Genomic DNA, 144179 nt, shown 5'->3' on the forward strand with positions numbered 1-144179 from the left:
TGACCTGCCTGTCATCCAGGGTGTGGTTCAGATACTGTCGCACCACAGACCGAATCTGCCTCACTGCCTGGTCCCGCTGGGTGTGCGTCTGAACCGCCGGCCCGGAGAAAAAACAGGCATGCCAGCCTCTGCTCCCCTCGCTCCAGCTCCTGAACTCGCCGTCTGAGGTGAGCAGTCTCCTTACGCAGTTGGACAATGTCCGGATCAGCGGAATACTGCCTGTTAGACACCGCAGTGATCGAGTCCATTGTGAAAGACAGTGACTCCTCGATCGCCACTAAGCGCCCGTCACTCGCGGCCTTTATCTCACGAACACATTTCGCGTTTTCTTCCACGATGAATTTCTTTAGCTCAAAGTTCACTTTGTCCTGTCCTCCATCTTTTGGAGAACACGCCTGTTATGACTTAATTATCCATGTTTCTTTGTTGCATTTTATTCACACACTTTCCTCAGTTCCACACACTGATTTTCCTAAATTTTGCATGTAAAAGTAAAGCACGTGAGTACATGTATGTTGGCCTGATTAACGGAGGTCTGACATTATTGCGAATATGTAAATAATATGATACTTTGTAACACTCTCGCACCCTTAACCCGCGCCCGGCTGGGGGTCCTGGATTTCCACGCCCTGCTGGGGGGGGGGGTGTTTGAACACCCCCCTTGTAATTCGGCTCCTGGGCCACGTAGCGATACGCGGAAGGCGGCGTTCGAAAGAGCGCCAAAAATAATAACGAAATCACTTCGGTCAATTTTTTGGTCAGGTCAAAGGTCAGGTCACCAGAGGTCATTGAAGGCAAAATTTCGCCGATTTCCAGGTCGAATGTCGAAAACTTCCAAGAAGCTAACGCATAACTCGGGAACCAATAGAGCTACAGCGCCGCGGAAAAGTGCATTCGATAGCCCTATTAACGCCATTTCTGAGTAATTCTCTCAGATTTGACCTAACGTCAACGGTTTTGCCTGCAGGGGGCAAAAACTGCAAAAATAGCCGATTTTTTCGGAAACAGTTTTTCTGCAATAACTTTTGACCCAAGCCTTGTACGAGCTTACTGTTACCGGCATCGTGTTCCTCTCGTCAAGACGCATCGAATGAACTATAACTTGACCTTGAAAGGTCAAGTTGAAAATTTGACCTCAGGTCAAGGTCATGACCTGACTGGAAAGGGTCATGTTGCATATCAGTCGATCCGTATAGTCGAGCTGAACACATATAAGGCGTTTTCATCGCTCTAGCATGCCTCTATCAAAAGTTATTTGCGAAAAACTGTTAGATACCATTCGTGACCTAAGATGACCTCAGGGCACAAACAAGGGTCACAGACACCATTTTCATGTTCAGTGTGTCTAAACCACTTGTAATTCGGTGTTTGGGAGTGTTTATAATGTCTTTCGTCCAAAAGAGGCGCATTTCAATTTTCTCCCATTGACTTATAATGGGGAGGTCGCAAAATTGACCTGACCTTAGGTCATCGATATCAAAATTCTGAGATATACATTTTGTACATGCTATTGCCCTTAGCAATCGCTGAAAGTTTCAAAGCGATCGGTCACTCGGTGTAGCTATGACAGACATTGAAACTTTTTATGAGGTGAGGTCACTTTAAGTGACCTGGTGACCTGACCTTGAATGATCTTGGTCTGAAATTTTCACAACATGTGTAGAATTGATGTATGATAAGGTGTACCAAAAACGGCGGCGCTCCGCGCCGCCGTTTTTGAGATATTCGCGAAAAACCACAAGGGGGGGTGTTCAAACACCCCCCCCCAGCAGGGCGCGGGTTAAAAAATGAACTGCACTTCCTGCTCAGTAGTACTAAGACATAACAAAGTCCTTGAGCCACCATGGTTGACGACAGGTCCTCCCTGCCCTGGTCACCGCCTTTGGAGAAGCTTGGGTAGCAGGTGTCGGTTGTGGCGGTACACCTTCTGGCTGCTTCAGCTGTTTTGCGGATGGGTGAGGGCTGCTCTGGCCTGTAGTGTCTTGTGTTTCGGGGATTTCTAGAGGATCTGAGGATCTTTGTTCTTCCTCCAATGCAATTTCATCTGCTCTGGGATTAGGCAGACTTGAGGATGCTTGCGGAGGTGGTGGACATAAGTCAAGATGTTTGCTCATGCTCCGATGTTTTGACTTGTCACCACAATCTTGCTCCTTCTTCGAGTCCTTGGAGGGCAGGAGTAGGAGCTGTCCCGCATGCCTTGACCAGACCAGCCCTTCCACTGTGACTTGGTAAGACACTGGACCGGTTCGGCCTATCACCTTTCCCTTTTTCCATTTTTGTCCTCCTGCGTAGTTTCTGACCAGCACTTCATCTCCAGCTTCATACTCGGGTAGTCTTTGGCTGTGACGTAGCATCTGGCTAGCTTGGGCATTCATGACCTTTTCTTCAGTGCGGGGCTTCAGCAAGTCCAGCCTCGTCCTCATCTTTCTTCCGGTCATGGCCTCTGCTGGTGCCACCCCTGTTGTGGTATGAGGAGTATTGCGGTACTGCAGGAGAAAAGAGGCCAGCTGAAGGTCAAGTGGACGCTGGTCCCCTCCGCTCAGGTGAGCCTTCAGGCTGTTCTTTACCGTTTGCACCAGACGCTCAGCCAATCCATTGCTTTGCGGTCGGTATGGCGATACTCTGATGTGTTTGACTCCTTGTTTTGTCAGGAAATCTTCAGTCTTTTGAGGTTAGCTGGGTGCCATTATCTGTCACCAACTGAACTGGATTTCCCCATCTGGCGAATATCTTTGCAAGTTCGGTGATCGTACTCTGAGTTGTGATGTCCTTCATCATTATAACTTCTGGCCACTTGGAATGGCTGTCTACAACCACCAAGAAGTAACTTCCTCTGAATGGCCCTGCAAAATCCAGATGAACTCGATCCCAAGGTCTCGATGTGCGTTCCCATGGATGGAGAAACACTGCTGGGTGCTCGTTCTGTACGGACTGACATCCTGAACAGGACTTAACCATTTCTTCAATGTCACGGTCAATATTCGGCCACCAGACATAACTGCGAGCCAGCATCTTCATCTTTGTGGCCCCTGGGTGACTCTCATGCAGCTCAGCCAGCACTGCTTTTCGGAGGCGGCTTGGTATCACGGCTCTGCTGCCCCACAGGATACAGCCATTGTTGAGGGACAACTGTGCTCTTTTGTTTGCATAGGGCTGCGCTTCCCTGCTGTAGGACGACTCAGTGTTTGGCCATCCCCTGTGTAAATGCTCTGCAACTTCAGACAGGACTGGATCTCTGTTGGTTTCACGCTGCAGGTCTCTGGCGCTGAGTGGCGGCATGTTTTCTATCTGCTCGAGAAAACATACAGTGGCATCATCTGGGCCGTTTCGGGTTCCGGTTGGCTTGTCGTAAGGAAGACGGGACAGAAAATCTGCCATGGGTATTTCCTCCGCCTTCCGGTGCTCAACTTCGTAGCTGTATGCCGCTAACAGCAGCGCCCATCGATGCATTCGCGCTGTGGCTAGGGCTGGTACCTCTGATTTGGGCCCGAATATCGAGCTTAGTGCCTTGTTGTCGGTGACTTAAGTAAATCTTCTCCCCCACAGGTACTGCTTGAAGCGGGTTACTCCAAAGATGACCGCTAGTCCTTCTCGATCGAACTGGGAGTAGGCTTTCTCAGCTTTGGTGAGGCTTCTGGAGGCGAAACGGACCGGTCGCTCCGTCCCATCTGTTCCAACCTGCATCAACACGGCTCCTACGCCGTGCGGGCTAGCGTCCGTAATGAGCCTTACGGGCCGGCATCCGTCATAATGTGCCAGTACTGGTGCTGAAGCAAGTCTCTTCTTGAGCTCGCTAAATCCCTGCTCTTCTGTAGCTGTCCATCGCCACTTTTCTCTCTTCTGTAGAAGCTTGTATAGCGGCGCAGCCACTGACGACATGTCCGGTATAAATCTTGCATAGAATGTGACTGCTCCGAGAAAACTTCTCAATTCGCTTGTGTCTCGCGGTGGCGGTGCATGTAACACCGGGTCGATCTTTTCTTTCACCGTTTGGACTCCCGCAGCGCTGATCTCCACTCCTAAGTACTGGACCGACGACAGCAGGAACTTGCATTTGGCCTGCTTCAAGACCAGCTTCCAGCTTATCAGTCTTTGCAGAGTCTGGTCCAGCCTCTTGAGTGCCTCTTCCTTCGTAGCTCCAGCCACCAGAACATCATCCAGGAAACACATTGTTCCTGGCGAGTTTTCCAAAATTTTCTCCATGGCCCTCTGAAATGTAGCAGGAGCCGAGGATATTCCATAGGGGAGTCGTTTCATTTTTAACAGTCCCCGCGGTGTGTTCAGCACCGTGAACTTTTGACTCTCTTCATCCATCTTCATTTGCAGATATGCGGTGCTGAGGTCGAGCTTGCTGAAATACTTCATTCCAGCCAGTTTTGGTAGCATATCTTCCAGGTTGGGCATCGGGTGCTGTGGTACGTCGAGCTGCTTATTGACAGTGTGTTTATAGTCTCCACACAGCCTCACTCCGCCGCCGGGTTTTGGGACAACGACTAGCGGCGTAGCCCAGTCGGAATATTCAATCCGCTCAGCAATGCCCATCTTCTCCCACTTTTTAAGCTCTTCATCGACGGCGTCTTGAAGGGCGTACGGAACCGGTCTTACTTTCCTAAAGACTGGCTCGGCGTCATCTTTGAGCTTCAGCTTCGCTGTCAGATCGGCGATCTGTCCAAGCTCGTCTTTGAACACTTCCTGGTTGTCTGCTAACACTTTCTTGAGTGTCAGCCGGGAACCGCCGTCTGTTTCCAGTTGATTCACCGTATCGGTGCGCATCACAAGTCCCAGGAGCTCCGCGGTGGTTCCGTTTAGCAAGGACACATCTCCGTGCGCCGCAATGATCCAGCAGCTGAGTGCTTCCTTTCCTCCGACTTGGCTTCGTGCCAGGAATTCTCCATCGAGCTTCAGTGCTTCTTTGGTGCCGTAGGGCAGAAGCCGTCTGCTTGTTTTTGTCGCCTTTACACCTTTCAGCTTCTTGAAATCTTTTCGGGTGATAATATCGACGGACGCGCCTGTGTCGACCAGAACTTGGATTTTGGTATTTTCGATCAATATTTCAGTCAGTCCCTGTTTCAGCTTTTCTTGGATGGGCTTCTTCGGTCTGGTGGAGAAAACCAGCTCATCTTCACCCTGTTCAGCGCTTTCTTCTTGTAGGTGGTTTACCCGTCTTCTAGGTTCCAGAGTTGTCTGTGGCTGCCGTGTCTGAGTAGACCAGCAAGCCCTGGCAAAATGATTTTTGCCGCCGCACTTGTGACAGGTCTGACCCTTCGTTGCGGTACAGGCGTTTGAATTATGCCCTCTTCGTCCGCACCGAGTGCAGGCAGGAATTCCGCTTCCGGCGGAAGTTCGCTGTCCCTGTCCGTTGAATGGCTTGGATGGAGCTCGATATTTCTGTCGAACTCTGTTGACGTTTTCGTTTTGTGGCTCAGACTGCTCAGTTTCTGGACTGGGGTCCTTCTCTTTGCCGTTCTTCTCTTGAAGTTTTTGGCATTGGGTCCGTACTTGGAGATAGGACTCCCAGATTTTTACCGCGTCTTCTGTAGTCAGTTTATGGGCTTCGAGCAGACGAACTTGCAAAGTCTGATGGGGACATCTTGCTATGAGTATATCCCGGATCATTTTGTCTCTCTGTTCCCTCGAGAAATTGCATTTATCTGCTTGCTTTCTCAGACGCACAACAAAATCTCGGACGTTCTCGTCGTTATCAGTCATGTTCATGCTATGAAAGATATTTCTCTCGTAAATCGTTCGGACCTGTGGCTTTAACAGCGATCGCAGCTGCTGCTTGGTACGCTCGTACTCATCGGTTCCCTCTAAATTATTTTCGTAGACCGTGTCGATGTCTTTCAGCCGCTGCTGTATGTCGGTTCCAAGTAGATGTAGCATCAAAGCTCTTTTCCGTTTTGGTTCCTCGATCCCAAGCGCACATAAATAGATTTCAAAGGAATCTATCCACATGTCAAAGTCTTCTCCCTCCCTATATTTCTGAGGGGCATCTACACTTAATGCCATTTTAATTTCCGTTACGTTACCTACTTTTAGTAGCGTTAACGTTACGTTAATCGGCGCTCTAAGTTTACGTTACTTTATAACGTTAAATTCATCTCATCCTTGTCGCCATTATGTTATGACTTAATTATCCATGTTTCTTTGTTGCATTTTATTCACACACTTTCCTCAGTTCCACACACTGATTTTCCTAAATTTTGCATGTAAAAGTAAAGCACGTGAGTACATGTATGTTGGCCTGATTAACGGAGGTCTGACATTATTGCGAATATGTAAATAATATGATACTTTGTAACAACGCCTTTCGCTTTTTGGTGATATTTAGACCCACACGCGACTCACGCTACACTACAACACTAGCTGGCCCGGCTCTCTCGCTCTGCCAGCCGCGCGGGGTGCGGTCCGAGCGCCGCAAACGTCCGGCCGGGTCAACGTCTACCGGTCAACTCGACAACTATCTATGGAGTTTCAGTAACATTGGTTATTTCAGTACCTAATAGGTCTGGTGGAGGGGAGGGGGCGCGTTATGGCCCCGCGAGGCGCCCAGAAAGGGGAGGGGCACGACCCGGAAAACCTACCGATCACTGTACCAGAGCAAACATTGTCTTTTGTTATTTCCATTCAACATCTCTGTTTACAAGTTTGTTTTTTTCACCGACGTACTTTAATCCTAAACTAATGTATTCTTGGTAACATTCACTACGTTTCCATGACACGTCTAAATCGATTTAGCGAAATTTCACGTGCGTTTTTCTCGGAAACTATTTACCTTATGCAAAAAATGAGCGTATATATGGTTTTAGCTAGCACCTAATCCTATATTTACATTTTTAAATTATGCCTTAAAGGGACCCTCCCACCTTAACCCGGCGGCCGCTGGGCCTCCGCGCCACCCGCCGGCCGCTGGGGGGGGGGGGGCATAAAGTTGCCCCCCCTTTACTTCTGCGACGATATCGTCGCAACGCGAAGAGATAGAGAAGCGAAACTTTGCACACATCTTTCTGAATACCTAGCCGAGGTTGTGTCCAAATTTGGTGTCGATCCCATTTCAAATGACGTCACAGTGACGTCATAAGTGAAATTATAGATTTGCGACTCTCATATTCCTCACGATACATCACATAAATGGGACCGAATATAAAGGGCCGATTATTGGTCAGAAACTAGATGAAAGTGTAGTAAGATGTTTTAGGATGACAGCAGGTGCTGTCTAGTTCATTTACAGTCGAGTTTCATGCTCAGCGTCATCAGAAACGGTCCATATCGGAAAACGACAAAACTTTATGACGTCACTGTGACGTCATCTTAGGTGCTACAACCACCAAACTTTCCTCAAACATTGCCTAGGTATTCAGTTGAAGCTATGTCAAGTTTCACGTTCGTAGCTCATCAGGTTTCGGAGATATTTCACAAAACGTAAAGGGGGGGGGGGGCAACTTTATGCCCCCCCCCAGCGGCTCATGGGTTAACATTAGATTTGAGTTGAGATTGCCAAAATGGGGTCCCTGGCTCACAATTACCGGTTTCGGCACTCACAACATCCAGAAATGCCTTAAATCGGAAATATTGAATTTCAAAATTGCAGCATTTTGATTCAGAGAGGCTAATGCATAGGAATACCCCTCTGAATGTGTGACGTCAGCGCAGATATCTAACGATTTTGAAATGTTTGACTAAAACGTTTTGTAGCACGCGGTGGTATATGCTGCTTTGCGTGCAACAAATGCCGCACTTTCAAATAAAGTCACTAGGAACTAGAGATGTCTGTCGGATACCAACTTTTTGGTATACCGATACCAAACCGATACCAACTTGGTATTTGGTATTTCAATCCTACTGTTTTTGGTATTTTGTTGGTATTATGAATCCTCACCAATGTATAAAAGGCTGTGAATTTGGTAAATGGTTGGTATTTTCCGGGTATTTCCAAGTTGGTTTGGTTTCGGTATTTTCCCATGGTTTTGGTTGGTATTTGGTTTGGTATCGGTATCCTGATTTTCTGTAATTGACATCACTACTAGGAACAGCGGAGATCCCAAAAAGTAAACAATCGTAAAAGTCTAATAATACTAGTCTAATATCTTGAAAACCAGTGAATATTTTTCGATGAAATTTGGTAGATATTCGTTTTTGCTCTTTCTGAACCGAGCGACATCACTTTCATGCCAATTCATTAACTTTTTTGAAGGTGGGAGGGTCCCTTTATTGCTATGATGGAGCAAATCCATTTTGCAAAATCGGCTTAGCTTGTGTCATGGAAACGTAGCCATTGTTCGGCTTTTTGCATTTTTAATGTCGAGGAAAAGGTTAATTTCTTTTACTTATCTGATTATATTCAATATGTTCATCGCTCGAGCACTTAACATTTACCTTTTTTTAAATACATTATTCGGCTTTTGCATTTTTAATGTCGAGGAAAAGGTCAATTTCTTTTACTTATCTAATTATATTCTAATGGATAAATGATAACAATAACACGTCAAATGTATATTTAAACACACAAAGCTTTCGGTATGAAAATACCTTGATCACTGTGTTATTAAATATACATTTGACGTGTTATTGTTATCATTTATCCTAACTGTCTTGGATATTCTACATTATATTCTAATGTATTCTTCTTAACGACCGTCTGAGGCCACCATACAGCCGACTGGCCAGGGGGACGAAATGTGGTGTAGGCGGCGCTCGTGTTCACTGTGTGTGTGTATGTGTATGTGTATGTATGTATGTCTATGTGCGCCGCGCTGTGCCGGCAGAGCCGGCGGGCGCCGACGGCGGCTGGCGCAGCGGCACGCCGTCGCCGCTGGGCTCCCAGTACTGGTCGGCCGAATCGTCTCCGAGCGAGGCGCGCGCCGGCTCTCCGTCAGCCGTCTTCTTCAGCCGGTCACCAAGTAAGCCGACTGGTGGGCACTGGTGGGCACCCCAGACCAGCTGCCCTAGCTCCATCGGCGCTCCACCCATATCGAAACACACGATTCATTCTCAGAAACAACTTCACTATTGGATCTCTGTTCAAGTACATCATGTCGTGAGATCCATACAGCCACAGGTCATAGGTATCCCCAATTATTGCCCGTGGGATCCACATAGATCATAGATCCTAACCTACAGAATTGTCGCGAAATGACAATAGATCATAGATCCAACCTCAACGTTTGAGATCCACTGAGACACAGACTTCTCTATATATATAGAGAGAGAGAAGTCTGTGACTGAGATCATAGATCCAGCCTGTAAAATTTGTCGAGAGATCCACCAGGATCAAAGGCCCACCTTTCAGATCCATGCACATGTCTGGTTGTGACCAATTGTGACTGATGCTGTGACTAGTGTGAGCGACGTTTACTGATGCCAGTGCTGATGTTAGTCGCTGACGCTGTCCCACTGACGCTGCTGCCGCTCGGCAGAGAGAGCGGCTCTGGGACGGCTGGACCCGGACATATACCGGCTGCCCGACCAGACCGAGGCCGATCAGACGGAGCAGCGCGCCGCACTCGGTGAGCGGAGCGGGCCAGCCCAGCAGCCCCATATACCGGCCAGCCCCAGCAGCCCCATACACCGGCCAGCCCCATATACCGGCCAGCCCCAGCAGCCCCATATACCGGCCAGCCCCATATACCGGCCAGCCCCAGCAGCCCCATATACCGGCCAGCCCCAGCAGCCCCATATACCGGGCCAGCCCCATATACCGGCCAGCCCAAGCAGCCCCATACACCGGCCAGCCCCATATACCGGCCAGCCCCAGCAGCCCCATATACCGGCCAGCCCCAGCAGCCCCATACACCGGCCAGCCCCAGCAGCCCCATATACCGGGCAGCCCCAGCAGCCCCATATACCGGCCAGCCCCAGCAGCCCCATATACCGGCCAGCCCCAGCAGCCCCATATACCGGGCCAGCCCCATATACCGGCCAGCCCCAGCAGCCCCATATACCGGCCAGCCCAGCAGCCCCATACACCGGCCAGCCCCAGCAGCCCCATACACCGGCCAGCCCCATATACCGGCCAGCCCCAGCAGCCCCATACACCGGCCAGCCCCAGCAGCCCCATATACCGGGCAGCCCCAGCAGCCCCATATACCGGCCAGCCCCATATACCGGCCAGCCCCAGCAGCCCCATATACCGGCCAGCCCAGCAGCCCCATACACCGGCCAGCCCCAGCAGCCCCATACACCGGCCAGCCCCAGCAGCCCCATATACCGGCCAGCCCCATATACCGGGCCAGCCCCAGCAGCCCCATATACCGGCCAGCCCCATATACCGGCCAGCCCCAGCAGCCCCATATACCGGCCAGCCCCAGCAGCCCCATATACCGGGCCAGCCCCATATACCGGCCAGCCCCAGCAGCCCCATATACCGGCCAGCCCAGCAGCCCCATATACCGGCCAGCCCCATATACCGGCCAGCCCAGCAGCCCCATATACCGGCCAGCCCAGCAGCCCCATATACCGGCCAGCCCCAGCAGCCCCATATACCGGCCAGCCCCATATACCGGCCAGCCCCAGCAGCCCCATATACCGGCCAGCCCCAGCAGCCCCATATACCGGCCAGCCCCAGCAGCCCCATATACCGGGCCAGCCCCAGCAGCCCCATATACCGGGCCAGCCCCATATACCGGCCAGCCCCAGCAGCCCCATATACCGGGCCAGCCCAGCAGCCCCATACACCGGCCAGCCCCAGCAGCCCCATATACCGGCCAGCCCCAGCAGCCCCATACACCGGCCAGCCCCATATACCGGCCAGCCCAGCAGCCCCATATACCGGGCCAGCCCCATATACCGGCCAGCCCCAGCAGCCCCATATACCGGCCAGCCCAGCAGCCCCATATACCGGCCAGCCCCAGCAGCCCCATATACCGGGCCAGCCCCATATACCGGCCAGCCCCAGCAGCCCCATATACCGGCCAGCCCCATACACCGGCCAGCCCAGCAGCCCCATACACCGGCCAGCCCAAGCAGCCCCATATACCGGCCAGCCCCATATACCGGCCAGCCCCAGCAGCCCCATATACCGGGCCAGCCCGAGCAGCCCCATATACCGGCCAGCCCGAGCAGCCCCATATACCGGCCAGCCCCAGCAGCCCCATATACCGGGCCAGCCCCATATACCGGCCAGCCCCAGCAGCCCCATACACCGGCCAGCCCGAGCAGCCCCATATACCGGGCCAGCCCCAGCAGCCCCATATACCGGGCCAGCCCAAGCAGCCCCATATACCGGCCAGCCCCATATACCGGCCAGCCCCAGCAGCCCCATATACCGGGCCAGCCCAAGCAGCCCCATATACCGGCGGGCAGCCCGAGCAGCCCCATATACCGGGCCAGCCCCATATACCGGCCAGCCCCAGCAGCCCCATATACCGGGCCAGCCCTATCAGCCCCATATACCGGCCAGCCCCAGCAGCCCCATATACCGGCCAGCCCCAGCAGCCCCATACACCGGCCAGCCCAAGCAGCCCCATATACCGGGCCAGCCCCAGCAGCCCCATACACCGGCCAGCCCGAGCAGCCCCATATACCGGGCCAGCCCCAGCAGCCCCATATACCGGGCCAGCCCAAGCAGCCCCATATACCGGCCAGCCCCATATACCGGCCAGCCCCAGCAGCCCCATATACCGGGCCAGCCCAAGCAGCCCCATATACCGGCGGGCAGCCCGAGCAGCCCCATATACCGGGCCAGCCCCAGCAGCCCCATATACCGGGCCAGCCCAAGCAGCCCCATATACCGGCGGGCAGCCCGAGCAGCCCCATATACCGGCCAGCCCGAGCAGCCCCATATACCGGCCAGCCCCAGCTGCCCCATATACCGGCCAGCCCCATATACCGGCCAGCCCGAGCAGCCCCGGGCATATACCGGCCAGCCCCAGCAGCCCGAGCAGCCCCGGGTTGTTCTCGAGATACATGAGCGGATCCCACACATGCGCACGTGCAACAGCACCCCGACCGTGACACATGATAATTTATTGCCACATGGAACCCATATAGGTAAGTAAAATAGAATAGTTATACAAGCCATGAGTTTCATAATAATCGTTCCAATCCTTGCAAAGATATGTGACTTGTGAGAGAAGCCATTTAAACGCTCCTGATTTGGCATTTGAGAGAGAGAGCCACGCGCCGGGACGGTTACCCGGATACATCAAAACAGTTATTCAGTTTTTAAAATGATTGGGCTATCTGATGCTCCAGACCGCTGATGAATCGGCCAAGCGGTTGCCAAAATATATGGCTGGAAAAGGGTAAACGAAATACGAGGGGGTACCCAAAAGTAACGGGAATCGTTCTCTGTAGGCCAAGCCAGTTGTAGCTCGGCATTGCCCTGCTAGGGGCAAACCTGTCTGGCCCCTGGGACTTAGTCTGCACCGTGAGGTGACGAAATAAAGAGGCGCGGCCCCGTGGCGCACGTATTTATTGAAGCACTCCCGCCCGATCCGTCGTTTTTTTATGCATAGCGGAACTGAGCAACAACGCGCATCTGTGAAATTTTGTTTCCTGCTGGGGAAGTCCGCGACTGAAACGGTTCCAATGCTTCAAGTAGCATACAAATATGCTGCCGTGAGCAAGACGCGGGTTTATGAATGATTTTCGCACTTCAAAAGTGGTCAAATGTTATCCCAAAAGCGCCCCAAAAAAGCTTGCCAAGTGAAGTCAAATGTCAAGACAATGCTGATTTGTTTTTTCGATGAAAAGGGAAGTGTGCAAAAGGAAATTGTTCCTCCCTGGTCAAACTGCCAATCAGACGTTTTACTTGGACGTTCTGCGGCGTGTGTGAAACACGGTGAGACGAAAACTCCCCGACAGGTGGCGAAGCGGGGAGTGGTGATTTCATCGCGACAGTGTGCCAGCGCACACCGCCTGGAGTGTCAGACAATTTTGGACAAAAAATGCACGACCCCACGGATCCACCCTCCCTATTCACCGGATTTGGCACCCTGTGACCTTTTCCTGGTCCCCAGAATGAAAAAGACCTCAAGGGAAACCATTTCGACGACTTTGATAAGGTAAAAGCAAAAACGACGATGGCTCTGCAAGGCATCACCTTGCAAGGGTTCCAGAGCTGCTTTGAGAGCTGGAAAACGCGTCTGCATAGGTGCATTGTCTCGCAGGGAGAGTACTTTAAGAATGACATGAGTGACCATGTGTAGGGATCAGTGAATAAACAGATATGAAACAATTCCCGTTTCTTTTGGGTACCCCCTCGTACAGTTCGTTTACAGACCCAGGTCACTTGACCCTCGCCGGCCGAGGGGGGGGGGGGCGTGTGCCCCCCCTAGGGTTTTTTCGCGATAGCTCCGAACACGCTAACGATAGAGAGCTGATACTTGGCATACCTAACCTTTGGTTCAAACCGGATCTTTTGACACCAACTGCATTTTTGGGTCAGGTCAGGTCACTGACCTATGACGTCATAAGTGAACCTCTGCACGGTCTTCAGATGTCGCAACTTCGCAACGCCCTCACTGCCAGAGGAGCTTTCACAGGGAAATGAAACTTGCAGGATCTAGTATCCATTACGAGTCTCACAACTTGTCTTTCTCGGATTTTTCCTAAAGGTAATAGGAGGTCAGGTCATTTTCGTGACCTCACCATTATAAGTCAACGGGGAAAAATGAAAACTGCTTTTCTGGCGCCGGGAACGATCTCCAACTATCTCAAGCACACAGAATCGTGATTTGATGCACTCCTTGCAAGGTAAGATGCGTCACTTTTGCAATATTGACCTTGCGTGACGTCATTTATGACGTCATCAAGGTCATATTAGTTTTTCGTCAATAACTCTTGATCAAATTGAGCTAGCGAGTCGGGAAAGCCACCAATGGACTCAGGAAGACCTGCCGAATCGAATGATATGCGACATGACCTATTTCGACCAGCTTCGTGACCTGGGGGCGCTGACCTGACCGTGACCTGAGGTCAACACCCTAAGTTGACCTGACCCAAACAAAAAATATATCAATCGACGCGCCTGAGCGAGGCGAACACGATGATGCCAAAATCGCGGCCCTGCGGCCATTTTTGCGAAGTTATTCACCAAAAACTGAATTGTACCTTGGAGCACTTGACCTGACCTCAGAGGTCACCGGGTGACCTAGGACCTTAAAATCGCCGATGTACCCGCCCCCCGCCCCCTCGGCCGGCGCGTATGTAGAAAACCTATAGGTCCGGGCCGTCGAAGGTTAAACTGGCTTCTGAGGGCCCACACCGGCCTCTGATAGTCAATCAGCCCAGTTGCAGTGGTCGCTGATATAAACCTCCTAAAAACGTTATAGGCCTGGCTGAGACTAGCTGGGCCGTTCATGCTGCTTTTTATAGGTAGGTATATTGAAAAGACTCGCTTTGCACGTTTCACGCTTGCTCGTAATGGAAAAGTTGCTGGATGCCTCTGGAATTTGCATGGATGCCAACCAGTGGCGTATCCAGGATCTTGAAAAGGGGGAGGCCAAACCTGCTCAAGGGGCCCCACCCTTACCTTAGGGGCCCCAGTAGTGACGCACTTAACCCACGCCCAGGTGCGGTTCTGTGTCACTTTTACCATGTGAGGGAGCCTTTTTAAGCACACTCGGCAATCTAAAAAAGAAAAGAAAAACATGAAAAAGCCATCGACATCGATAGCTCTGTATGAAGTGTAGGTACATACAATTTATTTCAGCAGTAGGCATACAGTTTTTTTTCTTTGGTCGGTGCCGGGGCCACTAAAGATTATCAAAAACAAAATGTTTTGTCAATTTTTTACGATTGTAACATTTTTCAAAGGGCAGATGTCAATCTCTTAGTGTCTCGCGCTGGTTGAGGGCTGATGCCCTTAACTTTAGCAGGGTCCGACTCGGGTTGAGCTCTGATCTAGACTCTGATGGCTCTAAGTCGCCCACATTGGCCTCATTCCGGCATCTGAAGGCTCATTCTGGCCTCGGAAAGCCCAACACCGGCAACAGAGTGAACCACGCTGGCCTGCGGGCCCCATAATGGCCTCAGTAGACCCATGCTATGGCTGACCTCATACCCCCCCCCCCGCCGGCTCTTCGGAGTCTTTGAGTCAGTCTGAGGACCCTATACCGCTCTCGAACGCACGCCGGTCCCTAGAACCCCATGATGCCCCCTGAGGGTCCCACGCCGGCCTTTATAAGGGCCACTCCTACCTCAAGGGGCCCAAACATGCATAAGATCTGAAAAGTGGTTGCCGAGGCCCTCGAGGTGGCCTCTAATGGCCCGACGCCAGCCTATGAAGGCCCGCGCTGGCTTCTGAGGGCCCAGCACCAGTCTCTGAAGTCTGAAGTCAGATGACAGATGGCCCCACGCTGGCCGCAGATGGTTCACGCTGGTCACAGAGTGCCCAACACTGGCCTAAAGGGGCTCCGCATTGTCTTCGGAGGGCCCCAAGCTAGTCTCGGTGGCCAATGGGCCTCAATCTGACCTAAGAAAGCCCCATGTCGCTGGGCTACCCCACGCTGGACATAGACGGCCCCATGCTGGACATAGATGGCAAACACTGGCCTTACAAGGCCTCACACTGGCCTTAGAAGGCCCCACATTGGCCTTAGAAGACCCCACAATGGCCTTAGAGGGCCCACGCTGGCCTTAGAGGGCTGAGCGCTGGCTCCTTAAGGCTCTACACCAGCCTCAAAGGATCCCACGCTTAAGTATATGTAAGCTCTGCTTCTTTATGGCCGCCAAAGCGACCTCTGAGGGCCCACGCTAGCCTCTGGGGGCTCGACCTTGGCCTCTGAGGGCCTATGAGCGCCATCAAATGGCATTTTAACCCTCGCCCATGTAGGGGGGGTTAGTGCAACCCCCCCCTCTGAGGCTTTTCGGAAATAGTGCAAAAACGGCGGCGCGCAGCGCCGCCAAATTTTGGGTACCTTATGGGGCAAACCTTGCGCATCTTTTGATAAAAAAAAAATTGACCGGGTCATGTCAGGTCACGGAGTTATGACGTCACAAAGGGAACAGCCTCCGGCCGGATTTTCACAAACTGAGTGCCAACGCCCGAGGTTTCCTGCCGGTGGTACGGACATCGGTTGATGGATCGTGATGAAACTTCCCATGCATGTTGGGGCAAGTATTGGCTATCATATGGTATAAGAAACTTGACCGGGTCAGGTCAGGTCACGGAGCTATGACGTCACAAGAGGAACAGCGTCCGGTACTATTTTTGAAAAGCGCCCGAACCACTATTTTGCTAATTCTTGTCACCTCAATGGGAATATGCAGCAATAGTAGCTTCTATAGGGAGCAAATGGACCTCCCAAATCCAAAAATACAATCAGATTTCAAAAATTTAAATTTTGATTTTTCGAATTTCTGCCGCCGACTGTGACCGTGCCGATTTACGGCGCTCCCAACGCGCCATTTTTAGAGCTAGGGAAACGAAATACATACCAAACGATAGAGAATTGATCAAGGGACACGATAGTGAAGGTTTCAAGTCGATATCTCCCACCGTTTTGCCGCAATCGCCGCGGAAAGTTGAAAAAGTCTATTTTTTTCGAAAATTTGACCTTTGACCGGTCAAAAGTAGGTCAAATGTTGACCTCGGACCAAAAAATATACCACCAATCGCGAGATCTCGGCGAGAGCAATCCGTTGGTCTTTTCCGCTAAGCTCTACGACGCTCCGTTTTCAAACGCCAAGGGGGGGTCGCACCAACCCCCCCCCCCTGCATGGGCGAAGGTGGCAGATCGCCGTTTACGGGCGAGGGTTAAGATAGTTTGACGCAGTTTGACTTTAGTTATGCTGGGGCCAGTACTTTGGATGAGGCCCTGAAGATATCGTTTCTCTTGGGACACTCAAGCAGGCACGTAGTACGTACCCAGGATTTCGCCCAGGAGGGGGCCGCCTGCTCTCAAAGGGGCCCACGGGTCACCCGGATGCCGCTGTCAACCCAGGCAGGGGCGTTTCCAGAACCTTTCGATGAGGGGATTGGGCACAGTGGGTCCGGTCCCCCTTGCAGACGGGCCTCTCTGTCCGTCTGTCTGCCTGTCTGTCTAAGTCCTGAGAAAATGTGCAAAATTGGCAGGTAAAAATATCATTTCTTGCTTGAGAAGTATGCATAAAATGCACGGTATTTTATGAGGAAGTGAAGCGAGCGAGCGCCTCAGAGTCACCTGTGTTAGTCCCTCAGAGGTGTCGGTAAAAGGCTATCAGATGCGCTGGTGTGGGGTCCTCACAGGCGCCGTTCTGAGGGCCTTGGGGCTTAGAGACACTGGTGGGGGCCATCACTTAGGCGTGTGTGGGGCCCTGAAAGTTACTGGTGGCCCTTCATAGGCCGGCAAGGGACCCTCAGAGGTCGGTAAGAAGCCCTCAGAGTCGGTGTGGGGGCTCTCAGAGCCGCCGAAGTAGGCCCTTAAAAGGCACTGGTGAGTGGTGTGGGGCCCTTAGAGGTGGCAGTGGAGGCCCTCGCAGGCGCCGTTGTGAGGACCCTCAGAAACACCGGTGTGGGCCGTGGGGCCATAGCAAACGGGTATGAGGCCCTTACAGCTGATCTCTCATTAGCCTTCAAGGACCCTCAGAGGCCGGCAAGGTCCCTCAGAACCTGGCGTGAGGCCCCTCTGGAGATAAGTGTGGCTACAGAAAAGCCCATGGGGTGTTCTCACAAGTCACAAGCCCTGTGGTCTCCTTTCCAGTTGAAGCGTTGCCAGCGCGGGCCCTCTGCCGCCAATTGGCACCGCAGGTCCTCTCGGGCCCGAGGGGACCCTAAACCCTATAACGGACACGTGCCCCCTCGCCCCTGGCCATACCATTGAATCCAAGTGATCACGGGCCGTTCAGGTAATCAGGGGCCTCTCAGATGACCAGGGGCCTTTCAATTGACCAGGGCCTTTCAATTGACCAGGGGACCCTCTGATAACCAGGGGACGGTTATACTAGGGGCTTCACGGGTAACTAAGGGCCTTAATGTGACTGCAAGGGCCCTTCATATAACCAGGTACTCCTGGGGTAAACATGAGCCCTTCAGGTGACCAGGGTTTCTTCAGACCACTGGCCAGGGGTCACCCAGGGGATCAGGGGCCCCTCAGGTAGCTAGGGGCCCTTAAGATAGCTAGGGGCCCCTCAGGTAACCAGGGACCCCTCAGATAACCAGGGGTCCCTCATATAACAAGAGGCCCCACTGGTAACCAGGGGCCTCTCAGAAAATCAGGGGCTCTCAGGCAATCACGAGCCCCTTAGGTAATCAGGGGCCCCTCAGGTAAGCAGGGGCATCTCAGGAAACCAGGGGCCCCCCAGGTAACCATGGGCCCCTCAGATAACAAGGGCCACTCAGGTTACCAGGGCCCCCGTAGCCAGGGGCCCCTCAGGTAACCAGGAGTCCTTCAGATAACCAGGGACCAATCAGGTAGCCAGGGTCCCCTCAGATAACCAGGGGCCCCTCAGATAACCATGGGCCCCTCAGATAACCAGGGGCCACTCAGGTAACCAGGGGCCCCTCAGCTAATCAGGGACCCTCAGGTAACCAGGGCGCCCCTCAGGGCCCCCATGGCCCCCCTTGGGTACGTCACTGTACTCAAGTGACCCAAAGGGCCCACTTGCATGTTTGATGCCAAAGGGGGAGGCCATGGCCTCTTGGCCTCCCCCCTGGATACGCCACTGATGCCAACGGCTGCGGAGGACAGGGGAACGCGTCCGTCCATCAGTTAACAGTTTGAGTTTTTGGACGGGAGTCTCCCTGAAATTTTAGCCAATTTTGTTTTCGTTTTTGTCTCGATTTTTTTTTTTACCTCTGAGCATGCTGCGAAAACAAAGTGGCCGAAATCCGAGGAGAAATTGGATTTCGGGGGTAGGTTAGGTGTTGGACCTCTGGGACCCTGCCCCCCCACACTTTCGAAAACGTTCCTACGCCTATGGAGGCCAGCATGATGTTTTCCGACCAGTACAAGCTCGTGGAGTGCTCCTGGCGGCCATCCGTCTTGTTCGCCTGCTCTGGTAGGCGCCGACGAGTGGTGATCAGATGGTGCCGACATGCGTCAGCCGCCGCGCGCCGGGCCAGCAGCTCCTCACAGGCAGGTCGGCCGCCGAGCTCTAGAGGCGGTCGGCGGTGACGGTCCGTCCGGCCGCTGTTCTGGAACGGCCCGACCAGATGATGGACCACGCTTGACGCTCCAGTGATGTGGAGTTTGGGGTCCGGTTCTTTGGCTTTGCCCGCGTACGGTGCATGTTCAGAATCAGGACTAACCAGGACCTGGCGTCCACCACGTCCCGGAACAGCAGGCTGTTCTAGTCCGGCTTGTTAAGCATTTCACAATGTTTTGCTCTTATTTGCCATGGGAGATCACAAGCATGCAGTAGGAGCTTTTGCTTTACAAATATGCTTGATTCAATATCTTTTTTTTTTGTACCTATGTTATTTCCTGATGGCAAATAGAGCGAAAGAGAGAAATGCTTATTCTGCTACTCTGCTGAAATAATAAAGCGGTATCTGCTAACTACTGGGGCATTGAAGTATGAGAGATTTCCCAGCCCTGGCCGCAGGTCATCTGTGGTTGTCTGTGTCCTGTGCCGCCCTGTGCCGCAGGTCGGCTGTGGTTCTCTTTGTCCTGTGCCGCAGGTCGGCTATGGTTACACCTGTGTCCTGTGCCGCAGGTCGGCTGTGGTTCTCTCTGTCCTGTGCCGCAGGTCGGCTGTGGTTCTCTCTGTCCTGTGCCGCAGGTCGGCTGTGGTTCTCTCTGTCCTGTGCCGCAGGTCGGCTATGGTTACACCTGTGTCCTGTGCCGCAGGTCGGCTATGGTTACACCTGTGTCCTGTGCCGCAGGTCGGCTGTGGTTCTCTCTGTCCTGTGCCGCAGGTCGGCTGTGGTTACACCTGTGTCCTGTGCCGCAGGTTGGCTGTGGTTCTCTCTGTCCTGTGCCGCAGGTCGGCTGTGGTTCTCTCTGTCCTGTGCCGCAGGTCGGCTATGGTTACACCTGTGTCCTGTGCCGCAGGTCGGCTGTGGTTCTCTGTGTCCTACACCGCCTCAGAAGAGAAGCTCACCGTCACCATCATCAGGGCCAAGAAACTGCCGCAGAGAAGTCGAGATGAGCCGGACTCCTGTGACCCGGTCATCAGGTGAGGCCAGAGCATGGCCCGGTCATCAGGTGAGGTCAGAGCAGGGCCCGGTCATCAGGTGAGGTCAGAGCAGGGCCCGGTCATCAGGTGAGGTCAGAGCAGGGCCCGGTCATCAGGTGAGGTCAGAGCAGGGCCCGGTCATCAGGTGAGGTCAGAGCAGGGCCCGGTCATCAGGTGAGGTCAGAGCAGGGCCCGGTCATCAGGTGAGGTCAGAGCAGGGCCCGGTCATCAGGTGAGGTCAGAGCAGGGCCCGGTCAGACCACAGATCCTCGGTGCAAACTGACGACACCAGACCAGAGCGAGTGTTGACCCCGCACTTATAGGGGGGGGGGGGGGGGAGGGGGGTCAACCGGCGAAACGAACAAGCGCGGACGTACGGTTCTCCAGGGTCGTTAGTCGTTACTCGTTGGTCGCTCGGCCAGCGGGAGGGCAACCAGTTCCGCCCCTGTATCGCGTGGCCCCTTGCTCCGCCCAGTTACGCACGAGCGTACTCCACGCCGCGTAGTAGCGTGGGGAGGGGAGGGTTAGAATGGTGGCATGTATAGAGGCTAGAACCAGTTTCCACCGCCATGCCACCGCCCAGCGACATGGAGCGGGTTCAATGACCAGGGCACGGGGAAAGGTCAGAGGTCAGCTATAACGTAGAGCTTTGTGTCTCCCTCCCCTCTGCGTGTAACGACCGCACGACAGCGGCCGGCGGCCGATCAGGCTTGACATGTCAAGGTCACCTGCAGTCAACGGGCTTGGAGAGTTGGTCGAGTGTGCGTCCGCGGCTGACGACAGTCTCGACCATTGTCTATTTGCTGCGAGAGCTGAAATTCTGCAAACCTGACCTTTGATTCCAGCCGACTTTGTATGACAGCAGCTGTATTTTAACCAAGGCTATAGAACTCCAGGTAAGGACACCAGCCGTTTGACCTTGAACACCGCCGGCCGGCCGATGACGTCATTGGAGGCAAGCCGGCTCGCCGGACACATAAGGCGAATGCATAACGGAGGGGCGTTGGAACGTTGCGGGAGCCGGGGAGATATTTTACCACCATTGTTATGTTGATTGATCTGCAGACTGCATTCTTTTAAACCTCGATGCATCCTAGGCCTGGATGGTGCGTACATTCGTGGAACGATCACCCCTTCCGACGTCCGTGGTCGAAGCTGTCTATGTATCTAAAGACACTAAGACGGGTGCAATAACGGCGACCCGATCCCGTCTGGCGAATCTAGAGGGGTCGTAAGGACCCAGGACCCATAAGGACCCAGGCCGAATCTTACCGTCTATTTTTAGGGAAAAGGGGTGGGTGAATTGACAACCGATGGTTTAAGAGATGATGAGAAGGGATCCCATCGTCGATTGTTGTTTGACAGACAACACATGTTGTACTGGGCGTATAACCATCAGAGGTAATGCCTGAACGTAGGCAAGCATAATTGGTCTGTCAAATTGTTTAGGAATATAAAATCGTAATGGAGATCATTGAGGATATGATCTCTACATTACGGGAATTCACTAATTACTACGGCCCATAGGGGCACCGCCGGAGCTGTTATTTTACCATCGGTCCCAGGCAACTCCAGGGAGCTGCAGTACCCGGCGGCCAAAGCGGCCACCTCGTCGACTCGCAGGTCCTGTGGGATTCCGTGATGCTTCAGTGCTTCACCCACAGAAGCACGGGTATAGCAGTAGGATGTGGGCCGTTAGGTGTCTGTCCGCCTCTTCATTGTAGGTACAACGTATACAGCGCCTGGTCCCGCCGAAGCTCGGTATCGACCGTGACTTATTCACAACTGGCTGATCCAGGAAGCGGTCTTGGTCACTGCGGGGGCTTACCCCAAAAAGGTTTCTCCGAATTAATTTAAAAACCCCTGATTTTGATTCCTTGCGCACTGCTGTGCTGTGCAGTGTGATTAACCAACATTTCCTCAGAAAAGTTGTGAAGTTTTCTTTTATTCTCGAAAAGCGATTTCGGGCGCTGCCCCGGAATTGTGGGGGAAGACATTTGCCCCAAATGCCTTCCCCTGGATCCGCCAGTGGGTTGCCACACCCCGAGTTTGACTAAAAACGTCTTCAAACCCCACCAGAAACCGATGGTAAGGTGAATTTAAATCCAATAACTCATCTCTGTCTGCCCGCCTAAACATACTACACAGTTGACAGTACACATGGTACGGCACCCGGCCCTGTCGGAGTTTTGAGCTGACATTTTCGGCTTTCCCCATCCCAAGCTCCATTAGAAACGCCCTCCATCCCCACCCGATTGCTGATGTCAATTCAAATTCAATACCTCATCTCTGTCTGCCCGCCCATAACCCATTCATTGCACACCGTTCAGCGCCCGGTCCCGCCAGAAGTATCCTAGCGCGCTGAGCAGTTGCCTCCAGCCGCGTCATCGCGAGGCCCCGCGCGGCCCATAACTGAATACATTGCGCGAATAGCCGTGTCGCCCCCCCCCCTGATTTTAACCCTCGCGCATATTGGTGTTTTGCCAGCGTCTAGCGTAAAGGGGAGGGGGTCCGTTGGACCCCTTTGCCGTTCAGCCCCTGATCGAGCTAGAGCTTCGCGGAAAAAGAGCGTGTTGCCCGTGACGAAAGGAGGCCGTTGATACCCAAGTTTAAGGTCCTAGGTCATTTGTTGATAGGTCAATATATACTCAAAAGTCGGGAAAATCGGGACCTGTTAAAGCTTCTTAAGTGAGGCTGTTATAAGGTTTTGCGGGGGTGCTAATCACGAATTTCAAGTTAGTTTTGATCACAGATGATGTTTTCGTGCATCAGGTCACATGTTACGAGGGAACCAAAACTACTTCGTAAATGTTCAAACGGTTTCTAAATGCGAAATCAACTCCAAAACCTACCCTGGAAACATATAGGTAGAACTCGAAGCAGTGAACTAAGGTCATCAAAGGTCAGTGACCTGACTGACCTTCACGTGATCTTGACACCCACTAGAATCCATGGATCAACATCCTTTCCTTTCATATGTTTGATCGCTTAAAGCCACAAAAAGACAATAAACGCGCTCCTAATGTGAGCCGAAATACGCTAAATCGCGATTCCGACCAAACATGGTCTTGGAAAACAGGTCACAAGTCAAAGGTCTTTTGGGTTAGGGTCATAAAAATTTTAAGGATATGCGTAATATTGATTAACTCGAGGGCACTGAAAGTTTCGTCGAGAACAGCCGCTTTTTGCGCGAGTTGTTTGCGAAAAACTAAGAGTGGGGCGTCTGTTCGACACCCTCTTATAAGTGCGAAGGTTAAGGTCAGGCCGTTGACCAATGACGTTAAAAGTGAACCTCTGTAAGGTCCCAAAATGTCGCAACGTCGCAACACCCATCGTGCCAGGGGACCTTTCACTGGGTTATGAATCTTATATGATCTACACAGTAGGTACATACTATCTCCTAGAGGCCTCACAACTTGTATGTAGTTATCTCGTATTTTTCTTAAGAGTCACCTGAAGTCAGGTCGGTCACGCAACCTCACGATTATTAATCATTGGGGAAATATGAAAACTGTTATTTTGGCGCCGGGAGCCGTCTAAAGCTGTCTCAAGCGCATTAATTCGTGATATTATACAATCTTTGCGAGCCCCAGCATTTACTTTTGCATTCTTGATCTTAGGCGACTCCATTTATTACGTCACTAAGGTCACAGGAGTTTTCACCAAAAAAGTCCCGATCAAATTGAGCTAGCGAGTCGGGAAGCCACCAAAGGACTTGTGAGGACCTACCGAATCGAATAAGCGATATGACCACTTTGGGCCAGCTTCGTGGACTGAGTGGCTCTGCCCTGATCATTACCTGAGGTGAACAACAAGAACGCGACGAGACGCTTCAGATGAGTACTTAAACCCGCGCCCGGCTGGGGGTCCTGGATTTCCAAGCCCTGCTGGGGGTGTTTGAACACCCCCCCCCCTTCTAACTCGGCTCCTGGGCCATGTAGCGATACGCGGAAGGCGGCGTTCGAAAGAACGTAAAAAATAATGAGGAAATCACTTCGGTCAATTTTTTGGTCAGGTCAAAGGTCAGGTCACCAGAGGTCATTGAAGGCAAAATTTCGCCGATTTCCAGGTCGAATGTCGACAATTTCCAAGAAGCCAACGCATAACTCGGGAACCAATAGAGCTACAGCGCCGTGGAAAAGCGCATTCGATAGCCCTATTAACGCCCTTTCTGAATAATTTTCTCAGATTTGACCTAACGTCAATGGTTTTGCCTGCAGGGGGCAAAAACTGCAAAAAAAAAACGATTTTTTTTTCGGAAAGTTTTTCTGCAATAACTTTTGACCCAAGCCTTGTACGAGCTTACTTTTACCGGCATCGTGTTCCTCTTGTCAAGACGCATCGAATGAACTATAACTTGACCTTGAAAGGTCTACCAATCACCTATGAACTTAAATTTGGGTATCATGGGCTTCTTCTCGTCAAGGGCAACTCGCTCGTTTTTTTTCCGCAAAGCTCTAGCTTGATCAGGGGCCGAACGGCAGGGTGTGTCCGTCCAACCGCCCCCCCCCCCCCTACACACACATTAGCCGCTGGAAAACGCCGCACACAGTCGAGGGTGAATTAGTGATGTCAATTACGGAAAATCGGAATACCGATACCAAACCAAATACCAACCAAAACCACGGGGAAATATCGAAACCGAGCCAACTTGGCAAAATGATGGAAATACCAACTTTTTACCGATTTATTAGTCTCTTATACATTAGTGGGGGTTCACGATACCAACAAAATACCAAACACATTACGATTGAAATACCAAATACCAAGTTGGTATCGGTTTGGTATCGCTATACCAAAAAGTTGGTATCCGATTAACATCTCTAGGGTGAATGCCCCTTGGATGTCGAGAAACTGGTTAGCTGGCCTGCTGACTGCTGGCCCGACAGGCCTCAGCCGCTGACCGCTGACCTATGCGCCCGCCAGAGTCCACCTGCTGCCCGACCAGAGGCGCTATCTGCAGTCGCACCAGAAGAAGAACACCTGCAATCCGCGCTTCGATGAGGAGTTCTCGTTCATGGTGAGTTGACCCGCGCCCCGGTCCTGGATTTCACGCCCTACTGGGGGGGGGGGGGGCTGTTCCTGTCTAGCACGGCTCCTGGGCCACGTAGTGACATGCGGGAAGCTCTATTCGAAAGAACTTCAAAATAAGGACGAAAAGAGTGTCAGAGGCCACTTTTACCAACAGAAATATAGCCGCCTGACGCAATTTTTCTATCAAAAATCCGCCGACGAGTTTCACCAACCACGCGAAAAAAATATTCGCCGACGTGAAAAAATATCAGCCAGAAAAATAGCCAACGAGTTTCACCAACGGCAAATATTAATGGAGTGCTTATCTGCGCCATTATATGTATAAAAACAGCCTAGAAAAATAGACAGGCAGCCCCGTCTATTTTTTTTTTTTTGATGTCGTGTTGGAATAATCGGCCTCATTTGTTACTTATCATCGTGATTTGCGCTTCTCGATATAATAATTTAGTATCATTCATGGCCAATTTGTAAAGCATCTGGGCTTCAAGATTAGAAGAGGAATACTGATGATATTGCGTAAAGAAAGAGCCTTTGTCACCAGGCAGGTCCAAAAGGAACCAACAAGACGGGTGTTTGGTGTTGTGATGTTAGTTTTTTTATTTTATATTATCTATTTGCTACAAGCAGCACCCAACAGTAAGATGATAGTGTATTAACTAGTGGTCAGATTACAAGTTCATTGCTCGCACGGAAGTAGAAAATAATGATGGAAGGCCATTTCCGAAGGTGCTTGAAGAAATGCTGGAAGAAGAGACAGAAAGGCTCATTGGCTCATTGGACTCAATATTTTAACCCGGCAGTTGCTGGGGTATTTCGCCACCCACCGTTTGCTGGGGGGGGGGGGGGCGTTAAACGCCCCCAGCCGATAACTCGAGAACCAATAGGCGCAGCGAAACGCACGAGGCGGCAAACGAAAGAACGCGACGAGACGCTTCAGAAGAGTACTTCAAAGCTGAATTTTGAGGTCACAGGTCGGGTCAAGGTCAGGTCAAACACGTGAAATCGGGCTTTCAGTAGCATGGACTTCAGGACTTCGCAAAGGGCGTCTCTCGTCATAAACTCTGTCAAAACGGTGCACAATCCATCATATAAGGCCTACAAGAGTGTCAGCTCCATGTAGGGGTCAGTCAAGCATAGGTCAGGGTCAGGGTCAGGTCAACCGGGCAGGCACATATACCCGAAAATCAAAACTGATATTCGTAGCCTGTGACACATGTTTTAAGGGTAATTTGGGGCGTAGAACACGATGGTGACATTCATTTTATCATATGTGTACGTGTTTGGCTAAAAAATGTCAATTTAAGAAATGCATGTATCATAGTCGTGAAGAAGTCGCAAGAAATTGCCAAGATTCAGTTCAAGATTTTGGAAAATGCGGAACGATAATCAATAATCGAAGATAGCCATTTGATTGTACATGGTATTGGCAGTCTAATGGCGTTTACGGCATGTCTGTATGTCTATTCTGTGATTTTATATGATTTTTTGAACATATGCCGTTTTTGGTCGAAAACTCAGAAATCATGACGTCACTAAAACCTCGATAACTCAAAAATTTTCCGACCGATTTTTTGAAACTTGGTCACAATAAGCTTCAATCAATTCCCCACAGGTACCCAAAATTTGGCGCGCCTGCGGCGCGCCGTTTTTATGCTATGGCCCGGCGAAAAAGTGGGGGCGTTTAACGCCCCCCCCAGCAACTCGCGGGTTAAATAAATATGTCACTGTTTTCACATATTCATAATTCAGTCCTACATTTGACATTGCAAGGCACCAGCTACTAATACCAACTACTTTTTGGTGGAACTTGAGTTGTGCGGCAAGCAGGGAAGATGCATTGACATTGCTAAGGCCAAAATCGCAAGATTTTCAAGATAAATGATAATGAATATTTCAAATATTTTTTTGGATAGCATGAAAGAAAGGTATAAATACTTGCCTTCGAAACAAAAAGTGCAAAGCTTGGATGTTTGTGAACCCGGACAAACTTGCTGTCATAAGATTTTGCCACTGAACTCAGCAAGTCACACTGCCTTATTTTCTTTTCTTTCAATGGCCAACATTGAAGGAAAAGAAAATGATATTTATGTTGTAAAATGTAAATGAGTCCATAACTGTTGTGTGTGCAGTGTGCACTGTGCTGATATTAAATGCACATGTATCCTGCATGCATGAGTCATGCACATATGATAAAATGAATGTCACCATCGTGTTCTACGCCTGTCAACTGTCAAACTGTCAACTGTCAAACTGTCAAACTGTCAACTGTCAAAGTCATGACCTGTCATGACTTTGTCATGACCATTCATGACCATGTCATGACCATGAGTCATGACCAATCGATGACCTGGATTGACAGGAAAAAACATAACATAGGGGATCTGGCGCGCGGCCCGCCTCTGACCGCACGTCCCCGCCTCTGACTGCACGTCCCCGCCTCTGACGTCCCGTCTCCTTTGACCACACGTCCCCGCCTCTGACCGCACGTCCCCGCCTCTGACTGCACGTGCCCGCCTCTGATGCCAGTATGTGACTCCAGATTCCGCAGCGGCGGCTGTCGGAGCACAGCATCCGGATATCGGTGTACGACAGCCGCCGAAACAGGAAGCACGTGCCGCTGGGCATGGTGACACACAGCCTGCGCGCTGGCGTGCACCTCACCAACGCCGTCCGGGACATCAGGTGAGCCGCACCAACGCCGTCCGGGACATCAGGTGAGCCGCACCAACGCCGTCCGGGACATCAGGTGAGCCGCACCAACGCCGTCCGGGACATCAGGTGAGCCGCACCAACGCCGTCCGGGACATCAGGTTAGCCGCACCAACGCCGTCCGGGACATTAGGTGAGCCGCACCAACGCCATCCGCAACGTCAGCTCCGCTGGATCACCAGTCGTCACTCCATTACCGCTAGCTAGTCGATGCTGTGCATTTCAAATTGAGTTCTAATACATTGAGAAGGAATCTGCAGGTGTCCAGCTGGGGCACGAGGTCAGCTTTGCTAGGGATGTGATTATGACCTGTTCTAAGCGATGCTCCGCTACCATCGCTGACCTGAGAGCAGAGAATGTTGCGGTTCTCAACAACTCTCGAACTGGTGCCCAACCGGCGGCCGCCAAGAGGGCGGAGCGGCGTGCGAAGCGGGGCAGTCCGAATGCCACCTTCACCCATCCGGCTCGAAGGGCGTCCAGCCGGCCCTCCTCGGATGAATAGAGAGGAGCTGTGCTGCACCTGTACCCATACATCAGAGTACAGGGTGTCCCAAAAGTTCGTTCTCACATATTGTTTGCATGTAAACTGGAGTACATTGCGTTTTGCTATGTTTATGACCACTCAATGTGCTCCTCATTTGATGGGCAAACACATGGATACACGTTGCGGCATGTAGTGGCGTCGCCACCGATTTTCGACCCACCTCTAACTCAAAAACTAAGAGGGCTAGAAAGACGCGGTAAAAAGCAGTCGATAGCTCTCAATGCGTACGTTTGAAAGTATTTCGGTCATTTTTAATCTTGGAGCAATATTTGGGTCACTGGAGGTCATCAAAGGTCAAAATTTGCCAAAGGTCATTATATTTTTCAGAAAACATGCATTTATCTCAGCAACTATGATAGCTAGAAAAACGCTTGGAAAAGCAATCGATAGCTTTTGAACTCTTCGTTTGAAAAGATTATCATCAAAATTGACCTCAGGTCAACGGTTTAGCCTCCAGAGAGCAAAAATTCCAAAAATAGCTGTTTTTCGCAAAGTGTTTTTCGACAATAACTTTTGACTAGAAAAAGCCACGACATTTCTATTATCAGAATCGTGTTGCTCTCGACGAGACGCGTCGAATGAACTATTATTTGACCTTGAAAGGTCAACTTAAAAATTTGACCTCAGGTCAAGGTCATGACCTGACCGGAAAAGGTCATGTTGCATATCATTCGATGCGTCTCAACAAGACAAACACAATGAGGCCATCCCCAGCGTCCTATCTCTTTCCAATCGAGAGTTATTGGCAAAAATCTGTTTGTAGCCTCAAATGACCTCGGATGACCTTTCTAGAGGCTATCATCAAAAAAGACACCTTGGTCGTCACGGGTGGTCCAAATCATTGTGATTCTGAAATATTTGGACTGTTCCTATGCGTACACACGGATCTAGAGGCATTTTCATTTTTCTCCATTGACTTATAATGGTAAGGTCACGCCACTGACCTGACCTTAGGTCACGGATATAAAAAATCCGAGATATAAAAATTGTAGGCGCCCATAACAGCATGCAATCCACCAAGTTTAAAACCTTTCTGACAAACACTGCAGGCTGGACATGATAGCAAACTTTTTTTTAGGCCTGGTCAGTTAACTTGACCTGGTGACCTGACCTGACATGACCTGGGGTCAAATATTTCACACCTTGTCCAATATTGATGTACAAAAAACTATGATAAGCGGCGCGGCGCTACGCGCCGCGGTTTTTTATTTATACGCAAAAAACGCGACAGGGTGGTAACATACGTCCCCCCCCCCCCACTGGGGCGATATTTCATATTGTGACCCCCCCCGTGACCTGACCTCTGTGACCTGACCTGGTATCAGTGACCTCAAATAGCAAAATATGTGTTTGAAGAACATTTCGCCATCGATGATTTTCAATGAAATGCATTTTACTCGATTTTACAACGCATTTCTTGAAATGCCTATAAACGGTGAAAATTGGACCTTTGACCTGACCTGTGACGTCATCGGTTTGACCGAGGTCAATGAAATTGGGTCTCAAGGTAGTTCCCTGATGGGGCTATCCAACACCGTTTGCCGCTTGTCGCTAGGTTGCGTGGTTCTCGAGATCTTAGGGGGGAGGCCAAAATGCCCCCCCCAACAGGGCGCGTTGCTCGGCAGAGCCCAACGGGGCGCGGGTTAACCCGAGCCCGGCTGGGGGTCCTGGATTTCCACGCCCTGCTGGGGGGGGGGGGTGTTTGAACACCCCCCCTTCTAACTCGGCTCCTGGGCCACGTAGCGATACGCGGAAGGCGGCGTTCGAAAGAGCGTAAAAAATAATGACGAAATCACTTCGGTCAATTTTTTGGTCAGGTCAAAGGTCAGGTCACCAGAGGTCATTGAAGGCAAAATTTCGTCGATTTCCAGGTCGAATGTCGACAATTTCCAAGAAGCCAACGCATAACTCGGGAACCAATAGAGCTACGGCGCCGCGGAAAAGCGCATTCGATAGCCCTATTAACGGCCTTTCTGAGTAATCCTCTCAGATTTGACCTAACGTCAACGGTTTTGCCTGCAGGGGGCAAAAACTGCAAAAATAGCCGATTTTTTCGGAAACAGTTTTTCTGCAATAACTTTTGACCCAAGCCTTGTACGAGCTTACTTTTACCGGCATCGTGTTTCTCTCGTCAAGACGCATCGAATGAACTATAACTTGACCTTGAAAGGTCAACTTCAAAATTTGACCTCAGGTCAAGGTCATGACATGACCGGAAAGGGTCATGTTGCATATCAGTCGATCCGTATCGTCGAGCTGAACACATCTAAGGCGTTTTCATCGCTCTAGCATGCCTCTATCAAAAGTTATTTGCGAAAAACTGTTAGATACCATTCGTGACCTAAGATGACCTCAGGGCATAAACAGGGGTCACGGACACCATTTTCATGTTCAGTGTGTCTAAACCACTTGTAATTCAGTGTTTGGGAGTGTTTATAATGTCTTTCGTCCAAAAGAGGCGCATTTCAATTTTCTCCCATTGACTTATAATGGGGAGGTCGCAAAATTGACCTGACCTTAGGTCATCGATATCAAAATTCTGAGATATACATTTTGTACATGCTATTGCTCTTAGCAATCGCTGAAAGTTTCAAAGCGATCGGTCACTCGGTGTAGCTATGAGAGACATTGAAACTTTTTATGAGGTGAGGTCACTTCAAGTGACCTGGTGACCTGACCTTGAATGACCTTGGTCTGAAATTTTCACAACATGTGTAGATTTGATGTGTGACAAGGTGTACCAAAAACGGCGGCGCTCCGCGCCGCCGTTTTTGAGATATTCGCGAAAAACCACAAGGGGGGGGGGTGTTCAAACACCCCCCCCCCAGCAGGGCGCGGGTTAACATTAGTTTTGAGTTGAGATAGCCAAATTGGTGGCCATGGCCTGCAAATACCGGTTTGGGCACTCACAACATCGAAAAATGCTTTAATTCGGAGAAATGGAATTTCAATTCAAACTTGCAGTTTTCGGATTCTAAGGGGCTAATGCATTGGAATGCCCCCTTAGAATTTGTGACATCAGCGGAGATCTAACGATTTTAAATCTTTGACTAAAACGTTTGGTAGCACGCGGTGGTATACGCTGCTTTCCGCGCAACAAGTGCCGCACTTTCAAATGAAGTCGCTAGGAACAGCGGAGATGCCAAAAAGTAAACAAAAGTAAAGGTCTAATATCTTGAAAACCGGTGAATATTTTTCGATGAAATTTGGTAGATATTCGTTTTTGCTCTTTCTGAACCGAGCGACATCACTTTCATGCCAATTCATTGACTCTTTTGAAGGTGGCGGGGGGGGGGGGGGTCCGCTGCGTCACGTAATGACGCAAGCGCTCGTTTTTTTTTTTCGCGAGGCTCTAGCAGCTAGCTCAATTATAGGAGCTAAACATGGGGTCGGGGAATCACTCCATTCTCACTCACTATTTGGCCGGGATAGTGTTTGCAATTATTGTTAAAATCTAGCATTTTAAGATTTCAAATGCCCAAGTCTTTCAATTCAAGGTCATAACACCAGGTCACGTCAAGTGACCTTACCTCAAGGAAAATTCCTGTGCTCATCATATCTAAATACACCGACTAACCGATCACTTCAGAACTTTCAACGATTTTAATGGGCAACAGTATATGTACTTGAAACGTTTACTTTGCAAGTTTGACATTGTTGACAGAAAGGCCGGGTCAATTTTGAGATCGCTCAAGTCAATGGGAGAAAATTGAACTGCGCTTTTTTACGGGACGCATAATAAACACTCTGAAAACATGTGGTGCTTGATGAGATACAATACTGAATGAGAAAATTGTTTGTTTTGTTGGGGGCCATCTTTTTCGGTCTGAAAAGGCCCTTGCAGAGCTATGACATACATAACCATGCTCTGGTGTAATAATTGGGTTGTGCGAGCCAGCGACAGTGATCTGCGGAAGCGAGACTGTTCCCGTGGGACGACTGCCCTGTCGGGACGGTCCAGCCGTCTCCCAAACGGTCACCCGAAGAGGATGATGTGTCCTGGAATGGATCCGACATCAACTACAGGTTGGCTGGTGGGGTGACCTCCAGTCCAGAGAGGGAAGCATGAAGACTAGGGGCGATGCGGATTGGTTTTTCCTGAGGATAGCGAGGACGGAAGGAATCTAGCACCCTTGAACCTTCCTTATACTGAATGTATCTGAGGCTGTTAAATCTACTAAGCGTTTTTTCTCGACATCGTCAAGGTGTCATTAACAAAAAATATGAAATCCGGGAGGATAAATTATATATAGAAATTGTGGCCAACAGAACATTATCAGTTGCGTTCAACATACTCGTAAGCATGTTCACACACCCATCTTACATATGGGCCATGTAATAATTATTTTTGATAGACATGCTTAAGTTATGAAATCATCTGAAGTGTTTGTAAAGCTCCACGATACGAATCTAATATCCTGCTATGCATTATGACCATTTCTGGTCAGGTCATGTCTTTGAACATAGGCCAAATTTTTCAAATGACCTTTAATGATCAACTTTTGATTCATTCGAAGCGTTTTGATAAGAGGAACACGAGGCTGGTAAAATTAATTTCATGCAAGTTAAGCTAAAAACTTTTAAGTGTTTGTGGAAAAGCAATTAGTTTTCTCATAATAGCAATGGTGGCAGTTGTTGTTATTTACATGCTAAGCCGTTCACCTTAATTAAATCTGGCAATATTATTCAGACATAGCGGTAAACGAGCTGATTGTTGTGTTAGGTTAGGCTCCTTCGGTCGATTTCAGAGTGGGAAGGATGAGTGGAATTAGGGGGGGGGGGGAAGGGGGCCTGGGCGGCAGTCCTGGCCCTCATGCTCCGCTGGGGCCGAGCCTATCACGTGGGTTGGATTGCCCTGACACATGGATAGCCCTGGGCGGTGTTTCACGGCCCCGCGCTGCAGCACGCTGCGCTGCGCTGCTGCATTGTTGCGGCGGATGATAAGAAATAAGAATTCGGCTCCACGCTAGCGTTGCGAGCTTCCGAGTCTGTTGATGTTTCCATGGAAATTGGAAACCCAATGCACCGGTGCGCGCAACGCACCCTGTCTAAGCAAAATGTTACCACCGATGACCTCTAGTGACATGACCTCTGGCTATGACCCGATCCAAAATTGGCTGAAGTATTTTTTTCTTCTTTTTGCTACTTTTGACGCTACTTCGAATACCCCTTAAATGCCCAAAGCTGAGTTATAAGAATGATGCTCAATCCCCATTTCCCCTCCAACAGGGCGTGAGTGTCAAGGCATTCCTGTGGGGCACGGGCTAACAATGACTATCTCATAATCATTGTGGCCATGAACATCTACTGCCATTCTTTAACACCGGTTTCGCTGCGCTGAGCGGTGGCCGTCCCGTTTGTTGGATCCTACAGCTGGCTGGCGGAAAGCGTTACCGGCCGCCCGTCCACCGCCCGCGGGCCGGACCGAGCGGTCCCGCTGACCCTACCTGACCTGAGCCCGGCGCGATATGGGACAGGCAGACGGGGGTTCGGCTCAGCGAAGGCAGCGCCCACTGGTGCTGGGGACTTTTTTAATAGACTTCTGTACTGGTGGTGTCTGTGGTGGGCGGGGAGTGTACTGGTGGTGTCTGTGGTGGGAGTGTAGTGTACTGGTGGTGTCTGTGGTGGGAGTGTAGTGTGCTGGTGGTGTCTGTGGTGGGAGTGTAGTGTACTGGTGGTGTCTGTGGTGGGAGTGTAGTGTACTGGTGGTGTCTGTGTTGGGAGTGTAGTGTACTGGTGGTGTCTGTGGTGGGAGTGTAGTGTACTGGTGGTGTCTGTGGTGGGAGTGCAGTGTACTGGTGGTGTCTGTGGTGGGAGTGCAGTGTACTGGTGTTGTCTGTGGTGGGAGTGTAGTGTACTGGTGGTGTCTGTGGTGGGAGTGTAGTGTACTCGTGGTGTCTGTGGTGGGAGTGTAGTGTACTGGTGGTGTCTGTGGTGGGAGTGCAGTGTACTGGTGGTGTCTGTGGTGGGAGTGTAGTGTACTGGTGGTGTCTGTGGTGGGAGTGTATGTACTGGTGGTGTCTGTGGTGGGAGTGTAGTGTACTGGTGGTGTCTGTGGTGGGGGTGTAGTGTACTGGTGGTGTCTGTGGTGGGAGTGTAGTGTACTGGTGGTGTCTGTGGTGGGAGTGTAGTGTACTGATGGTGTCTGTGGTGGGAGTGTAGTGTACTGGTGGTGTCTGTGGTGGGAGTGTAGTGTACTGGTGGTGTCTGTGGTGGGAGTGTAGTGTGCTGGTGGTGTCTGTGGTGGGAGTGCAGTGTACTGGTGGTGTCTGTGGTGGGAGTGTAGTGTACTGGTGGTGTCTGTGGTGGGAGTGTAGTGTACTGGTGGTGTCTGTGGTGGGAGTGTAGTGTGCTGGTGGTGTCTGTGGTGGGAGTGCAGTGTACTGGTGGTGTCTGTGGTGGGAGTGTAGTGTACTGGTGGTGTCTGTGGTGGGAGTGTAGTGTACTGGTGGTGTCTGTGGTGGGAGTGTAGTGTACTGGTGGTGTCTGTGGTGGGAGTGTAGTGCACTGGTGGTGTCTGTGGTGGGAGTGTAGTGTACTGGTGGTGTCTGTGGTGGGAGTGTAGTGTACTGGTGGTGTCTGTGGTGGGAGTGTAGTGTACTGGTGGTGTCTGTGGTGGGAGTGTAGTGTGCTGGTGGTGTCTGTGGTGGGAGTGCAGTGTACTGGTGTTGTCTGTGGTGGGAGTGTAGTGTACTGGTGGTGTCTGTGGTGGGAGTGTAGTGTACTGGTGGTGACTGTGGTGGGAGTGTAGTGTACTGGTGGTGTCTGTGGTGGGAGTGTAGTGTACTGGTGGTGTCTGTGGTGGGAGTGTAGTGTACTGGTGGTGTCTGTGGTGGGAGTGTATGTACTGGTGGTGTCTGTGGTGGGAGTGTAGTGTACTGGTGGTGTCTGTGGTGGGAGTGTAGTGTACTGGTGTTGTCTGTGGTGGGAGTGTAGTGTACTGGTGGTGTCTGTGGTGGGAGTGTAGTGCACTGGTGGTGTCTGTGGTGGGAGTGTAGTGTACTGGTGGTGTCTGTGGTGGGAGTGTAGTGTACTGGTGGTGTCTGTGGTGGGAGTGTAGTGTACTGGTGGTGTCTGTGGTGGGAGTGTAGTGTGCTGGTGGTGTCTGTGGTGGGAGTGCAGTGTACTGGTGTTGTCTGTGGTGGGAGTGTAGTGTACTGGTGGTGTCTGTGGTGGGAGTGTAGTGTACTGGTGGTGACTGTGGTGGGAGTGTAGTGTACTGGTGGTGTCTGTGGTGGGAGTGTAGCTTGTACTGGTGGTGTCTGTGGTGGGAGTGTAGTGTACTGGTGTTGTCTGTGGTGGGAGTGCAGTGTACTGGTGGTGTCTGTGGTGGGAGTGTAGTGCACTGGTGGTGTCTGTGGTGGGAGTGTAGTGTACTGGTGGTGTCTGTGGTGGGAGTGTAGTGTACTGGTGGTGTCTGTGGTGGGAGTGTAGTGTACTGGTGGTGTCTGTGGTGGGAGTGTAGTGTACTGGTGGTGTCTGTGGTGGGAGTGTAGTGTACTGGTGTTGTCTGTGGTGGGAGTGTAGTGTACTGGTGGTGTCTGTGGTGGGAGTGTAGTGTGCTGGTGGTGTCTGTGGTGGGAGTGTAGTGTACTGGTGGTGACTGTGGTGGGAGTGTAGTGTACTCGTGGTGTCTGTGGTGGGAGTATATGTACTGGTGGTGTCTGTGGTGGGAGTGTAGTGTACTGGTGGTGACTGTGGTGGGAGTGTAGTGTGCTGGTGGTGTCTGTGGTGGGAGTGTAGTGTACTGGTGGTGTCTGTGGTGGGAGTGTATTGTACTGGTGGTGTCTGTGGTGGGAGTGTAGTGTACTGGTGGTCACTGTGGTGGGAGTGTAGTGTACTGGTGGTGTCTGTGGTGGGAGTGTAGTGTACTGGTGGTGTCTGTGGTGGGCGGGGAGTGTATGTACTGGTGGTGTCTGTGGTGGGAGTGTAGTGTACTGGTGGTGTCTGTGGTGGGAGTGTAGTGCACTGGTGGTGTCTGTGGTGGGAGTGTAGTGTACTGGTGGTGTCTGTGGTGGGAGTGTAGTGTACTGGTGGTGTCTGTGGTGGGAGTGTATGTACTGGTGGTGTCTGTGGTGGGAGTGTAGTGTACTGGTGGTGTCTGTGGTGGGAGTGTAGTGCACTGGTGGTGTCTGTGGTGGGAGTGTAGTGTACTGGTGGTGTCTGTGGTGGGAGTGTAGTGTACTGGTGGTGTCTGTGGTGGGAGTGTAGTGCACTGGTGGTGTCTGTGGTGGGAGTGTAGTGTACTGGTGGTGTCTGTGGTGGGAGTGTAGTGCACTGGTGGTGTCTGTGGTGGGAGTGTAGTGTACTGGTGGTGTCTGTGGTGGGAGTGTAGTGTACTGGTGGTGTCTGTGGTGGGAGTGTATGTACTGGTGGTGTCTGTGGTGGGAGTGTAGTGTACTGGTGGTGTCTGTGGTGGGAGTGTAGTGTACTGGTGTTGTCTGTGGTGGGAGTGTAGTGTACTGGTGGTGTCTGTGGTGGGAGTGTAGTGCACTGGTGGTGTCTGTGGTGGGAGTGTAGTGTACTGGTGGTGTCTGTGGTGGGAGTGTAGTGTACTGGTGGTGTCTGTGGTGGGAGTGTAGTGTACTGGTGGTGTCTGTGGTGGGAGTGTAGTGTGCTGGTGGTGTCTGTGGTGGGAGTGCAGTGTACTGGTGTTGTCTGTGGTGGGAGTGTAGTGTACTGGTGGTGTCTGTGGTGGGAGTGTAGTGTACTGGTGGTGACTGTGGTGGGAGTGTAGTGTACTGGTGGTGTCTGTGGTGGGAGTGTAGTGTACTGGTGGTGTCTGTGGTGGGAGTGTAGTGTACTGGTGTTGTCTGTGGTGGGAGTGCAGTGTACTGGTGGTGTCTGTGGTGGGAGTGTAGTGCACTGGTGGTGTCTGTGGTGGGAGTGTAGTGTACTGGTGGTGTCTGTGGTGGGAGTGTAGTGTACTGGTGGTGTCTGTGGTGGGAGTGTAGTGTACTGGTGTTGTCTGTGGTGGGAGTGTAGTGTACTGGTGGTGTCTGTGGTGGGGGTGTAGTGTACTGGTGGTGTCTGCGGTGGGAGTGTAGTGTACTGGTGGTGTCTGTGGTGGGAGTGTAGTGTACTGGTGGTGTCTGTGGTGGGAGTGTAGTGTGCTGGTGGTGTCTGTGGTGGGAGTGTAGTGTACTGGTGGTGACTGTGGTGGGAGTGTAGTGTACTCGTGGTGTCTGTGGTGGGAGTGTATGTACTGGTGGTGTCTGTGGTGGGAGTGTAGTGTACTGGTGGTGACTGTGGTGGGAGTGTAGTGTGCTGGTGGTGTCTGTGGTGGGAGTGTAGTGTACTGGTGGTGTCTGTGGTGGGAGTGTATTGTACTGGTGGTGTCTGTGGTGGGAGTGTAGTGTACTGGTGGTGACTGTGGTGGGAGTGTAGTGTACTGGTGGTGTCTGTGGTGGGAGTGTAGTGTACTGGTGGTGTCTGTGGTGGGCGGGGAGTGTATGTACTGGTGGTGTCTGTGGTGGGAGTGTAGTGCACTGGTGGTGTCTGTGGTGGGAGTGTAGTGCACTGGTGGTGTCTGTGGTGGGAGTGTAGTGTACTGGTGGTGTCTGTGGTGGGAGTGTAGTGTACTGGTGGTGTCTGTGGTGGGAGTGTATGTACTGGTGGTGTCTGTGGTGGGAGTGTAGTGTACTGGTGGTGTCTGTGGTGGGAGTGTAGTGTACTGGTGGTGTCTGTGGTGGGAGTGTATGTACTGGTGGTGTCTGTGGTGGGAGTGTAGTGTACTGGTGGTGTCTGTGGTGGGGGTGTAGTGTACTGGTGGTGTCTGTGGTGGGAGTGTATGTACTGGTGGTGTCTGTGGTGGGGGTGTAGTGTACCGGTGGTGTCTGTGGTGGGAGTGCAGTGTACTGGTGGTGTCTGTGGTGGGAGTGTAGTGTACTGGTGGTGTCTGTGGTGGGAGTGTAGTGTACTGGTGGTGTCTGTGGTGGGAGTGTAGTGTGCTGGTGGTGTCTGTGGTGGGAGTGCAGTGTACTGGTGGTGTCTGTGGTGGGAGTGTAGTGTACTGGTGGTGTCTGTGGTGGGGGTGTAGTGTACTGGTGGTGTCTGCGGTGGGAGTGTAGTGTACTGGTGGTGTCTGTGGTGGGAGTGTAGTGTACTGGTGGTGTCTGTGGTGGGAGTGTAGTGTGCTGGTGGTGTCTGTGGTGGGAGTGTAGTGTACTGGTGGTGACTGTGGTGGGAGTGTAGTGTACTCGTGGTGTCTGTGGTGGGAGTGTATGTACTGGTGGTGTCTGTGGTGGGAGTGTAGTGTACTGGTGGTGACTGTGGTGGGAGTGTAGTGTGCTGGTGGTGTCTGTGGTGGGAGTGTAGTGTACTGGTGGTGTCTGTGGTGGGAGTGTATTGTACTGGTGGTGTCTGTGGTGGGAGTGTAGTGTACTGGTGGTGACTGTGGTGGGAGTGTAGTGTACTGGTGGTGTCTGTGGTGGGAGTGTAGTGTACTGGTGGTGTCTGTGGTGGGCGGGGAGTGTATGTACTGGTGGTGTCTGTGGTGGGAGTGTAGTGCACTGGTGGTGTCTGTGGTGGGAGTGTAGTGCACTGGTGGTGTCTGTGGTGGGAGTGTAGTGTACTGGTGGTGTCTGTGGTGGGAGTGTAGTGTACTGGTGGTGTCTGTGGTGGGAGTGTATGTACTGGTGGTGTCTGTGGTGGGAGTGTAGTGTACTGGTGGTGTCTGTGGTGGGAGTGTAGTGTACTGGTGGTGTCTGTGGTGGGAGTGTATGTACTGGTGGTGTCTGTGGTGGGAGTGTAGTGTACTGGTGGTGTCTGTGGTGGGGGTGTAGTGTACTGGTGGTGTCTGTGGTGGGAGTGTATGTACTGGTGGTGTCTGTGGTGGGGGTGTAGTGTACCGGTGGTGTCTGTGGTGGGGGTGTAGTGTACTGGTGGTGTCTGTGGTGGGAGTGTAGTGTACTGGTGGTGTCTGTGGTGGGAGTGTAGTGTACTGGTGGTGTCTGTGGTGGGAGTGTAGTGTACTGGTGGTGTCTGTGGTGGGAGTGTAGTGTACTGGTGGTGACTGTGGTGGGAGTGTAGTGTGCTGGTGGTGTCTGTGGTGGGAGTGTAGTGTGCTGGTGGTGTCTGTGGTGGGAGTGTAGTGTACTGGTGGTGTCTGTGGTGGGCGGGGAGTGTACTGGTGGTGACCGGGACAGTCTTCTCTCGGCCAGCCGGGTCGACGATGAGCTGGACAGCGGCTGCAGCGCCGGCAGCGCGAGCACCAGCTGCGTGCGCGCGGCTGCGGCCGCGGCGCCGGCGGCCGGCACGGCAGGCGGCTTGCTGGTGGGCCTCACCTACAACGCCGGCCTGCGGCGGCTCACCGTGGCCCTCCTGGAGGCCGTGCAGCTGGAGGTGGGTAGCGGTGACATACACGCACGCACGCATGGTAGGGGTTTACTCTTTTTATGAGGTGAGGTCAAGTGACGTGGCCTGGTGACCTGACCTTGAGTGACCTTGGTATGCAATTTTCACCGCATTTGTAGAAAAGTGTTTAACAAGGTGTTAAAAGCGCAGGGGGATGTTCAGTGAGTTCACACCCAGCAGGGCGCGGTTAACCAAGCGCGACTGGGCTCGCTGCCGTGTCGGCGCGATGTGTGCGGCCGTGTCGGCTGACAGCTGACGGCCGTGCCAGCTGACAGCTGACGGCCGTGCCAGCTGACAGCTGACGGCCGTGCCAGCTGACAGCTGACGGCCGTGCCAGCTGACAGCTGACTGTGTCCCACAGAGTGTCAGCGGCAGCGGCGGCGGGGCTGAGCACCCGTCCACGTACGCTAAGGTGACCATGTACCACCACACGCGTGGAATCCAGTCAATACGAACCGAGACCGTCCGCAACAGCAGCTGGTGAGTCCAGATCGGCACCTGCGCCCAATCTTACCAAATGCGGTGAATGCGCATTCACGGCATTTGGTAACATTTAGAACTATTCCACATTCACTTATTCATTCGTTTAGGCAACATTCATTTCATAATCATTCACGCTATTAAAATCATTGGACAAGTTAAGCTGGATGTAAATAAAAATAATATATTTGATATCAGTGCCGTAAAATCCGGCCAGTGCAGCCAAATCCTATTTATGGCATTGGTAAGGGGTGCGTATTATTTAGGCCAGGGTTCATAATGTCCAGGGCACGATGCGTCCAGTGTTTTTTTTTTTTTTAATATAGTACGAACCACTGTTTGAAACGGCCAGTGCTCATATTTTCCAGGGATTACGTGGTCCAAATGTGGCCAACTGGCTGAAGGGTTAATTTAAAGAGGCCATGGTGTGTCAGAAGTGGAAATAGCTTTATGTGGAAATAGCCACACGGCTTTAGTTCTCCAGCCTTGTCAACAGATGGCAGTACCGCAATATGGGCGGTGGATCGTGCAATTGACGTCAAATTTTCGGTACCTGCTAAGAATTGAATGACAAATCTTGTCATGCAAGAATGAAGTAAATTGGTCCACAACTTTTCTAACAACAGCGGTATAAAGTCAAACACCCTGCCAGAGCGGCGGCGCGCCGGCCGGCGGCGGCCGTTACGCGCCGCCTGGGAGACTGCCGGTGCGGAACGGTTCCGACTTTGCATTACACTAAAACCTGTCAACTGCTTGGAATAGTTATTATAGCAAAATTTCCATTCAAGTGAGGAATAATCCAAGGGCAGGAAGCATGTATGTTTGTGTGCATACTGTGCAAGCCAAGAAGCTGCATTAGTAGATACTCGCTAATATTAGATCCAGCCAAGTCCAAATGCATTCCACGGGATGTGTTTCTAATGCGTCAACAATATTTATCGTTCGAGGGCGGATACGGTTTTAACGATACAATTTTTTTGCACAGCTCTATTCCTTGAATAATTCTCTTCCAGCGCCTTATTCCTAGTTAAGCGAATTAGTCCACCCTGGTTGAATAAATAAGGCGATTTCGCCAAAAGGTCGCGGAAACCCGACCGAAAACGGCCGCGCTCAACGTTAATTTGGGCATGTAGACTCTTAAAAACTCGCATTGGGCGGAAAGGGTTTCCAAGGTATTGGCTCCAAAACAACGTAGCGTCTCCCAAATACGTCCAAGTGATCCACCGCGCTCCTAGTTAACCCGCGCCCGACTGGGGGTCCTGGATTTCCACGCCCTGCTGGGGGGGGGGGGGGAGGGTGTTTGAACACCTCCCTTCTAACTCGGCTCCTGGGCCACGTAGCGATACGCGGAAGGCGGCATTCGAAAGAGCGTCAGAAATAATGACGAATTCACTTCGGTCAATTTTTTGGTCAGGTCAAAGGTCAGATCACCAGAGGTCATTGCAGGCAAAGTTTCGCCGATTTCCAGGTCGAATGTCGAAAATTTTCAAGAAGCCAACGCATAACTCGGGAACCAATAGAGCTACAGCGCCGCGAAAAAGCGTATTCGATAGCTCTATTAACCCGGCAGTTGCTGGGGTATTTCGCCACCCACCGTTTGCTGGGGGGGGGGGGGGGGGGCGTTAAATGCCCCCAGCCGATAACTCGAGAACCAATAGGCGCAGCGAAACGCACAAGGCGGCAAACGAAAGAGCGCGACGAGACGCTTCAGATGAGTACTTGAATTTTGAGGTCACAGGTCGGGTCAAGGTCAGGTCAAACACCTGAAATCGGGCTTTCAGTAGCATGGACTTCAGGACTTCGCAATGGGCGCCTCTCGCCATAAACTCTGTCAAAACGGTGCACAATCCATCTTATAAGGCCTACAAGAGTGTCAGCTTCATATAGGGGTCAGTCAAGCATAGGTCAGGGTCAAGGTCAGGTCAACCGGGTAGGCACATATCCCCGAAAATCAAAACTGATATTCGCAGCCTGTGACACATGTTTTATAGGTAATTTGGGGCGTAGAACACGATGGTGACATTCATTTTATCATATGTGTACGTGTTTGGCTCAAAAAGTTCAATTTAAGAAATTCATGTATCATGGTCGTGAACTGTGAAGTAGTCACGAAAAATTGCCAAGATTCAGTTCAAGATTTTGGAAAATGCGGAACGATAATCAATAATCGAAGATAGCCATTTGATTGATCATGATATTGGCAGTCTAATGGCGTTTATGGCATATCTGTATGTCTATTCTGTGATTTTATATGATTTTTTGAACATATGCCGTTTTTGGTCGAAAACTCAGAAATCATGACGTCACTAAAACCTCGATATCTTAAAAATTTTCCGACCGATTTTTTTAAACTTTGTCACAATAAACTTCAATCAATTCCCTACAGGTACCCAAAATTTGGCGCGCCTGCGGCGCGCCGTTTTTATGGTTTGGCCCGACGAAAAAAGTGGGGGCGTTTAACGCCCCCCCCCCAGCAACTCGCGGGTTAACGCCCTTTCTGAGTAATTCACTCAGATTTGACCTAACCTTAACGATTTTGCCTGCAGGGAGCAAAAACTGCAAAAATAGCCGATTTTTCGGAAACAGTTTTTCTGCAATAACTTTTGACCCAAGCCTTGTACGAACTTACTTTTACCGGCATCGTGTTCCTCTCGTCAAGACGCATCGAATGAACTATAACTTGACATTGAAAGGTCAACTTGAAAATTTGAGCTCGGGCGTTTTCATCGCTCTAGCATGCCTCTATCAAAAGTTATTTGCGAAAAACTGTTAGATACCATTCGTGACCTAAGATGATCTCAGGGCATAAACAGGGGTCACGGACACTATTTTCATGTTCAGTGTGTCTAAACCACTTGTAATTCAGTGTCTGGAAGTGTTTATAATGTCTTTCGTCCAAAACAGGCGCATTTCAAATTTTCTCCCATTGACTTATAACGAGGAGGTCGCAAAATTGACCTGACCTTAGGTCATCGATATCAAAATTCTGAGATATACATTTTGTACATGCTATTGCTCTTAGCAATCGCTGAAAGTTTCAAAGCGATCGGTCACTCGGTGTAGCTATGACAGACATTGAAACTTTTTATGAGGTGAGGTCACTTCAAGTTACCTGGTGACCTGACCTTGAATGACCTTGGGTTGAAATTTTCACAACATGTGTAGAATTGATGTATGATAAGGTGTACCAAAAACGACAGGGGGTGTTCAAACACCCCCCCCCCCCGCAGGGCGCGGGTGAACCCGCGAGTTGCTGAGGGTGCGTTAAACGCCCACACTTTTTTGCCGCGCCATAGCATAAAAACGGCGCGCCGCAAACTTGGGTAATTGTACGGAATTGATTGAAGGTTATTGTGACAAAGTTTCAAAAAAAAAAAATCAGTCGAAATTTTTTTTTAGATATCGTGGTTTTAGTGACGTCATGATTTATGAGTTTTCGACCAAAAATGGCATATGTTCAAAAATTCATATAAAATCACATAATAGACATACAGACATGCACGGGCGTAGGAACGTCATGAAAAGTGGGTGGGCCACCCTGCAAAGGGGCCTCCTTTTCCAGGGGGCCTCCTACTTTCAGGGGCCTCCAACTTTTGCCTCGTTCTGCTGGCTGCTTTCAAGTATGACCTCCAAATCTAGCTTCTGAGATCGGGCAGATGTACCCAGGGGCGTAACCGCTTAAGCGAACAGTGCGGAAAGTCCGGACCATTTTTAAAACTTATTCCCCCTCCGATTTTTTTTTAATTTATTTGCCGCAAACGGCGCATGACCCCTGAAAACCCTTACACAAATGTCTTCCTCGTTTCCCAGGTGCCCCCATTAGCTTCATAGGCGCCCTCTTTGGCATATAAGCGCCCTATGTATAGTCATCAGAGACATCTCTATATGTCCCACAGTCGCCCCGTTGTCGCGTACAATGTGCGCTTATCATAGGCGTCTCTCTTCTATGGACACTTGAAGGCGCCTCTCTTTGCCATGCCGGCGCCCCTGTTTCTTATGAATGCACCCCTATGGCATTGATCAATTGCATTTGCAGACCTCTATTGCATGTGGATGCCCATATATGTAGGCCTCAGAGGCATTGAGGCCTCTTTCTCATTGAGGCGCCCCTATGGGCTTCATAGGCGCCCCTCTATTGCACGTAGGTGCCCTACTGTCCCAGAACCGCTCCCCTTTGGCATGCAGACGCCCATCTTTCGTACGGAGGAGCCGCTGTGGTTCTTAGAGACGGCATGGTGCTCCCAGACGCAGATGGGGCTCTCGGAGTCGACAGTGTGGGACCTTCAGTCGCTGATGGGTGCCCGCCAGATGTGGACCCTCGGAGACGCCGGTATGGGGTCCTCAGAGATGCCGGTATGTGGCCCTTAGAGACACCGGTGTGGAACCCTCAGATACTTCAGTGTGAAGTCCTTACAATTGCTGGTGTGGAGCTATGAATGCGCTGGCTTAAATCCCTCAGAGGCCGGTACAATGTACATGGACATTAGAGCTCAGTGAGAGCTTGTGTGGTGCCTTCAGTGGCCTTGCGGAGCCGTTAGACATCGACATGGTGCTCTCAGGAGCCGGTGAGTCCTCAGAGTCACCGGTGTGGGGCCTTCAGAGCTCCGAGATACAGTTGTGGGGCCCTCAGAGGTATCGGTGTGGGTCCTTCAGATGTACCTATAGAGCCTTGAGATGCACAGGTGTGGTGGCCCACAGAGGCGCCGGTGTGGGGCCCCCAGAGCCACCGATATAGGGCCCTAAGAGACACTAGTATGACCCTCGAAGGCGCCGCTGTGTGGCGCTCATAAACACTGGTGTGGAGCCATCACAGGCGGGTGGAGCCGTTAGAGGCCGGAAAGGGCCCTTAGATGCCTACAAGGAGCCTTCAGAAGCCGGCGTGGCACCTGGTTCTGCGACACCTGAGCGAGCGTCATTTCAACGAACGACATTTGAGCGAAGCCTTTTCAGCGATTATCAATTTAAGCGATTGACTTTTTCAGCGATTGTCAAGCCGGCGAATTCAATCTCAGCGATTATCAACTTAAGCGAGGACCAGAATCAGCGAAACCAGATTGAGCGAATATATGGAGGTCAATGGGGGACCAATTGAGCGAACACAGTTACAGCGAAACCGAACGCGACGGAAGTCAATCATTTGCTACTTTTCGGGAATCCTTGCCCTTGGAATACCCGCTTGGATATGTGTCATGCTTCAAGCTGCGCGCGGCAAATTAAAAATTTGCTTTTAAAGGGACTACCCCACCTTTAACATGGGGTTTGAGTTGAGATAGCCAAGTTTGCGGCGAGGTTCAGAAACCACTATCTATCTAGGTTGCAACCCCCGCGGCCTCTTGGTGTTGAAGAAATTCGTTCCCTTCATTTGAAAATGGGCCTTGTACAAGGCCCTATCTTCAACATGGAGCGACCGTTAGTGTGACGTCACCTCGTTTAGTCATTCTGATCTAAATGGGTTTGTTCGTTGAAAAATCGCTTGAAACTTGGTCTGAACTTTGTTGTGGTGCCTACAGAGAAAAAAGAATCTGCTTTATGACAGTAATGTGGCCTGGGGAAGGAGGTAATTTTGGGCTGTGACGTCACATATTTGAAAGTTTGTGTTCGGAATATGGGAAGCCTAAGATGTTTAATGAAAAATAAATGCCAGAACCGTGTTCCTTGTCATCTAATCTATAAAGTCGGGCACAATTTAACTGGTTTTAACAACATTTTAGAAGGTGGGATAGTCCCTTTAAGCTTGGAAACCACAAAAATATCTGGCTTCATTCTGCAACTTTGATCTGGAAATGTGGAACGTGAAAGATAGGACGATGGAAGGGACCAATAATAAACTCGAGGGATGGCACAGGGGAATCCAGTCAATGTTTCAGGGACCTCACCCTAATATCTGGAAATTCGTACGTTGCTTGGGGCAAGAACAAATTTTACAACATGGGGAACTGATCCAAATTCAAGCGGGGGAATTTCGCGAAAAAAAAACAGCACAAGCAATATGAATCTCTGAACAAACGTTTGGTCATCATTATTGGCAAACAGCAGGGGGGGGGGGGAGGTTGAAATCGAACCGCTGGAATTTTTGAGCTGGCATTAAATTTGGAGCTTCATGTCTGAACTTTGAACGTGACATCCGCCATCCAGTTCGGGATAACCATGAAAAAAAAAGTTCCGGAAACATTCGTTGTACGAACTCTCGCAAAAAAAAGAAAAGAAAAATACACCGTTACGGGACGATGAAGTGTTTCGCTGAAATGACAGTCGCTCAAACTGTAGTTGACGAAAAAGATGTCGCTGAAACATAGCTTTCGCTGAAATTGATAATCGCTATATTTGATAATCGCTCAATTTGATATTCGCTAAGTCGCCAGTCGCTGAAAATGGTTCGCTCAAATGACGTTCGCTCAAATGACACTCGCTAAAGTCGCTCGCACCGGTGGCACCCTTATGGGGATAAGCGTGTCTTCTTAGGAGCCCTTGAGGTGCTCTCATGAGCTCTGTGGGGCCCTACCGAGGCGAAATATGGCCACGGCCAGTTGCCGCCGCATGGCTCTTCGGAATATCATTCTCAGGGGCCTCATCTGCCTAGTTTGAATAGAAGGGCCTCTCAGACCATCAGTCTCATGGGCCTCCTCTGGCTAGTATAAATAGAAGGGCCTGTTAGACCATCAATCCTAGGGGCCTCCTCTGGTTAGTATAAATAGAAGAGCCTCTCAGACCATTAATCTCAGGGGGCTCCTGTGGACAGTATAAATAAAAGGGCCTCTCAGACCATCAGTCTCGGGGGCCTCCCTAGAAAAGTGTAAATGTGGAAAGAGGCCCCCTCAGATTCATTAGGAGTGGACCTCTCTGACTATCAGTCTCAGGGGCCTCTTATGGCCAGTATGAATATAAGAGCCTCTCAGACCATCGGTTTCAGGGGCCTCTTCTGACTAGTGTGGATAGAGGGCCCTCCCAGACCACCGGTTTCAGGGGCCTCCAGTGGCCAGTTATATGAACAGAATGGCCTCACAGCCATCAGCCTCGGGGGCCTCTTCTGACTGGTGTGAATATGAGGGCCTCTCATACCATCAGTCTCAGGGGCCTCCTCTGCCTAGTGTGAATATAAGGGCTTCCCAGGCCATCAGTCTCAGGGGACTCTTCTGACTGGTGCCAGATTGAGGGACCTCCCAGACCGAAAGTTTTGGGGGTCTCCTGTGGCCAGTATGAATAGAAGGGCCTCTCAGTCCATCAGTCTCATGGGCCTCTTCTGCCTGGTGTGATTATAAGGGCCTCTCAGGTCATCAGTCTCAGGAGCCTCCTCTGAATACAGTGTAGATGGATAGGCCTCTCAGACCATCAGTCTCAGGGGCCTCTTCTGACTATTTAGGATAGAGGGGCATGCTCTGACTAGCCCGGCAGTTGCTGGGGTATTTCGCCACCCACCGTTTGCTGGGGGGGGGGGGGGGCGTTAAACGCCCCCAGCCGATAACTCGGGAACCAATAGGCGCAGCGAAACGCACGAGGCGGCAAACGAAAGAACGCGACGAGACGCTTCAGATGAGTACTTTAAAGTTGAATTTTGAGGTCACAGGTCGGGTCAAGGTCAGGTCAAACACCTGAAATCGGGCTCTCAGTGGCATGGACTTCAGGACTTCGCAATGGGCACCTTTCGTCATAAACTCTGTCAAAATGGTAAACAATCCATCATATAAGGCCTACAAGAGTGTCAGCTCCATGTAGGGGTCAGTCAAGCATAGGTCAGGGTCAAGGTCAGGTCAACCGGGTAGGCACATATCCCCGAAAATCAAAACTGATATTCGCAGCCTGTGACACATGTTCTATGGGTAATTTAGGGCGTAGAACACGATGGTGACATTCATTTTATCATATGTGTACGTGTTTGGCTCAAAAAGTTCAATTTAAGAAATGCATGTATCATGGTCGTGAAGTAGTCACGAAAAATTGCCAAGGTTCAGTTCAAGATTTTGGAAAACGCGGAATGATAATCAATAATCGAAGATAGCCATTGGATTGTTCATGCTATTGGCAGTCTAATGGCGTTTACGGCATGTCTGTATGTCTATTCTGCGATTTTATATGATTTTTTGAACATATGCCGTTTTTGGTCGAAAACTCAGAAATCATGACGTCACTAAAACTTCGATATCTCAAAAATTTTCCGACCGATTTTTTTGAAACTTTGTCACAATAAACTTCAATCAATTCCCTACAGGTACCCGAAATTCGGCGCGCCTGCGGCGCGCCGTTTTCATGCTATGGCCCGGCGAAAAAAGTGGGGGCGTTTAACGCCCCCCCCCAGCAACTCGCGGGCTAGTGAGGGTAGGGGGCCTCGGCTAGACCGCCAGTGTCAGGGGCCTATTCTGACTAGTGTGGATGGAGGGGCTTCCCAGACCACCAGTCTCGGACCTCTGAGTAGTGTGGATAGAGGGGCCTCCCAGACCGTCAGTGTCAGGGGCCTCCCCAGCAGGGTTGTATACGACTCAAGCAATAGCAATCAGTTCAATCACGACAAATTTGGGAAACCAATCAAATCAATCAAGTCAGAGCAGTTTTCGGGAATTGATTCAATCAACTCAAACGCGACAATGAAAGGAATCAATCAACTCAATCAAACGACTCAAACCAAGACATACATTAGGTTTTTACCCCACCAACTTGGAAAAGTGTCCATAGCAGTCTGGTGTACCTACCTACCTACCTACCTACCTACAGAAGAAACATAAAAATATTGTCATTTGAAATTATAAATTGCCATGCCATTCAAACTTTCTATGTAATAAGGAAGGATACCTAGTGATGGACAGGTGGATCATGATATTGAGGTTCAATGGGTAGAATTGGAGCAGAAGTGTCATTTATTGGGTGCAAAATGACCCAGTAGCTGACTCGCCCCTTAACCCAAATCACCACCTGTCACCTAAAAGTTGTCAATTTCATTTTGGCCATATTCCAACTCCATTTACACTCAATATCAGATATTGCAGTTGAAAGTTGGCTGCTCGGATTTTGGCAGTGTTCGTGATTTGGCCATTTATACCCTACATCATGTCTATTTTAATGGATAAAATGCATCAAATAACATTTTAACCATAGGGAAATAGAAATAAATATCTTACCTGCATCATGCATGTGACGGTTTCGGTTAGACAGAGACTGACGGGCAGCCTGAAAAATCATTCCACACAATGTGCATTTGAGACATGGGATGTTGTCAGATTGGGAAGGAAGAGATTTGAAGCATTTAGCGGTCCACGATTCTGGACGTGGCATGTCAATGTTAGGTACCTATGTGAAAAATTCAAAACATTTTATTCCAATACAATTTGAGACTGCTAGGACTGGGGGATAGGGATGAGGATTATTAAAAGGAAATGGAGAGGACAGGGACTCTGGGAAAACGGAACGGCGCGACTGCGAAACAACGAAAACGTTTGGTTTTGCCAATAAGTATGCTAAGCTTTTATAAATCCTTATTCTACTTCTTTTGACTTTGCTGTAAGATGACGTCATTGATTATCATGTAGTATGGTAGATCATCATAAAATAAATCGGTTGTACAGCACCAATTTCGTTTTAATTATTATTTCATTTGAAATAAAAACACTTAATAATATTCGGTAAAATATTTTAAGGAAAATGAAATATATTTAATATGTTATGCTTAGGCTCTCAGGAGAAAAGGATCAACAAACGTTCTGCTGCAAATTAAACAATGCAGCAAAGTATCTATCAATTGTACGTAAACGTTATCAGCGAGACGAAAACGGCGATTTTGTTTCAGTTACTTTTGTAGGGGTTTCAGGGCCCTGTTTCACGGCGGAGCGCTGCAGTGCGCTGCGCGCGTCGGCGCGTTGGGTTTCCATGGCAATATCAACAAACTTCCCCATGCTCTGACGCTACGCCATGACGTCATCTCAAAACGCTGGCACCCCGGCGCCAGCACCATCCGCACGCTAGCAGTATTCACACTGAAGCTTCTGTTCAATTGGTATTAGATTCTTCTGGGTCTCTGTTCCAAACGTGAATTACCATAAGCTAACGGGTCGCACGCAACGTCATTTGAGTGACGTCAGGAGCTCCCAGCGCGCTGCAGCGCGCGCAGCGTCGGGCACTGAAACAGGGCCCAGATATTTATAGAGTTCAGTGGGCTGTTTCTGAGGAGATGTGGAGATCTGAATTATTAATTAATCACACTTTATTAGTATATAGGGCCTTGCACTTTATCATCTGGATTTAAAAAAAAGTTTCCTGCTGAGTGCAGAAAGGAAGGTAAGTGCATCGCCAGGTTCTATCACCAGGATTGGAGCAGTTCAGTTATTGCAGTTGCAATAACTGAGTTATTGCAGTTGAAAGTCAACGTTGGCTGTTCATGTTGTTTAGGCCCTGTTCTTTATTTGGCCATCTACCCCATATTGCAGTTGTGATGACAAGCAGTTTTCAGTGTAGTTTTGTGATCTTTGGTGTCATCAATTGGTGTCATTATTTTTTGTCAACTAAAACTTATTTGAAATTTCCATTCAATCGACTCAATCATACGAGTCACTGTAATTTTCGGGAATCAAATCAGTCAACCAGTCGCTAGAGTCAAACGAGTCAGTCAACCAGTCATCTCGAAAAGTCAATCGACTCAATCCAATCAACTCAAAATACGCGTTGAAACAAATCAATCAATTCAATCGACTTGATTGGTATACAACCCTGCTCCCCAGACCAGTGTGGATATTGGGGACTCCTCAGATCCACTAGGGCCTCTCAGGCCATCAGTCTCAGGGGCTTCGACTGACAAGTATGAACAGATGGCCTCCTTAGATCCATCACGGCCCCTTGGAGTCCGTGCGTGGGGATTCGTGGAACTTATTTTTATCGAGTTTGTTTATTCTGGAAGGTGACGACGTCCTTTCAAATCGAGACGAGGGGCCTCGAGTAAAAAGTGGGTGGGCCAAAACACATGGTTGGCCCCCCACCTCGAAAAGTGGGTGGGCACTTGCCCACCTGGCCCCCCCCCCTGTTCCTACGCCTATGCAGACATGCCGTAAACGTTATGAGACTGCCAATGCCATGAACAATCAAATAGCTGTCTTCGATTATTGATTTACGGTCCGAATTGTCCAAAATCTTGAACTGAATCTTGGGAATTTCTCGTGACTTCTTCGCGACCATGATACATGCATTTCTTAAATTGAACTTTTTAAACCAAACACGAACACATATTGATAAAATGAATGTCACCATCGTGTTCTACGGAGTCGGAGTCGAGAGGGCAACTTACCCATAAAACATGTGTCACAAGCTGCGAATATCAGTTTTAATTTTCGGGGATATGTGCCTACCCGGTTGACCTGACCTTGACCCTGACCTATACTTAACTGACCCCTACAGGGCCCACATTAGCCTCTGAAGTCTGAGGGCCTCGCACTGGATTCTGAAGACCCGATGCCGGCCTCTAAGGGCCCGCATCACCTTTGAGGGCCCATCTTGGCCTTTGAGGGCCCTCTGCTGGCCTCTGGGGTCCAACGCCGGCCCATGCCTGTCTCTTAGGGCCCCACACTGACCTCTGAGGGCCCCTTGCTGGCCTGTAAGGGCTCACATTAGCCTTTGAGGGCCCTCTGCTGGCCTGTGGGGTCCAACACCGGCCCATGCCGGTCTTTTAGGGCACCACGCTAACCTTGGGGCCCCGTGCTGGCCTGTAATGACCCACATTACCCTCTGAGTGCCCAAGTCGGTCTCTGATGGTCTCAATCAAACTGCCCTTTGCAGGCCCTGTACTGGTCTCTGAGGGCCCTAAGCTGGCCTCTAAGGGCCCAAGCTGGCATCTAAAGGTCTCACACCGGCCTCTGATGGTCCCATGTCTGTCTCTGGGATCCAAATTCCAAACTAACCCTTATGTGCCTCTGAGTGCCCCGTACTGGCTTCTGAAGGATCGATGCCTGCTTCTGAGGACCCATACCGGTCTTTAAGGGCCTCACAGTTCACATTGACATATGAGGCCCCACACCAGCCTCTGAGGGGCCCAAACTGGCCTCTATAGGCCTCCAACTGGCCTATGAGGTCTCTACACCTGCACCGGCCACTGATGGCCCTATTATGTTCTCTGGGGGGGGGGGGGGGGCAAGACTTACTTTTGCACGTCACGCACTTGCCTCTGAGGGCCCACATCAGCCTCTGGGGCCCCATCTGGGGCCTTTGAGGCTCTTTGCTGACCCTTGGGTCCAACGCCGACCTCTGGGGGTCTGACACTGTACTCTGAGTGCCCCATTGCAGCCTCTAGGCGATAGGTATCGCCGAAGCGCTATCGATGGGCCCATAAGTGTAGGACCATGGATGCAGTGTGTGCAGTTGCACCAAGAATAATTCTCCAGTGGGTGCAGGCAATGTGTTCTCCACCCACAATGATCTGGAACAAAAACCCCCTTTCTCATCAACACTTCTTTCCATGCAGCACGACAAATTCAGGACATTTTGCCCACTATCCATCTTTCGAAGCATTTGCTACTGTGATGGTCTTCAAAACTTACATTTGCGCTGAAGTAAAAAAGAAAGCAACGGAGCACATGTGATTGGACACATACCGATGACCAACTGTCAAAAGTTTTAGCGCGATATCTTCGAAGATGGTTAAGTTAGCCGCGTTTACTTTTGCGGTAGTCAATTCACAGTGGGGTGAATTATCCCGCACCCCAGTGGCGGTCTCAGCCAACTTCGCCCTAGTGTGTGTGTGTGTGGGGGGGGGGGGGGCATAAGTTACCACCCACCTCTAACTCAAAAACTAAGAGGGCTAGAAAGACGCGGTAAAAAGCAGTCGATAGCTCTCAATGCGTATGTTTGAAAGTATTCAGTCATTTTTCATTTTAGAGCAATATTGGGGTCACCAGAGGTCAAAATTTGTCTGCGACCGCCCCTGGCAAAGGGGCACGGTGCCTCGGTGCGTATGCGAATGGGCCCTTGAGGTTCGTGTTGGGGCACGCGTCCGCCTGCCCCTCTCGGCTCCGTCCGCCTGCCCCTCTCGGCTGCCCCTCTCGGCTCCGTCCGCCTGCCCCTCTCGGCTCCGTCCGCCTGCCCCTCTCGACTCCGTCCGCCTGCCCCTCTCGGCTCCGTCCGCCTGCCCCTCTCGACTCCGTCCGCCTGCCCCTCACGGCTGCCCCTCTCGGCTCCGTCCGCCTGCCCCTCTCGGCTCCGTCCGCCTGCCCCTCTCGACTCCGTCCGCCTGCCCCTCTCGGCTCCGTCCGCCTGCCCCTCTCGGCTCCGTCCGCCTGCCTCTCTCGGCTCCGTCGGCCTGCCCCTCTCGGCCCCGGTGCCTCTGCTGTGTCTCTGATTGTGTGTGTGTTTAGGTGCAATGTGATTGGGGTGGCTCTGATGCGTCCGCTGTCGCCCTTGCAGTCCCAAGTACGCGGAGAGTTTTACTCTGCAGCTGCCGGCTGACGCGCTGAGCGCCATCCACCTGCGCATCAAAGTCAAACAGCGCCGGCCGCCGGCCCGCAGAGGTGAGCGGCCACCCACCGCCGGAGCCGGGAGCCGGGAGCCGGGCTAGAGGAGGGAGAGGGGAGAGAGGCCCGGGAAAGGGGAGCCGCCCGAGAGAGAGAGAGAGAGAGAGAGAGAGAGAGAGAGAGAGAGAGAGAGGGGGGGGGGGGGCAGTGTCTGTGATGCGTCCGGCGGTGTCTGCTGTGTCTCTGCTGTGTCTCTGCTGTGTCTCTGCTGTGTCCCTGCTGTGTCCCTGCTGTGTCTCTGCTGTGTCTCTGCAGTCTGCTGTGTCTCTGCAGTCTGCTGTGTCTCTGCTGTGTCTCTGCTGTGTCTCTGCTGTGTCTCTGCTGTGTCTCTGCTGTGTCCCCGCTGTGTCTCTGCTGTGTCTCTGCTGTGTCTCTGCTGTGTCTCTGCTGTGTCTCTGCTGTGTCTCTGCTGTGTCTGCTGTGTCTCTGCTGTGTCTCTGCTGTGTCTCTGCAGTCTGCTGTGTCTCTGTTGTGTCTCTGCTGTGTCTCTGCTGTGTCTCTGCTGTGTCTCTGCTGTGTCTCTGCTGTGTCCCCGCTGTGTCTCTGCTGTGTCTCTGCTGTGTCTCTGCTGTCTCTGCTGTGTCTCTGCTGTGTCTCATGTGTCTCTGCTGTGTCTCTGCTGTGTCTCTGCTGTGTCTCTGCTGTGTCTCTGCTGTGTCTGCTGTGTCTCTGCTGTGTCTGCTGTGTCTCTGCTGTGTCTCTGCTATGTCTCTGCTGTGTCCCTGCTGTGTCCCTGCTGTGTCTCTGCTGTGTCTCTGCTGTGTCTCTGCTGTGTCTCTGCTGTGTCCCCGCTGTGTCTCTGCTGTGTCTCTGCTGTGTCTGCTGTGTCTCTGCTGTGTCGCCTGTGTCTCTGCTGTGTCTCTGCTGTGTCTCTGCTCAGCTGTGTCTCTGCTGTGTCTCTGCTGTGTCTCTGCTGTGTCCCCGCTGTGTCTCTGCTGTGTCTCTGCTGTGTCTCTGCTGTGTCTCTGCTGTGTCCCCGCTGTGTCTCTGCTGTGTCTCTGCTGTGTCTGCTGTGTCTCTGCTGTGTCGCCTGTGTCTCTGCTGTGTCTCTGCTGTGTCTCTGCTCAGCTGTGTCTCTGCTGTGTCTCTGCTGTGTCTCTGCTGTGTCTCTGCTGTGTCTGCTGTGTCTCTGCTGTGTCTCCTGTGTCTCTGCTGTGTCTCTGCTATGTCTCTGCTGTGTCTCTGCTGTGTCTCTGCTGTGTCTCTGCTGTGTCCCTGCTGTGTCCCTGCTGTGTCCCTGCTGTGTCTCTGCTGTGTCTCTGCAGTCTGCTGTGTCTCTGCAGTCTGCTGTGTCTCTGCTGTGTCTCTGCTGTGTCTCTGCTGTGTCTGCTGTGTCTGCTGTGTCTCTGCTGTGTCTCTGCTGTGTCTCCTGTGTCTCTGCTGTGTCTCTGCTATGTCTCTGCTGTGTCTCTGCTGTGTCTCTGCTATGTCGTCTATCCTCCCGCGGTGCCGCCGCCGCCGGTGCAGTGCCCACTGACGTCACGCGGCCGCCGGAGAGCGCTGAGAGACGAGTGGCCGGAGCGCTGAGAGACGAGTGGCCGGAGCGCTGAGAGACGAGTGACCGGAGCGCTGAGAGACGAGTGGCCGGAGCGCTGAGAGACGAGTGGCCGGAGCGCTGAGAGACGAGTGGCCGGAGCGCTGAGAGACGAGTGGCCGGAGCGCTGAGAGACGAGTGGCCGGTGAGCGCTGAGAGACGAGTGGCCGGTGAGCGCTGAGAGACGAGTGGCCGGTGAGCGCTGAGAGACGAGTGGCCGGTGAGCGCTGAGAGACGAGTGGCCGGAGCGCTGAGAGACGAGTGGCCGGAGCGCTGAGAGACGAGTGGCCGGAGCGCTGAGAGACGAGTGGCCGGAGCGCTGAGAGACGAGTGGCCGGAGCGCTGAGAGACGAGTGGCCGGAGCGCTGAGAGACGAGTGGCCGGAGCGCTGAGAGACGAGTGGCCGGAGCGCTGAGCCACGAGTGGCCGGAGCGCTGAGAGACGAGTGGCCGGAGCGCTGAGAGACGAGTGGCCGGATCGCTGAGAGACGAGTGGCCGGGGCGCTGAGAGACGAGTGGCCGGAGCGCTGAGAGACGAGTGGCCGGAGCGCTGAGAGACGAGTGGCCGGGGCGCTGAGAGACGAGTGGCCGGAGCGCTGAGAGACGAGTGGCCGGAGCGCTGAGAGACGAGTGGCCGGAGCGCTGAGAGACGAGTGGCCGGAGCGCTGAGAGACGAGTGGCCGGAGCGCTGAGAGACGAGTGGCCGGAGCGCTGAGAGACGAGTGGCCGGAGCGCTGAGAGACGAGTGGCCGGAGCGCTGAGAGACGAGTGGCCGGAGCGCTGAGAGACGAGTGGCCGGAGCGCTGAGAGACGAGTGGCCGGAGCGCTGAGAGACGAGTGGCCGGAGCGCTGAGAGACGAGTGGCCGGAGCGCTGAGAGACGAGTGGCCGGAGCGCTGAGAGACGAGTGGCCGGAGCGCTGAGAGACGAGTGGCCGGAGCGCTGAGAGACGAGTGGCCGGATCGCCGGCCGGTGATCGGACCGCTCCAGAGCGCACACATAGCTCTATTAGCTCGGCCGGCAGCCAGATATGAGTGGCGGCCGGCCGGCGGGCCGGCCCGGAATAGCGCCGGTCGATGCTGTGCGGCGGCCAACTACTCTGAAAGAGAGCGCCTGCAGCGGTCAGCAGAGGTCACAGGAACACAATAGCACCTGAAGTTTATCTTATTCAATCTCCCCTGCATTGGCCTTTGCGCCTAATTGCAGGAAGTGCTCCTTTTGCCTCATTACCCTAGTGAAAAAATCCTTAAGGACAGTCCTATGCATTTCTTAAGGACGATCCTTAACAAAATCCTTGTACGAAATTGATACACAATCCTTAAGGATTTTGTTAGAAATTCCTTAAGGATTCTGCGGAAAATCCGTAAGGATTTTTAGCTAAATCCTTAAGGATCTCTAGCAATGTCTTTAAGGACATTGGTAATAATCTTTAAGGACTTTGTGGCTTTTCCTTAAAGATTTGTAGCAAAATCTTTAAGGATCTTGGCGACAATCCTCAAGGATTTTGAGGCTCTTCCTTAATGAGCGATATATAAATCCGTAAGGATCAAACCCTAGCAAACACATTTGTACGGTCTCTGGTGGTATATTTTTTACTTAAAACAAGCACATTTAGCCATTTTTCATTGCCAGGAATGGAGCAGCCGCCAACCACAGGCGGCCGGGTATACATATATGGAGCTCTAGGCATTCGCAGGTTGCAGCTGAGGCTCCGAGAAATATAAACCGAGGACTTCCGAAAAACATATTTACATGAAGATAAGTCTACACTTTTTCGAGTCAGCCACGCTTCAGATATTATCACGTCACACGTCCTCGGCCGCCGCTCCTCCGCCATCCACATTCTACACATCTTGAGCGGTTGAGTCGCCCGTCGCCTGTCCAGTCTTGCATCCTGCGTTCCTGTAACAAGGCGGATATTCCTATGTAATAACAGTAATATACTGATCAACAATACCTACTCAAAGGCTCACGAATTCTACTCTTAGGCTTAGACTGCAGTCCCAGCCAAAGAATATTGGTGAGCCTTTGAGTAAATTCAGTTCAGTCATTTCCAGCTTAGATGCCTGTGTATGTTCATTTAGCAATGCAATATGCACCTAAGTCCTACTACCCTGAATCCATTCTATTATACATATTTACCTGGGCCTCGTTCCAAGGCATGACGCTAAAAGACGCTACCGGTAGTACTTTCATTTGCCGCAGCCAAATGAATGACGACGACTATCGCCATTAATTGAAGTGAACGTTTCAGCGCCGGTTTTTGTATCTATCAATGCAATAACTAGGATCAATCATCTCATTGATACACAGCATGGCAGAGACTTACATGGCCCGAAGAGGAGACGGCAGACGGCACAACACACTCAACAGACTCGTCCGCATCCCGCGAGCGGCAGCGGCACAATGCGACAGGGGGACGCGCGGTCTCCCCTCTTGCCGGAGGCGAGGATCAGACCGCCCGCTGCCGCCCGTACAGTCTTTGAAACGGTCAGCGGTCGCTAAATTCCAGTCGGTACGGTCTCTGAAAGAGCACAGCGCAAACACTGTGGCACCGGTGGCACTAAGGCCATACGATACATGCATACTATGGCACTTGGTTGAGATACCAATAGGTACTTTTTATCAGAACTATTCGTCTATCCGATTTGGAGTCTGGGTGAACCCAGCGTGGACATTTAGGTGACCATCCCAGCTGAATATTAATTCTGAGTTAAGATAGCCAAATTGTTATCCCTGGCTCACAATCACCGGTTTTGGCACTCGCAATATCGAGAAATGCCATAAATCGAAAATATTTAATTTCAAAGTTCAGCACAAAAGTGGGGGCAAGCTGCTCCCACTGCCCCCCTCGCCTCCCGGTTCCCGCGCCTATGATAGCGAACGCTGCTTTGGTCCGTCACAAAGTTTTTACATGCCGTATATGTCATATGGCTAATAAATTATCGGATACGGAGCACGGAATAATAGTAGGGATGATTCAATCACTCCATAATGATTGACGTACTGGCTGCATCGGCTATCCTGAAGGATTAAGCGACACTAGCAAGTAGCAATTTCCTTACGGAATACTGAGCGATCCTCAAGGATACCAAACATCGCCCTAAAATCCTTACGGATCGGCGAATGCGTCCTTAAGGATTCAAGAGGGTCCGTAGAGTCCTTAAGGATTTCATATCTGATCCTTATGGGTCCTTATGGATCCTTAAGGATTGTGGGGATTCTGGCGAAATCCTAAAGGACTTTTTCACTAGGGTACCCAATCCCCTGGATAACTGCTAATGTACGGCCCTCCAACTATTAAGTGATTGGTTGCCAACATCACAATAAGCGATCTGCATTGATGAATACGTCGGTATACAGGGCCTTGAATACGTCTAATGGCTGTTGAAAACCATTGTCGAAGTGTGTGCACGAACCCTCTTCTCATTTCTATTGAGTCATATTACAGGTATGTCTCTGTCATTCAAAGTTATTACACCAAAAGCACATAGGCTAACCAGTAACCAACCACTCTTTTGCTGGAGGGACTGGGCCGTACAGGGTGATCAATAATGAAACGCATAAAGTTAGCCCCCAGGAGAAGCACCTAATATATATTTTAACACACAAACAGCATACCGTTAGAAAGAGAAATGTTGGACATTTGACATTATACACACAGAGGTCAGTTGTGACACTTCGTTTGTCTACAGGAGGTGCTCGAAGAGATCTTGCTTCTCCGCTCGACCATGGCCTTTGCTCCGGGCCCCTTCTTGTATGAATCAGCTCCTGTGGATTATTAGGCTACCGGGAGACTGTATTCTTCCTGTAGGGTGACTGTTTAGCACAAACCACTTCTCGTAGATGCATATCACCCGTTTGAGCCATTCTTCCGCTTGACTGAGCCAGAAGATGCACGTTTCCAGCATCGACACCATGCTGTCAGCGGAGAGGACAGTCGTTAGGATTGGGCGATATGGTTTTCAGTTCAGTTTCTTGTGCAGAATTGTCCACACATTCCTGAAAGACGTTGGAAAGACGTTCCCAGGTTTCCTGAAGCATTGCGAAAGTCGATCGGATGTTGAGTTGATTTTTGAGGAATTTTTAAACTCTCTGCGCCTTTTAAAGGGACTATCCCACCTTTACATTAGGTTTGAGTTGAGATAGCCAAGTTCGCGGCGAGGTTCAGAAACCACTATCTATCTTGGTCGCAACCCCCGCAGCCTCGTGGTGTTGAAGAAATTGGTTCCCTTCATTTGAAAATGTTCCCTGTACAAGTCCCAATCTCTTAACCATTAACGGCAATCTGATGACGTCATTTGCCTTTTGAACGCCTGTCACGCAATCAAGTGAAGTATCACTTGATTTACGAATAAGCCAATCAGAGATACTTGAGTTGTTTAGTAACATTTTCAATCGTTTCTTCTCTTAACAGAGACATCATCAGTGATTCAGTGATTCGTTACATTTCGATACATGGTAACAAGCAATCAGCGCGGTGAGCGAGTCGGCACAGTATCGCAAGTCTAATTCAAAAATTCACAAACACACTAAACAAATCATACGCATCATATCATAATGACCCCCTAGGTGACAATATTAAGTTTAACAGCGGAACTCTTATCATTGAGAGTCGGTTTTGTTTTGTGAATATATAAAGATTCCAAAATTCTCAACTGAAAACTAGACCTTTCCATGTCAATAATTTGAAAGTCATCTGATGAGAAAGGAGTGTCACAAGCTAGGGAGTGGTCCCTTATTGAGGATGCGACGGGACAAGTTAACCCGCGCCCGGCTGGGGGTCCTGGATTTCCACGCCCTGCTGCGGGGGGGGGGGTGTTTGAACACCCCCCCCCCTCGTAACTCGGCTCCTGGGCCACGTAGCGATACGCGGAAGGCGGCGTTCGAAAGAGCGTCAAAAATAATGACGAAATCACTTCGGTCAATTTTTTGGTCAGGTCAAAGGTCAGGTCACCAGAGGTCATTGAAGGCAAAATTTCGCCGATTTCCAGGTAGAATGTCGACAGTTTCCAAGAAGCCAACGCATAACTCGAGAACCAATAGAGCTACAGCGCCGCAGAAAAGCGCATTCGATAGCCCTATTAAAGCCCTTTCTGAGTAATTCTCTCAGATTTGACCTAACGTTAACGGTTTTGCCTGCAGGGGGCAAAAATTGCAAAAATAGCCGATTTTTTCGGAAACAGTTTTTCTGAAATAACTTTTGACCCAAGCCTTGTAAGAGCTTACTTTTACCGGCATTGTGTTCCTCTCGTCAAGACGCATCGAATGAACTATAAGTTGACCTTGAAAGGTCAACTTGAAAATTTGACCTCAGGTCAAGGTCATGACCTGACCGGAAAGGGTCATGTTGCATATCAGTCGATCCGTATCGTCGAGCTGAACACATCTAAGGCGTTTTCATCGCTCTAGCATGCCTCTATCAAAAGTTATTTGCGACAAACTGTTAGATACCATTCGTGACCTAAGATGACCTCAGGGCATAAACAAGGGTCACGGACACCATTTTCATGTTCAGTGTGTCTAAGCCACTTGTAATTCGGTGTTTGGGAGTGTTAATAATGTCTTTTGTTCAAAAGAGGCGCATTTCAATTTTCTCCCATTGACTTATAATGGGGAGGTCGCAAAATTGACCTGACCTTAGGTCATCGATATCAAAATTCTGAGATATACATTTTGTACATGCTATTGCTCTTAGCAATTGCTGAAAGTTTCAAAGCGATCGGTCACTCGGTGTAGCTATGACAGACATTGAAACTTTTTATGAGGTGAGGTCACTTCAAGTGACCTGGTGACCTGACCTTGAATGACCTTGGTCTGAAATTTTCACAACATGTGTAGAATTAATGTACGATAAGGTGTACCAAAAACGGCGGCGCGGATCGCGTAAAACCACAAGGGGGGTGTTCAAACACCCCCCCCCCCCCAGCAGGGCGCGGGTTAAATGGGTTCCAGTTCTGTCCGACTTTCCTTGATGCTGGCATACTCTAGTGCATAATCTTACATAGGTGGATCCTATGTAGGTCCCCTCACACGAGGGGCAGCTGAATTTATAAATGACACTAGAGCGGCAAGCCTTAGGGACAACGTCTTTGAACCGAAACAGGGAGCCTATGCTTAGTCTGTTGCGTAGCACCAGCCTGGGGTTCATGTAGGGATAGTACTTTTTCAGAAGTGATTCTACTGCTTCTTTTAGTTTGAGCGACTGTTTCCCGAAATAGGGAAGTACAAAATATTTTTCAAGTTTTTCTACGTGGTACGTCGAGACCTTGGGCGTAAACCGTTTGTTCAAAAACTTGGAAATCGCTGAGTCAATAAGAGCCTTTGGGTAGCCATTTTCTGTAAAGAACTTACGGTGGAAGCTGATCTCCATATCAAAAAGTTTGAAAGACGAGCTAATGTTATAGGCGCGATAGATGGCAGTGTTTAGGATGGCTTTCTTAATAGAGAGAGGGATGTAGCTAAAAAAGCTAAGACCGAGGCCAGTGTATGATGGCTTGCGAAAAACGGATGTTTCTAGCGAGTTTCCAGATCGTCTTATCCGGACATCTAAAAAAGGAAGTGAGCCGTCTGATTCGACCTCCTTGGTAAACTTCATTTTTGGATGCTGACCATTCAAAAAATCGAGAAACTTATCCACATGTGAAATGTCATTGAAAATCAAAAAGCAATCATCCACATACCTCTTGTAGTATGATGGACGAAATTCTGACGGGCACGTACTTAACCATTTTTTCTCATGGAAACACAGGAAGATGTTAGCAAACGTTGGACCTAAGGGTAGACCCATACCCACATGTGTGTGGGTATGGGTCTACCCTTAGGTCCAACGTTTGCTAACATCTTCCTGTGTTTCCATGAGAAAAAATGGTTAAAGGGAGATAATGACCTTTTTCCACAAAATCTGAGTTAGGACCATTTTCTGACAAAACACAAGTTATAATATAAATTAAAACCATTTTGCTCAATTCGGTACCTTGCCGCAAATATCTCAACTTGAAGTCACGTTAGCGGGGAGCGCTGAAAATGACCGTTGAATAAGTACTTACATCACTTTTTGGTACTTGCATGTAATTTTGTAAAATGAGCGTATTCCTTACATTTGATCTTCATCATATCTAGTTAGTTTATGGTCGTCTATAGTGCCTTCAAAAGATATTCATGGTTTGGGGGTGGTTTATGTCTAAATTTACGCAACTATTTTTCCTGTTCATCATCTGACGCCATATGCTGCTATTTTAGTAGCAACGACTCAATTTTGAATCAGTCCCGCCGACTGCACAATAAAAGAAAATAGATACAACACTTTTGCGGCATCACTGAAAAACTTATGCAGTACTGTTATCAAAATTCTCATAACACCGTTCGACAAACCTGAAGTCTTTTTGAAATAAATATGATTGTATTTTTCGCTTCAGGCTCTGACGCCAAAATAATGAATTTCGTAGTCGCAATCGCAAGATTTGGCTGCGTTTCTGGCGCATGCCGTTCATTTGTGGCGCAAAATAATACTTGGAAACAAAGAAGAGTAGGCACTAAGTACCCCCGAATTAGAATCTAATTAATTCTAAACCGAATTAACTCTAATTCAAATTAGAATCCTGACAACCAAGCAACGACAAGGCGATAACATAAACAAAAACCTAAGCGTCGCTGTTTGAAACAAAAGCGCCATATACTGCGACTTTTTCTTATAGAGAAGGACAACGCATTTCGGTGGGTGTTACAAGTACTGCAAGTACTGCTTCTTTTTTACAAAAATAAAAACCTTTTTCACATACGAAAATGTGCTAGGAAATTTTCATATTTTATAGAAACTACAGTAGAAATAGTATTTCAGGCTATGCAGGTGAAAAGCACAACAAAATTCCAAAACTGGCGTATGATTGTTACGAGAGATGGAACATTTAGCACGACTTCTTGTTCACAACGCGAATAGTATAGATGTAGAAATAGTATAGATGTCGAGTAATTTTTATTTAAGAAAAAAGAAAGCTCATTATCTCCCTTTAAGTACGTGCCCGTTAGAATTTCGTCCATCATACTAAAAGAGGTATGTGGATGATTGCTTTTTGATTTTCAATGACATTTCACATGTGGATAAGTTTCTCGATTTTTTGAATGGTCAGCATCCAAAAATGAAGTTTACCAAGGAGGTCGAATCAGACGGCTCACTTCCTTTTTTAGATGTCCGGATAAGACGATCTGGAAACTCGCTAGAAACATCCGTTTATCGCAAGCCATCATACACTGGCCTCGGTCTTAGCTTTTTTAGCTACATCCCTCTCTCTATTAAGAAAGCCATCCTAAACACTGCCATCTATCGCGCCTATAACATTAGCTCGTCTTTCAAACTTTTTGATATGGAGATCAGCTTCCACCGTAAGTTCTTTACAGAAAATGGCTACCCAAAGGCTCTTATTGACTCAGCGATTTCCAAGTTTTTGAACAAACGGTTTACGCCCAAGGTCTCGACGTACCACGTAGAAAAACTTGAAAAATATTTTGTACTTCCCTATTTCGGGAAACAGTCGCTCAAACTAAAAGAAGCAGTAGAATCACTTCTGAAAAAGTACTATCCCTACATGAACCCCAGGCTGGTGCTACGCAACAAACTAAGCATAGGCTCCCTGTTTCGGTTCAAAGACGTTGTCCCTAAGGCTTGCCGCTCTAGTGTCATTTATAAATTCAGTTGCCCCTCGTGTGAGGGGACCTACATAGGATCCACCTATGTAACATTATGCACTAGAGTATGCCAGCATCAAGGAAAGTCGGACAGAACTGGAACCCATTTAACTTGTCCCGTCGCATCCTCAGTAAGGGACCACTCCCTAGCTTGTGACACTCCTTTCTCATTAGATGACTTTCAAATTATTGACATGGAAAGGTCTAGTTTTCAGTTGAGAATTTTGGAATCTTTATATATTCACAAAACAAAACCGACTCTCAATGATAAGAGTTCCGCTGTTAAACTTAATATTGTCACCTAGGGGGTCATTATGATATGATGCGTATGATTTCTTTAGTGTAGTGATGTCAATTACAGAAAATCGGAATACCGATACCAAACCAAATACCAACCAAAACCATGGGGAAATACCGAAAACAAACCAACTTGGGAACATGAGAGAAATACCAACTTTTTACCGATTTCTTAGCCTCTTATACATTAGTGAGGATTCATGATACCAACAAAATACCAAACACATTAGGATCGAAATACCAAATACCAAGTTGGTATCGGTTTGGTATCGGTATACCAAAAAGTTGGTATCCGATTGACATCTCTACTTTAGTGTGTTTGTGAATTTTTGAATTAGACTTGCGATACTGTGCCGACTCGCTCACCGCGCTGATTGCTTGTTACCATGTATCGAAATGTAACGAATCACTGAATCACTGATGATGTCTGTTAACCCGCGCGGGGCTGGGGGGGGGTAAATTTTACCCCCCTCGCGAATTTTTGCGATTTCTCAAAAACGGCGGCGCGCAGCGCCGCCAAACTTTCAGTACCTTTTCTTACATCAATTTGGCACGTTCCCTGAAACTTTGAGCGAAATCCGTCGGAAATTTTTTGAGAAATTGACGTTTTAGTGACGTCATGTTCGCCATTTTCGCCTCAAAAACGGCAAAAGTTCAAACGCCGCTAACATCTTCATTTTAAAAGGAATCAAGACGTAACAAAAAAGGTTATACGTAATTTTACTTTGTCTAATTAATGTTTATTAATGTTTATGTTTTTCGGAGTTGTTCAAGAGGATAAGTACAAATATTACATTTATTCAGATATTTCGGTACTCGTTGTGGTACCTTCATCGGTGAAAATTTTCACCGATGAAGGTACCACAACGAGTACCGAAATATCTGAATAAATGTAATATTTGTACTTATCCTCTTGAACAACTCCGAAAAACATAAACATTAATTACATATAGTCCTGAGGAAAAGTTTTTTAATCATGACACTCAAGTCATATCTCATTTACTTTGTCTATCAAATGGCTATCTCGGTTTTTTGAAAATTTTGGATTTTGGCCTAAATTTTTTCAAAAAACTGATTTTTTTGGGAAAATCATTATAAAATCCAAAATTTTGAGTCTATCGAAAAAAATCGGAATATATGTCAGAGAAGTGGTCTATGTGCACCTACATACCAAATTTTAGAAGAATCGGTTTAAAAATGTGGGAGTTATTCAAAATTTTATGACGTCACGACACACAAATTTTTTGAAAAATGATTTTTTTTTGGAAGTTCTAGACCTCGTACGGAAACAAAAATAGCACCATTCGATTTGCCGTGAAAAACTGCATCAGATAGACACCTTTTTAGGCCTTAACAACCAATTTCAAAATTTGACCTCACTTGACCTGACCTTGACCTGACCTCGACCTGAAATTCATCCAGAGGTGGTCCATATCACTTATTGAGTGTGCCTATTGAATTCTATGAGTAAAATGACCCATAAAACATGTGTCGCACATGCCCTTTTCTATATTTTGTTTTTTGGTGACCTGACCTGACCTGACCTGACCTTGACCTTGACCTCTGAATGATATTGTATGCAACGAATATTGTCTTGGTAGCCTAAGAACACGTTTTGGGCGATCAGTCTCAGTCCATGACTCCATTCTTCGGCAACTACGGTGCAAGGCCGATACTGTAGAAACTTGCAATTTGTACCCTTGACCTGACCTTGACCTTGACCTCAAACTTTAAATTAAGTACATGTTTTAAGTATTTCGTGATGAGAGCTTTCGATTGGCGTTTGAATTTTCCAAATCGGACCATTAGTTCGGGAGATAACAGGGGGGGGGGGGGGTAAAATTTACCCCCCCCAGCCCCGCGCGTTCGGCTGGAGACCCCAGCCCCGCGCGGGTTAAGAGAAGAAACGTTTGAAAATGTTACTAAATGATCAATACAACTCTGTGCCTTTTAATCAGGTTCATTGTCATCTTAACCTTCGCCCCAGTGGGGGGGGGGGGCATATGTTACCACCCTGTCGCGTTTTTTGCGTATAAATAAAAAACCGCGGCGCGTAGCGCCGCGCCGCTTGGCATAGCTTTTTGTACATCAATTTTGGACAATGTGTGAAATTTTTGACCCCAGGTCATGTCAGGTCAGGTCACCAGGTCAAGTTAACTGACCAGGCCTAAAAAAGTTTGCAATCATGTCCAGCCTGCAGTGTTTGTCAAAAAGGTTTCAAACTTGGTGGATTGCATGATGTTATCGGCGCCTATAATTTGTATATCTCGGATTTTTTATATCCGTGACCTAAGGTCAGGTCAGTGGCGTGACCTTACCATTATAAGTCAATGGAGAAAAATGAAAATGCCTCTAGATCCGTGTGTACGCATAGGAACAGTCCAAGTATTTCAGAATCATAATGATTTGGGCCACTCGTGATGACCAAGGTGTCATTTTTGCTGATAGCCTCTGGAAAGGTCATCCGAGGTCATTTGAGGCTACAAACAGATTTTTGCCAATAACTCGCGATTGGAAAGAGATAGAACGCTGGGGATGGCTTCATTGTGTTTGTCTTGTTGAGACGCATCGAATGATATGCAACATGACCTTTTCCGGTCAGGTCATGACCTTGACCTGAGGTCAAATTTTCAAGTTGACCTTTCAAGGTCAACTTATAGTTCATTCGACGCGTCTCGTCGAGAGGAACACGATTCTGGCAATAGAAATGTCGTGGCTTTTTCTAGTCAAAAGTTATTGTCGAAAAACACTTTGCGTAAAAACAGCTATTTTTGGAGTTTTTGCCCTCTGCAGGCTAAACCGTTGACCTGAGGTCAATTTTGATGAGGACCTTATCGAAAGGAGAGTTCAAAAGCCATCGATTGCTTTTCCATGCGTTTTTCTAGCTATCATAGTTCCTGAGATAAAAGCATGTTTTCTGAAAAATATAATGACATTTGGCAAATTTTGACCTTTGATGACCTCCAGTGACCCCAATATTGCTCCAAGATGAAAAATGACCGAATACTTTCAAACGTACGCATTGAGAGCTATCGACTGCTTTTTACCGCGTCTTTCTAGCCCTCTTAGTTTTTGAGTTAGAGGTGGGTGGTAACATATGCCCCCCCTCACTAGGGCGAAGTTGGCTGAGACCGCCACTGGGGCGCGGGTTAACCTTCGCCCCAGTGGGGGGGGGGCATATGTTACCACCCTGTCGCGTTTTTTGCGTGTGAATAAAAAACCGCGGCGCGTAGCGCCGCGCCGCTTGGGGTAGCTTTTGGTACATCAATTTTGGACAATGTGTGAAATTTTTGACCCCAGGTCATGTCAGGTCAGGTCACCAGGTCAAGTTAACTGACCAAGCCTAAAAAAAAGTATGCAATCATGTCCAGCCTGCAGTGTTTGTCAGAAAGGTTTTAAACTTGGTGGATTGCATGCTGTTATGGGCGCCTACAATTTGTATATCTCGGATTTTTTATATCCGTGACCTAAGGTCAGGTCAGTGGCGTGACCTTTCCATTACAAGTCAATGGAGAAAAATGAAAATGCCTCTAGATCCGTGTGTACGCATTGGAACAGTCCAAATATTTCAGAATCACAATGATTTAGTCCACTCGTAATGACCAAGGTGTCATTTTTGCTGATAGCCTCTAAACAGGTCATCCGAGGTCACTTGAGGCTACAAACAGTTTTTTGCCAATAACTCGCGATTGGAAAGAGATAGAACGCTGGGGATGGTCTCATTGTGTTTGTCTTGTTGAGACGCATCGACTGATATGCAACATGACCTTTTCCGGTAAGGTCATGACCTTGACCTGAGGTCAAATTTTCAAGTTGACCTTTCAAGGTCAAATTATAGTTCATTCGACGCGTCTCGGCGAGGGGAACACGATTCTGGCAATAGAAATGTCGTGGCTTTTTGTAGTCGAAAGTTATTGTCGAAAAACACTTTTCGTAAAAACAGCTATTTTTGAAGTTTTTGCCCTCTGGAGGCTAAACCGTTGACCTGAGGTTAATATTGATAATGACCTTTTTAAAAGAAGAGTTCAAAAGCTATCGTTTGCTGTTCCATGCGTTTTTCTAGCTACCATAGTTCCTGAGATAGCGGCATGTTTTCTGAAAAATATAATGACAATTGGCAAATTTTGACCTTTGATGACCTCTGGTGACCCCAATATTGCTCTAAGGTGAAAAATGACCGAAATACTTTCAAACGTACGCATTGAGAGCTATCGACTGCTTTTTACCGCGTCTTTCTAGCCTTCTTAGTTTTTGAGTTAGAGGTGGGTGGTAACATATGCCCCCCCTCACTAGGGCGAAGTTGGCTGAGACCGCCACTGGGGCTCGGGTTAAGTCCAACTTGAGTTGTTGTATCAGCCGCGTCATATTTGAGAGCAAATATATTTGCTGCCAAATTTCCCTCCACATTGACATGAAGTAAATCCTTCATTACGTCACAGACCCGATCTAAATGATGTCACAATGAAATATAAAATTCGCAATCTCTCAAAAAATATACGATGAAAACGCGTAAAAACTTGCAGAATTCGTCACTAGGGTAGTGTGGGGTAATTTGAACATATTTTTACGTCTTCTCCGTTGTACCAAATTCCAGCTCAACCCTGGATTAAGAAAAACCGTTTCAGTAGCGCATGTGTCACTTGCTTTCAACATGCAAGCCTCATTTTTGGACAAGCCGAGCAGTTGAATAGCATAGCATCACTTCTCCACCAAGTCACGGTGTGTTCGAATTGCCCCACCGTGGGGTAATTTGAACATACCTTCTGTCTTTACCTGCCATAAAAACGATAGTCTCGCCAGCACCGATGTTGTTTGACCCATACACGAATAGGCAGAGCAATTCTAAACATACCTTCATTTGAAAAATCAACACTACAACAAAAATAACAGTTGCAGAGTATCAATATCTGCATGCTGCACACCGGTCAGTTGACAGAATTCGCCTCTCTTCAATTAACAGAACGTCTGTCATCTCCGTTCGATAAAAACTCTACCAAACCTTACATTATAGTGGTGCCAATCGGACCCTGGACATTCGGTGTTCCGATTCTTTATAATGTCCAATTCAGAATTAATTGCACAAAGGTATAGTAGTCTGGACAACATTGGACGATGGCCTGCCACACTTAAGCATTTTTATCAAGTAATCGTGCGTAGCATTGATTGGCGAATGGAAAGCTTGTTAAGCTCTCAATATAATGAACACTTTTCGGCTGGTAAAATTGCATGATAAGCAATATAAATGACGGTTTTGAGTGTTCACAGCTGCATAATTTTCGGACATATTTGGACAAATAGTTGACTTTAACATTTTTGGACGGAAAATCAACGAAAATGCCGGACATTAGACGGATATTAGACGTAAATTTTCTAAAACTGGCATCACTTATCCTGCTACTGCTTTGGTGGAAAATATTGGCCAAAAAAACTGGGAGCGTTGTTTTTTTAGCTATCCCTGTCTTCATTGAAACTCTCACACTATGCTCAAATTACCCCACGATAAAAGTTATTTTGCCATTTTTAAAAACAGGGTTTGAAAGCAAATTTCTTGGATTGAAGGCACTGATTAGGTCATTGTACAACAAAAGCCGTTGCGTATTAGGCGCTAGCAATGCAAGATATTGCGCTGCAATTAAGTTGCAATGACGTGTTGTTAGGCGTTTTTCCTTGCGAAATTGATTTTTTACACTGTGCGTCAACATCTTCATTCCCTGAAACTTTAAGCCCCGTTCATATGATAGCCCTTTTAGTTACGATCATTTCTCTCACTGGTCTTATTGTCATGCCACTTATGGATTTTCCGTAATTTTGTGTTATGCACACTATGTTCAAATTGTCCCACATGTTCAAATTACCCCACCCTACCCCATATCATGAGTAACATTTCTGAATCCTAAACGGTACTTTTTAGAAGGTGGGATAGTCCCTTTAACCCTATTCCTGGCGGGGGGGCCTCAGGAGCCCCCCTGAGGTTTTTTGGTTATTTCTCCCAAACGCTTTGAGCTAGGAAGCTCAAATTTTCGGGCTTTTACGCAACATTTCTGAAAATTTTGAGTTGATCTGACCTCAGGTCAGGTCACCAGAGGCGGTTTGGTGACCCTACCTCAGAAAAGTTTGCAATCACGCCAGAGCTAGAGTTTTTGACCGATCAATTTCTTCTCTTCAGGCTTTAGTTAGGGTACCAGTATGTGCAATTTGTATATCTCAGAATTTTCATATCTGTGACTTGAGGTCAGGCCAGACTCGTGACCTTTACATTGCAAGCCTATGGGAGAATATTGAAACGCCTCCTGCTTCGTGTAAACGAGTCAAAACCACCCAATTCTTTCAGTATTATGGAAGATTACATATCTCATCGGTGATGATCCTGGTGCCGCTAATTGACAGGGGCACCGGCAAAGGTCATCTGAGGTCATGTGACGTCATAAATCGTTTTTCTGTCAATAAATCACGACATGATGGTGCTAAAGACTTGTAAGTGGTACCAAACTGCTCGCCTGGTCAAGGCGCGTCGTTTGGTATGCAGCATGACCATACCCCACAACCTCATTGATGAATGACCTGACCTTGACTTCAGGTCAAATTTCAAATTGACCTGTGAAGGTCATCACATACTTATTTCGCATCGCCTCGGCGAGAGCAACAAAAAATGTATTGGTTTTATGTCTCTATGTTTCTTAGTTTAAAAGTTATATAGTTAACTAATTCCAAAACATTTTATCGTTGATGACCTCTGGTGACCTCAATATTGACCTGACCTGAAAATGTTTTATGTAAAAGTTGTAGATCTTTAAACGACCTATCAAACGCCGGTCGCCGTTTGTCGCTGCGATGTGTAGTTTTTGAGATCTGAAGGGGGGCCGAATCGCCCCCCCCCCCGCCAGTTTCTTGTCTCGGCGGAGCCCGCCAGGAATAGGGTTAAGGCTAGAGGTGTCAATCGGAACCGAAAATTTTGGAATTCCGAAAATTTCCGAATTCCGATTCGGAAATCGGACGGACAAGTGACAAACACATGGGACATATTCGGAAAACTAGTTGAAAATTACAAATTTCTTAAATAACTTTAAGTTCAAACTTATTTCCATTATCAAGCAAATTGCAAAACATGTCATCAAAATTGGCAGGGGATAGGTGGTTCACACATCATTCATAATTATAGTGCAGGTTGAACATAAACATAATTGCATGTAGCAGGTAGCTCTGAGTCAAATATATACCTACCTATACTGTGCCAACTTTAACTCTTAATTTGAAAATGCGTTTATGAATGGCAATAGCCAATAGGTGACATTGTTGTCAGCAAGTCCATCATTAGATAACACAGGTAATAGGTATGAATATGATGCACAATCATTGACCTGTGGGAAGCACTAGACACCAAAGCATGGTAAAGGAGGACACCCAAAAATAGATTTGCCTCACTTTAAAGTTAACAGAAAAGAGGCTGAAAAATTGCAAATATCAAGGTGTGCCAAGAAGTACAAGAGTCTTACCTAGAACTTCCTATCATAAATCATCCCCTTCCACCCCTTCCCCCCAAAAAATATCAATATCCGTGCCGAAATATCGAATACAATGCTACAAAGCATGGATTATGTACAAAGTATGCCGAAAGCCTATTCAAATAAACTGTTACCAAAAGATGATGAAATGCGGCGAGAGCGTCATAAATGTCACCCAAGGAAAGATGGCCCCCGCATGACAATCAGAGGAGACAAAACAATGACGTTTAAGATAATAAATACAGTCAGTCTGCTTAACAATTAAATAATTTTCAAAAAACTATAATACGATAGGCGTTATCACAAGTGTATTCGCGGCCATTGGGGCGACGTAAGAAAAGAAGAAAACAACTGGCCCCAAGAACTTTAAATTATCAAATAGCATGCACCTTTTCCTTGATATGTAGAGAATTTACCATTAATTGTTAGAGAAAATTGCATTTAAAATCTTCCATTTATGCTTTTTTCATTGTTTGTACAGTATGTTCTTTTACTAAGCTAGAAACACTAATTAGAAATAGTTCCCGCATCATCAAGAACAATAGGGAAGGCTTGAAGTGAATACAATAATCTAAACGGTTTTGTAATCCGTGTGAAGACACTTCTAAAATTGCCTGTAGAAATATTAAAGGCAAAAGTTCAACTTTTTCACAAGACGGATGGCTATAAACCTATTCAACGTGTGACAACTCAGCCGGTATATCGTCGCCTACAGCCCAGCTTTCCCTAGTGACCGATAGAGGCGCTGCTATCGATGTCCGCCCATGCCGCCTAACGATTTAGCAATGCATATTGAACTAGAATTAAACAACTTATAGTTAATACACTTCAATAGGACAGATTATCTGATAATGACGTCATATTATTGATTTACTTTTACATCATCGACTCAAAGCCGGATACCATGTGCCATTCTACCGAGAATGGTAGCATGAAATGTGTTTTCCATTCTACCAAGGATTACAACTTCTTTTTGCTTGTGAATTTCAGTGAATTTGTTTTAATCATAGCAAGTATTTTTATTTTTGTGATCGCTTATTTTGTTTCGATATTCAGAGATGTGTGGCTCAGTGAAGAGCAGTTTCTTCTTACATGAACTTGAACTACTTTGCTTTTGCAAGAAGTGTTCTACTTTAAATGTCAGCGAGTGTGATATAAGATGAAGAATGCATTATTGTAAGTAACTCGCTTCTTGCATTATTGCTGCATTAATTCATCATCAAGTGGCTTAGTGTCAAAGGGATGCGGCAAAAAGTCAATATTTGAGAATGCAAGTTTGAGGGATAAGGCAATGTTTTGCATTATTCCTGCTTACTCAGCTTCAGTTGTAGGCTGCAGCACATTTTGAAGCAGAATAGGCTTGTCTCAATATGCTGTGTTTGTGTTGTATATCAGATTAGGCCTTTTGCCCAAATGCCCATTCCCTACTCCATATGACATTGCTTCAACATTTTTAGTTGGCAATATTTTGCTCTCAAAACCCGATGGCGGATATCTGTTATCTAGTTATCATGTGGTACATAATAACATATACCTAATATAGATCAGTTCCCCCATCCTCTCTTTCCATATCCAGCTTTCGGACAGTTTTCGGACAAATCCATGCCTTGGAATTTTTCGGACAAAAGTGAGCTAGGATTTTGGACATTGGACGGACATCGGACAAGAAATTTCTGAAATTGACACCTCTAGTTAAGGCCCGGTAAGGGCCCAGTATAGTATCCCTGGTCACCATGCAGTCCTGAGCTTTTTTTCGGCCTGGACTTGAGCTTGTGACCCCAAGCAGCTCAAGAAATCGTGGACAGAACTTAACCCGCGCCCCGCTGGGCTATTCAGCCATACGCGCCCTGCTGGGGGGGGGGGGCAGATTCTGCCCCCCTGTCTAACTTCCAAACCGATGGTCGTAGAAAGACGGGGAAAACGGCAATCGAAAGCTCTCAACAAGGCGGATCTTAAGAGCCCAATTTTTTTTGCTTAAGTAGGTCAGAGGTCAGGTCAAGGTCAGGTCAAGGGTACAAAATGCAAGTTTCTACAGTATCGGCCTTGAACCGTAGTTGCCGAAGAATGGACTGAGACTGATTGTCCAAAACGTGTTCTTAGACTACCAAGACAATATTCGTTGCACACAATGCCATTCAAAGGTCAAGGTCAAGGTCAGGTCAGGTCAGGTCAGGTCACCGAAAACAAAATATAGAAAAGGGCATGTGCGACACATGTTTTATGGGTCATTTTACTCATGGAATTCAATAGGCACACTCAATAAGTGATATGGACCACCTCTGGATGAATTTCAGGTCGAGGTCAGGTCAAGGTCAGGTCAAGTGAGGTCAAATTTTGAAGTTGGTTGTTAAGGCCTAAAAAGATGTCTATCCGATGCAGTTTTTCACGGCGAATCGAATGGTGCTATTTTTGTTTCCGTACGAGGTCTAGAACTTCCAAAAAAATCATTGTTTAATTTTTTTGTGTGTCGTGACGTCATAAAATTTTGAATAACTCCCACATTTTTGAACCGATTCTTCTAAAAATTGGTATGTAGGTGCACATAGACCACTTCTTTGACATATATTCCGGTTTTTTCGATAAACTCAAAATTTTGGATTTTATAAATATTTTCCCAAAAAAGTGAGTTTTTTGGAAAAAATTTTGGCCAAAATCCAAAATTTTCAAAAAACCGAGATAGCCATTTGATAGACAAAGTGGAATCACGTATAACCTTTTTTGTTACGTCTTGATTCCTTTAAAAATGAAGATGTTAGCGGCGTTTGAAATTTTGCCGTTTTTTAGGCGAAAATGGCGAACATGACGTCACTAAAACGTCAATTTCTCAAAAATTTTCCGACGGATTTCGCTCAAATTTTCAGAGTACGTGTCAAATTGATGTATGATAAGGTACTGAAAGTTTGACGTCGCTGGCGTAACGCGTTTAGAAGTTATTGGCGAAAAACGGGAGGGGGGCAGATTCTGCCCCCCCCCCCCAGCGGGGCGCGGGTTAAGACCCTTGATGAGCTGAAGGCTGTCGTTAGTCGTCGAGGACTACGCCCTCATGATAGTCGTCAACCATCTGAGAGGCATGGCGCGGCACACCCGGCGCCGGGCCTAGCTCTGCTGCGCGTAGAGGGGTGGGCACTTCGAGCACCTTTTTTAGACAAACGAAGTGTCACAACTGAATTCCGTTTTGTGTTATGTCAAATGTACAACATTTCTCTTTCTAACGGTGTGCTGTTTATGCATTAAAATATATATGTATTATGCGCCTCTAGTGGGGGCTAACTTTATGTCATTTTTTCTTGATCACCCTGTAGGATCCCACAACCACAAAAAACTGGAAGCGCATGGATAATAGCCGTTTTCACGACGGGTTATCTGAGGAATGCACCAACCTCGACCAAATCTGCACCAAATGTCCTTCGAAACAAATATCTTCTAGTGTCTTAGTTGAAAATAATGTCGGATAATGCGCAAAATCAGGTATAAAAGCAAGTGTGCAACCCAAATTGATAACTTCAAAGAAACACAAATCCTTTTCACGACGGACATCTGGTACTTACCCATTTGGTGCAGACTAGGTGCAGATTGGGTGCAGATTTGGTGAAATTAGGTTCATTGTGTTTCTTTACCCTCGCCCGTATTGGTGTTTTTTTTCCAGCCGCGAACGTATAAGGGGGGGGGGGTCCGTTGGACCCCCTTGCCGTTTCGCCCCTGATCAAGCTAGAGCTTCGCGGAAAAAACGAGCGTGTTGCCCGTGACGAGAGGAAGCCGATGATACCTAATTTTAAGGTCCTAGGTCATTGGTTGACCTTGCAGGTCAGGTCAATGACCCAAAAGTCGGGAAAATCGGGACCTGTTAGAACGTCGTAAAGTGTGGCTGCTACGGGTTTTTTCCGGGTGCTGATCACGAATATCATGTTAGTTTTGATCACAGATGATGTCTTAATGCATTTAGTCCAGGTCGGGTCAGGTCAGGTCAACCAGTAGGGGTCCTGACGGGTATTCCTAGTAGGTGTCAACCGCCTCTGACAGCTTCGCAACATGTTACGAAGGCCCCAAAACTACTTCGTAAATGTTCAAATTGTTGCTAAATTCGAAATCAGCTGCAAAAACTGGCCTAGAAACATGTAAAACTCGAAAAAGTGAACCGAGGTCATCAAAGGTCAATGACCTGACCTGACCTTCAGGTGACCTTGACACCCACCCTAACGCATGGGGGCAACATCATATCACATGTTTGAACGCTTGAAACCACGAAAAGACTGCAAACGCGCGGCTAATGCGAGCCGACATACGCCGAATCGCGATTCCGGCCAAACATGGTCTCGAAAAGTAGGTCACAGGTCAAAGGTCATTGGGGTCAGGGTCATGAAATTTTCAAAGTAGGTGTAAAATTGATAAACGCGAGGGTACTGAAAGTTGTGTCGCGATCGTCCGCTTTTTTCGCGAGTGATTCGCGAAAAACCATGGGGGGGGGGTCCGTTCGACCCCCCCTATACGGGCGAGGGTTAACCTTCGCCCGTATTTGGTGTTTTCCAGCCGCTGACGTATAAAGAGGGGGTCCGTTGCACCCCCTTGCCGTTTCGCCCCTGATCGAGCCGGAGCTTTGCGGAAAAAACGAGCGTGTTGCCCATGACAAGAGGAAGCCGGTGCTACCCAATTTTAACCCGCGAGTTGCTGGGGGGGGGCGTTAAACGCCCCCACTTTTTTCGCCGGGCCATAGCATAAAAACGGCGCGCCGCAGGCGCGCCAAAATTTGGGTACCTGTAGGGAATTGATTGAAGTTTATTGTGACAAAGTTTCAAAAAAATCGGTCGGAAATTTTTTGAGATATCGAGGTTTTAGTGACGTCATGATTTCTGAGTTTTCGACCAAAAACGGCATATGTTCAAAAAATCATATAAAATCACAGAATAGACATGCAGACATGCCGTAAACGCCATTAGACTGCCAATACCATGGACAATCAAATGGCTATCTTCGATTATTGATTATCGTTCTGCATTTTCCAAAATCTTGAACTGAATCTTGGCAATTTCTCGCGACTACTTTACGACCATGATACATACATTTCTTAAATTGAACTTTTTGAGCCAAACACGTACACATATGATAAAATGAGTGTCACCATCGTGTTCTACGCCCCAAATTACCCATAAAACATATGTCGCAGGCTGCGAATTTCAGTTTTGATTTTCGGGGATATGTGCCTACCCGGTTGACCTGACCTTGACCCTGACCTATGTTTGACTGACCCCTACATGGAGCTGACACTCTTGTAGGCCTTATATGATGGATTGTGCACCGTTTTGACAACGTTTATGACGAGAGGCGCCCATTGCGAAGCCCTGAAGTCCATGCTACCGAAAGCCCAATTTCAGGTGTTTGACCTGACCTTGACCCGACCTGTGACCTCAAAATTCAACTTTTAAGTACTCATCTGAAGCGTCTCGTCGCGCTCTTTCGTTTGCCGCCTCGTGCGTTTCGCTGCGCCTATTGGTTCTCGAGTTATCGGCTGGGGGCGTTTAACGCCCCCCCCCAGCAAACGGTGGGTGGCGAAATACCCCAGCAACTGCCGGGTTAACCCTCGCCGGCCAAGGGGGGAGGGGGCGGGTGCCGCCCCCATAGAGTTTTATTTTCGCGATAGCTCTAAACACGCTGGCGATAGAGATACAGAGCTGAAACTTGGCATACCTGACCTTTGATTCAAGCCGGATCTTCTGGCACCAACTGCATTTTCGGGTCAGGTCAGGTCACAGACCTATGACGTCATAAGTAAACCTCTGCACGGTCTTCAGATGTCGCAACTTCGCAACGCCCTCACTGCCAGAGGAGCTTCCACAGGGAAATGAAACTTGCAGGATCTAGTGTCCATTACGAGTGTCACAGCTTGTTCATCTCGGATTTTCCTAAAGGTCATATGAGGTCAGGTCATTTTCGTCACCTCACCATTATAAGTCAATGGGGAAAAATGGAAACTGCTATTCTGGCGCCGGGAACGATCTCCAACTATCTCAAGCACACAGAATCGTGATTTGCTGCACTCCTTGCAAGGTAAGTTGCGTCACTTTTGCAATGTTGACCGTGCGTGACGTCATTTGTGACGTCATCAAGGTCATATTAGTTTAAGTTTTAGTGAATTTAATTCATCGTCGACGGAGACACTCCATTTAAAGACGAAGTCCTACCTATAATAATACAACACAAAACAATGGCATTAATTTATAGTTTGAAATATTATTTTATGTAAAATAACTGATATGAAACAGCCGTCTCTAAAGTTATGACCCCATCTCACCACACGAAAGTGGCAGAAATGACAATGATCAGCTGACGCATTTTTCTTGGCCGAAGTCAGAGCGCGCGGCCCGACGCACCACCACCGCACCACAAAGTATGAGCAGAAGCCGCGCCCAAAGCCAGGGCCCCGGTAACGTGAGGTAGCCGAGTCGGGGCAGCGTGCGCTGACCCAAGCCGGGGCCGCGGCTTTGGGCGCGGTCTACCGCATCCCCGCGGGCAGCCCCGGGCTATCACATGACACCGGGAGGACGCGCGGCCCCGGCTTGGGTCAGCGCACGCTGCCCCGACTCGGCTACCTCACGTTACCGGCGCCCTGGCTTTGGGCGCGGTCTACCGCACCACCTATCAGGCGTGTTCGAAACCGCAGGAGATGATGATGAACGGGTTTATCGAAACTTGATTGGATGAGCCTATCGGTAATAGCGATTTCAGTGTGTGCATTTATTGTTCATAGTGGTGTGAAATGTGGTTGGGGTACGACCGACAACCCGTCGGGGCGAATTTCGCACTGGGGTACTCAAAATTTGAAGAATTTAAGACGTTTCCATGAGTTTTGAAGGTATGGATAAGTTCTAAAAATCCGGTTCTCCTTATCTGGGCCATTAACTCCATACGGTCCAGGAAAGCTGGCACACTACCTTTAACCCGCGCCCGGCTGGGGGTCCTGGACTTCCACGCCCTGCTGGGGGGGGGGGGGTGTTTGAACACCCCCCCCCCCTTGTAACTCGGCTCCTGGGCCACGTAGCGATACGCGGAAGGCGGCGTTCGAAAGAGCGTAAAAAATAATGACGAAATCACTTCGGTCAATTTTTTGGTCTGGTCAAAGGTCAGGTCACCAGAGGTCATTGAACGCAAAATTTCGCCGATTTCCAGGTCAAATGTCGAAAATTTCCAAGAAGCTAACGCATAACTCGGGAACCAATAGAGCTACAGCGCCGCGGAAAAGCGCATTCGATAGCCCTATTAACGCCCTTTCTGAGTAATTCCCTCAGATTTGACCTAACGTCAACGGTTTTGCCTGCAGGGGGCAAAAACTGCAAAAATAACCGATTTTTTTTCGGAAACAGTTTTTCTGCAATAACTTTTGACTCAAGCCTTGTACGAGCTTACTTTTACCGGCATCGTGTTCCTCTCGTCAAGACGCATCGAATGAACTATAACTTGACCTTGAAAGGTCAACTTGAAAATTTGACCTCAGGTCAAGGTCATGACCTGACCGGAAAGGGTCATGTTGCATATCAGTCGATCCGTATAGTCGAGCTGAACACATATAAGGCGTTTTCATCGCTCTAGCATGCCTCTATCAAAAGTTATTTTCGAAAAACTATTAGATACCATTCGTGACCTAAGATGACCTCAGGGCACAAACAAGGGTCACGGACACCATTTTCATGTTCAGTGTGTCTAAACCACTTGTAATTCGGTGTTTGGGAGTGTTTATAATGTCTTTCGTCCAAAAGAGGCGCATTTCAATTTTCTCCCATTGACTTATAATGGGGAGGTCGCAAAATTGACCTGACCTTAGGTCATCGATATCAAAATTCTGAGATATACATTTTGTACATGCTATTGCTCTCAGCAATCGCTGAAAGTTTCAAAGCGGTCGGTCACTCGGTGTAGCTATGACAGACATTGAAACTTTTTATGAGGTGAGGTCACTTCAAGTGACCTGGTGACCTGACCTTGAATGACCTTGGTCTGAAATTTTAACAACATGTGTAGAATTGATGTATGATAAGGTGTACCAAAAACGGCGGCGCTCCGCGCCGCCGTTTTTGAGATATTCGCGAAAAACCACAAGGGGGGGTGTTCAAACACCCCCCCCCCCCCAGCAGGGCGCGGGTTAAGTTGGGACGCAAACGTCAGTGACGTGGTTCGCCACTGTACCGGCCTCCTGATCGGTCTCCGCCACCTGAGGCATTTCCTCCCGCAGCACGTACTGAAAACTATTGTTGAGGGGTTGGTCATCTCGCGCGTGAGATACTGCATATCTGTTTACGGAAACTGTTCTGCCGAAAACTGTGCCAGACTTCTCAAAATTATTAACTTCGCTACAAGAGTTATTACCGGCCTCAAAAAGTACGAGCACGTATCTCGTGCTCGGGATGACTTGCGCCCCACAACGGCCAGTGACATATACCGGGTCGCAGCGGTGACTGTCGCGCGCGGTGCGATTGTGCGCGGTGAACCGACCGTCCTCGCCTCACTGTTCGCCACGAACGCGGGGTCGCGGGCCAGTGGTGACCGCACAACCCGGAATGACCGTCGCCTACGGCCACCGGTTTCGCGCACTGCGGCTGGGCAGCGGGCCTTTTCATACCAAGCGACCGCGCTTTTAACCCGCGCCCCGCTGGGGGGGGGGGGGGCAGAATCTGCCCCCTCCCGTTTTTCGCCAATAACTTCTAAACGCGTTACGCCAGCGACGTCAAACTTTCGGTACCTTATCATACATTAATTTGACACGTTCCCTGAAAATTTGAACGAAATCCGTCGGAAAATTTTTGAGAAATTGACGTTTCAGTGACGTCATGTTCGCCATTTTCGCCTCAAAAACGGCAAAAATTCAAACGCCGCTAACATCTTCATTTTTAAGGGAATCAAGACGTAACAAAAAAGGTTATGCGTGATTCCACTTTGTCTATCAAATGGCTATTTCGGTTTTTTGAAGATTTTGGAATGGATTTTGACCCATTTTTTTTTCTTTAAAAAACTGACTTTTTTGGGAAAATAATTATAAAATCCAAAATTTGAGTTTATCAAAAAACCGGAATACATGTCAGAGAAGTGGTCTATGTGCACCTACATACCAATTTTTAGAAGAATCGGTTCAAAAATGTGGGAGTTATTCAAAATTTTATGACGTCACGACACACAAAAATTTTGAAAAATGATTTTTTGGAAGTTCTAGACCTTGTACAGAAACAAAAATAGCATCATTCGATTCGCCGTGAAAAACTGCATCAGATAGACACCTTTTTAGGCCTTAAGAACCAACTTCAAAATTTGACCTCACTTGACCTGACCTTGACCTGACCTCGACCTGAAATTCATCCAGAGGTGGTCCATATCACTTATTGAGTGTGCCTATTGAATTCTATGAGTAAAATGACCCATAAAACACGTGTCGCACATGCCCTTTACTATATTTTGTTTTTGGTGACCTGACCTGACCTGACCTGACCTTGACCTTGACATTTGAATGACATTGTATGCAACGAACATTGTCTCGTTAGTCTAAGAACACGTTTTGGGCAATCAGCCTCAGTCCATTCTTCGGCAACTACGGTGCAAGGCCGATACTGTAGAAACTTGCATTTTGTACCCTTGACCTGACCTTGACCTGACCTACCTCTGACCTACTTAAGCAAAAAAATTTGGGCTCTTAAGATCCGCCTTGTTGAGAGCTTTCGATTGCCGTTTTCCCCGTCTTTCTACGACAATCGGTTCGGAAGTTAGACGGGGGGGGGGGACAGAATCTGCCCCCCCCCCCAGCAGGGCGCGTATGGCTGAATAGCCCAGCGGGGCGCGGGTTAAACCAGCTGTCAGCTGCCCTTTAAAGATCTCGACCCGGACAGTTTTAACCCGGTAGTTGCTGGGGTATTTCGCCACCCACCGTTTGCTGGGGGGGGGGGGCGTTAAACGCCCCCAGCCGATAACTCGAGAACCAATAGGCGCAGCGAAACGCACGAGGCGGCAAACGAAAGAACGCGACAAGACGCTTCAGATGAGTACTTTTAAGTTGAATTTGGAGGTCACAGCTCGGGTCAAGGTCAGATCAAACACCTGAAATCGGGCTTTCAGTAGCATGGACTTCAGGACTTCGCGATGGGCGCCTCTCGTCATAAACCCTGTCAAAACGGTGCACAATCCATCATATAAGGCCTATAAGAGTGTCAGCTCCATGTAGGGGTCAGTCAAGCATAGGTCAGGGTCAAGGTCAGACATGTGCGTGGATCTGTGGGATGGATCTATGATCTCAGTGGATCTCGAAGCAAAATACAAGTTGGGATCAATGATCCCACGGGATCCGGCGTGAAAAATACATCTTGGATCTATGATCTCATATGATCTGACGATAAATTAAGAACATGGATCATCATATCATATCATCATATATTTAGGAATACATCCATAAAATGGGTTTTCAGCGTTCCACGTCATGTAACACAAGTAAAAGCATTTTCCTATTAATCCACATTGGCATCACCCTTTAAAAGGCATCTGCGATACACTTTTTAAAGATAGGAAGAGAAGACGCGTTTCTCGCACTCGGCGGTAGCCTAGTTATTCCACGCTCCGACGGGCAAACTCTGTGCGGGCCCGCGGCACCTCCAGCTCGCCGTCACGTGTCGCTCTCGTTTCACGCACAGACACATTAGAGCGGTGGGTGATGCGTGAGCGGAGAAGCTCAGGGGCGCTCTCGACATGGTTCAGGTTGTACATGACGCACAGGTCACGCTCAGTTATCATGTCCTCGATCACCTGCCATCCAAGCTCTCGCAGTGTCCCGGAAATGTGTTCACGATAGCCAAGACCAGTGACAATGCGGGCGCCGAAATTCATGCATCTCTGAAGTCTGTGCTTTTGGGTCTTTGTGCAGCTTCCCCACACGCACATGCAGTACTGCAGATGAGGGAATACCAGTGTCTCGACCAACAGCTGCTTTGTCTCACGCGGCACACGACGCTGCATTCTGGCCAGCCCTATCAGAATGCAGTAACCCGCGCACCGACGGGGGTCTGCGCCAACTTCGTACCGACGGGGGGGGGGCGGATGACCGCCCCCCCCCCGAGATCTCGATAACGAAGCAAGATAGCGACAAGCGGTAAACGGCATCGGATACGCACGGACAAGGTCTACAATTTTTACTAAGGTCATTTTCAGTTCAGGTCAAAGATGACGTCACAGGGGTCGAAAAAGTCAAAATGGCGGCGCTAGATAAAGGGAGAGTTTTTCTCGAATAACTTTCGAATTAGTCATGATAGGAACAAACTAAGGGCATCATCGTGATCCTCTCGTCAATCCGCATCGAATGATATATATGTTGACCTCGAAAGGTCAAGGTCAAAGGTTGACCTCAGGTCACGTGACCTCGAGGTCATCATGTATATCATTCGATGCGTCTTGACGAGCTGAACACAATGAGACCATCCGCGTGGCTGTATCTTGTTCCTGTACGGAGTTATTGGCAAAAAACCTTTGGTGACCTTTGATGACGTCACATGACCTTACAGCTGCCCAACAGCAAAACAGACCTCAAGGTAGTGAAGGTTGACCGTATATGAAGTCATGTATGGTATATGGGGCTATTCCGACCCGTTTTAGTGGTAAAAACAGGGAGTTGATTTTTCCCCCATTGACTTATAATGGGGAGGTCGCGAAATTGACCTGACCTTAGGTCACCGACATCGAAATTCCGAGATATACAATTTGTGGCTACTATTGACCTAATAACATCCTGCGACTTTCAAAGGCCTCCGACATCTACTGTAGCTCTGGCACGGTGACAAAGTTGCAAAAAAGTGACTTGAGGCTGGGTCATTCAAAGTGACCTGGTGACCTGACCTTCAAAGTTAGGAGGTTCAAACTTGCACACCATGTGTAAAATTGATGAGGGAATAGTCGTACCAAATTTCGCCTCAGGGGGGGCGGATATCCGCCCCCCCCCCCGTCGGTGCGCGTGAGTAACATGAGCGAGTGATCGCAGCCACATGCTGCTCCCACGTCAGGCACGAGTCGATGTTGACGCCTACTATGCATTTCAGACCCCATGAGTATTGGTGCCAATCGGAATTTCTTTTCTTGGAATTCCAATTTTTGTCCAATTCCAATTTGGAATTTGGACGGAATTCTTAACATTTTTTGGAAATTAATCGGAACACAAGGCCTTTAAAATTTAAAATTTTAAAACGGAGGCCTTTAAAACGCTTTTAAACACTTTTAAAAATTTACGCAAAAAATGCAAAAATCGTTAAAAATTGGAATAGCCCCCGCTTTGGACAAAATTGGAAATTTACTTGGCAATTTCTTGGAATTGGATCGGAATTGGAATTGAAATTTCATGAAATTGGCACCACTACCCATGAGACCCTGTTTTTCGGCGATAATTTATTTAATATTTATCCAATTGGCTTCAAATTTTCGCAAAACACATTTCAGCTCAAGCGCCGATTTTCGCTAATATGGTCTCTTAACAAAATGTCAATTGTTAGTGTACTTGTCGTTGCCTCGTAATGTTAAAATTAGCTCCGTAAATCCGTCAGTGGAGTAGAGGCTATCCGTACGTAGGCGTGACGTCACAGGCACGTGACCATTAAGCTCCGCCCTCCCGGCGGACGGAGCGGTGACTTTGGCCGGTCAGTCGGATGCGTGGAGCCGACGGGGCAGTAGCTGCGGGACCCAAGGCCGTATGCCGGACCGCGGCGGCTCGCATTGGACGTGGCTGCCTTGCGGTTGCCGTTGCAGTAATAACGATACAACAGGAACTAGCGCTCGTAATTAGCGCATTAGCCTTCGTTATTGCATTTATCGCAAAATAACCTGCACCTTGTCAATCAATAAGATATACCAATTTTAATACTAAGTTCAGGGCTAGTGACTGCATTTTTGCTTGATTAAACGTCATTAAAAAACGCCGTTGATGTCAATTGACTGTGAACTGATGCAAGACGTCGGTCAGCCTACGTCAAATTTGCAAGACATGGTAAACAGTTACACCGTAGCATTTAAGAAGTGTGGTTGAAATATGAAATATATTATGCTTATGCATAGAATATCTATGGCGCTTATGCGTATCCTTGAGATGGATTCATGTGATTGCGGTGCAACATGAACACCTGCAGAAGTCAGAACTAACCCATTTTATAATTGGCTAGATTGAGGTCACCGGACTGACTTGACCCCAGGCTTTCGTGTTGAACTGCAAATAATTAAAATACCTATAAGTAAGTAACCTACTGCCTCACTATTGGAGAGCTTGAAAAGTTATTTCAGTTTCACAAAAAGACGCGATTTCTTTGCTAGCCTATGCGCTTGTTTCCCTTATTCTGATGTCACATTGCTACCATGCGCAATAAATCGCACATCACATTTCTGCTCCCTTCTCAACGCTTCCCGAATTACGAACACAGCTCGTGGAGCGATGTCTTAGCTTAGGCAATCGGAAGTGCTCGCGATTAATTATCCTACTCTGTTGTTTTCTGCATAGGTATAACAGCGTCTTCAGAAACAGCAATTGACGCAGGCCCAACCATATAGGTAGATATTTTCGAGCAGTGCAGAGGCTACGCATGATGTCATAGGTGACAGAATAGTGGCATGGCCTGACCATGAGGTAGGCGCTAAAATGTGCATTCATTCAGATATTCAGATATTGCATGACTCAGCTCTCTATTTAATGTTGGTTCTGGGGAGGTTAATATCCTCATTATGATTATTCTTCATAATCTGAGCTGGATCGGTGTTGATATACCAAAAAGAGAGAAGCGGTTACCAACTCCCCCAAATGAAGAGCAAGCTTTCGCTCAGACACTTCCTGTCGATTCCATGTATGTTTCCAGTGCGCGGCCCCCGTGCGACCTCTCCGCGGTGCTGCCGCCGACTGAGCCGGCATAGACCCAGCGCGCCGCGCGGTCACGGCCAGTGGGCGGAGTTAAGTTGGGCCCGGCGCAACGTGATTGGCCAGCGCTCCCATCCAATCCGCCGCGGTAGCGAACGAGCCTCTATCCGGGTGCAAAATCAAATTAGCATTACGAGCCTATGACAAGTGCTCTAAATATTGACATTTTGTTAAGAGACCATATTGATGAAAATCGGCGCTTGAGCTAAAATGTCTTATGTCAAAATTTCAAGCCAATTAGACAAAAACGGAAGAAATTATCGCCGAAAAACAGGGTCTCATGGGGTCTGAAATATGTACATTAGTAGGACCCTCGCCGACTGCACAGGCACGACTTCCGACTCGCCGAATTTGACGGTGAAGTTGACATTATCATTTTGGCGTGAGGATCTCAAGATAAGCAGTTCGGTCTTCGAAGGGTTTATCTTTAGCCTATTTTGCGTGAACCAGCAGGGAGCTACAGACAGGGTTTGTTCTACGCGGCATTTAAGCTCTGACAGGTTTCTTGGCGAGTCTGAATCTATAAACTGGGCATCATCGGCGTACATAACAAGCCTCCCATGCGGCACGTGTTGTGACAAATCATTGGAGAACACCAGGAACAACACTGGGCCCATTACATATCATGCCCTGCACCACCCCATGCGTCACCGGCAGCTCAGCACCCGATCCACCTCTAACTGACTGCGTGCGGTCGGAAAGCCATGCACGGAACCACCGGTCATCATCTATGATCTGAGTGGATCCCACCATGCACCACATTTGAAGCCATGTTTTAAAGGGTTTCTATGCCAATAAGTGACACAAAACCATGGATTATGACGTGCGATCACATAAAATCACTAAAACAGAACGTTTGTGAGTTGAAACAAGTGCTTTTTTGGAATATATGTGTTGACAAAAAATAAGTGAGGATCTATGATCTCACTGGATCTCAAGCAAAAAATGAGACTCGAATCTGTGATCCCTACTGATCTCTCGATAAATTACAGAGCTGGATCTATGATCCTGTCGGATCCGAGATCAGGATCCGTGGGATCAGATCCCAGATCCATTTTCTCGGATCCATGCACATTAGGGCGACAGTTATTTTCTGATTTTTTGAAAAAGCAAAAAGGCAGCTCATTTTACGGTTCCATAAAGCATAAAAATATCATATGCAAAGTTTCATCCAGATCGGATTATATTTAACCGTGCCTCCTCGAACTTGAATGTGTACGCTTTTAGCCATTGGGCCAGCAGTGTAGACCTTTCTGGTATGTAAACCATAAGCAGCGTTTCTCAGCTATTCATAACGATGCAATCATAAAACAAAAGACTGTGGTACACGAAAACTAGTGATGCATTGTAAAACGATAAAAAACTGAGATAAGACTCAATGCGTCTTGTGGCAGCTGGCAAACTTGGACCTCCTGACGAGTCTGAGCATCTGCGTCGAATGCTATCGCTCATTACTGCAGATTCCGGGTGACGGTGCCTATATTAACGTTCGGAAACTTTCCATGGTGTGCCTCTACCGCCTGCAGGTTGTACTACCTCTGGTCCCATCCTTGGTGAGGGTCAAGTTGTACGTTTCCATCAGAGCGACGCCACGCTCGGCGAAGTCGTTCAACACCGTGATGCCGTTGGCCTTCCCCGCTGCGGCGACATAGCGGGGGTCGTCATGCCGCTCGGGAGGGTCGGGCTCGAGGAAGCCGTCGTCAATTCCAAGAGTGACGAAGAACGTCCGCGACGATGTGGTCACGAAGTTTGCGAGGGTCTTCTGCGTCAGGTTTGCGCTGAGATCAACGTCGGCCCTCTTGGTAAAAGTCCTACGAGCCCTCGTTCGAGGCGAGGGCCTCAACAATGGCCCGCCTTCCATGCAATGGTAGGGGCTCTCGTCAAAGAACGCCAACGGGACGAGGCCGTCACTCAGATACCACAAGTGACGTCGGGCGAAGCCGCTGAGGAGCGTCTTGGCGAGGGACTTGTCCTCGTACCTGGCCAACGTCTTCAGAAGGGATTGGTCGTTCTTACGGGCCGATGTTGGGCTCGGCGCGGTGTACCACGCGGAAATGTAGACCGACACGGCAAACTTGACGAATCAACGACCAAGAACGACCTCTCCCCTTCTGATGAAACCCCCCTAAGAACGACCTCTCCCTTCTGAAGACGTTGGCCAGGTACAAGGACAAATCCCACGCAAAGACGCTCCTCAGCGGCTTCGCCCGACGTCACTTATGGTATCTGAGTGAGAGCCTAGTCCCGTTGGCGTTCTTTGACGGGAGCCTACCAATGCATGGAAAGCGGGCCATGGTTGAGGCCCTCGCCTCGAACGAAGGCTCGGAGGACCAAGCGGGCCGTCGTTGATCTCAGCGCAGACCTGACGCAGAACACCCGCGCAGACTTCGTGACCACATCGTCGCGGACGTTCTCCGTCACTCTTGGAATTGACGACGGCTTCCTCGAGACCGACCCTGCCGAGTGCCGAGTGGCATGACGACCCCCGCTATGTCGCCGCAGCGGGGAAGGCCAACGGCATCACGGTGTTGAACGACTTCGCCGAGCGTAGCGTCGCTCTGATGGAAGCGTACAATTTGACCCTCAACAAGGATGAGGACCATGGGCAGTACATCGTGCAGGTGGTGGAGACTGGAGGCACACCGTGGAAGGTTTCCAAACGCTAGCAAAGGCACCGTCACCCGGCATCTGCAGTAATGCGCGATAGCATTCGACGCAGATGCTCATATTTTTTCAGGAGGTCCAAGTTTGCCAACTGCCACAAGACGCATTGAGTCTGATCTCAGTTTTTTTTAATCGTTTTAAAATACATCACTAGTTTTCCTGTACCACAGTCTTTTGTTTTATGATTGCATCGTTATGAATAGCTGAGAAACACTGCTTATGGTTTACATACCAGAAAGGTCTACACTGCTGGCCCAATGGATAAAAACGTATACATTCAAGTTCGAGGAGGCACGGTTAAATATCATCCGATCCGGATGAAACTTTGCATGTGATGTTTTTATGCTATATGGAACCATAAAATGAACTGCCTTTTTGCTTTTTCAAAAAATCAGAAAATAACTGTCACCCTAGCACATGTCTGGTCAAGGTCAGGTCAACCGGGTAGGCACATATCCCCAAAAATCAGAACTGATAGTCGCAGTCTGTGACACATGTTTTATGGGTGATTGTGGGCGTGGAACGCGATGGTGACATTCATTTTATCATATGTGTACGTGTTTGGTTAGAAAATTTAATTTAAGAAATGCATGTATTATGGTCGTGAAGAAGTCACGAGAAATTGCCAAGATTCAGTTCAAGCTTTTGGAAAATACGGAACGATAATCAATAATCGAAGATAGACATTTTATTGTTCATGGTATTGGCAGTCTAATGGCTTTTACGGCATGTCTGTATGTCTATTTTGTGATTTTATATCATTTTTTGAACATTTGCTGTTTTTGGTCGAAAACCCAGAAATCATGACGTCACTAAAACCTCGATATCTAAAAAAAAAATCCGACCGATTTTTTGAAACTTTTTCACAATAAACTTCAATCTATTTCATACAGGAATAGTACCTGGTGCCGCTGTGGCATAAACTGTTTTCAGATGTGACAGGGCCTATTTTAGCCCTCGCCGGCACGGGGGGGGGGGTGAAGCAACCCCCCTAAGGTTTTTTTCGCGAATAAATTGCATGAAAAGCGGCCGATCGCGACGAAACTTTCAGTACCCTCGCGCTGATCAATCTCACACCTACCCGGAAAATTTCATAACCCTGACCTAAATGACCTTTCACCTGTGACCTATTTTCTGAGACCATGTTTGGCCGGAATCGCGGTTCAGCGTATGTCGGCTGGCATTAGCCGCGCGTTTGCTGTCTTTTCGTTGTTTCAAGCGTTCAAACATATGATTTGATGTTGCTCCCATGCATTTGGGTGGATGTCAAGGTCACCTAAAGGTCAGGTCAGGTCATTGACTTTGGTGACCTCGGTTCACTTTTTCGAGTTTTACATGTTTCTTGGCTAGTTTTTGGATCTGAATTCGAATTTAGAACCATTTGAACATTTACGAAGTAGTTTTGGTGTAAGGTAGGAACGTTTTTTGGCTACTAGTCGTTTATTGTTTTCGTTTCGAATTTTCGACCTTCGCATCGAGGTCGTTGTCAAGAAACATATAACAATGACAATAACATGCATCGTGAACACGTTTGAAAATAGTACGGTCATCATATCTAAAAACGTGCAAGTAATCCCTCCAAGCTATTTCTGACCTGAAACTCTGTACCCAAAATTAATGAGGAAAAAAGTGTATTAATAGATGAACGAATGAATGAATGGCTAACTGACGGACTGACTGAAGGAAAGAATGAATAAATGAATGAATGAATGAATGAATGAATGCAGTACATGAGACACACAAACAGGCTGTGACACATTAAAAATACATGCTTAAAATCTTTGATTGCTTGATCGTCGGATCTCGTTGCCCTACCAGCACTGGTCCCATAAAGGACTGAAAGCGGTGCCGTCTACAGGGTGTCCCATAAGTTCGTTCTCACATTATGTTTGCATGTGAAACAGAGTACATTGCGTTTTGGTATATTTATGACCCCTCAATGTGCTCCCCATAGGCAAACACATGAATACATGCTGCGGCATGCCAACCGGCATGTTTGGCTGCATAGCAGGCTTAAAGTTAACCCAGACTGACTTGACATGCGCCGTGAGCTCCTCGTGGCTGGAACAGCGCTACGCTTCAACGAGCCTCAACTTCAGCATAACCAACAAATTTTTATGAAATTTTGATCCGATGAGGTGCCTGGCATGTGATCTTGCCACAAACGCCTGTCACAGTCTCCTTGCACCGCTTTTAAGCTTTGCTTGACCTGTGCACTGATGCACTGTCTTGCCTGAAGATGGGCCTACGACCTCCCGGATGCCATTTTCTCCTCTATAAATGTGTTCATACTCGCGGTTCGAGTTCAGCTTGAGAGCTGAAATTCCTCCTAGATGTTCTTGGAAAAGCATTCTGCTTCCCAAAACTGTTTCCGGGTTGCCACTTGTAACTTGATCAACTCCAGAACGCCTATAACCCCACAACACAGTGACCCTGGCCTTTTGCATAGGAACATAACGGGACGAAATGAAGGCCTCCTCCTTCGCCCTTATGGGGTTGTTTTCGGGTTTGGACGGGTGTTTCATCTTGAACGTGGACTAGTTAGTCCAGATGACCTGGTTGATGTCATCAGCCCTCTAGTTTTGTTTAGCCTCAGGCATAACGAAACTCATGTTTGGCCATTTTAAGACGTTTTTGACTGTTTTGAGCCCTCCGGTAAGCAAAGCTTAAGTCACCTTGAGTTATGTACCCCGAAAGAACACTCTTAGACAGCTGGTAATCCATCCTGAAAAGTCTGTTTACCAACTTTCTAACCCTTTGACCTTTTTGATGGCCACTTTGGCGCCACACAGTTTTGGCCACTTGGCTCATTCCTGAGGGCTGGCTAGAAAGAGGATCAACTTGCAGTTATTGACTCCCAACAAATCATCGGCGTCACTTGCTGACTGTGCGTCCAGTTAGCGATGGATATTGGCTACAGACTGGTAGGCCTCAATCACCCTCAATCGTCGCGAATGGTCACGTGCTGACTAAATACTGAGACGTACCCGTATCGGAGACCTCTATGTTGCGGCGTTAGCCGTCTCTGTAGGAAGCGGGCTCTCTAGCAAAAACTATTTTGTCTACAGAAATTAGCTACTGTGGAGCATATTTCTACCAGCCATGGCAACCATGTAAGCTCAGTTACGAACCAATTTCAGCGTGCCTTTAAGCAAGAAAGCCTAAAAACGTAAAATTTAGGTGAGAACGAACTTATGGGACACCCTGTACTCGGTTGATCGTGTCGTTTTTCTTGACGTGTATTTGGAGCGCTTCTTTCGTGAGTCGTTTCGTTAAAGAAGAAAGAAGCGCTCCAAATACACGTCAAGAAAAACGACACGATCAACCGAGTAGACGGCACCGCTTTCAGTCCTTTATGGGACCAGTGCTGGTAGGGCAACGAGATCCGACGATCAAGCAATCAAAGATTTTAAGCATGTATTTTTAATGTGTCACAGCCTGTTTGTGTGTCTCATGTACCGCATTCATTCATTCATTCATTTATTTATTCATTCTTTCCCTCAGTCAGTCAGTCAGTCCGTCAGTTAGCCATTCATTCATTCGTTCATCTATTCATACACTTTTTTCCTCATTAATTTTGGGTACAGAGTTTCAGGTCAGAAATAGCTGGAGGGATTACTTGCACGTTTTTAGATATGATAACCGTACTATTTTTCAAATGTGTTCACGATGCATGTTATTGTCATTGTTATATGTTTCTTGACAACGACCTCGATGCGAAGGTCGAAAATTCGAAACGAAAACAATAAACGACTAGTAGCCGAAAATACCTTGTATTAAGATGTCTAGTCGTAAAAGCTTGAAATGTCTTCAAAGTCTGAAAAGTCTGTCTGAAAAGTTTTGATGTCTTCGTAACATGTTACGAAGCTGTCAGAGGCGGTTGACACGTACTACGAATACACATCACGACCCCTACTGGTTGACCTGACCTGACCCGAGCCGACCTAGCCTAAATGCATAAAGGCATCATCTGTGATCAAAACTAACACGATATTCGTGATCAGCACCCCGAAAAACCCCATAGCAATCACACTTAACGACTTTCTAAAGGGTCCGACTTTTCCGACTTTTGGGTCATTGACCTGACCTGGAAGGTCAACCGATGACCTATGACCTTAAAATTGGGTATCATCGGCTTCCTCTCGTAAAGGGCAGCGGGCTCGTTTTTATCCGCAAAGCTCTAGCTCGATCAGGGGCCAAACGGAGGGGAGGGGGTCGTACCAACCCCCACCCCTTGTGCCGTCGAAGTACGCAAAATGGCCTGTGCCGACGAGGGGTAAGGCACTGATGTGTAGCGGGGTTTCGCGGCGTTGCGGGGCTAACCGGGCAGTGTCTTTCGATAGAGAGCAATAGAGAGCAAGAGAGCTCCATCGATGCGCTCCTAGAGGCCCTTCACTGTACAACCCCTTCGCGAACCCGTTCCGACTCTGACTCTATCTTCCGGGGCGATCAATCATCGGAAACACATAGGCCAGGGTTAGGGAATGGGATGATAATAAATAATAACCCATTATCCTTGATCACATTGACATAAGAACTCAACTCTACATAACCCAAGGTCCCACTCTCAAACAACAGCGCCCTTCCTAGCTTGAGGGTCATCTCCCACCAGATATATGTATCAATCATTCGTCCATTTATCCATCCCCTTACAACCCTGCCATTCGTCCACTTATACCTCGTAATTTACCAGAGCTGACCATCTCCGGTCCCTCCCCTTTTTCCTAACTTCCCCCGGTGGTGCTAGGGCGCGCGCAAAGTCGTTATCGAGTCATTGGCCTTAAATTTCATTTAACCATTATCCCTTCATAACCACAATGTTCCGTACATCAGACAAACGCTTCATAATGCTCACGCTACACAATTAGAGATACGACCCACCACAGATTTCGGCACTCGACCCTCGCCTTACGTGACTTATTGCGGTCCATCCCATCACCATGTCGAACTACCTACACAAAAAAAAAAAAACATAAATGTCCTTCGGCCAGCGGTTCCGAGACTACGGCTCGCAGGACACTGTGTAGTCCGGTTTCCGCGGGGGACTTATTTGAAATTTGAGACCGGGGCTGGGTAACTAAGGTCCGTCCGGGCTGCCTGCGTCGTCTCCGTATAGCCGCGGTTTTCGGGCCAGCCCCCGGCGACCGAAAGGGATTAGTCGTTCGTCGGCTTTACACGAATCCATGACTACCAGTTATGCCAAATTGCCTATAAGAAAACGAAAACTAAGCGTACCTCGGCCCGCGGTGGGCTTATCTAAACTTTGAAACCGGGCTGGGTAACTAGGTCCGTCCGGGCTGCCTGCATCGTCTCCGTATAGCCACGGCTTTTGAAACAGCACCGGCGACCGAACGGGTTAGCCTCCGTTGGCTTCACACAATCCACGACTACCAGCGTTATAGGTGCCCGAAGCCCTATCTATCCGTTGCTGGTAGTTAAGCTGTCGTCACAGACCTACCCGAAATGACCGCTGCACGGCCGGAGTAAATCGACTAACAGCGGGGTGGCCAGTACCGACTTACCGCGATCACCCGACTCGCATGCTTTGGTATTTAATGTTCACCCCCGTCCTGCAGCATCACACGTTTCTTCGCGGGACCTTACTTAACCGGCGGCATACGTCTCCTCGCTGGGACGCCTGGGGTCCTAACCATCTCCGAAACTACCTACGTCGCTTATCGAATGTCATCCTGCGCTGATCACTCAATGGACCGATAGCGGACCTAACCTATCTTTTAAAACCGGGCGGGGTCACTAGGTCCCTCCGGGCTGCCTGCATCGTCTCCGTATAGCCACGGCTTTATGGGGCCCGCGCCGGCAACCGAACGGATTAGCCTTCGTCGGCTATGCACTCATCCTCAATAATCGATCCTCAACTCGCTCTCACCCTTTCTCTTCACTTCGCGACTTATTGCACGTATCCAGGGCTTACCCAAGCGAGGCCTACTATTTAAGTGGGGTCTATCCGAGCTGAGCTTCATTCAGGAAATCCGATTCCTCTACGTGTACAGTCTTCAATTCCATTTCACTCGCTTCTCATCTCCCTCCTAACCCATGGCCGCGTCGGTGGACTTTCCACGCACAGGGGCGTGACGTGCATCATCTATCTCCCCGGTTCCGTCCCTTGCAGTGTCCCCAGTGTCCATGTGGGGTAAAGTTACAAATATTTCGTGTGCGGCAAGGTCTATGTGTGCTCCTTATATTCGGACCGCTGGATAGGGTAGAGCGCCAGGAAATCCGCTGGCGAGGGCACTTGGGAGTCAACCGGAGAAGCTCCAGTATCGGTTGGGCTAGGGAGGTCCCGTATGTGTTGTGTATAATCGCTATCATTTGGACCGTGGGATAATTTGGGGAGGATGGAGTGCCAGGAAATCCACTGGCAAGGGCACTTAGGAGTCAACCGGAGAAGCTCCAGTATCGGTTAGGCTAGGGAGGTCCTGTGTGTATTGTGTGTAATCGCTATTGTTTGGACCGTGTGATAATTTGGGGAGGATGGAGTGCCAGGAAATCCACTGGCAAGGGCACTTAGGAGTCAACCGGAGAAGCTCCAGTATCGGCTAGGCTAGGGAGGTCCTGTGTATGTTGTGTATAATCGCTATTGTAGGACCGTCGGATAATTTGGGGAGGATGGAGTGCCAGGAAATCCACTGGCAAGGGCACTTAGGAGTCAACCGGAGAAGCTCCAGTATCGGTTAGGCTAGGGAGGTCCTGTGTGTATTGTGTGTAATCGCTATTGTTTGGACCGTGGGATAATTTGGGGAGGATGGTGCCAGGAAATCCACTGGCAAGGGCACTTAGGAGTCAACCGGAGAAGCTCCAGTATCGGTTAGGCTAGGGAGGTCCTGTGGGTGTTGTGTGTAATCGCTATTGTTGGACCGTGGGATGATTTGGGGAGGATGGAGTGCCAGGAAATCCACTGGCAAGGGCACTTAGGGAGTCAACCGGAGAAGCTCCAGTATCGGTTAGGCTAGGGAGGTCCTGCATGTGTTGTGTATAATCGCTTTGTGCACTGTGTACAATCAACAGATAAAGAGAACTGATCGTTGTAAATTACTCTGACGAGCCAGACACCTTGAAAACGACCGCTTTCCCGACTGTGTGGCTGGCATATGGCCTGTTATGTTCTATCCTCCGGTCCCTGCCCTTCATCACTTGTCACACTCGTATTACGATATTTACAAGTCCCATTTATTTACATTCTCCCTGACACAACGCTTTTCATTCCTTTACATGCCAAATTTTACGAAACGTTCTGGGACCAGGCCGTCCAGCAATTGGAACTCACACGCCGCGCGGTGCGGCACAAAGTCGCGTCGTCCCTTTCCCGACTCCCCACGGTGCATAATCCCCTCCGTCCGCTTAAATCACAACGGGGCGCCAGACGACTGAAGAGGGCCCACGTCGGCACGCGTGTCGCACTACGCGCATAGTTACATAATTGATCGAAATCGAATTGTGAAATTAAGCTACCTAGACTGAAAGTCCCAAGAATAAATTTAAATACCTAAGCTGAATGGCCTAAAATATTGCGGACGACACCTAAAAGGGGAATATAATGTGGCTCACATAGCAGTAACGAAAAGGGGGGGGGGGAGTACTTGAAGGATTTAGGGACTAGGTGCGCACCCGTGTTCACCGCGTGACCTTACTTGAAATGGAGTCGCTGACATGATGGTCGTGACCGTCCAGCGCCCGGCCAGGCGGCCGGAGCCGCCGCCGGCGCCGTGATGCCAGCCGCTGGTCTCTCGTGGGCTGTCCACGGTGTCAGATGTGAGCCGAGAGCGAAGAGCGGCGTGGGATCCGTCGTCCGAGAGAGCGCCAGAGAGCGCGGAATGCGTCGTCCGAGAGAGAGCTAGAGAGCGCGGAATGCGTCGTCCGAGAGAGCTTTTCAGTTCCGTTTCATCAACTTATACTTCTGATGACGTCATACTTCAGAGGGCCGGGCAGCATCACCTTGTCCAATCTCCGTCCTCCATTCTCAGAAGCTGCACTCGGCTCCGCCCTCGAAAGTTCGTGATTTGCTGACAAAGTTCGGTTCCCCTCCGGCCATGGCAGTCGCACCCTTTCACGCAGCGACCGGGTGGAATTCGCCGCCGGCGCTCACGGCGCCTGAGGCGCCAGGTGGCGGGCCTGGCCCTCTGCTCCCCTTGTTTTGAAGTCAGGTCCGGCCAGATGTCCTATATTTTGTCGTTGGCGACCGAGTTCCATTTCATCCTGTTTTCGTACAACCCGGGTCGGTCTCCGCTCCCCTTTCTTGTTTTGGTTCAAATCAGGGCCGGTCTGCACTCCCCTCTCCTTGTTCTCTGGCGGGGTGCCGAGCGTGGGACAGAGTCTTGTTTTCCAAAGGCTAAACTGATTAATGGCTCGAGGCTGGCAGAATGGCGCGTTTCGGTATGCTATTTGTTGGCTTCAGATCCGGGTTCTCATGAAGTGGGGTGGTCATCTATAGAGGACCCCTGTTTGTCAGAGCCTACTGCGCCGTCTGTGTGGACGCCAGCTGGGACGGAGAGAGGGTATCACAGCCGATTTAGCCGGCTGACCGTGTCTGTGCGGCGCTCGCAGATGGCCGTGTTTCAGCTTGTGGCACAGCTTGCAGTTCAGCATGAAAGATGAAAAAATGTAACGCATCTGCGTTACATTTTCAGACCTCTTTTTATAGTCGCGCCCCGCGACTAAACGTTTGAGAGCCCGCTTCTGCCGTGCTATTTGGTGCCGTTTCGTCGTGTTTCTTGGTGACTTCTGTGACGAGAGCGGGTGGCCGTCTTCTAAAGGATTGGTAGCTATTTCAACAGGAGTGTTCGGTTGGGGAGGATGGCATAATACGAGCTTGGATGATTGGGACATAAGGAGTGCGGGTTTTTGTGTCATTGCACAGTATTTCAGGCCATCCTTACATTTCCAGAATTAAAAACATTCACGTACTATCCCGTAATACACCACCAACTACACATCAAATTATTTGCGCGCAAAACAATGGAAATTGAATGAAACCATTGAAATAATTAACACATGACAATACAAAAAAATAACATTGGTACATTTGGTCACTATAATTCAGATCAAATTAGCGATAACACACCGGTGCAGATTGTGGTATGCCAAAGAAGTGAGCACGGCACCTGATGGTGGCTCCATGAGCCACGACAGCTCCGGTCCGGGATGGCCGCGATGACGGACTGGCGGTCGTCCGCGATTTGGTCTCGAACCGGCCGGCTGCTGCTGTAGTCGTGTCCCAGTTCCGGATTTCCCCAGTCTCGTAGTTGTAGTCGTAGTCCTCGCCGACCATCGATGTCGTACGCAGCTGCCCTGGTGAGCTGTCAGAGCTGGCTATGATCGGCCCAGAACTCGTCGTCTGTGACTGAGCCTGGTTGAACGTGGCTTCCAAGCTGTTTCTGCTGGTCTGGTGGCCGCAGAGGCTGCGCTCTGGTGTAGACTGCCGATGATGGTTTGGCTGTCACATCTGGCGGCAGGTGTGGTTCCACTGCAGCCTGCTCCATGATTACTTGGCTGTGACGTTGAGAACATCGCTCCGGCCTGCTGCAGATCACATGATCGGTCTCGAAGTTTGGGAAATGGGAGCCACCTGCAATTGATGAACGGCGGATCACCGCCTGCCAGTGCGGCGGGCGGTCCAGAAATCGGCCCGCAGACTGGCCCGGTCCATTACAGCTGTCCATTTTGGTTGAAACAGGCAGCATTGAGGTGTCCCTGAATGGTCGTGTCTAATGATGCTTCATGGTTGTAGTTGTCGTCACCATTACTCCGGTTGCCGTCTGATTTTGTCGTCACAGACGTGCGATGTAACTGCTAACAACATTGTAGTTTTGGTTCTATTCGTGTCTCCTTCTCCTTCTTCCGGTCTTCTGTTGTTATTTATTTCCGGCGTTGCCTTCATTTTGAGTTCCATTGGGCACTGGCTGTCAGGCAGTCGCTGTTGATGACTACCTTTTTTTCTGTTCTTCTGTCGGCGTCTCTTCTTCTCTGTGCTGCACGTTTGCTCTTCCAAATGGCTTCGTGATGTTACAGTTCTTCAATCATTTGCATTTTACTCTTCTCAGCTGTCGTTTCCTTTCTGTGATTGCATGTATCCATTGCCATTTAGTATCAACGTCGTTTCCATCGGTATACTACTTCAATGTCTTCTTTCTCGCCGTCACTCGGCTGTGTGTTGTCCTTCTTGTTCTTATCGCAATTCAGCTTTCCATACTGCTTCTAAAACGTGCCTCAATCATTTACAATCTGCGCTGTCACCTTCATTTCAGTATGCTGCGTCCTATTGGTGACTTTTGCCTTCTTCAATCCTGATTTTCATTTCAGCACATTCAATTTCTTCATAGCGTCGTGCTCAGTCGTATTTTTAGTACGTTCATTGGGTTCGGCAACATACATGACTGCCTGTTCTGTAACGGGGGTTTCCGTCACGGAGAACGGCTCGTGGACGGTTGCCAGTCTCCTGTCAGTTCTCTCCAGAGGCGGGTAAGTCCACGGGTCACACATAGGTCACTGCACCTTTTTGGTATAGGATGGGTACAATCTCTTAAAAATTGGGTTAAAATGGCATCCTCGGTGTGATTACTCTAACTTTGGATCACGGGATTTCACTCAAGGTTAGGGTTCGCTAGATGTGAGCCACATAATTTTAGTTAGCGATACCTGTAGCCGAAAAAAAATATACCAAGCCCGCTCGCCCGTCACTTAAAATTGATCCTCGATTTACCCTTATCGCTTCATGATATATACACCCTCCAGCAATCCACGCTTTCTGATTTCAATCAAATCAATTTAACCCGAGTAACGCTGCACTGAGTGACCAGCTCCCACTGCATCTAGCTCAGACATAATATGTTTTCTCACTCACGCTCGCATTTCCTCTGAAATTTTAGCTTTGGGTTCGGCAATGCACGTCGGTCCACCGACTTCATGTTTCCTTTGATTGATCCTACCCCACGTTGGGTGCGCCAAATCTGTAGCGGGGTTTCGCGGCGTTGCGGGGCTAACCGGGCAGTGTCTTTCGATAGAGAGCAATAGAGAGCAAGAGAGCTCCATCGATGCGCTCCTAGAGGCCCTTCACTGTACAACCCCTTCGCGAACCCGTTCCGACTCTGACTCTATCTTCCGGGGCGATCAATCATCGGAAACACATAGGCCAGGGTTAGGGAATGGGTTATTATTTATTATCATCCCATTCCCTAACCCTGGCCTATGTGTTTCCGATGATTGATCGCCCCGGAAGATAGAGTCAGAGTCGGAACGGGTTCGCGAAGGGGTTGTACAGTGAAGGGCCTCTAGGAGCGCATCGATGGAGCTCTCTTGCTCTCTATTGCTCTCTATCGAAAGACACTGCCCGGTTAGCCCCGCAACGCCGCGAAACCCCGCTACAGATGCAAATACATAGGTTGACATATGTAGAGCAAACCCTACTCGGCGGTCTTTGTACGTAGGTACGATGTCGGCGTGTGCCATGCTAATGTCACAAATATATTGTCACACAAATATATATGTGTGCGACAACAAAAAGAGTTCATGATTTGGGCGTGTTCACTGACGTTGGAAGAGTTTGATTTAGCTGCGGCCTGCGACTACGCTGTGTAACTGGCGCCCTGTGTGTTACAGACGTGACGCTGGGCGTGCTTACGCTCGGCTCGCACATGTTTGCTCGCGGCCAAATGCAGGAGCACTGGGAGAGGATGCTGCATAGCCCCAAGGAGCAGATCCAGATGTGGCACGTTCTGAAGGTGGCCTGAAGTCAGCTGTGGTCTGTGGAGTCCTGCCGGCGGCGGCGGGACCTCAGCGGAGTCCTGCCGGCCCCGGGGCTCTCAGGAGGCCTGCCGGCCCCGGGGCTCTCAGGAGCCCTGCCGACCCCGGGGCTCTCAGGAGTCCTGCCGGCCCCGGGGCTCTCAGGACCTCAGGAGCCCTGCCGGCCCCGGGGCTCTCAGGAGCCCTGCCGACCCCGGGGCTCTCAGGAGCCCTGCCGGCCCCGGGGCTCTCAGGAGTCCTGCCCAGAGCTGCGTCGGCTCCGTGAGACTGTCTCCGTCTCAAACCTCGGCTGAAACTAGTCCCCACCCGCCTCCTATTTGTGGAAAGGCATATTGCGCTGCCGATTTCGATGGGAACTCCAAGTCAGCCATCTGTGGATCTGACCTACGCGTGCCGAGTGCCAGCTGTATCGTGCGAAGCTGACCGCTGTGACCCTCTGAGTGTTAGCGATGTCTCGTGTTTCGCACAATCTGTCCTGTAACCCGCGTCCCACTGGGGTCTGCGTATAACGCTCCCTTACTGGGGGAGGGGGGGGGGTTCTTCATACCCCCTTCCTAACTCCGAAACTACTGGGCTGATTGTCAAAATTCAAACGGCGTCTGATAGCACCTGAAAAATTGTTGAGAGAAACCTAATTTCATTGACCTCGAGGTCACCGATGACGTCATAGGTCAGGTCAAAGAAAAATTATCGATGTTTGGCTTGTTCACATTTTGGGCTCTGGCCGCTGGCTTATAAGTCAGACTAGGCTCATGTTTGGTTTGCACATAGTCATAGTCATAGTCATAGTCATAGTCAGGTTTATTAAAAGCTCCATAAAACATGGCTTTTCTGCCCTCTCGTCAATACAAGTTGTAAAAAGACGAACACATAAACTATCTAAAAAATATGTTCTTATAGCGCTCATCAAACGTGCACACGAGGCACAGACGATTCATGCACCCAGCATTCCAAACAGACACGGCTCTGTACGGAAAAGTACGTTTTCCACGCTCGGTCCTTACTCTAGGGAGCTCCAATTGACCAGCGCACACACCGCGAGTGGCCCTGACTGACACCTCAGAGCGACTGCGCACTAGATCGGCCAACGCCGGAGGCGCCCCGGACGACATCAGCCTGCGCAGCATGGCCGCGTCCCTCTCCTCCAACATACCGTCAAGACGCCGCCACCCCAACGACTCCAGGGCGGGAGTGACGTGCTCACGCCGGGACAAGCCAGTAACGATGCGGGCTCCAAAATTTATAGCCTTTTGCACTCGCTGGCGGAGAGTAGCAGAACAGCTGCCCCATACCGTTAAGCAGTAATGCAGATGGGGAAACACGAGTGCCTCGATCAGTAACTTTTTGTTTCAAAGGGCAACCTGTGTCTTATCTAAAAGAGACCAACGAGGACGAAGGAACAGCGGCGGACAACCTGAGATACTTGTTTTTCCCATGATAATTCAGAGTCAACAAATAAACCGAGGATGTTTGCAAATGGTGAAGGATTTAGATCTGCATCGCCAAATCTTATGCTAAAGGAAGTACCTACACTTCTTCTTCTTTGGTTTGACTATCAAAAGTTCAGTTTTGCTTGGATTTACTTTAAGTCGGTTTTGCGTGAACCAAAGAAGTGCCACATCAAGTGTGCTTTCAACGCGCTCTTTGAGGCATCCTAAATTTTCAACTGAGTCGCAATCTAAAAACTGTACGTCATCTGCGTATGTCACCTGCCTGCCAAAAGGTAAATGAGCCGTAAGATCGTTAGTAAATAGCAAATACAGCTTTGGGCCGATTAGTGAGCCCTGTATTACACCGTGCGTCACTGGCAGTGTCCCGGCGCAGCTATACCCTGAATGCTCTGAGTCCTGTTCCTCAGCCAGTCCTCGAACCAATGTTTGTCTACGCCGTACCAACCTAATTTATCTAACAATCGTACATGTTCTATGCTATCGAAGGCACGAGATGTGTCGGCTGCTATCAAAGTGGAGACATGACTGATGACCATTTTCCATTGCGGATGAAAGAAAGTTTATAGTGTCAATCATAGCCGTTTCAGTCGAATGACCTCTAAAACCGTGCTGGTTATCACACAATGCATGGTAATGGTCGATATATGAAGACAGTTGAATACAAACACACTTTTCACAAAGCTTCGCTGGAATACTGAGGATTGAAATAGGTCTGTTATTCCCAGGATCACATCTGTCTCCCTTCTTGTGCAACGGCACCACACTTGCATGTTTCCATCCAGCCGGCACGTCACCCGACCGTATCGAACAGTTAATCACGTGGAGCAGATGAGGGGCGACAGTGGGGAAAGTTGCACGCAGCATCTGAACTGTGACGCCGTCACTTCCACTTGCACGTGAATTGCCCATGCCCCTGAGTGCCAGAGACAGTTCTGGCAGCGTCACAGGCCGCAGCTTGAAGGCGCCGCTGACCACTCGCGTTGGCCTCGGTGGCAGCGGCGCCCCCTGTGGTGCGGCAGACAGCGCAGTAGCGACATCTGCCCCGGCCGAGACGAAGTGACGGTTGAGTCGCTCTGCCCATGTTGGGTCGCTGTGATGGAGAGGCGTTATCTTCGGTTCCGGTTTTCTTGATGCGAGCAGATGTCGTCGAATGTCGGTCCAGGTTGTAGCTCGACTGCTCTTGTACGACAGAGCGAAGTACTCAGAGCAGGCTCTGTACTGCGCCTTCTTGACAGCGTTCCTGGTGTCTCTGCATATCTGCTGAGCCTGAGCACTGCTGTGGTCCTGAGCCCAGGCTTCTCGAGCACGGTCTCGCTTCTCCATGCACTCCTGCAGCTCCGTATTGTCGTGCAGCCAGGGGTAGGAGGGTTGCTTCAGCCGCACCGCACGAAGCGGCATGTGCCTGTCGATGATGGGCTGCCATACTTGAAGCCAGGCATCCCACTTTTTTGTAGCAGAGCCAGCGGCGTACACAGCGCTCCAGTCGGCCAGAAGAAAATCGAGGCGTAGTGCGTCGTTGTCGACGTTTCTGGTAGAGCGAACCGTGATGGTTTGCGCTGTGCGGCGCGTTCGCTTGGTCAGGATGTTGACGGCAACCATGTCGTGATCGCTAACGCTGCAGTCGACTACCCGGGCATTGGTGGTGAGCTCCGTGTCAGATGTGATGACGTGGTCGATCAGCGTCGATGATGCTGATGTAGTTCGTGTTGGAGCAGTAATAAGCTGATGAAGGGAGAGGTCCTCCAACATGGCCAGGTACCGCTGGGCTCCAGCGGAAGACGGCTGGAGCAGGTCGATGTTCAGGTCGCCTGACACGTGCAGCGGGTGCTGCCGAGCGAGGAGTGACGTCACCTGCAGCTGAAGGTCGTCCAACGTTGGCGCGATAGGCGACTTGGGCGGTCTGTACACCACCCCGACTACAAAAACTGTCCCACCGACAAACTGCAGCACCGTTCCGTGCTTCTATCCTCAGGATACTGAAATCCTTCTCCTCCACGCCGCAACCCCCCTCCGGGCTGGACAGGCAACTTTATCTCATGCGGGCTGCTCCCTTGGAGCGGCACCGCTGCTCACAAGGGAGCGCACCCCGTAGCCGGGTGCAGTGAGTGCCGTGGGGCTGGGTGGCCTGTCCTCTGGACGGGCTCAGCCCCGGCGACTCACTAGGGTGCCTGCCCAGACCAATGTCTCCCCCTATATCCTATCATCCTCCCGGCTCTGAAATGGTCTCATTGGACCGAAAGGGCCTAACCCTCCCCCCAAAAAAAAACTGCAGCCACAGTGTCTCGAGCTGAGAGCCAGTACTTTGGGACGGTGAGCGGCTCGGCCCTCATTGTGTCGCGGTACAATATACAAACACCGCCACCGTGTGACTTACGGTCGCACCGCCCCGCAACATAGCCGGGAAACACTAGGTAGGTACTGTCGACGTCCTCTCTCAAAAATGTCTCACTAATGCACGGGATGTCTAGCTTGTGCTGGTTCAATATATGTTCACTTCGTCGATAGACGGCATGAGATGTTTGATGTTTAGGTGAGCTGCAGTTGTAGCTGTCGGGTCGGCCGCTCCTCCCTCCGCCGGTCCCGCACACGGGCCTCCGGGTCTCACCATCCGGGTCAGCCGGATGGTGAGTCTGGCCGGAGCCGACAGACATCGGTACTCAGCGGCTGGCTGTTGTCTGGACACAGCTCGCAGTTCTCTGTGACTCCGCTGCTGCTTGCGCCGGCCGGCGCGGACTCCCCTGTATAGGCGCCGGCCCAACCCGGCGGGTCTCGGGCGAGCTCGCGGAGCCGGCCGGGCGGCGAGCTGAGCCGCCGCGGAGCCAGCCGACCAGGGGCGGCTCGGCCGGGCGACCTGCCACTGGGGGGGGGGGGGGCGCAACTGCACCCGGGGCCGCCCCTGCGCTGCTGACCGGGCCCGTGTCGCGGCCAGAGCTGCGCAGACGCCAGCGCACACACTCGTGAACAGCTGCTTTAGATACCCTGAGGGTACTAAACTTGTACTTTGGTTTTCAGGTTAGGGTCAGGTCATCACAGGTCACGGAAATCTTATATCATGCGTCGGTCACGTGACACATGTTTTATGGTCCATGGCATTTAGGCCATATATTTCGAATTAGATTTCGTTTATGTCATTCGAGGTCATTTTGAGTTCAATTTAGCTTAGGTCAGGCCACTTTCGGGTAAAAAAGATCAAATTTTAAAGGAAAAGGGCCACCTTTAACATGGGGATTGAAACTGAGATAGCCATCTTGTAGCCCGTGTCCGAAAACCTAACTGTCTTCCTCCTTACGGCCGATTTCGGCCTCCATTCGTAGTTATCGGCAATTTTAAAAGAAAATACGCCAGGAATGCGTCCTTATCCCAGGAATGCGTTCTTATCCGACAATACCCGCGGCGAGGCTTTGGTTTTTTACCAATCAGCTCCAACCAGCTCAGCTTTAACCAATCAGCTTATCTGACACAATCCGACGAGTCTGTCTTCTGAACGCTGATTGGCTTGAGTGTGACGTCATCGCCATGCCATCATACAGTAGGTGCCGTAGAGAGTATCAACATAGTACCAATATGTTAAATAGTTTTAAATACTTTTTCGCGAATTGTGCACTTCTGGCACCAGTTTTAAAAAGGAAAAATAATAATGTCAAAATGAAAAACAACGATATCTTCATATTTCAAGAAGGTGGTCCTTTTCCTTTAAAGTTAATATTTTTCAACAAAAATGGTGACTATCGGATGCAGTCTGAGCTCAGAAACACAGTGGTGCCATTTATATTGGTGTACAATGTCAAATACTTAATGATGCTGCAGAGGTCGGCCGGTGGCAGCGGCGACTTTGCGGCCGCCAGCAGCTCGGGCAGCACGGTCACCTGCACCAGGAACACCTGTTCGATGCCCTCGGCGGCCAGCCGGGCACGCAGCTCGGGGCAGAGCGCCGGCAGATTGGCCGGCGCCGGCCGCCAGTCGCCAATCGGCTGCGGGTGCGCCAGCCAGTCGGGCAGCGCACGCGGTGCACGGCCTGTCGGCTCGAGCGCTCCACCTCGTCCAGCACGGTGTAGTCGTCAGCGGCGGCGTCTCCGTCTGACTCGGAGGTGTCCTCACTGTCGTTATTGGCGACGGCGGCTGCCGCTGTGCGCTCAGTCAGGTCGGCCATCACAGCAACACTCTCCGATGATTGGCGTCATCGAAACCGTCGGACGACGGTGGATTCACCACCGTTTTTACAGCAGAGACTGGAAAAACCTCAGCAATAAACAAGGAAAAATCTCACAACATGCCACAGCCTGCAATTGTGCATATTGTCATTCGGTATATTTCTCACACGACAGAAAATATTGGCTGCTTTATTCTAGGAACTGGCATGAAAAACATAAGCTAAAATCAACCTAAGTGAGTTATTATTGTATTTCAACATGAGGCTGGGAAAAAAATCCTTGTCACTGTCAACATGACTAGTGTAACGGACGGGCTGCATGAACATTTCGGCGCATGATCTGAAAACTCTGTGTGCAGAAATTTCAGCGCTGAGGTGAACAAATAACATTTCGGCCGCAATTTGCCTGGTGCCTCCACAATTTTGCAAAAGTAAAGTAACTCACAATACTTACAGCCAGTTTTAACATGATCCCTGCATGACTCATGCATGCAAGATACACATGCATTCAATATCAGCACAGTGCACACACAACAGTTATGGATTCATTTACATTTTACAACATTACTATCATTTTCTTTTCCTTCAATATTGGCAGCATGACTTGCTGACTCAGAGTGGCACAATCTTATGACAGCAAGTTTGTTCGGGTTCGCAACCATGCAAACTTTGCACGTGTTGCTTCAAAAACAAGCCTTTATACATTTCTTTAATGCTATTCAATTTCTTTTTTTTAATTAATTGTCATTATCTTGAAAATCTTGCCATTTTGGTCTTAGTAAATGCACCTTTCCTATTCCACACAGCTCAAGTAAGTTCCACCCAAAAGTTGTAGTGGTATCAGTAGCTGGCGCCTTGCAATGTCAAATGTAGCTGAATATGTGAAAACAGTGACATATTTATTTAAAATCTTGAGTCCAATGAGTCTACCCTCTCTGCCAGTGCCTCTCCTTCCAGCATTTCTTCAAGCACCTTCGATTTTCGAAAATGACATTCCATCATTATTTTCCACTTACGTGCGAGCAATGAACTTGCAGGCTGACCACTAGTTAATGCGCTATCATCTTGCTGTTGGGTGCTTGCTGCTGCTGGTCCGGCTGCGGAGCGTATCGGTGACACTCGCGGTGTGCTACCGCCCGCCCGACAACGCCGACGCCATGGGCAGGATAGCAGACGCACTTTCATCAGTGCTACCACTAGACTGCAGAAGTATCATCGTTGGAGATTTTAATCTCCCTGAGCTGCGATGGTCTATGTCAGCCGACCACACAGACGGCGCTGCAGCTGCCATGAACAACAAATCGTGCTACTAGATTCATCGACATGTGTGATTTTCTGGGTCTGAGGCAGTGGGTGTGTCAGCCCCCGAGAGGCGAGAACACGCTCGACTTGGTGCCACCAGAAACATGACATCTCGTGTGATCGTACGGGACGGCGTGCTCGAATCCGACCTATATATGGCCTTGAATCCGACCACAAAGAGACTATCGCCACACTCAGCGTGCCGGTTCCCCGTCGGCCGGTGATCAACCGACGCACCGCCTTCAACTACAAACGGGCGGACTTCGACGGGCTGCGCCGGAGTCTCCTTGATCCCGTGGGGACTCCTAGACAACATCGGAGTCGACGAAGCGGTTGAGACTTTCTACACCCTGCTGGAGTCGTCTATCGCCGATCACGTCCCCACGGTGGTCCTCCGGCGCCGCCTGCCCCCGTGGTTTGACGGCGCGGTGCGGACCGCCCTGCGGTTGAAGGAGGCGGCGTTCCGGCGACTGCGGAGAAGTCCCAGCCCAGCTTCCCAGACGGAATTCGAAGACAAAAGACGTGCTTTTAAAAGTGTATCTAGGTTTAAGTATTACGAGTATTTGCACAGGCTCACGGACGATTTTAAAACAACCCAAAGCGCTACTGGTCATACATAAAAAGTGTTGCCAAGAAATCCGGTACATCGCCAGTATTGTGCAACTCTAATGGGGAGCTCATATCTGATGATCTGGATCGTGCTGACTCGCTCAATGAAGCATTCGCCGCAAAGTTTGTAGATCCTCATGTGCACAGTTTTCCAGACGCCCCCATGTACCCGATCGACCCACTGAGCCAGTTGTGTATCACAGAAGCAGCTGTGCGAGCCGTGATTGGGATAATTAGCCCTAACAAGGCTTGTGGACCAGACAACATCAGTGCTCGCATCATCATTGAATGTGCCGATGAGCTTACCGTGCCGTTGACCAAAATTTGTAACCTGTCTGCTAGGTCAGGCATTTTTCCGGAGAGATGGAAGCTGGCAAACATTGTACCGTTATATAAAAAGGGTGACAGAAAAATCCATCCAATTAGATCTGTGTCCCTGCTTCCTCTCTTCGGAAAGATTCTGGAACGTGTTGTATACGACGAGCTTTTCCGTCATGTGTCACCGGTTTTAAGCCCTCATCAGCATGGTTTTATACCCAAGCGATCGTGTAGCACGAACCTTAGCACGTATCTCAAACACGCGTGGGACGCCATGTCGGACGGATATCAGACGGACACCATCTACACTGATTATTCGGCAGCATTCCAAAGTGTGAACCATTCCATACTCATTCATAAACTGGAAAAATCATTCCATCTAAAGGACTACGCGCTAAAATGGTTCGTCTCCTATCTGTCCGACAGACGTCAGAGGGCCATCGTGAATGGTAGGACCTCCAACTGGAGACCTGTGACCTCCGGCGTTCCAGAAGGAGCACTTTTGGCCCCCCTCCTTTCCGCAATGTTCATCAACGATTTACCGTGTCACATCACATCCGGCTGCCTTTTGTACGCCGACGACGTCAAAATTTTCCGCCAAATCAACTCCCCAGCTGACGGACTATTGCTGCAGAACGACCTCAATCAGCTGTCAGCCTGGTCCGTCAGATGGGGACTTACTCTAAATAAAAAAAAGTGCAAATCATTCACGATGACCCTCAAGCGTGCCCCCGTCCAGACCAAATATTTTATAGCCGATGCGGAACTAGAACATGTGAGCGAGATCAGGGACTTAGGGGTGACCCTCGACACCAAATTAACGTTCGCGCCGCATATATCAGACATTGTTCGCAAGGCCAATCGTGCGCTCGGCCTCCTCATTCGTTCTTTTCAAGTCGGCTTCGGCAAGGCAAAATTCAACCGCAGCGCAGTGTTAGCCGCATACTTCTCAAACGTGCGCTCCATTTTAGAATATTGCAGTACGGTCTGGGCGGGGGCGGCAAAGTCCCACGTGGTGCGGGTCGATCGAGTTCAGCACAAATTCCTCATCTGGCTGCTGGCGAACACATCCTCTGGTTCCTCTCCGTCTCTCTCCTACAGCAGCCTATTACTCCATTTTCAAATCCCTTCTCTGGCACAACGCAGGATCCAGCACGATATCCTTTTCCTGAAGAACATCTTTCATGGGAGAATCAGCTCCGCCATCCTTGTGAATGCATTTCCTCTCCATGTGCCACCTCGATCGACCCGCACCAACACTCTTTTTGCTGTGCCTCGCGCTCGTGTGATGGCAGTGCAGTCGGGCATGTATTGCAGGATCCCGAAGGCAATCAACGCTTTTTTGTCCACCAATCCAGAGGCGGACATATTTAATGACAGTTTACGTGTTTTTAAAACTCGTGTCACCGCATACGTTTTAACCATGGATTAGAGATTTCCTGGATCGGCAACTCTCCGTCGGCGCCTTTGATGTAAGCGACCACGGCTGGCCACCTAGCGGCGGAGTGGTGAAGCTTGGTGAGATAGGACGGCGGAGGGTTGGGCGCTAATCCCTGTGGTAAACTGCGGGCCAAGATCAATCGAATTTAGGGATTGAACGGCTGGGTGCGGTGCGTTAAAACGAAGTTATGGTGTCGGGAACGTCCAGTAAGTCCATATTTGTCCTCAACGAAGTAATCGGACCATTGGGGTAAGACATTTTGTCTCGGCAGAGGACGTGCATGCCCAGTCGCCAAGCTCTTATGCCGGCGTAAAATGCACGCATCACCATCTTTTGATAACACACTGTTCAATCTTTTCCATCCTCAGGATAGTCAAATCCTTTTCCTCCACGCCTCAACCCCCTGATCCGGGCTGGACGGGCAACTTTATCCCATGCGGGCAGCTCCGCCAGAGCACACCCGTAACCGGGTGCAGAGAGTACGGGGACCCGCAGTTGCTACTGTACAGCGACCCTGAGTAAATTGTCTCAGCACCCTCACAGTGAACAAAGATAAGCTGTCAGAGGGCACGCACAGAAAACCTCAGCTGCTCTTGTATAGGGACCGGCAGTCGATATCAATATTATCGGTTGTTACTGGACAGGACAGACGGCTAGAGTTGGGGTTCGTGTACAGTAGCAACTGCGGGTCCCCGTACCTACTTGGGAGGCTGGTCGGTCGGCCGGTCCATTCGGACGGGCTCAGCCCCGGCGGGCGACGACTCACTAGAGTGCCTGCCAAGACCAATGTCTCCCCCTAATTCTAATCATCATAGGCGGCGGAACGGGGGGGGAGTACCGTACCCCCTTTGATTTTGGCATTTTAACATTAGCCCCATGGGCGTTGCATGGAAAGAATGGGATCAAAAGTCGGCAGTTGTCCCACCGCCACTGTCTATCATCGTTCCGGCTCTGAACTGGTCTCGTCAGACCGAAAGGGCCTAACCCAACAAAACAAACAAAGAAACAAATCACTTCGCTATAAAATAATCTCGGAGCCGCGATTTCGGCACTAACGGGCTCTTCTTACTTCAGCACGTCATATGCTATATTCTTTGCTTGGTGGATGGATACCTCGATAGGCGTTATCACAAGTGTATTCGCGGCCATTGGGGCGACGTAAGAAAAGAAGAAAACAATTGGCCCCAAGAACTTTAAATTATCAGTTAGCATGCACCTTTTCCTTGATATGTAGAGAATTTACCATTAATTGTTAGAGAAAATTGCATTTAAAATCTTCCATTTATGCTTTTTTTCATCGTTTGCACAGTATGTTCTTTTACTAAGCTAGAAACACTAATAAGAAATAGTTCCCGCATCATCAAGAACAATAGGGAAGGCTTGAAGTGAATACAATAATCTAAACGGTTTTGTAATCCATGTGAAGACACTTCTAATATTGCCTGTAGAAATATTAAAGGCAGAAGTTCAACTTTTTCACAAGACGGATGGCTATAAACCTATTCAACGTGTGACAACTCAGCCGGTATTTCGTCGCCTACAGCCCAGCTTTCCCTAGTGACCGATAGAGGCGCTGCTATCGATGTCCGCCCGTGCCGCCTAACGTAAGGTCAACTCGAGTGTGGACCTCAGGTCAAGGTCAGTCAGATCAAAGTCACTGAGGTCACGAAGTTGGTTGAAGGAGGTTGTATTTCATACCTATTATTCGATTCAATGGTCTTCCTGAGTCCATTGATGGCTTTTGCGACTCGCTAACTCGATTTGATGAGATCATTTCCGGCGCCAAAATAACAGTTTCCATAGTTCCCCGCAATGACATAGAGGCTTATAATGGTGAGGTCATGTTAGCGACCTGACCTCAGGTGCCCTTTAAGAAAAATCAAATATACACGTTTTTACGGCCAAATATAGAAATAGTGCACACAGTTCAGAAATAGTGCAACCATTTCGACAGTTCGGCATAGTGCACCGCTTCTTGGGCCGAGTGCATGAAATTCAGTAATAGTGCACACGGCTCCGAAACAGTGCAAGCAATTTAAAAGAGAATGCATTCATTTTCAGTAGTTGCGATTTAGAAGTACGATTTAGAAGTATTTAGAAGTAGAAATTTAGTAAATACTTCATCCATGGTTTTAACCGTGTAGTTTTTTGCTCACCGATCTCACTTTTGTTTTGTTTTACTTTACTTTTATTGTGTCTATTTTTTATGTGTATTCTTAATTTCTCATCATTCTGCTGATGTTTATTATTACCCCCTCGTGCTTCATTTGCACCTTTATATGCATCTTTTCATGATTCTTTTTATGCATCATGTATTTTAGCACACCTTTATCTTAATTTTCATTTTATAAAATAGTTGGGAACTGCGGGCTGTGATGCGACAGGTATGATGTTTACAATGTGTCTTATACTGTTTAACTGTTTTTATGTTGACTTCGCCTGTCAGTGGGGCTTGTCCTTGTTGGTGATTCTGATAAATAAATAAATAAATAAATAAATAAATTAAAAATATACTATAAAACGAAAAAAACTAACACCACAACACCAAACACCCATCTTGTTGGTTCCTTTTGGTCCTGCCTGGTGACAAAAGCTCTTTCTTTGCGCAATATCATCAGTATTCCTCCTCTAATCTTGAAGCCTAGATGCTTTACCAATTCGCCATGAATGATACTAAATTATTATATCAACTGAGAAGCGCAAATCACGATAATTAGTAACAAATGAGGCCAATTACTCCAACACGACATAAAAAAAATAGACGGGGTCGCCTGTCTATTTTTGGGGCTGTTTTCTACATATAATGGCGCAGATAAACACTCCATTAATGCCGCATTTGCCGTTGGTGAAACTCGTTGGCTATTTTTCTGGCTGATATTTTTTCACGCCGGCGGATATTTTTTCTCGCCTGGTTGGTAAAACTCGTCTGCTGGTTTTTGACAGAAAAATTGCGCCGGGCTGCTATTTTTCTGTTGGTAAAACTGGCCTCAGGTCAATTTTGCGACCTCCCCATTATAAGTCAATGGGAGAAAATTGAAATGCGCCTCTTTTGGAAGAAAGACATTATAAACACTCCCAAACACTGAATTACTGAATTACAAGTGGTTTAGACACACTGAACATGAAAATGGTGTCCGTGACCCCTATTTATGCCCCTGAGGTCATCTCAGGTCACGAATGGTGTCTAACAGTTTTTCGCAAATAACTTTTGATAGAGGCATGCTAGAGCGGTGAAAACGCCTTAGATGTGCTCAGCTCGACGATACGGATCGACTGATATGCAACATGACCCTTTCCGGTCAGGTCATGACCTTGACCTGAGGTCAAATTTTCAAGTTGACCTTTCAAGGTCAAGTTATAGTTCATTCGATGCGTCTTGACGAGAGGAACACGATGCCGGTAAAAGTAAGCTCGTACAAGGCTTGGGTCAAAAGTTATTGCAGAAAAACTGTTTCCGAAAAAATCGGCTACTTTTGTAGTTTTTGCCCCCTGCAGGCAAAACCGTTGACGTTAGGTCAAATCTGAGAGGATTATTCAGAAAGGGCGTTAATAGGGCTATCGAATGCGCTTTTCCGCGGCGCTGTAGCTTTATTGGTTCCCGAGTTATGCGTTGGCTTCCTGGAAATCGTCGACATTCGACCTGAAAATCGGCGAAATTTTGCCTTCAATGACCTCTGGTGACCTGACCTTTGACCTGACCAAAAAAGTGACCGAAGTGATTTCGTCATTATTTTTTACGCTCTTTCGAACTCCGCCTTCCGCGTATCGCTACGTGGCCCAGGAGCCGAGTTAGAAGGGGGGTGTTCAAACACCCCCCCCCCCAGCAGGGCGTGGAAATCCAGGATCCCCAGCCGGGCGCGGGTTAACCCTATTAGTGGCAGGCTCCTCGCTCCTGGCTACCCTTATTAGTGGCAGGGGGGGCTGTTTACGACCCCCCTTGATATCTCGGGATCTAACGGGCCGATTTTCAAAATTCAAACGGCATTCGATTTCGCTCAACGTGATCTACACTTCTAAAAAAATTAAAAAAATGTCAACAGGGGGGGGGGTAGAGGGGGGTAAAAACGGGCAAATTGCAGATACATTTTAGACTGTTTATCACGGCCAGGTTTCTGAACCAATCTTAACGCAACTTTTGCCGATCGATAGAGAATGAACCAGGAATTCAAATGGATCCTAAAAATATGCATTTTCAAAAATCATAGGCGGATACAGATCATTGAGATTGGGGGTACACAAAAAGTATAGTAAATAAGGTTTTTGTTGGTACTGTTTCTAAAAAGGGCGGCAATGGTCTTGTTATGTTACAATTTTCTTATGAGAGAACGACTACAATTGTATTGGCCATGCATAGGCGGTGTCAGGGCACCTATGTTGGGAGGTAAAACATAACCCCCCTTTTTGGACGCCTGGATCCGCCTATTATAGCAAAAACGTGTCAAAAGAGGATGCACAATAACTTTGTATATGTTATCACATGATACCTTTCATTCACTGTTCGTAAAACTGGTGTATACAGTTATAATACATCAGCATCGTGATCTTCGCCCAAATGACTCGCTTCACGAATAGGACCCTCCAATTCCCAGTGCTCTGGAGCCGCCCCTGGTAAAGGTATGAACTTGAAATTTTCAAGGAATGTGCCCAATTTAGTTTTAAGAAAAGTCAGAAAATTTCAGCATCGTAGCTTCAGCGGTTTCGGAGATATTCCCGAAAAACCTGAGGGGTGGATGAAAACAACCCCCTGCCACTAATAGGGAGGCGGCACCCGCCCCGCCCCTTCTCGGCCGACGAGGGTTAATGTACTAGTTCATGTACATGTATACGCTGTGACTGTGACGGCTGCGCCGTGTCGGCAGCGGAGCCGGCCAGTGTGCGCCGTGTCGGCAGCGGGAGGGAGCGCCGCGGCCGGGCGCGCCGCCGGCCGATCGATTGCCCGCACCGACCAGCCACGTCGCTAATTGACAATTACAGCCAGAGGAGAGCCTTTGAGTGGTTTGGAGCGAGCGACCTGCCCGACAGGAGGAGATGGGGGAAGGGGAGGGGGCGGGGGGGGAGGGGGGTAAGTGACGCAACAGGTGACGAGCAACAGGTGGGGAGGGTGCACGACGCACGCGTCGGCCCGAGGCTCGGGGGGAGTGCTTCGGGAGTCCGAGAGGCTGGAGGTAGGTGTGGGGTCGGAGGGAGTCCGGGCCGTGTGGGGTCGGAGGGAGGTCGGGGGCGCTGTGGGGTCGCAGGGAGGTCGGGGGCGGAGTGGGGTCGGAGGGAGGTCTGGGGTCAAGTCGAAGGATGCGGGCCGTGGGGCCGGTGGGAAGCTGGAGCTCAGTACTGGTAGGGTAGACCGGGGCAAGTAATGCAGCCCCGAGGTAATGCCTCGGGTAATTACCTCGGGCACCCCTGAGGTAATGCGCCTCACGTCAATAACCCATATTTTAAAAGCTCCTGCCGACCAGTGAACAGGCTCCCCCAGAAAGCTCGCCTATTATTTCTGCTGTCATTTTTTTTGGCAGGATTGACCAGAAGGTGGAGCTGCTCTGAGCTAAGCTTTGTTTTATGTGATTTTCATGCAACATTCACGACATTTTTAACTAGTGAGCTCATGACTAACTAGTGTTATTTTAACTAGTGTTGAAGGATGCACGCAAGCGTACCTACTGCCATAGTTTTTATGTTTATAGGTAGGTACTTGTTTATTTTTGCCAAACATAGTTAGTTTGCGTCACATACGCTGTGTCGCCCGTCAGTGTGTCAGGTGACAAAGTATGATTTAGTTGACACGGGGGTAAAGCGTCCCAGCCCCAGGGGGGCGCTTTGCCCCAGTTACGCTGTAGCAAAGCATATCACTAGTATAACGCCTTTTGGGGCGACTAACGGAGCGAGCGAGAGGGTGAGCCTTGCACGTGCGAAATTTCGAGAGGGTACCTCCAGCTGACTTGTGCACGGCACCGTACTAACCGGTCTCTAGCGATGTGCCAAATTTGAGCAGAATCGGCCCAGTCGTTCTCAAGATCTGGAAGCGGCACCCTGCACGTGCGCACGTGCAAAATGGGTCCCAACTGACTTTTGCACGGCACCCTACTAACCGGTCCCTAACCATGTGCCAAATTTGAGCGCCATCGGTCCAGCCGTTCTGGAGATCTGGAATCGACCCCTGCACGTGCGCACGTGCAGCAGCACGCCAACTCTGGCACATGGATATGCATTGACTAGTGGGTGCCTACCTACATGCCAACTTTCAGCGCAATCGGCCAACTAGTTACCGAGATATTGCAACAATTACAAAAGTGACACCTCTTCGTTTTGCACGTGGCACCATGGGTGGAGCTTTTCCAGGAAAGTTGGTGGGGCAAAAAGTTGTCAAACCTACAATGTCCGATTGTTAAGTTAGATAAAATTCAACAATGAATCAATTCTCTTCATTACAGAGATAATATTTTGCATTACACAGACATTTCAAAGCTCCTCAATACGAAAAACATAGGTTTGCTAAGCAGTAAAGTCCTGTAAATCGGCTTAAGTTGGTGGGGCAAAACGCTTATTGGTGGGGCAAAATGGCAAGTTGGTGGGGCAGGCGCCCCACCAAGTGAATAGGAAGCTCCACCCCTGCGTGGCACGTGCATAAGGGGTCACCCACATGCATCGGGAATAGGCCAATACTTGATAGAAGGAATGAAGCTACCCTACAAAAATTACCGCGTGTAAATCGGTCAAGTGGTTGCTGAGACATAGGTAAGTCTCGCAAAAGCGTGACCACGGCCGGCCGGCCGCTCGTACTCAGAAATTTCCCGAAAGACTACGCTCGCTTCGCTCGCTCCGTAATGAGTTTGGGGGGGGGGACGTCCCCCTTCCATTCTGAGAGTGGGGGGACGCGTCCCCCCGTCCCCCCCGGTGGCGGCGCCCATGCTGAGGGTCACAATATGAAGATAACTATTATGTGTTGCATGTTTTCTGGTCCATTTTACATGACAAATGCGATTATGTGGGTCAGGCAACCCTTGGGGGCCAGTTTGGGTTATGTTCTGGTGAAGGTCAGGTAAAGGTCAGGTCAAATTAGATCAAATTTCTGCGCCGTTTTTTCTCTACACGACCAGATATAGAGCTTTGAAATTGATTGTTAGCTGTAGCTTTTGTGACCGTTTCAAGATATGATGTTTTTTGCTCATTTTTGCTCGAACATGACCTCAGTTTGACCTCAATAACTCCTGACCTAGGGTAACCTAAGACTTGAAGTTTTGTGTAAAGGTGTTAAATTGATGCCCGGGTAGCTATTAAAATATTTGGCGGGGCTGCGCGCCGCCGTTTTCTTGCTATTCAGGAAAATACACTGGTGGCTTTATTGCCCACCGCCCAACGGGGCGAGGGTTAACCGTGACCTGCTGAGGCTGGAGGTCGTTTCGCTCGCTCCGTAATAAAATCACCGATATGTGTAACGGTCGCGTAGGAGGAAAGGGGGGGGGGAGGGACATGGGCCGGGTCATTTCACTGAAGTCACTCAGCTAGGGACAGATATCTACATTTCCTAACCACCATGATTGGATTATTCGTCGTGACTGCAGTTGACAAGTGGATGATCATTCCGAATGCTGCCAGTATGTTGCTAGTGCAAACTTGATTTATGGCTTACAGTCACGAACAACAAGTCTTAGATCCGTACCGCAATGCTAAAGCTACAGCAGAGGCTTGTTCCCACCCAGGAATGCTTGTAATGCCAATCACTTCATGTGGTGCGCTTTTCGCCTCGGAAGGGGGAGCCTTGTCCCGGTTCCGGGGCAAAACGCCCATTTTGAGTTAATCACTTTTTCCCTTTTGACCCGTGAATGAGTCATGAATTTTGTCCGTGGGGTTACGAGTATGCAGACAAATGTTCAGTGGTTGACATAAGCGCAAAGCCATCCTTCATTGTCCCCTAATTTATTCCCTATCATCTGCTTTAACCCGGCGGCCGGTGGGCCTCCACGCCACCCGCCGGCCGCTGGAGGGGGGGGGGGGCATATGTAGGTGCCCCCCTTTACTTCAGCGACGATATCGTTGCAACGCGACGAGATAGACAGACGAAACTTCGCACACATATTTCTTAATACCTAGCCGAGGCTGTGCTTGAATTTAGTGTCGTTGACGTCATATGTAAAATTATAAATTTGCGACTCTTAAGGTCAAGCTACATGGGACACTTTTTCGGTTTTTGATTTTTCGGTTTTTCGTTTTTTTTTCAGTTCGATTTAGCGTCGGTTTTTCGATTTTTCGATTTATCGCTTCGTGACTTCAGTTTTTCGAGTTTGATTGAATTTTGTTTGGTTGCAACGCGCTGTGCAAACGCCAGGCTCTTTTTGTTTTGTCTGCAACCAGTGCAACGCGCTGGTTGCAGTTTCGCCTAGGGTTTTTAGTGGCAGTTTGTTGTGTGTACCAAATGGAACATTATTGGTATCCATTTTGTCTGTTTGTAGTAGGAAATTGGCTAGAGTTCCAGCAGCTATTAACCCGCGCCGTGCTGGTGATCTGAGTTTCCAATGGTGTTCCTGGGGGTCTCCCGTCTGCCTCGGCTCCTGGGCCACGTAGAGACACACCGTAGGCGGCGTTCGAAAGAGCTAAAAATAAGGAAAAATTACTTCGGCCATTTTAAGGTCAGTTGTGGATCAAAGGTCAGGTCAGCAAAGGTCATCGACGGTAAAATTTTGTCAAAATCCAGGTCAAGCTTCGACAATTTTTGAGAAATCGCGGTGCATGGCTCAGGAATGGCTAGAGCTACAGTGCCGCGGAACGGCCTAAACGTTCTTTTCACTCCTCAGCAAGGAAATCACGATTTTGGAAATACAAGCACTGATTTTGGAAAAGAAGTGCTGCCACCTGGTGCAAGACGAAGAATATTAATTGAATCTATCAGAAATATTATTCGTCCTATTACCCTATCAGTACGTTTAGCTGCTAATCTAACTGCTGGTCACTTGCTTTTAATTTTGCTTGGAGAAAGTATAGTTATTGCTTGCTGTGTGATAGACAGAGAGTGACTAATCCTTGCAGTACCATTGGACACAGTGAAGAAGGTCGTTACATTAGAACTCCACTTACAGTAGTGTGGGTGACCCCTGATGTGAATGTGTTGCGATCCACGGGGCCCATATTGGGCAGCACTGGTCAATGGTTTTAGCTGAATGTCGTGAACGCTCGTGTACTGTATGACAGCTATGGTGTTATATTTATGTCCCTTGCAATATAGAATGTTGCAGCTTGCAAAAAAAGCTGGCTTCTTCTTCTTGCACCAGGTGACAGCACTTCTTTTCGAAAATCAGTGCTTATCTTTCCAAAATCGTGATTTCCTCGCTGAGGAGTGAAATCGGCTTCATCGTTGTCAAAAATAGCAAAATCGTTGTCATTTTTAGCACGCGTGACAAAAATAGCACGTGCTAAAAATGACAACGATTGATCAAACCTCCCCCGACTGATATGTACGGCAAAAATAGACGATTCTGCAAAAACAATTTTCCTGCAAAACTTTTGACTCTAAATTTGCTCGAACTTTCTTTCACCAGAAACGCGCTGCTCTGTTCAAGACGCGTCGAATAAACTATAGTTTGACCTAAAAAGGTCGTTTATATGAAAATTTACCCGCGCCCTGCTGGGGGGGGGGGGGGTGTTTGAACACCCCCCTTGTGGTTTTTCGCGAATATCTCAAAAACGGCCATACATCAATTCTACACATGTTGTGAAAATTTCAGATCAAGGTCATTCAAGGTCAGGTCACCAGGTCACTTGAAGTGACCTCACCTCATAAAAAGTTTCAATGTCTGTCATAGCTACACCGAGTGACCGATCGTTTTGAAACTTTCAGCGATTGCTAAGAGCAATAGCATGTACAAAATGTATATCTCAGAATTTTGATATCGATGACCAAAGGTCAGGTCAATTTTGCGACCTCCCCATTATAAGTCAATGGGAGAAAATTCAAATGCGCCTCTTTTGGACGAAAGACATTATTAACACTCCCAAACACCAAATTAAAAGTGGTTTAGATACACTGAACATGAAAATGGTGTCCGTGACCCATGTTTATGCCCTGAGGTCATCTTAGGTCACGAATGGTATCTAACAGTTTTTCTCAAATAACTTTTGATAGAGGCATGCTAGAGAGATGAAAACGCCTTAGATGTGTTCAGCTCGACGATACGGATCGACTGATATGCAACATGACCCTTTCCGGTCAGGTTGACCTTGACCTGAGGTCAAATTTTCAAGTTGACCTTTCAAGGTCAAGTTATAGTTCATTCGATGCGTCTTGACGAGAGGAACACGATGCCGGTAAAAGTAAGCTCGTACAAGGCTTGGGTCAAAAGTTATTGCAGAAAAACTGTTTCCGAAAAAATCGGCTATTTTTGCAGTTTTTGCCCCCTGCAGGCAAAACCGTTGACGTTAGGTCAAATCTGAGAGAATTATTCAGAAAGGGCGTTAATAGGGCTATCGAATGCGCTTTTCCGCGGCGCTGTAGCTCTATTGGTTCCCGAGTTATGCGTTGGCTTCTTGGAAATTTTCGACATTCGACCCGGAAATCGGCGAAATTTTGCCTTCAATGACCTCTGGTGACCTGACCTTTGGCCTGACCAAAAAATTGACCGAAGTAATTTCCTCATTATTTTTGACGCTCTTTCGAACGCCGCCTTCCGCGTATCGCTACGTGGCACAGGAGCCGAGTTAGAAGGGGGGTGTTCAAACACCCCCCCAGCAGGGCGTGGAAATCCAGGACCCCCAGCCGGGCGCGGGTTAATGTAAATTTGACTTCAGGTTTGGATCATGAGATGACCGTAAAAGTTCATGATACATATCAGTCAATTCGTATCGTCGAGCTGAACACATCGAAGGTGTTTTCATCGCTGTAGCATGCCTCTATCAAAAGACTATGACTATTGTCAAAGTAATTAATTACTGCTCATCTAAGCGCCTATTACATATGATCCATTTAGTTACAAACCTTGTGGACCAGATTTGCAAGCGCAATAATCATATCTAAGGCCTTAAGACAGGCAGGCGTCATACTTCTGGAAAGGACCGGTCTTAAGACTAAAGATATAATCAAGAAAAGAACGGCGGACGAAAGTTTGGACGGCGTCGTGTACAGAGTTCCGTGCGGGGGGTGTTCCAAATCTTATATAGGCGAAACATATCGAGGAATGAAGAAGAGAATAGACGAACATAAAAGAGACGTTCGAAACCACAAAGATACAAGCTCTTTCGTTATTCATATAGAGGAACAAAACCATTTACCAAAGTGGAAAGACGCAAGAATTCTATGGAGCGGAAAAGGGAAAAATCGACGAAAACTGATCGAGGCTGCGGTGATTGAATGTTTGCCAAACCAGGGTGCCAAACATCAACTCAAAAAGAGGAGATTACTCATTGGCACCAATTTTGGGTAGAATTTTATGGAGGGAACAGAAAGTTTTGCCACGTGAATAGGTCATAACATTTGAAATATCAATCTCATCGCTCGCGTTCACCCACATTGAATCGTGTGTGTTCATTATCTGTATTGTATCAATGTATTGATAAAGAAACAATCGAAACGCGTTTACATTGAATACAGATAAGAATTTGATATTGTTTTTCATTAACCTTCCAGGCGGTGGGGGGGGGGCAATTTTTTGCCCCCCTTTAGTTTTTTCGATATATCTCGAGAACCGCTGCGCCGATCGTCACCAAACTTTCAGTACCCTCCCGGGAGCAGCTAGCGCACATGGTGACCAAAAATTTTTCCAAAGGCTATGATAGGTTGGCCGCTAATGACGTCAGAGTGACGTCATTTTTGCCATTTTCGACCCAAAAAAAGGTTTCGCGGGAAGAGCTGTCAGGCCTACAGCTTTAGAGATACAGAAAAATGTTTCAGACATAAAAGGTGTAAAATTAAAAGGGCTACAAAACTGCTATTTCGGTTTTTCGAATTTTTTGGATTTTGACCCCCAAAAATCAAAAAATAGATTTTTTGAATATAATAGCCAAAAAATCCAATTTTTTTTTGAATTTCGAAAAAAACCGGAATATATGTGATAGCCCCTACCGCCTTCTATCTACATACCAAATTTGAGATCGATACCTCTTTTTTTGGCCACGTTATAGCGAAAAAACTGTTCAAAATTGATGACGTCAAATTTTCAAACTCAATTTTTAGCAATTCTAGACCTCGTAGCGCAAAACAAAGACCACCATTAGACTCCTTGTGACGAGCTGCATCGAATCAATACCCATTTTATGCATAAATATCAACTTTGAAATTTGACCTTTTTTGACCTGACCTTGACCTGACCTCCACCAGAAAGTGACCCAAACCGTACCTGATGGTCTTATAACCAACACCATTGAGTTGGAAATGAAAAACTGGCCATAAAACATGCATCGCATAACCTTAGTAAAGTTGGGCTCATGTGGTGACCCTTGGTGACCTTTGGTGACCTGACCTGTGACCTGACCTGGTATGACCAGTGACCTCTAATAGCAACATATGTACTAGACAACCGACGCCTTATCGCTGATTTTCGACAAAATGCGTTTTACTCGGTGTTATAGCGCTTTCCCTAGAAGCCCCGTGAACGGTGAAACATTTTATCTTTGACCTGACCTGTGACGTCATCGGTGACCCCGAGGTCAATGAAATTTGGTTTCCCTCGACAAATTTGACAGGGCTATCGAACGCCGTTTGAATTTTCCGGATCCGTCCAGTAGTTTCGGAGATACGGGGGGGGGGGGCAAAAAAGTGCCCCCCCACCGCGCGGAAGGTGGCTGGTAGGCCCACCGCCTGCCGGGTTAAAGTAAACATTAAAGTAAACATGTCTTAACCCGTGCACCGACGGGGGTCTGCGCCAACTTCGCACCGACGGGGGGGGGGCGGATGACCGCCCCCTGAGATCTCGAGAACGAAGCAAGATAGCGACAAGTGGTAAACGGCATCGGATACGCACGGTCAAGATCTACAATTTTTACTAAGGTCATTTTCAGGTCAGGTCAAAGATGACGTCACAGGGGTCAAAAAAGTCAAAATGACGGCGCTAGATATGGAGAGTTTTTCTCGAATAACTTTCGAATTAGTCAAGATAGGAACAAACTAAGGGCATCATCGTGATCCTCTCGTCAATCCGCATCGAATGATATATGTTGACCTCGAAAGGTCAAGGTCAAAGGTTGACCTCAGGGCACGTGACCTCGAGGTCATCATGTATATCATTCGATGCGTCTTGACGAGCTGAACACAATGAGATCATCCACGCGGCTGCATCTTGTTCCTGTACGGAGTTATTGGCCAAAACCCTTTGGTGACCTTTGATGACGTCACATGACCTCACAGCTGTCCAACAGCAAAACAGACCTCAAGGTAGTGTCGGTTGATGGTATATGAAGTCAGGTATGGTACATGTGGCCATTCCGACCCGTTTTAGTGGTAAAAACAGGGAGTTGATTTTTCCCCCATTGACTTATAATGGGGAGGTCGCGAAATTGACCTGACCTTAGGTCACCGATATCAAAATTCCGAAATATGCAAATTGTAGCTACTAATGACCTAATAAAATCCTGCGACTTTCAAAGGCTTCCGACATCTACTGTAGCTCTGGCACGGTGACAAAGTTGCAAAAAAGTGACTTGAGGTTGGATCATTCAAAGTGACCTGGTGACCTGACCTTGAAAGGTAGGAGGTTCAAACTTGCACACCATGTGTAAAATTGATGAGGAAATAGTCGTACCAAATTTCGCGGCGCTACGCGCCGCGGTTTTCCCGCTATTTGCGAAAAACCTCAGGGGGGCGGATATCCGCCCCCCGTCGGTGCGCGGGTTAAAGGAATTTCAACGGATAATCATGGGCAAGTAAAACGCATGAGACCGTATGCTATGAAAGGCCATGCCAAAACCATGCCAACAATTATAGTGCTGAAGTTGCATCCAAGTCTCGCAGTTGGCGAAGTTTAACTCGCGCCCCGTAGTGGGGAGGAGTGAAACGGCCTTCTCTCCTTTTCTATCGATATTCGATGTGCAGATATCGTCACCAAACTTTAAGGGCCCCTTCGGACATTAACCTGCGCCCTGTAGGGCTATCGGCGACCCTACCACCCGATGAATGACATGCGCATAGAGCCCGGCATAGCGGCATTTAAGGCTACGTTGAGGCGGGTTACTATGTCGCTATAGGCTGCTGAATGTAGCACAGATGGGTCCGAGTCGCTGATGGTCAGTTTCGATGTGTTTGTATAATTGTGGTGATGAATATGTCATTGTGTGCGTGTGTCATACTTTCCATTTTGTTTTACCGTATGACGTGACTGAGCGAAAAGCCACCGCTTTGTGTGGACCTTATTCGAATACATCTGAATCTGAATCTGAATTTGGGGGGGGGGGGGGGTCCGTTTTGGCCCCTCTATGATCTCGGAAAGTGTTGGCCGATTTTCAAAATTCAAACAGCGTTCGATAGCCCTACCACGGAACTGCCTTGTGACCAAATTTCATTGACCTCGGTGTAGCCGATGACGTCACAGGTCAGGTCAAAAGTTGAATTTTCACCTTTTACAGGCATTTCAAAAAATGTGTTGTAAAATCGAAAAATGCATGTTAGTGAAAATCATCGATGGGGAATGGTCCGTAGAACGTATGTTTTGCTATTTGAGGCCAGGTCACAGAGGTCAGGTCGCTGGAGGTCACAATACGAAAGTGTCGTACATAGATGTTTTGTTTAACGTTCTGCCTCCTGTTATAAGCCTATGGAGGAAAGGACACACTACGTTTCCACGACACGACTAAATCGATTATGTTTCCTTAATATTGATATTGTTTCCTTTGATTACGTGACAAAAGATCGTAAGACAAAAGATCGTATGGAAAAAGATCGTACGAAAATGATCGTAAGATAAAGATCGTATGTTGTAAAAGATCGTACGGTAAAAAGATCGTAAGCAAAAGATCGTAAAGCAATTGATCGTATGCAAAAGATCGTACGAAAATGATCGTAAGATAAAGATCGTATGTTGTAAAAGATCGTACGACAAAAAGATCGTAAGCAAAAGATCGTAAAGCAATTGATCGTATGAAAAAGATCGTAGGAAAATGATCGTAAGATAAATATCGTATGTCGCAAAAGATCGTACGACCAAGGATCGTAAGCAAAAGATCGTAAAGCAATGGATCGTACAAAAAAGATCGTAGGAAAATGATCGTAAGATAAAGATCATATGATGTAAAAGATCGCTCGACAAAAGATCGTAACGTTACGTTCGTAAAGTAAATAATCGTATAGAATAGTGTTGTTACGAGCGAGCGAGCGCAGCGAGCGAAGCGAAGTCTTTTCAATATAACGGCTGGAAGTATGAGCAGAGAACTAGAAGCTGCCAGAGCGAACAGAGTGGCATGATATGGTCTGCGGGCCGCGGGCATTGAGCTTTCGTTAGGAGTCTTTTTAGAAGTCTTTTCAATATAACGGCTGGAAGTATGAGCAGAGAACTAGAAGCTGCCAGAGCGAACAGAGTGGCATGATATGGTCTGCGGGCCGCGGGCATTGAGCTTTCGTTAGGATGCAGGCAGGCTATCGGGGAAACTGGCCGGGTGTTTGTCGTTTGAACGGCTTGTATTTTGCATTTTGTCAAAAGAAATGATCGCATACAAGTTGTTTGTGGTTATTACCAATAATGGACAATTGACATCTTTAACCGGCCTTCGATAACAATGACTCCTATAACTAGGATTGGATTGAAACTAGGATCCTATAACTAGGAGGATTGCGACTTCGATAGTGATAATGCGATAAACATCTGTTGATGACTCGTAAAGCGATGACGATTCTACATGAAAATGTAACAGTGCGAAGGAAAAAGTATTTTTAACGCCGTTTACTTCAGCCGCTTAAGCAACATTTTAACCTTCCAGGCGGTGGGGGGGGGGGGGGAGGAACATGGGTTTAGTTGTATTCACTTCAAATAGGTACAAGAAAACGGCAGCACATACATTCATTTATTCGGCACATATACAACGCGTTGCTTTTAGGTGTCATTGAGCCATCTAAGCTCTGAAATAACATCAATGTATGGTCGAGCTTACGACGGCCACTTACTAAGCGAACATAGAAATTGATAAGCTTTGTATGCGCTGGAGTTGGGCTGCACCATGTGCCATGTGATTGTTTGTTTGTTTTGTTTTGTTGGGTTAGGCCCTTTCGGTCCAATGAGACCATTTCAGAGCCGGGAGGATGATAGGATATAGGGGGAGACATTGGTCTGGGCAGGCACCCTATAGTGAGTCGCCGGGGCTGAGCCCGTCCAGAGGACAGGCCACCCAGCCCCAACGCACTCACTGCACCCGGCTACGAGATGCGCTCCCTCGGGAGCAGCGGTGCCGCTCCAAGGGAGCAGCCCGCATGAGATAAAGTTGCCTGTCCAGCCCGGAGGGCGGCGGAGGGAGGTTGCGGCGTGGAGGAGAAGGATTTCAGTATCCTGAGGATAGAAGCACGGAACGGTGCCTGCCATGTGAATATCATATTTTGACTGTACGATCTTTATCTCATACGATCATTTGGCGTACGATCATTTTCCTTGACGATCTTTAGCGAATACGATCTTTTGTCCATACGAGCATTATGTCGTACGATCTTTATCCATTACGACTTTTTGGCATACGATCATTTTCCTTGACGATCTTTAGCGAATACGATCTTTTGTCCATACGATCATTATGTCGTACGATCTTTATCCATTACGACTTTTTTACATACGATCATTTTCCTTGACGATCTTTAGCGAATACGATCTTTTGTCCATACGAGCATTATGTCGTACGATCTTTATCCATTACGATATTTTGCATACGATCAACTGCCTACGATCTTCTGCCATACGATCTTCTGCTTTACGATCTTTTGTCCGGTTACCATTTCCTTTATTGTATGCGAAATGGCCGATTGTGCGCCGGCGGATCACTCGTTCCAATGGCTCCACCCCATCCTATAGTATTGCATATCACTGCAGTAGCCCTTTTAGGCCGAAAGAGCCTGCTCCCAACAAATTAGCGAACCGAACAGACGGGCGCGCCGGTGTGAGTCGCCGCAGTGGGTGGGCGCCGGTGGGAGGCGCTGCAGTGGGTGCGCGCCAGTGGGAGGCGCTGCAGTGGGTGGTGCGCGCCGGTGGTGGGAGTCGCTGCAGTGGGTGCGCGCCGGTGGTGGGAGTCGCTGCAGTGGGTGGGCGCTGGTGGGAGTCGCTGCAGTGGGTGGGCGCCGGCTGGAGTGGGTGGGCGCCGGTGGTAGCCGGCTGCAGTGGGTGCGCGCCGGTGGGAGGCGGCTGCAGTGGGTGGTGGGCGCCGGTGGTGGGAGGCGGCTGCAGTGGGTGGGCGCCGGCGCGGTGGTCAGAAGAGGCGGCGGCTGCCAGGTGTTTACGGCCAGTCCGCGGTCCAGGCGGGTATCGGCACAATCGGCACAAAGGGCCGCGGGGAGGCCAGCGGCGCACCCAGGCCGGGAGTGGGGCCGCCGCACCGTGGCCCCGCTGCAGGGCCACCTCGGCAGGGCCGCGGCCGGTCTGGTCGGCGGCAGCGGCCATGGTTTGGGCTTTAAAGAGGTAGACATTTCGGTAGAAATTTTCCAAAGCTCAATGTTGTCATATTCCATGACCAGTGGAATACCCCGCCCCCCGTGATATATGTGCCTGAGTGCGCCACTGATTGCGGGTCGGTATATAATGTGTGCTGCTGGGAGAACCCGCCCAGACACCGGTACCCCTGCCAGGGCCAGCAGCAGCAGGACAGCACTCTCCAGTCGCAGCCATGATGAAATACGTGAGTAGCCGCCGGCGCAGCTAATACACTGCAGCGTGTAGCTCTCCACAAACGCCTCCCGAAGGTGTCAGTGAGAGCGTCGTGCTCCGCGAATCTGCTCGCATGTTTAATACTGTAAGATAATTGAGACGCACATGCCTTGTCTTTTCATATAACACATTTGCTCCTCATCACTGCACCGTAATCGCTATTCGCTACCCTCTGTGACCGGACCGCTGACGGCTGCCCTCTGTGACCTGACCGCTGACGGCTGCCCTGGTGTGTCGCTGACCTCCGTGACCTGACGGCTGACGGCTACCTCTGTGACCTGACCGCTGACGGCTGCCCCGGTGCGTCGCTGACCTCCGTGACCTGACCGCTGACGGCTGCCCCGGTGTGTCGCTGCCTTGCCCCGGTGTGTCGCTGACGGCTGCCCCGGTGTGTCGCTGCCCTGCCCCGGTGTGTCGCTGCCCTGCCCCGGTGTGTCGCTGCCCTGCCCCGGTGTGTCGCTGCCCTGCCCCGGTGTGTCGCTGCCCTGCCCCGGTGTGTCGCTGACGGCTGCCCCGGTGTTTCGCTGCCCTGCCCCGGTGTGTCGCTGCCCTGCCCCGGTGTGTCGCTGCCCTGCCCCGGTGTGTCGCTGCCCTGCCCCGGTGTGTTGCTGCCCTGCCCCGGTGTGTCGCTGCCTTGCCCCGGTGTGTCGCTGCCCTGCCCCGGTGTGTCGCTGACGGCTGCCCCGGTGTGTCGCTGCCCTGCCCCGGTGTGACGCTGACGGCTGCCCTCTGTGACCTGACCGCTGACGGCTGCCCCGGTGTGTCGCTGCCCTGCCCCGGTGTGTCGCTGCCCTGCCCCGGTGTGTCGCTGACCTGCCCCGGTGTGTCGCTGCCCTGCCCCGGTGTGTCGCTGCCCTGCCCCGGTGTGTCGCTGCCCTGCCCCGGTGTGTCGCTGACGGCTGCCCCGGTGTGTCGCTGCCCTGCCCCGGTGTGTCGCTGCCCTGCCCCGGTGTGACGCTGACGGCTGCCCCGGTGTGTCGCTGACCTGCCCCGGTGTGTCGCTGACCGCTGCCCCGGTGCGCGGCAGGCGGTGCTGGCTGCGCTGATGACACTGACCGCCGGCCGGCCGGAGCCGGCCGCCGACCTCGACACCCAGCCGTCGCTGGTGCACAAGTCTGTGGACCTCGGCGTCGGACCCTTCCGGTAAGCGCGCGCTGCGGACACAGCCGCCGTGGCTGGCGGGCCGTCACTCGGTCAGGCTCTCGGGAGAGTACACGATACACGGCCTGCGCCTCCGCGGCCATCTAGTGGGTAGAGGCAACAGATCTGCTGTCGAATGATGGTGGATTAGAGTCAGAGTGGATGGGAAGCTTGTTTGCGATTGTGTGAACCTACCCTCAGCCCAATGTGACTCGAGTCATGAAAAACCAGTGTATATGGACTGGATGTACTTTCGAAAATACAGATACAGATACAGATACAGATACACGGCGCGGCGGTACCGTCTACGCCGACCGAGGGAGGCCTGCCGAGCTTGAGAGTCACCGAGCCCAGTGACCGGCTGGGGGATGGGAGTCACCGAACCCAGTGACCGGCTGCAGGGGTTGGATGGGGATGTTCGGAGGGAGGAAGGGAGGGAGAGAGAGTCGGAGGGCGGCTGCAGTCTCCGCCGTGCCGTGTAGCCCGCCGTGTAGCCCTCCTGCGGTACTCGTGTGCGCCCTCCTGTGGTCGGCTGCTGCCAATATGTTTCCGCCCATCGGCAGGAGCGGATGCCGGTTGGCATACGCCGTGCCGCGACTGACTGTACTGCCCCTGCGTGTCCTCAGTTTGTACAGCGGCGTCTACCCGCCCGGCTACGGCTACGGCGCCGGGTACAGGTACGGCGCCGGGTACGGGTACGGGTACCAGTCGCCCGCGTACCAGACCGACTACCAGTACGGGCCGTACCCATTCCGGTACGGCATTCACAAGGTGCTGCCCGGCCTCCGCTTCCGTAAGGAGATCTTCTGAGGGATCCGGCCTCTGACGTCATCAGAGCAGCGCCGTCAGACGTCAGCAGAGCGTCCAGCGTCCTGCTGATACAGAACACAGAGATGAGAGAGTCCTGTTGAGACAGAGCCACAGAACGCGTACCGCCAGCCGAGCAGCGCCGCACGGCAGTCCGTCTATGTGCTGTTATTGAGACAAGTTTGCCACACCGCGCGGCGCGCCACTGGACACTGACATGTAGGCTGATTTGGTAATCAATAAATTAATACCATCAACAGTGGAACTGTGTCGTTGTTTTTCTGTTTTTATATTTCCGTTAATTCGCACAAGTCTGCGAGCACTCGGTCCGTTGTCGACGGGGAGGCGGGGAGGCGGGAGGAGGCGGGGAGGCGGGAGGAGGTGGGGAGGCGGGAGGCGGGAGGAGGCGGGGAGGCGGGGAGGCGGGGAGGCGGGGAGGCGGGAGGAGGCGGGGAGGCGGGAGGAGGCGGGGAGGCGGGAGGAGGCCTGTCCACTTCTCGCGATCGCTCGGAACGCGTTGGCCATAGAGCCACTAAAAACTGACATACCTGACCTCTGATTAAAGCCAGATATTGTGGCACCAATTGCGTTTTCAGGTGTAGGTAGACATAGACATAGACATAAGGTAAGGTCAGATCACTGACCTATGAGGTCATAAGTAAGCCCTCTCCAATGTCTCAAAATACCGCCAATCCGCAGTGTAACAGTGTAAGGGAATCTCTCGCAAGGGGTTGAAGGATTTCTTAGTACCTAGAGAACTTCTACTTCGTTTTCTTTTGTGGATTATCAGAATTTCAAATGGGGGGATGGATAGCAATATGTTTATTGCAACATTGTAGGCACGATTCATCGTAATATTGTTATAATGCTATAGAATCGAATCCAGTCCTCTATCTTTCAGCGTTCCCCAAGATGATGCTGGCGGCGGGCTGGCTGCGGGGGCGTGCGCCGGCTGGCCCACGCGCCGGTCTGGAGACGGCCATTAACTATTCCGATATTGAGGGGTGAGCGCGGCGCCCGCCCGGCTGTCGCTGCCGCTGCCGCTGGCGCTGGCGGGTGATCGGCTGCTGCAGCTGCCGCCGCTGCCGCCGCTGCCGCCGGGGACCCGCCTGTTCGGTCCTTCCGCTTTACCTCTACTTTCAAACGCTCTTTTTTGTCATTATGTTCCATTCACTGCTATTTCGTTTTCATTGTGAGCTGCTCTTGTTTTTGCGTTCCGCGTATTTCGTTTTGTTGCGGTCACGTGTAAAAAAAATTAAAAAAAAGATATGACTGGAATCATGGCGCAGTTATTTTGTTATTGTTTTGTTTGCTCTGCTATGGATTATTTAATGCATTTATGCATTGTTTTTAGAGCCCATAGCAGTGCTCTCGTCTTGGTTCAGGGTCCATACTTAGTTGTCATGATTTGCGTGCTGTCGCCGCGTCCCGGCGACTCCGGGAGTCTGTGGTATTCGGCCGGCGGGCGACCCCATATACATTCCCAGGTCGGTAGCTAGTGCCGAGCGGCGGCCAGGCTGTTGTCATGGAGGAAGGAGTTCCTCCATGCTGTTGTGATGTACGCGCCACGCCGCGTCGTGTCATCGTGTCACGTGGGATGTGTTCGTGTCGCTCGGCACACCGTGTATTCGGAAAATAAACACCGATAAAGCTAAAAAAAAATGTTATAATGCTGCAGTAAAATTGTGCAACAAAAATGACCATTTTGAACCTCACCTCCTCCGATTTTTGCGAAACTCTATGAAAGTTCTCATCTATATGTGAAAAAGGGAGAAATTTTTTGTCGATGATATGACGTCACGTTTCCGAGATATACGTCATCAAACATTGGCTTAGGCAAGCCACATTATCGTCTTTAGCCCGCGCCCTGCTGGGCGGGGGGGGGAGTTGTTTGAACCTGCGGTTGACCCTGCGTTTTTTTCGCGAATATCTCAAAAATGGTGGCGCGCCGTTTTTGGCACACCTTATTATACATCTTTTCTACATATGTTGTGAAAATTTCAGGCCCAGGTCACTTAGCACTCGCGGGCCCGGGGGCGTTTTTGTCCCTCCCCCCCCCCGGGCGAATATTTGCGATAGCTCCCGAGCGCCAAAGAAAGCGAAACTTTCAGTACCTTTTCTCCCATCAATTTGACATCTTCTGAAGTAAAAAAATTGGACCTTACTCCCTTGATGACGTCCCAGGGTCGATTTTGCTAGACCCCTGCACGTCAAACCTCGGCGTCACAGACGCGAACTTCACATAGCTGCTAAAATATAGTTTTGGAGATAAAGACAAATTACGGGCACGGTTGTGTAGCGTTTGACCTAGAGAAAAATAGAAAAATAGTTTCGGTGACCTGAGGTCAGAGGTCAGGTAAACGACCTCGAGATGTGGTTTTAGTTTTTCGCATATAACTTCGACAAAAATGGTCATAGAGCTACAGCAGTGGTACCATTGAATTCGCCTTGTCAAGCCGCGTCGAATGATATGTATATTTTGTTTGGAAGAGGTCAGTTTTCATGCTGCTGACCTCATGTGACCTCGAATGACCTTTGGTTGACCTTGACACATGAAAGGCCGTTTATGATGGATTCGTACCCGCTGATCACGAATCTGGTATCTATTTTCCTCTAAGCCTTCATTTAGAGCATCCGGATGGCAAAACTGTCTTTTTTATTATTACTAACTTCAATCAGTGAAATAACCTCTAGCAAGGATACTCTTCTGTGACCTTGACCTTTGAGCAGCCTTGTATCGTAAGATGAACCACAAATAGGGACCTGATAAGCATGAAAACATTTCAAAACATCTTGGAAGTTAGCACGCAGGATGTACGAAAACGTGCTAAGTTTGAGATCAATTTTGAGCATGACCTTGACCTTGATCTCTGAATTTAAGCACATTTTCGGAATCCTCAGATTCTCTTCTTTTGTTTGACACCCAATTTTGCCGGTTTTATGCATCCTGCCGTCCTCATAGAACGCTTAATTTGAGATCACTACATATGTGTCGGTTTTTGCCTTTGACCTCGACTTCTGAGTTCTGACCTTGAAAATTGACCGAGGTCAAAATTTTTAGGTGCTTTAGAATCGTCTCGTACGGATATTTCGTTTGGTATCGCTTTTGTTTCCGTAGCTCCCTAAATTACAGAGTTAGACAGGGGGAGGGCGAAAAACGCCCCCCTGGGCTGCGGTGGTTGGGATTACCCTCAGGCCCGGCCGGGTTTAGGTCAGGTCACCAGGTCAGGTCAAGTGACATCACTACATAAAAAGTGTGAATGTCTGCCAAAGCTACACCGAGTGACCGATCGCTTTGAAACTTTAAAAGATTGATAAGAGCAACTTTATGTACAAAATATATTAGGTTGTTCAATGAGTACCTAATAGACAATTGGTCATAACTTTTTTTTTACCCAGTACCTTCAAATTTTGACATGTTTATGGTGTAACATTTCTCTTGACGGTGTACACGTCAAACCAGTAACCATGAGCCTGAACACACTTTTTCCAGCGCTCACACTAACACCAAAATCCCGTTCGGAAAAACGGGCTCTCTGTCTTCTTCGCCCACTGTCTCACGGCGCCCTTCACCTCAGCATCGGTCTGGAAGTGGTGGCCACGAAGCTCATCCTTCAAGGGACCAAACAGATGAAAATATGATGGGGCGAGGTCCAGACTGTAGGGCGGCTGGGACATGATTGTCCATCCCAGTCTCGCAATCTCCTGGCACGGGGCGTGGGCCGTGGGTGGCCGGGCATTGTCGTGGTGTATGGCGATTCTGATTAGCTGGTTGACAATATTCACGATTGTTCCAGTCAAGTAGCCCACTCGCTCAGCCAAATCACGCAACATTCGGCGGCTGTTCCTGATCGGATTGTCCACTCTCTCCACCTTATCAGGAGTTGGTGTGCTCAGTTGGCGAAAAGACCTGGCTTATCGTCAATGCTGATTTTGCCATTTTTAACCCGCGCCCCGCTGGGGTCCTGGATTTTCACGCCCTGCTGGGGGGAGGGGTGTTTGAACATCCCCCATCTAACTCGGCTCCTGGGCCACGTAGCGATACGCAGAAGGCGGCGTTCGAAAGAGCGCTGAAAATAATGACGAAATTAACTCGGTCACTTTTTTGGTCAGATCTCCAAAGGTCATTGAAGGCAAAATTTCGCCGATTTTCAGGTCAAATGTCGACAATTTCCAAGAAGCCAACGCATAACTCGGGAACCAATAGAGCTACAGCGCCGCGGAAAAGTGCATTCGATAACCCTATTAACGGCCTTTCTGAATAACTCACTCAGAGTTGACCTAGCGTCAACGGTTTTGCCTGCAGGGGGCAGAAACTGTCAAAATAGCCGATTTTTTCTTGAAAACAGTTTTACTGCCATAACTTTTCACTCAAGCATTGCACGAGCTTACTTTTACCGGCATCGTGTTCCTCTCGTCAAGGCACATCGAATGAACTATAATCCCAGTAAACATGCCGACGTCTGTCCGACCTCGGCACGACGTCGGCTTGATGTCGGGTACGCCCGCATGTACCGACGTCCAGCCGAGGTCCAGCGATTGCTGAGGTCCAGCCGATGTCGGGCCGACGTCGGACCGACATCGGCCGCTGTTTTGACCGTTAAAATAATATAAAATGCATGTTGTATGTTTCATAAAGAACTTCTGTATTCAAAATATCCTCGGGAAAGTCAAATCCTCCTCCAGGCCGCAATTCCCCCTGATCCGGACTGGACGGGAAACTTTATCCCATTTGGGATTGTCCGTAAGCCGAGCTCGCCCGTAGCCGGGTGCCAGAGGTGAATAAAATTCAAAAGTTGTCACCTACGCTATGTCTAGCTCTCACCATTTTTTTTTTTTACAAATAATCTTGTAACAGAAGGTACTTTTTGACGTTTTCTCATCACCTCTTTAGGCCTAAACAAATTGGGAATGAGGCTAGGATGTTAAGAAACTGACCTTTCGAATTTCGGACTCTGGAACCTTTCAAACTTCGGACCTTTCAGATTTCGGACACGGGACAACGCATCACCACATTTCAGTGACACAACACAACACAACAAAAATAAATCACTACCATCCTACTTACCTATAGGTCTGATCGACGTCCTAGCTCGTCCTGGCTTCCTGATCCAGTTCGATCAGAACTCACGAAAGGATTGTCAGTTGTCACTGATTCACTTGCCTTTGCTTGTAGTCAGAACCAATTATCAACGGACGCCATTTAATTGCGTCCCAGAAAAGCTATTTCTGGCACCTAAAAGCTGACTCGCCCCAAAATTGGTCCTCAGCACCTATTTGGTGGATACCAGCACCAATCATGGAAAATGACCTTAATTAGCTGTTTCTGGCACCTATTCATCGGTACGCCTTACTCTTTTTTCTGAATCTGGCACCTAAATGCTGAGCGTAGCACCAATCTAGTAGAAAAATGAACTACTGGCTGGTAGAATCATGTTGTTCTGGTATAATGACCCCTGGAGTCTAGCCTAAAGGTTGCCAGTACAGCTACACTCTAAGACAGCCCCGTAGTGATCTCAGCATTGTATATGACGTTTAAATGCCAGTTAACGGTAACGTAGCATCATTGCTCTTGCGCGCCCGTAAGCCTATGACGGAGCCGCACTGTACGGGCCGGTGTTCGGTGACCTTGACCTGACCGCGCCGGAGGGGCCGTAGCGCGGCCGGTGGACGGGCGAGCGCGAGGGGAGCGAGCCTCAGTGCGGGCTGGCGGCTCCGGGCGGCGCGGCGGCTCCGCCGAAGCGGGTTTGTCTGAGTGCGTTGGCGAGGCGACAGCGATGGAGTCCGCAGCAATCACTGCTGCCATAACAGGTATCGTTCCGTCAGTGTTCCGCTGGCCACACAGCACGACGATTTCGACAGACACGACGTGTACGACCGAGCAATGTGTGTTAACTGGGTATCAATTGCACTCAAAACTTTTTTACCACCTCCTGGAGGATTCATTTTTACCGAACCCGCAAGACAAGAGTATATTTAAAGGGTACCTCGCTGCTACCATTATGTGCATGGTAACGGTACGTGGGTAAATTGAAGTTATTCGCCAGCAAAGAGTATTATTACCATGTAAATATCAATATTACTCTCGCAATCCTGAACAGGACGAAAACTCTTTCCTCCTAGGTATTGTGACTCGTGTGCAGGTGGTCGTTCCATGCGTGGATCTTGTTTACCCTCGTGAATATAATATTTGAAAGAGTATCAATCAGCCAATCAAAAACGAGATCGGCCGTTTGAAGGTTGAAGGCCGCGCGCATCTGTCAGTTTTCCGCCGTTGGTCTCCGAGAGAGGGTGTGCGCAGTGTCGGTGTGGCGCGAGGTGGCCGTTGGTGATTGTGCTTGTGTGCTGTTCATCGCCTATAGAGCCTCTGCGGACATTTTATTGTAAGTACCGATGTGATGGAGCATTACGTGCTGTTGAGTGGTGCTAGTTTGATCTGGCTTACAGATCCCGCGCACGGCCACGTGGCAGAGTGTTGTAAGTAGGTACATACACTTTGTTGTGATGCATTTTGTTGGTGACTTAGAAAAAGATATATACTGTAGTGATGCAGTTTTATTATCCCACGTAGACGGGCGACCACCCAGGAACGCTGCCGTTCACTTCAAATGTTGTGGGCTGTGCCTTATCCAATTTGAGGGAGCTGAATTCTTATTCATATTCAAGCATTCATTTTGAGTATTCGTATTCAAGTTGCATTCAAGTTGTATCGTGATGTTTGTTTACCGCGTGTGCATCGCTGAACGCGTATGAATAAGTGGAGTCTCACAATGTTCATGGCTGCAGTGCACCCCTCGTATTGTTTGTACGGAATGCCAAATATGTATTGTTGCTCTTGAAGCATGTTTTTTAGTTGATGAGCTCCGGTTAACAGAAGCTTCGCGAAGCTTCTGAAGAGCGTCTGTGGGTCCGTTACCATCCTCTGGGGGGGTTTACACTAAAGGAAAGCGTAAACATTACCATGTCACTAAGGGTAAGCCAGAAGAATATGCTCTCTGTAAGGTGGTAAATCACAGAGTAGATGGCATGCTACTCTTTAGAGGAGGGTCACGTTAAAAAGTTACCCTTCCACAGCGTGTAACTTCAAAAATGTTGCCCTCTAGACGAGAGTAAATCAAAAGAGTTTACTATACAGAAGATGGTAAAAAAACGTCTGTGTGTCACGTTACCCCTCCCTGACGAGTTTACTCTCCATGAAAGAGTAAAATTTACCATCTGGAGGGTGGTAAAAACGTCTGTGTGTCAAGCTATCCGTCGAGACCGTTGTGACGCATACCGTACTTTTGACGTTTAAAGTTTTATAGTGTTTCGAGCTAGCCTGAGCTAGGCTGAGTTGTCTCACCTTTCAAGTGATCGGCTGTGATGTATCACATTAGTGTTGCAGTGTACTTACGTTGTTGTTTCGACAATACAGAGCATACTTATGAAGACAGTGAATGTTGGTTGGTTGTATTATAGGACTGCGTAGAGAATAGGTATTAGTGTCTGGTATCCGTGTCATTGATGTGTAATGTTGCGCTCACCTTATATTTTTCATTGATAATTTAAAAAATTAGTGGGGATACAAATCCACTTTTCCGCCTAATTTTTAAATTTTCATGTCAAATAAGGTGCCTCCACGGAGAACACGATACGAGTTTACTCTGTATGGTAGGGTAAACCATTATCCTTGCAATGACTCCTTGCAAGAGTGTAAAATTTACTCCGATGTGAAGGGACAGTTGGATTTTTTACTATTCTCGTCGGGGTAAACACCCAAGGAGTACAACTATTTTACCCTACTGACGATATTTTAGGGGACGTGTTATTCTCGGGACGAGAGTAAATTGAAGAAGTTACCACCTGGGAAGGAGTAAATACAAAGTTTTTACCCTCTCGAGAGTGGTAAAAAACGTCTGTGGACGTCTTACTCTTTCCTGGAGGGTAAACTCCCCAGGAATGAGTATATTTACTCCATGGTGGTGAGTAAAATCAAAGTGTTACCCTTCAGCCAAGAGTAAAACAACGGATTTACCACCGGGGAAGGAGTAAATACAAAGTTTTTACCCTCTGGAGAGTGGTAAAAAACGTCTGTGGACACCTTACTCTTTTCTGGGGGGTAAACTCCCCGGGAAGGAATATATTTACTCCGTGGTGGTGGGTAATACCAAAGTGTTACCCTTAAGTCAAGAGTAAAATAACGGATTTATCCTCTGGAAGAGAATAAATTAGAAGAGTTTACCCCGCGGTACGTGGTAAAAAACGTCTGCGTGCCTCGTACTCCCTCCCAGCGGATTTACTCTCCAGGGGAGAGTAAAAAAGTTTTCAGTGTGGCTACCAATCCGACTGCAGTCTTGGCGACCCGGCTGCTGACGTTCTCGACCGATCACGCTGTTCACGACTGATCGCACTGTGTCCCATTCGCGGGGTTCGGACCATGGCTATTCGGCATGGCAGTCTTGGCGTCCCGACTGTTGACGTTTCCAACACTACACGACCGACTTCACTGTGTCTCATTCATGAGTTAAACGGGTTACTCCTTGCAGTCACGGCGACCCGGCTGCAGCTTTTCTCTTACAACCCACACGGTTTTTTTTTCGACCGACCGCGCTGTATCTCATTCGTGAGTCCGTCAGACTGGATACTCAGCTTTGCAGTCGTGGCGATCCGGCTGCTGACGTTCCGACAGACCACACTGTGTAAACGAGGGTTGTAGGTCGTGTGTTCGTTCCTGTAACCGCATTTGGCTCAGACGTCCTTCGTTCCACTTCCCGACGGACCACTGGCACCCGACGGACGGCTGTCCGCGGTTCTGGTCGTACGTGGTGGTTCTGACATCGCCCGGCGGCCGGCAGTGACTGTTAGACCGGGGCCCGTCCCGTGGGAGTTAATCACTGGAGCCGGTAGTGGCGTAGTCATAAGATCAGCCCGACACTATACCTGGTTGGCAGTACTAATATCAGTATGCTGCGGCGCATTGTCCGTTTCTGCATCTGCTCCCCTTCCGGCTCGTATTCGGCCGATCATGATGCGCTGCCTTAAGGACTTCAGTCTGTCACTCCCACTCGCGCGGCTGGTGGCACGGCGGCACGCACGCACGCGGGCAGCAGACGCGCAGTATGCGTCATGCCTGGGTGCGACCGAGATTTGCGTTAGAAACATTTTGCAATGGCGGTAGGTGATATAATGAATAGCTTGTGATAGGTGTTATTAGTCACATTAGCATTCACATATTCCGCCCTCGCAGGAGGGCGCGATACTTATATAGTACGACATGCGTTACATGCATACGTTTCTGTGGTCCACAGCAGCGAGTATGGCGCATACGTACCCCGGGTTTCCGGCCGATGACAGCCATCCTTGCGGCCGAGACACAGCGCTGGCAGCGACTACTCGTCAGTTGCTGGTGAACAGTTTGTCCATCGCGACGCAACGGGCTTACGCTGCCGGCCAGAACTGCTATCTGAATTTTTGTCGTCGGTTCAGACTACCACCGGTGCCCGCTAGTCACGAGACGTTGGCTTATTTTGTGGGTCATATGCGTCGCTGTGGCCTGGCGTTGGCCACGGCGCGGCAATACTTGGCTGCTGTGCGGAGACTGCACTTGCAGTCCGGCCGGCCCCTGCCGGCAGGCCTACCACCTTTCACTGACGCCGCGATACACGGGTACCAGTTACGGATGGTACGAGCGTCTCCTAGAGAGCGACTACCGCTCACTGTCAATGAGCTCTGTCGCTTTAAAATGAGACTTCCTCGCGTCGGTCAGTCATTGTGGGACCAGCGCTGCATCTGGGCGGCATGTACGCTTGCGTTCTACGGAGGGTTTCGTAGCAGTGAGTACCTTGTTACCTGTCCCGGCCGTGGTTTGATGCGGCACGATGTCTACCTTACGATGACCTATTGCGCGGTGCGTCTCGGAGTCCAGAAGACTCGACAGCACGGGCAGCCGATGTGTATCACGCTGCCGGCCACTGGTACTGATACATGTCCAGTGCGTAGCCTACAGCAATATGTTGTGGCCCGCGATGCCTGCTTTCCCAGCGCAGCACCGTTGTTTGTCATGCAAGACGGTACACCACTCAGTCGCCGTCACCTCAATGCCATACTACGCGCAGTGCTCGGCACCGGCTTTAGTAGCCACAGCTTGCGCATTGGAATCGCCACGGCTGCCTGTGAGGCGGGCGTCGATGACTCTGTGATTCGTCGACTGGGACGATGGTCCAGCGAAGCGTTTAACGGTTACGTTCGGTGTCAGCGGCCGGAGGTAGCCCGAGCGCTACGACTGGTGTCCGCCAGGGCAGTTCCGCCACCATGAACAGAAGCCGACACGTGTCTTGTCTTCGGCACACCACGTGCAACGGCGTGTGGCCCGTCGTGCCCGCAGGTTAGCTGGCGACAAGGGATTTCGTTACCGTTCGTGATTCAGCAATACATGTTACTATCTGATCCAAGTTACTGACTTCGGCCGGGTATGCAAGTGGACGGTTAATTGCAGCATTGGATTCCGCCCGAGGGACAAGGGGTTGCGCGTGTCCTTTTTCCCGCGGGGAATAATTTCAGTCAGGCAGGGACATATATCAGAGCCTGTAGTTTTAGGACGGACTCTTCTCCCCCCCCCCCATCCCAGACAGTGACGGTCCCTGTGGTCTGCATTGCAATCTGCCCTTTCATGGTGCACCCTGAAGTGTTACCCCTTTGTGCTGGTCGGGATCTGATTCCACACTGACTCGTGGTGCTCCATTTTAGGTGTTAGACCTGATGGGGTGCTCGGCGCTGGAGTCGCCCTCTCGCTCGTAGAGCCGTCGGCGGCAGCTCCTGCCGACCTTCCGCCGCTGCCCACCTGGGGACAGACGGGGGCGGCGCCCGCGCCGGTGTCTGACGCCGCGGCCCACTGCCCCGTCGAGCAGACCGGCTCTCGTCAGCCGCTGGCGCAGCCGGCTGTAGCCGACAGGCAGCCACCTGGCGCACCGCTCACAGCGGCGGGAGCGAGTGGTGCGCTCGCCAGCTCCACGACTTACGGGGCGTTCCCCCAGCCGCTGACGGGTGACGCGCTCTACGGAGGGGTTCCCCCCCGAGAGACGGGGCCGAGCGCGCCGCTGAGTGCCGTACTACTCGCGCCGCTCACTCCCGTGGCTGAACAGCCGAGGCCGTGTTTCGTCCCATCTTCAGCGAGTGGGGGACTGGCGTCGGCGACAGCCACTACGGCGGCACCACAGACCGGGGCGGCGGCCGGCCTCGCGGCCGCGCCCACCGCCCTGCACTACGGGGGAGCTGATGCAGCTACCCACGCGACTGGAGGCCCACCGCCACCGTCGTTTCCGGACGAGCATCAGGCGGCTCAGACACAGGCGCCGGCTGGTGCCCCCCATTTCTTCGGCTACGCGGGCCCGGCTACGCAGGGCGCCGGGGGTGGAACCACGACACGTGCCGGCATGACGTGGGCGCCGCCGTCGTGGCCGGCTCCACCGTGGGTAGTGCCCAGCGGGCCTGCTGTCGGCGGGGGCGCGATCAGTGGACCTGACATGTCGCCGGCCACCATGGAGCGTATAGCACGGAGCCATGGGACAGAAGTGGATAAGTTTGAAGAGCACGCGACAGCGAATGTCCAGTCACTGACCAAGCCGCCCGCGCCCGTACTGCGTCTGGCTGGCGTCAGCGACACAGCTGCGCAGAGTCTTCGTATCCGCTCGAAGTGCGTCTCTGTTAGTGAGTCGTACGGCAGCACGGAGCAGGGCCCGACGTCCGTCGCCGAGTATCTCGCACGCGTCGCAGAGCTCTCTACCTATCAGGTGTACCATTTTCCGGCCGTCGGTTTCCAGATGGCGGTCTACATGGCTTGGTTGCTGCGGCGCAGCGTTGGCCGTTCCATGGTGGAGGTCCGCACGGCGGACATGAGAGCTCGTGAGCTCATGGCGACACGACCGCAGCAGCTCATGACCGCGGTCGATTTTGACCATGTGGCGGCGTTGGGCCCGGCCCCCGTGACGGTGCCCAGGAGATTCAATCTAGCTACCAACTCGTTGTGTCGGAATTTTCAACAGGGCTTATGCAGCCCCGGATCGGTCTGTCCGTGGGGTCGGTACCACCCCCGCTGCGACATCTGTCGTAGCGTGCAGCATCCCACCGGCCAACACACCGGTTCGGCCCACCAGGCCGTACTCAGGCCGGGCCGTCAGCACGGAACCGGCGGTCGCAACTGACGACGCTCAGGTGTACGACTCCGGTGTTGACGTGGCGGCCCTCGACAGACTGCTGCGCCGCTGCCCAACCCTGTCACCTGCGTTGCGGGACACTGTGGTTCAGCGGTTTGTCGACGGAGCAGATATTGGCTACCGGGGATCTCCAGACGGTCGGAGTACGGCTAACAACAGATCTGCCCTGTTTCGTCACGCTGGAGTTTCAGCGGCCATCGCCGCGGAAGTGGCGACGGGGACAACTCGAGGACCGTTTCGGGTGCCGCCGCTGCCGGGGTTCATTGTTAACCCTCTCAGTGCGAGAGACAAGAGTGACGGAGGTACGAGACTTATTTTGGACCTTTCACAGCCAGCGGGTAGTAGTGTAAATGATGGAATAGATGTAGAAGATTTTCGTATGTCCTACACTCCCGTTAACGAAGTGTTTCGATTAATTTACGCAGCTGGCGGCCGTGGCGCGCTACTCGCTAAAGTGGACATTCGAGCAGCGTTCAAGCTGATACCAGTCCGCCCGGAGCAATGGCGACTGCTTGGCTTTAAATGGGACAGACATTATTATTTTCAAGTTGCTCTAAGTTTCGGTAGTAGGAGCTCCCCGCGTATATTTAACGATTTTGCCGATTGTTTAGAGGCATTGTTCCAGCAGCGTGCTGGAGAGGCCCAGGTGCGCAAATACCTCGATGACTTCTGGCTCGTAGCACCGTCCGGTTCTCCCGACGCCCAGCGAGCATACCATGCTATACATGATACTTGTGATATGATACGTGTCCCCCTCGCAGTCGAGAAATGTGTGGCGCCCACAACGTCCCTGACACTGCTCGGTATCCATATCGACTCTGTGGCTATGACGGTTGCTTTGCCCGACGACAAACTTCAGAGACTGAAAGAGACAATCGGTGAGCTCCTTCACAAACGAAAGTGCACAAAGCGTGAGCTCTTGTCCATCGTGGGACGGCTAGTCCACGCGGCTAAATGTGTACCACCCGGCCGCGCCTTTACCCGCAGACTGCTCGACCTGGCATGTACCGTCCCCGCGATAGAGCCTTGCCCGCGCCCATGCACCGGGTACGTCTCACCGCGGCGGCACGCGCCGACCTACGCTGGTGGGCTAAATACCTTCCGATGTGGTCCGGCACTTTCCCGCTGTTTCATCCCGACGACCGTACCGCGAATGCCGACGTTTTTTTCTACACCGACAGTTCTCGCTGGGGTACCGGAGCGTGTTTTGGCCAGCGATGGTGGCTAGTTCAGTGGCCGGAATGTATCACCCGAGAGACACACCAGTCCATGACGTGGCTCGAGATCATTCCGCTTCTCGTATCATGTGTACTGTGGGGCAGTCTGTGGTCTGGGAAGCGTGTACGAGTTTATTCCGATAACATGGGCGTGGTAGGATGCCTGTCGCGTGGATGGTCCAGCAATCCGAAATCATGGCCGTACTGCGTCATATTCTCTTCGCATCCGCATGCCAGAGTTTCGTGTTATCCGTGGCCTATGTACGTACAAACGACAACGGTCCTGCCGACAGTCTGTCGCGCGGTGATTTGCATCGTTTCCGATTGCTGCGACCGCACGCCCAGGCTGACCCTGATAGTTTGCCGCTCGGCCTGTCCGATTTCCTGAGTGATCCCAGCGGGGACCCGGCGCCTGTCACTGGAATCCAGTTGTGAATAGAACAATACCGAATACACGTACATACTTATGTTCGCAATAACATTCTGTCCTGTCGGGTGTTATTGGCGCCAGTAAGGTAAATGGGATACACTGGAGAGCGAGAGACGGGCGGCCGATAAACAGCCAACACTGATGAACGGAGCACACGATGCCGACAGCGTTACGGTGTTAACTAAAGATAACGCCAGTTATATGCCAGTTAACGGTAACGTAGCATCATTGCTCTTGCGCGCCCGTAAGCCTATGACGGAGCCGCACTGTACGGGCCGGTGTTCGGTGACCTTGACCTGACCGCGCCGGAGGGGCCGTAGCGCGGCCGGTGGACGGGCGAGCGCGAGGGGAGCGAGCCTCAGTGCGGGCTGGCGGCTCCGGGCGGCGCGGCGGCTCCGCCGAAGCGGGTTTCCGCCACCCACCCCATCCGACCAGCTTGCCCCTTTTCTATTCGTTTATCCCTTCCAAGTTCCACCATCTCCCTCGTCGCTCGTTTCTTTCTCTCCTTGTATCGCCAGTAAGGTAAATGGGATACACTGGAGAGCGAGAGACGGGCGGCCGATAAACAGCCAACACTGATGAACGGAGCACACGATGCCGACAGCGTTACGGTGTTAACTAAAGATAACGCCAGTTATGTAAGCAAATAATATTGATTTGTTTGAAAAAAACAATGTCATTTAAATATTTAAAAGTATTTATTTGTGTAGTGTCGTCCTGCCGTCCTCGTCCGCCACTCACAGTCACGTCTTCTCACATAGACGATGGTATTGAACTCAAAGAGACATAACAAAAGATATGCAGGACAGCGCGCTCCGCGCCTCTCAGTCCCCGGCCGGCGACTCCCGCCCGGGCGCCGCCCAGCCGCCCAGCCGCCCAGCTGGCCAGTCTGCCCCTGTGGCATGCTGTGCCGCCGCGAGCGCCCCGCCGGGCGGGCGGCCCAGACACTACATCTTTCCCCCCTACACAAAGGTACACCTACGGACACCAACGCACAGGTGCACGAACACGTCTCCCAGATCGCGTGCGGTGCCCATCACTCTGAGCACCCTCGAACCCGGAGCCGCTCGTCTCACTGGCCGGCGAGCGCGTCGCCGCCGCTGTGTCCACCGCGAGTGCCGCAGATGGTGACCCCGCACGTCGGGCTGACGATCCGGCCGCCGCTCTGGAGTCTGTGCCGACGCCGTGGCCTCAGCCGGAGGCTCGTCGACCGGCTCCGGCGGGGAGCGGACGACGGGAAGGTCCGAGAGCTGCGGCTGCTCGGCGTCTCCCAGTCCGGTCGGAGGCGACCCAGTCCAGCGAGTCAGCCTCTCGGCGTGGACCAGTGCTCCAC

At 49.6% G+C, this 144179-nt stretch overlaps 3 protein-coding genes across 6 annotated transcripts in view; 2 read left to right on the top strand and 1 right to left on the bottom strand.

The window, feature by feature from the left end:
* The first annotated feature begins 8735 nt into the window (after positions 1–8735).
* On the top strand, positions 8736–103938 carry LOC122387704 (synaptotagmin-15-like). The gene is made up of 9 exons (XM_043378113.1): positions 8736–8900; positions 9417–9506; positions 19917–20040; positions 24967–25060; positions 27614–27756; positions 39490–39670; positions 40044–40162; positions 53534–53637; positions 99840–103938. Exons 4-9 carry the CDS (start codon positions 25058–25060, stop codon positions 99968–99970), a joined length of 681 nt encoding a protein of 226 aa, XP_043234048.1. The 5' UTR covers positions 8736–8900; positions 9417–9506; positions 19917–20040; positions 24967–25057; the 3' UTR covers positions 99971–103938.
* A 22781-nt stretch (positions 103939–126719) lies between these two features.
* Positions 126720–129273, top strand: LOC122387705. The gene is made up of 3 exons (XM_043378114.1): positions 126720–127032; positions 128089–128204; positions 128828–129273. Exons 1-3 carry the CDS (start codon positions 127021–127023, stop codon positions 129009–129011), a joined length of 312 nt encoding a protein of 103 aa, XP_043234049.1. The 5' UTR covers positions 126720–127020; the 3' UTR covers positions 129012–129273.
* Positions 129274–143596: 14323 nt separating this feature from the next.
* Positions 143597–144179, bottom strand: part of LOC122387695 (uncharacterized protein K02A2.6-like) — a 3422-nt gene continuing 2839 nt past the window's right edge. For 3 of the 4 annotated variants that reach the window (XM_043378105.1, XM_043378106.1, XM_043378103.1), the window contains one exon: positions 143597–144179. This exon is cut by the window's right edge. In XM_043378105.1, the coding sequence (XP_043234040.1) occupies positions 143809–144179 (371 nt within the window). In that variant the 3' untranslated portion in view covers positions 143597–143808. The other variant, XM_043378104.1, reaches the window with a different exon arrangement.

Source organism: Amphibalanus amphitrite, unplaced genomic scaffold (assembly GCF_019059575.1).
Source record: "Amphibalanus amphitrite isolate SeventyFive unplaced genomic scaffold, NRLGWU_Aamphi_draft 000295F_arrow, whole genome shotgun sequence".
In the NCBI taxonomy this organism is placed as follows: Eukaryota; Metazoa; Arthropoda; class Thecostraca; order Balanomorpha; family Balanidae; genus Amphibalanus; species Amphibalanus amphitrite.

Coding starts and splice junctions, on each gene's coding strand:
- LOC122387705 (XM_043378114.1), top strand. Junction 128,205..128,827: donor CTCGGCGTCGGACCCTTCCG/GTAAGCGCGCGC, acceptor GCGTGTCCTCAG/TTTGTACAGCGGCGTCTACC.
- LOC122387704 (XM_043378113.1), top strand. Junction 27,757..39,489: donor AACGCCGTCCGGGACATCAG/GTGAGCCGCACC, acceptor TCTCTCGGCCAG/CCGGGTCGACGATGAGCTGG. Junction 40,163..53,533: donor ACCGTCCGCAACAGCAGCTG/GTGAGTCCAGAT, acceptor TCGCCCTTGCAG/TCCCAAGTACGCGGAGAGTT.